The 135,888-nt window shown below is 32.5% G+C and overlaps 16 protein-coding genes and 2 non-coding genes across 19 annotated transcripts; 14 read left to right on the top strand and 4 right to left on the bottom strand.

Moving 5' to 3' along the window:
• The first annotated feature begins 8,106 nt into the window (after window positions 1-8,106).
• LOC125821174 (protein DETOXIFICATION 18-like) lies at window positions 8,107-12,363 on the top strand. 2 transcript variants are annotated; one of them, XM_049500586.1, is made up of 6 exons: window positions 8,107-8,657; window positions 9,002-9,088; window positions 10,259-10,315; window positions 10,853-11,091; window positions 11,484-11,602; window positions 12,141-12,363. In XM_049500586.1, exons 1-6 carry the CDS (start codon window positions 8,161-8,163, stop codon window positions 12,270-12,272), a joined length of 1,131 nt encoding a protein of 376 aa, XP_049356543.1. In that variant the 5' UTR covers window positions 8,107-8,160; the 3' UTR covers window positions 12,273-12,363. The 2 variants fall into 2 exon arrangements, with proteins under 2 accessions (XP_049356543.1, XP_049356544.1); XM_049500587.1 differs by having other exon boundaries at window positions 10,979-11,091; window positions 12,141-12,339.
• A 1,739-nt stretch (window positions 12,364-14,102) lies between these two features.
• On the top strand, window positions 14,103-15,803 carry LOC125821164 (early nodulin-like protein 2). The gene is made up of 2 exons (XM_049500577.1): window positions 14,103-14,442; window positions 14,842-15,803. Exons 1-2 carry the CDS (start codon window positions 14,277-14,279, stop codon window positions 15,582-15,584), a joined length of 909 nt encoding a protein of 302 aa, XP_049356534.1. The 5' UTR covers window positions 14,103-14,276; the 3' UTR covers window positions 15,585-15,803.
• A 6,315-nt stretch (window positions 15,804-22,118) lies between these two features.
• On the bottom strand, window positions 22,119-29,592 carry LOC125821165 (phenylalanine--tRNA ligase alpha subunit, cytoplasmic-like). The gene is made up of 18 exons (XM_049500578.1): window positions 29,372-29,592; window positions 29,152-29,274; window positions 28,932-29,024; window positions 27,793-27,849; window positions 27,570-27,625; window positions 27,353-27,445; window positions 26,516-26,606; window positions 26,351-26,388; window positions 26,127-26,165; window positions 25,158-25,234; window positions 25,003-25,087; window positions 24,827-24,923; window positions 24,642-24,738; window positions 23,693-23,764; window positions 23,436-23,502; window positions 23,236-23,361; window positions 22,430-22,484; window positions 22,119-22,357 (listed from the first exon to the last, which is right to left on the bottom strand). The coding sequence occupies exons 1-18, from the start codon at window positions 29,537-29,539 to the stop codon at window positions 22,307-22,309; spliced, it is 1,485 nt and encodes a 494-aa protein (XP_049356535.1). The 5' UTR covers window positions 29,540-29,592; the 3' UTR covers window positions 22,119-22,306.
• Window positions 29,593-29,764: 172 nt separating this feature from the next.
• On the top strand, window positions 29,765-35,753 carry LOC125821100 (probable bifunctional methylthioribulose-1-phosphate dehydratase/enolase-phosphatase E1 1). Its single transcript, XM_049500513.1, has 9 exons — window positions 29,765-29,900; window positions 30,877-30,995; window positions 31,078-31,260; window positions 31,385-31,540; window positions 32,288-32,437; window positions 32,555-32,656; window positions 33,313-33,422; window positions 33,524-33,642; window positions 35,627-35,753. Exons 1-9 carry the CDS (start codon window positions 29,765-29,767, stop codon window positions 35,716-35,718), a joined length of 1,167 nt encoding a protein of 388 aa, XP_049356470.1. The 3' UTR covers window positions 35,719-35,753.
• A 2,366-nt stretch (window positions 35,754-38,119) lies between these two features.
• LOC125821177 (beta-glucuronosyltransferase GlcAT14A-like) lies at window positions 38,120-40,618 on the top strand. Its single transcript, XM_049500589.1, has 4 exons — window positions 38,120-39,097; window positions 39,328-39,403; window positions 39,505-39,620; window positions 40,125-40,618. Exons 1-4 carry the CDS (start codon window positions 38,497-38,499, stop codon window positions 40,616-40,618), a joined length of 1,287 nt encoding a protein of 428 aa, XP_049356546.1. The 5' UTR covers window positions 38,120-38,496.
• A 7,026-nt stretch (window positions 40,619-47,644) lies between these two features.
• LOC125821183 (uncharacterized) lies at window positions 47,645-48,826 on the top strand. The gene has a single exon (XM_049500594.1). The coding sequence runs from the start codon at window positions 47,733-47,735 to the stop codon at window positions 48,168-48,170; it is 438 nt and encodes a 145-aa protein (XP_049356551.1). The 5' UTR covers window positions 47,645-47,732; the 3' UTR covers window positions 48,171-48,826.
• On the top strand, window positions 48,165-48,264 carry LOC125821354 (U6 spliceosomal RNA). The gene has a single exon (XR_007442587.1). It is a non-coding gene; the product is annotated as a U6 spliceosomal RNA (small nuclear RNA).
• LOC125821353 (U6 spliceosomal RNA) lies at window positions 48,367-48,471 on the top strand. Its single transcript, XR_007442586.1, has one exon. It is a non-coding gene; the product is annotated as a U6 spliceosomal RNA (small nuclear RNA).
• A 2,927-nt stretch (window positions 48,827-51,753) lies between the features above and the next one.
• On the top strand, window positions 51,754-55,916 carry LOC125821169 (cytochrome c oxidase copper chaperone 1-like). Its single transcript, XM_049500581.1, has 2 exons — window positions 51,754-51,935; window positions 55,466-55,916. The coding sequence occupies exon 2, from the start codon at window positions 55,478-55,480 to the stop codon at window positions 55,715-55,717; it is 240 nt and encodes a 79-aa protein (XP_049356538.1). The 5' UTR covers window positions 51,754-51,935; window positions 55,466-55,477; the 3' UTR covers window positions 55,718-55,916.
• Window positions 55,917-58,431: 2,515 nt separating this feature from the next.
• LOC125821191 (probable ubiquitin-conjugating enzyme E2 26) lies at window positions 58,432-64,232 on the top strand. Its single transcript, XM_049500604.1, has 8 exons — window positions 58,432-58,591; window positions 59,428-59,530; window positions 61,241-61,333; window positions 61,444-62,463; window positions 62,548-62,611; window positions 62,946-63,085; window positions 63,171-63,482; window positions 63,651-64,232. The coding sequence occupies exons 1-8, from the start codon at window positions 58,545-58,547 to the stop codon at window positions 63,957-63,959; spliced, it is 2,088 nt and encodes a 695-aa protein (XP_049356561.1). The 5' UTR covers window positions 58,432-58,544; the 3' UTR covers window positions 63,960-64,232.
• Window positions 64,233-64,902: 670 nt separating this feature from the next.
• Window positions 64,903-72,739, top strand: LOC125821186 (uncharacterized). The gene is made up of 13 exons (XM_049500599.1): window positions 64,903-65,310; window positions 65,706-65,818; window positions 65,943-65,999; window positions 66,577-66,672; window positions 66,802-66,872; window positions 67,592-67,634; window positions 67,729-67,809; window positions 67,996-68,055; window positions 69,171-69,221; window positions 70,543-70,640; window positions 70,742-70,790; window positions 71,136-71,180; window positions 71,957-72,739. Exons 1-13 carry the CDS (start codon window positions 64,950-64,952, stop codon window positions 72,395-72,397), a joined length of 1,566 nt encoding a protein of 521 aa, XP_049356556.1. The 5' UTR covers window positions 64,903-64,949; the 3' UTR covers window positions 72,398-72,739.
• Window positions 72,740-73,430: 691 nt separating this feature from the next.
• Window positions 73,431-77,382, top strand: LOC125821201 (3-deoxy-manno-octulosonate cytidylyltransferase, mitochondrial). The gene is made up of 8 exons (XM_049500614.1): window positions 73,431-73,742; window positions 75,688-75,733; window positions 75,869-75,955; window positions 76,051-76,175; window positions 76,317-76,456; window positions 76,543-76,594; window positions 76,690-76,800; window positions 77,231-77,382. The coding sequence occupies exons 1-8, from the start codon at window positions 73,512-73,514 to the stop codon at window positions 77,321-77,323; spliced, it is 885 nt and encodes a 294-aa protein (XP_049356571.1). The 5' UTR covers window positions 73,431-73,511; the 3' UTR covers window positions 77,324-77,382.
• A 1,100-nt stretch (window positions 77,383-78,482) lies between these two features.
• Window positions 78,483-81,502, top strand: LOC125821204 (uncharacterized). The gene is made up of 2 exons (XM_049500621.1): window positions 78,483-78,821; window positions 81,027-81,502. The coding sequence occupies exons 1-2, from the start codon at window positions 78,572-78,574 to the stop codon at window positions 81,338-81,340; spliced, it is 564 nt and encodes a 187-aa protein (XP_049356578.1). The 5' UTR covers window positions 78,483-78,571; the 3' UTR covers window positions 81,341-81,502.
• A 1,433-nt stretch (window positions 81,503-82,935) lies between these two features.
• Window positions 82,936-85,791, top strand: LOC125821206 (E3 ubiquitin-protein ligase RMA3-like). Its single transcript, XM_049500622.1, has 2 exons — window positions 82,936-83,094; window positions 84,692-85,791. Exon 2 carries the CDS (start codon window positions 84,697-84,699, stop codon window positions 85,489-85,491), a length of 795 nt encoding a protein of 264 aa, XP_049356579.1. The 5' UTR covers window positions 82,936-83,094; window positions 84,692-84,696; the 3' UTR covers window positions 85,492-85,791.
• Window positions 85,792-88,594: 2,803 nt separating this feature from the next.
• On the bottom strand, window positions 88,595-90,333 carry LOC125821197 (putative F-box/kelch-repeat protein At1g15680). Its single transcript, XM_049500609.1, has one exon. The coding sequence runs from the start codon at window positions 90,111-90,113 to the stop codon at window positions 88,776-88,778; it is 1,338 nt and encodes a 445-aa protein (XP_049356566.1). The 5' UTR covers window positions 90,114-90,333; the 3' UTR covers window positions 88,595-88,775.
• A 4,082-nt stretch (window positions 90,334-94,415) lies between these two features.
• LOC125821101 (reactive Intermediate Deaminase A, chloroplastic-like) lies at window positions 94,416-96,506 on the bottom strand (the record flags this gene model as incomplete). The annotated part of the gene is made up of 5 exons (XM_049500514.1): window positions 94,416-94,712; window positions 95,957-96,006; window positions 96,097-96,170; window positions 96,261-96,305; window positions 96,405-96,506. Coding segments are annotated over 5 exons (366 nt in total), but the record flags the coding sequence as incomplete, so codon positions are not given.
• Window positions 96,507-99,692: 3,186 nt separating this feature from the next.
• On the top strand, window positions 99,693-111,468 carry LOC125821194 (plant intracellular Ras-group-related LRR protein 6). Its single transcript, XM_049500607.1, has 21 exons — window positions 99,693-99,870; window positions 102,154-102,213; window positions 102,315-102,451; window positions 102,562-102,648; window positions 102,730-102,805; window positions 104,234-104,308; window positions 104,410-104,479; window positions 104,566-104,643; window positions 104,765-104,825; window positions 104,950-105,028; window positions 105,355-105,445; window positions 105,741-105,801; window positions 105,899-105,966; window positions 106,042-106,112; window positions 106,813-106,950; window positions 107,310-107,414; window positions 108,767-108,891; window positions 108,968-109,064; window positions 109,147-109,221; window positions 109,666-109,721; window positions 111,165-111,468. The coding sequence occupies exons 1-21, from the start codon at window positions 99,802-99,804 to the stop codon at window positions 111,238-111,240; spliced, it is 1,755 nt and encodes a 584-aa protein (XP_049356564.1). The 5' UTR covers window positions 99,693-99,801; the 3' UTR covers window positions 111,241-111,468.
• Window positions 111,469-116,721: 5,253 nt separating this feature from the next.
• On the bottom strand, window positions 116,722-119,278 carry LOC125821199 (CBS domain-containing protein CBSX5-like). The gene is made up of 2 exons (XM_049500611.1): window positions 118,861-119,278; window positions 116,722-117,680 (listed from the first exon to the last, which is right to left on the bottom strand). The coding sequence occupies exons 1-2, from the start codon at window positions 119,181-119,183 to the stop codon at window positions 116,813-116,815; spliced, it is 1,191 nt and encodes a 396-aa protein (XP_049356568.1). The 5' UTR covers window positions 119,184-119,278; the 3' UTR covers window positions 116,722-116,812.
• Between the last annotated feature and the right edge of the window lie 16,610 nt (window positions 119,279-135,888).

The following is a 135,888-nucleotide window of genomic DNA, read 5'->3' on the forward strand; positions in this document are numbered from 1 at the left end:
TTTTTGCATTGACCCAAAGATCGGTAGATATCAGCCACAATGATCGGGGACAGGTTGAAGTATTTCTTGACTTGTCCCTTTTTACCAACGCCTTCAAAGATAGCGTGAGTTACCATGACAATCCGAGTATCAATTTCATTCCCTCCGTCCTGGGGAAATACCATTGTCCCTAAGAGGCATACGGCAAATGCTAGGGTTTGGGTTTGACTCCAACTACTGCGATTGAGAAACTCATTTGGAAAATTCTTGTAATAGTTTTCGTGTCCCCATCGTTCGTAGAACTTCATAAGCGGAATACTTGGGGTGTCTAGCCAGTCTGCATTTACCAGTAACAACATGTTCTTCAGTTCCTTACTGGTCGGCTTATCCGGTAGCAAAATGTGATGATCTGGATGATTTTTCCTTTTCTGGCACATTCCTACGTTGTCTAAGCAATCTCTGATTTCTTCAACAGTTGGTGTCATTTCGATATCTCCAAAGCGAAACACCATTCTCTCATCGTCCCAAAATCGAGTGACCACCTCAATGAACTCAGGTCATACTTTGAGATTCATTATCGACGGGAGGTGACCCAAGTGAATGGAAAGTTCTCTTTTCTGATACGCATTGAGATTGTACCACCACACACGGAGAAGGTTTGGCGTCTCAGTGACCATTTTGAAACTCAAGTGTTGCTTGGCCATCTACAAAAACATACAAAGAATTAGATACCCCCCAAACCCAAGACACAACAATTTGTCAAACAGCGCATACATCCTTCAAACACGTAAGTATGAACGTCCGTTCGGGCCGTGGGCCCTTTGGACTCAAGGTGGTCATTCTAATGGGCCCAACACGCCTTGGGTATTGGGTCATCTTAGGCCAATGCGCTAAATTTCGGGATTGAGTTTGGCTCTACGCTAGTCTTGACTAAGAGTGGGCTTTGTTTAAAGTGGATAGGTGACCCAAGCGGACAACTTGGGCTGAGACAGTTAACGACCGTTGACTATCCAGTAGCCAACTACATTCGTCAGGGTGCCCCGAGAACAATTTGGTTAACGAACGACTGCAGCCCGCATAATCGTCCTTTAAATGGAAATTTAAAGTAATGTCGTTTGACGAATATGTCATGCCATGAATGCAACAGTTTAATATATACGATAAATAAAACAAGTAACAGTTAAATCACATAGCCAAATAAATTAATCTTAAGGTTAAACCATTCAAATCCCCAGCGGAAGTCGCCATTCTGTTTTATTTAAAAAATATTTTGGACTGGTTTAGAGTCGCCACTTAATTTTTAAGAAAAATCAAGAAAACTATTATTTTCAAAAGACTAAAACAGTAATCTATTGAAAACTATTAAGGGGTTCGAGGTCCTATTAATATTCTAGGAAGGTTTTTAAAGCACCTAGAATATCCGCTAATGCGGTTATCCGACGATTATTATTTGGCTAAAATAATTTAACTTAGTTAACTTGCAAAATTTGAACTATTTGTTAGTTAGACCATTTTAAAAATATGCAGAAATATTCATCTAAGCGAAATATTTTGTAAACTTTACTTAAGTTTTGTAAGAGATGATCGTTTAGTTAAATTGTTAAGTCAAAATGAACGTCTGCGGGGATTTGAATTTTTCGACCTTAAGGTTAGCGGCAAATATTAACAAGTACACAAGTATAATAAAATAAAGAGGGAAAGGGAGTTGGACCCAAATCTGGTTTCTGTCCGCCTGGACCAGTATTTGGGCCCATTTTTTGTTTTGGGCCTCCGGCCCATTTGAGTTATCTGCACCTGTCCTAAACTAACATAAAAGTTATTTCTTTGGGCCTCAGGCCCGTCTTCCACCTGTCCTAAATACTAATAAGATGAAATTAAAATAACAAGGGCTTAAGCCCAAAAAAATAACAAAATACAATCTTCTGAAATTAAGATTGGCCCAATTTTCAATTCTCCAAATTATTGCGTGTCCTTTCAACTCCGGGACCTGTTCATCGACTTTAGCGATTGGCTGACTCAATGGAGGTGGCATTTGAGCCTTTATGGCTCTCTCGATATGCAAGGAAAAATATGGGAGTTCATGGTGAACTCGGACAAATTTCACATGAAACAAAATGAAAACAAGTAAGTAAATAACCACTAATTTAATGTAAGAAAGAGTCACGAAAATTAAGCTCAGATACTACTGCATTTTAACTTAAACAATCTAAATAGAAGACAAGGCATATCACAGAAATGGGCCCTAATCGGTACATGTGACACTCAAAAGACATTAAACAACTAATAATGTAGTTAAGATTAAACATATACAAAGCCAACAATAGATAAAATAATGTGTCATCCCAAGATCGCCGCTTGATAATGATTTAAATATGATCAATTAATGACCACATGCTAACAAACAAACACGTATTCCACACTACATAGATTTGCACTTCTCATATACAATTTTATTTTTTATTTTTTCTAAAAAAAAAAAAATATGAGGCAATTGTCCAAAGATTTCAAACTCATTATAACAGAGAGCACATTTGAAGTTACTAAACTTGGTAAATGAAATTTAGACATTCCTTAATAAAAAATAAGAACGAAACTCGATAAGAACCAATGCTTTAATCCTATTTTTTAACAAAAGGTGTCATTGTATTTTAAAACACATAAGGGAAAAGCAATGCAATAATATCATAACATTAATGCTCTCACAAAATCTTAACATTCAAACCAACTATCTATTAGCGCTAACTGGGAAAAATCAAAACCAAAATAAAATAAAACCAAGACACTAGCAACTAAATAGCATATTTGATGGACAACTATCTATGAATACAAGCAGGTGCATTCATTTTCAAGAAGTAAAAGAATTGTCCCGTATCAAATACTAATTACACGAAAAAAAGCTAAACCTTTAGAAATGATTGAGCCTTCACGGCTTAAAAAAATGAACAGTTGAAACAACATGATCCCACAAGGTAAAACTACTAATCCTAGCAGGCAAACAAAAGCTTATGCTAATGTAAATTTCAACACAGTCCTAAACTTGAGGCCTGCTCAAAGAGGCCAAGATCATACAAGAAATCTCGTAAGCAAATTATACATTTCGAGCAGACATGAAGTCAGTTATAAGAGGCAGACAAATGGATATATAGATTAGAAATAGTCAACATTTACACCACAGAGGGAAACTTCATGGGAAAACAGGGAAATAAACTGAGAGCTCTATTGCATTTTAATAACAACAGTAGCAAAACCTCAAGAAAGAACAAAGGAAATCTCTATCATTAATATAAACAATGTTAACATGTAATGACCAAAACATGATTAAGAATATCTAAAACAGCACACATAGAGTAACTAGGAATTGAACAGAACAAAGCTTAGAAAAGATTTTACCTCTTTCGGAGCAGCAAATCTGGGACGAACGAGCAGGAGGCGATGGGCTTCCACCACCCAAATTGAGCCCGAACAATGATTTAAGGAATCTGGGCAGAAAAGAAAAAATGAACCCAAAACTGAAACTATTGTCCCTCTATTTTCGAGGTGTATTGTATATTCAAAATATTTCTCCTCGAACTCTCCTTAGTATTTTGCCTAATAAAAATCCAACCCTTTTCCTACCCCTTTTTTTTTTTCAAAAATCCCCCCCCTACAGTGAACAACCAGAGGGTATATATAACAGGGGAATTAGGGCAAAACAGAGGGAAAGTGAATGAAAAATCTGGGTCCAAAGCCCATCCGAAAATTTCAAAACCCAAAAACTTCTTTCACCATTAAGGGGAGACACCCTTTTTCCGAAATTTTGCCATTTCCGGAAGAGGAAAGGGTAGAAGGACGGTTGGGATCGATTCCCGTGTCCTTGGCGAGCAACGTGGCTCTATCTCGAGGCCACAAGGACGAAAGCACGTCGCCCTGCTACTCTGAATCGCGTTGCTGCAGAGGGAAAATAAGGAAGACGACAAAATGAGCAGTGTACTAGGACTGGCTCGCTCACGCCTCTATTGCTTTCCGTGTATTTGACGGAAAGTTGACGTCGCTTGGAGCCGTTGCTCGCGTCGCTCACGCGTTGGAGAAGATGGGGCGCGTACAGGGTCATGGTTTCGCTGGGTTTGCGTCTGGAGTTTCTGCTCAAGTTTGGGGAAGACGCTGGGAGTGGGGTCGGCTGGTACTGTATGTGTGTATGGGTCTGTTAAATGTATTGTATTGTATGAATGGGTTTTTCTTTTGTTTTATGGGCTGGGTCGGGTCGGTTAATTAAGGGTGGGCTGGGAGTAATTGAATGTTGTATTATTTTGGAGTTGCTGTACGTATGAATTGGAAAAAAAAGGGAATTGAGGAATTGGGTTTGAGGAGAAATGGGTTGCTGGAAAGGGGCTGAATCTGGCCCAAAGTTGGTCTTTAAAAATTCATCAAGATAGAATTGACTTTAAATTGGCCATACCAATCTAAATTAAAACCAACTGAAGATTAAAGATGTAACAATAAGATCGGCTAGAGTTCAAAAAGTACGGATTAATATAATTAATTCATGAGCTCTTTAATTTTAACGAAATAAAATAATTAACTTAATTATAAACTAATTAACTTAACAATATAAACGACTAAATAATCAAATGTTTAAATAAAGCTAAAATCTTTTTGAGACAATTTTCGAATATTCATAAAATATACTAATTAGACACATAACTATATAATAACTAACTTAATTATAAACTAACTAATGAACTCAAAATTGTAAACTATTAAATAACTAAACAAACTAACCAAATATTTAATTAAACAAAATATTGTGAGACGATTTTTGAATATTTATAAAGTTCAAAAGTATACACATATTATTTAAAAATTATAAAAAGTGACAAACCATTTAAAACTAACTTGAAAAATATTTTGAATTTTATAAAGCCAATTATTTTAAATCATTTGAAAATTAAGAAACTCAGAAATTAATTATTATCGGGGAGGGTCAAAATTGGGTGTCAACACTGACAATAAACATTTATAAAAAATTTAAGAGTCCAAAACGTGTTAAAAATATATAACAATTATTTTTATTTATAAGTTTTTATTTTCAATATTTGATGACTTATGTTTTTTACGGGTTTATTTAAAAAAATATTTTTATTTTTACATTGTTAGATTTTAATTTAATTCTCTTTTGTGGTAAGTTTTTTTCTGATTTTATAATATACAGATTATTAATTATATATCTATACATAGATTATTATTATTATTATTATTATTATTATTATATTATTATTATTATTATTATTATTATCTACATTTTTGTTTTTCTTTAAATCAGGAGATTGTGGAAGATGGTTAAAATTTAAATAATACATTTCCACAAAAAAAGGACCACAACGTTAGAGTTTTTTTAAAAATAAATACATACACATAATTAATTTTTATTTAAAAAAAATATGATTTAGTGTGGTGTTGACATGTGGCACTTTTTCTTCTCCTTTTATATATAGATAGATAGTTAATTTTTTTCTAGTAAAATTTTCGTTTATTTTAAACTACCATTAGATTGTAGGATTTTTTTTTTTATCATTTAAATCTACTATCAAAATTCGTATACTTTTTTAAAAATAATTGTATTTACACAGATTATAAATTGACATAATTAATAAAAATAAAAGTAACTAACTGAATAACATTAAAAATATATCTCGTTTAAAGATAAATAAATCAATTTAACCCTTCTCGGGGATAAAATTGACCTTGCAATAGTTATAAAAAAGTAATTTCTCTTTTGATATAAAATAGAGTTTTAAAAAGTGGAATTTAATTTTTTAGTGGTATCGTAAGTGTTTTATTTTCATTTGTTAAATTTCGTTTCTGGATTTTCGATTTACAACTTAAAATACTTCGACTTTATGAAATTTTTAAAAGAAAAAAGAAGTATCAAATAAAAATAACTATAAGTAGAAAAGTATGGCACAATTTTCAGTTATTCCGATTTTCATATTTTGAAATTTTTAGCAATTGTTTGTATGTAGAAATTATATAAATATAATAAATTTATTTTATAGTTTAAATAGTTGATATAATTTTTTTATAAATTCCAAAAATAAAAAGAAAGTAGAGAAATCCTAAACATACATTGATTTATGGTTTCAGGTTTTAGGACTCCGACATGGAACGATGATGTGTAGTTAGAAATATTTTGATATAATTTCACAAAAACAGGTCTTGTATTTAAAAATTCATTTATTTTAAAAATAATTTTGAATCATTGCAAAGTATGTTATTATTGTTGTTAATATATTTAGATTTTTACCTCTTTTCAGATTGAGATGGTAATTGTTATAGAGTGAAATTGATTGTCAACCATTGATATATATGAGATTGGGACAAACCCATGAAGGCCCTCGACTAATGAGTAATGCCGCCACTCCTCTACCTTTATTCATAGTAACAACTTGCAATATCATCCAGAGGCTCCTAACATAGTGTTTTCTTATCTTATCTTGCTTGGTAGTTTAAACTATACAAAAAATTATCACTTTCTTGCAAATTATTTTCCCTGCAAAAAAACAGAGAAAGAGAACAAAGTCATATTTCTATGTAATATATACATATTGTATATATTTCAAAATTCAGATCAATTCATGTTATTATATCATGGATCTAAGAAGTAGAGTAGTATCTATATCAACCGACAACATACCTGCAATAAAACAAAAGCTAAACATAATTCCTTTCAAAATTTAAATAAGCCTATTGATTAATAGTATAACGTAACACATACTCCTTTCTTATCTTAAACAAAATTAAACATACTCATTTTCATTGATATGAAAAACTATGAACTTATCTTAAAAGAAATATCAATCTATTTCTGAACTCTTCTAAACCAAATGATCTTCTCTTCATACTCATGAACTAATCATAAAAGCAAACTTGAAAAGCAAAAAATGTTACCATGCTTAAGAGAATAAGAATTCTGAAATGAGTACAGTTTTTGGGAAGATGTAAATGGTGTGGTTAAGAATGATTTTTGTTATTTAAATGTGTGTTATGCGGTTACCTATTTTGTAGGAATAAAATTAGTTATTTATCTTTTAAAATTTAAAATTAAAATTAATCACTCAAATTTCAAAAACTTATCCGTTTGGATATTGATTTGGATAACTATCATTTTCAGAAAAAAATAAAAAATGAAGTGACAAAAGGAAACCAAAGATGGAGTTACGTAATTTTTTATTTTATTTTATATTGTATTAATTGTTTTTGAAAAATCGTATCTATTTTGAGTGTTAACAAATTTTTTTTTCAGATTTTAAATTAATATCATAAATTTTGCATATTTCCTTAAAAGATAGATAAATAATTAATAATATAATATATATATATTATAAATATTTGTTTTTTTGGTAGTTATCTCTTTTTTTTAAAAATAAATAATGCTAAATTTTAATTTAATTCTTTAAGTGGTAAAAGTTTGATTTGGTCCAAAATACGTATTCTTTTTCCCTTTTAGTAACAGTAACGTGGGAAGTTATGTTTTGTTTAAAAAAAAAATTTCAACTAAAATCCCGTGTTTTCGGTTTTTTTTTTTCCTTTTCTGTTTGTAATTTTTATTTTCCGATTTTAAGTTGATTTAATAATAATAATAATAAATTAGTATTATTATTATTATTATTATTATTATTATTATTATTATTATTATTATTTACAATTTCAGATTTTATATTAATTTTCCAAATTGATGCCAACTTATTCCTGAAAATTCTGAAATGAATAACGTGTTGATTTTATTTTTTTTGAATTTTAAAATTAACAAATTACACTCAAATTTTACAATTCTAATTTTTATTTAAATTTTGAAAAACAGTAAAAAAATTAAAGTAACTGTAATTTTTATTTTTTTTATAAGTGGTAAAAACTGCTTTTTAGTGAATTAATAATTATTCTTATTTTCATTTTTTTAAAAATAAATAATATTAGTAATTTATTATTTAATTCTATTACATATAAAATAATAATTTATAATTATTTTAAAACCCATTTTTTGTGGTGTTGACATGTGGCACTTTTTCTTCTCCTATTATATATAGATAGATGTTGTTCTTTAATTTAACTATTAATTGTTACTTCAATTGTTTTGTTTATCTTGATACATAGGTTGGCATTAGTGGTGGACTTGAGACATTATGTGGCCAAGGATATGGAGCTAAAATGTACAAGATGTTGGGGATACATCTTCAAATATCATGCATCATATCATTCATATTTTCTACGATAATTGCTATTAGTTGGTGGTATTCTGATAAAATTCTCATTTTACTTCATCAAGATCCTGACATAGCAAAAGAAGCTGGGGTGTTCTTGAAATTCCTCATACCTGGATTATTTGCATATGGTTTCTTGCAAAACTTTTTAGTATTTCTTCAATCACAATCAATTGTCATGCCTCTTGTTGTGTGTTCAATGGTATCTTTAGTTTTACACATTGGCATTACCTATTGCCTTGTTTATTGGACAAGTCTTGGTTTTAAAGGAGCACCATTAGCAGCTTCGATTTCGATTTGGATTTCAGTCATCATGTTGGTGGTATACGTTTTTTGTTCGAAGAAGAAATTCAGTCAAATCTGGAGGGAAGGTCTCTCTTTCGTGTCGTTTCATCATATCTTTACAAACTTGAAGTTGTCTTTGCCCTCTGCTGCCATGATATGGTAAGTAATCTCATATATGTTAATTTTGTTATATAATATGTGGTCTATTTATATGGTACGTCTTCGAGGATATAATGTAAGTGGTCAATCCTTATATTATAAGCTTGTATTATAAAATATAATGTACTTTATTATATTGGAAATGCTTCTAACACAATCCTTTCCTTTTATTAGAGTTCGTGTATTGTAGTGATCTAAATGTCTACTATCAAATTAGTTGACTATTTGATTTTTCTCTTTTTCTTTTTTTTACCAAACGGACGAGATATGAATTATATAATAATTTAGACAGGTCAAGGGTTTGACTTGATCCTATGTTCTTTTGATTTGATGTATACATGCAGTTTGGAATATTGGGATCATGAGTTTTTTGTGTTATCTGCTGGTTTGATGCCAAACTCAGAAACAACTACTTCACTAATTGCAATGAGGTAATTATGCTCTTGTGTTTCTTGATACATATTTTCTTTTCAAATTTGTTTTGAATTGGTTTACTTAAGCTGAACGTCTTTCGAAATCGCCTCTCTATTTTCACTAGATAAGAGAAGGGGCGAATTTAGGGGTTTGGATACGGGTTCCAAGGTGAACCCAATAATACTTACACAGACCTAGTATTTATATATGTGTTGGGAACTCAATAACAAAGTAAACTTTTGGTCCAGTACTACTTCTTAAGCTTTGTTGCGCTCCTTTACAAGGGTTTAATTCCCATCGGACACTTATAATAAAAAGTATATATATATTTGAAATCTTTGAGAATCCATAAACATCAAATTTGGGACCCGTTTCAACAATAACAATAACATACTTAGTGAAATCCGACTAAGTGGAGTCCAGAGAGGGTAGGGTGTACGTACGTAGACCTTATCGCTATCTCATGGAGGTAGAGTGGTTATTTTCAGAAAAACTTTCGGCGCAAGTACATCAAACTCAAGTAAAAGAAGAAGAAAGTAGATATGAAAAGCAGTGTAGCACCTGCAATAAAAATGTAGTACCTAAGATAATTGATTTTGAAAACTCAAGGTGAATTTTAAACCCTTGAATCACAAAACCAACCTCTATTCTTACGTTCAAGAGATTCAATATCTTTATACATCAATAAAAAAATAAAAGTTTTACCTCATATATACAATATAAAAGGGGTTCGAGTGAACACTCTACCCTTCTTTAAATTTGCCCTTGTCTATGTACACATTACCTTTTTAGACCTCACTTATAAGTTATAACATTACACGACATATATTGTTGTTATTGTTGTTGTTGTTGTTGTTGCTGCTATATAAATCACCTGATTTTCACTTTTTTACTTTCTTTGTCTCAATTTATGTGACACTTATTATTTTTTTAGAGTTAAATAGTTTAAGTTTGACCGACAATTTACGCATGGAATCTTCAAATTTTTTGAAATGAAATTTATATATTTATAAAAGTATAAGTCACAATAATTGACAATTCAAAATATTTAAAAGATGTATAAAAAATTTACGATTAAAGATAGACTTGTTTGAATCTTGAAATCCGAAAAGTATCAGATAATTTGAGACCAAGGAAGTAATTGAATCCAAAATTCGGACACTAACTTTTGGATTGTGACTTTTCAGTGTAAATACCGAAGCTGTTGCTTTCATGGTGTCTTATGGTCTGAGTGCAGCTGCAAGGTAATGTACTACACATATTTGTGGTGTATGAGTTTCAACAACTTAAATTATGTGAGAGTTTTATTATTTTCCCGCCCCGCCCCCTCCTAACAGTGGCGGAGCTATGTTGACCTTTCTGGGTGCTCAAGCACCCATTAATCTCGTATCGAACTAATTATATTTATATAGAAATTTGAAGTAATGCGATAAAATTAAAGAATGAACACTCATGTAATAAGTAGTGAATTGGTGCAGTGGTCATAAGTGGGTTGCTTAAGGATCACGTGCATACATATGGTCTAGTATAGGCAGTCACGTGTATAAAGTATATCATGTGTATACACGTGTCTATACTAGACCAAAAAACGATAGGTTTTATATATCGACCAGACCTCATTATTTCTCGAGACTCAATTTCTTTTATGAATGATTAAATTTTTACTTTATTATCTATAATATATACTTTATGGAGTATTATAGATAATCTTGATCTTTATTAATGTTATTTTACAAATTTGAACTAATATGCTATGTATAATTATTGTATAATATGTGCAGCACTAGGGTGGCAAATGAGTTAGGAAGTGGAAATATTGACAAAGCTAAGCATGCTATGGTTGTTACTCTCAAGCTATGTGTTCTTCTTGCTCTTGTTGTTGATTTGGCTCTATTTTTTGGTCATAGTGCATGGGCTGGCTTCTTTAGTGATAGTACAGAAATAATAAAAGAATTTGCCACCATGATGCCACTTCTCTTAATCTCATTTGTATTGGATTTCTTTCAAGGAATTTTATCAGGTCAGGTTCTTAAATTTCATATACAGTTAAAGAAAATATTATACTTGTGCATTCTGAACACACATTTAAACTTGACCTTGGTTAGCAAGTAACCACTCCAATTTTGAGAGTGCACATCTGGATAGCTCATTGGTCTCAACTGACAACTAAACACTCCAACTCGGCCCTCTTATGTCTCGCGGACACCCTATACTTATGTACACATATAACTTTTGGAGGTGTCTAGATGATCATTTTGTAAGTTGGAGTGTTCAACTGACACAGTGAAAGACAAGTTGAGATATCTAGACTATGTGCCTACTCAAAATTAGAGTATTTACATGTCAACTGAGACTAAATTTAAGTATTTGTTTATGTATCTAAAGAGAAAATGTAATTGAATTGATTATCAGGGGTGGCTAGGGGATGTGGATGGCAACATTTGGTTATGTTCATCAACTTGGCAACATTCTATTTTATTGGCATGCCAATATCTTGGCTCCTTGCTTTTAAGTTCAACCTACATGCTCAGGTAATCCAAATGCATGCCATGTTGGTATGTTTTGTTTTTCGTCCAGAGATGAATTCAGAATTTTATTATTATTTTTTCAATTCTATTTTCTCCACCTCTATATACATTCATTTCTTTTTCATATTTCTAACGATTTTACAATTTGATTTCACTTAATTTTCTCAAAATTAGCTATATGTGTTTGTCACGTTTCTGAATCATACATAACTCAGAAGGCAAAGTTCTTTCGTGTTTCATTATTATATAATTTTTATAAAATTGGTTTAAGAGATCTCTTAATATAATCAGGCATTACGCCACAAACTCCGGTTGAGATATTTTTGATAACACATATTGAGAGCAAATACTGAGTTCAATTGAAACCATCGAATGTAGATCTCTTCTCATATTATATGATTTGTCTACACAAACACTTAGGTGCTTTAATTTATTACTTATGAATTTCAATATCATTTAATCGCAACGAATTAAGAATTGAGTTGTAGTTGATTGATTGAAATATTATTTTTGTATTTAAAATTTTAATATATGATTGCAGGGTTTATGGATGGGCTCAATATGTGGTCTAGCCTGCCAAGCTTTGGGCTTATTGCTACTAACATTATTGACCAAATGGGAAAAAATGGAAGACTCAACAAAGAGCAATAGAGAAAATGAACTTTTAGCTTAAGCATATTGGGCCACTAATGGGCTTATATTATGCGGCCCAATAAAACAATTGATAATTAATAAAATTTGTCTGTGATTAAAATCTTTATAAATTGATCATCACTCCACCCATCAGAATTACCGTATTATAATTATGTTTTTTCTCATTGATACCATGATAAAGTAAAGGGAACGCGAAATCAATTTATCATACTGCTTCTTGTTCTTTTCTTTTTGATTTGCAATAATATCGTCTATGTCAGATACTTTTTTAGTAACGCTTCTTGTAAAGTTATTGTGTCTAAAATCATAGCGTGGAGAATATTGGTCACCTTGGGGAGCAATTCTATTATTGATTGCTCACAAAGAAAAGATTATTTGACTCTATCCGTATCAATAATATTCTCCTAAATGAAATAAAGAATAGATAGTGCATCATTTCTAATATCACTAAAATAATTCATTGAGGATGATAGGTACTTTTGCATCACTAATCTCTACCTATTGGGCCAACTGAAAGAAACTTAAAAAGTATATTCGGGGATATATGATTTTGGGATCACTATTAAAGTCATATATGTAGTGTGTAAAAGTTTGTAAATACATTCACAATAGAATAACTTGAGAAATCAGACGTATTAACAACTATATCTGATAAAAGCTTAATTTGAAGTTTCAAATGGTTGAAAGTTTGAGCACATAATGCTAAAGATCAATATTTTTGTCTGAACTTCAGTCGTGATTAAATGCATATTTATGTGGCTGAATTCTATACATACACGTATGCCTAACTTCATACACCGTATATGAGATTGTTACTAAATGGGTAGATGCGTAATAGAATGGGTATAGTTTAAATAGCAAGATTTAAATGCAGTATCTCATAAAAATATTTATCGATTGTCTCTTTTTTAAGCTAGTTATTTAGTAAATGACAATCTTTTTATTTATGTTTAAACTTATGACTCTTTTAGATAATGATCTAAATATCCATTTAAAGAAAATCGAAAATCATACTAAAAAACGTTAAATGATAGTCTAAAATATGCAAGTTATTTGAACAAATTGAAAGTCTAGACCTATATTTTGTCAATAAGATTGAATAATATATGGAAAAAAATATTATATTCATTCAGAAAAATATCCTAAGAACACATTTGTCTAACTTTTTAAAATAAAAATTAAATTAAATTATGGCCTAAAAAAGCAATACGTTGCATTTAATTAATTAAACACACTAACCGTTACGTCCTAAACCTTTTTTCAACTACAATTTTGTCCCTTTTTTTCTCTCATTAAACACATTTTCCCAATTAATTTTTGTCACCAAACATTTTTTTTTCTTTTTAAATTGTTGTCTCTTTTCTTAAACATTAAGTCCATTTAATTAATTAAATACACTTACCGTTATGTCCTTAACCTTTCTCCACGTGTAAAATACTATATAATAGTCCATTCACACTTTTGTCTTGTTTTTTCCTCTTTTAATAGTTTTTTTTTTCATTAGCGGTTTGATATCTGTATTAAGAGTGGATTAAATTTGGGTTTGTGCACCGCAGGACCAATATTTAGGAACAACATGCTCAATAAGATCTTTTTTCATTCTCAGACGCTTAAACACGAAACTTATAATATAAAGTGAAAGAATCACAATCACCACATGATAAACTCAATCTCTCCTTATAATCGAACGCATTTTTCCCACTTTTTTTGTTTGTTTTTTTTCAATAAACTCATTTTTCAAAAATTATTTCCCATCCTCTTCAACACCCCACCCCACCCCCACGCCACAACCAAATTGTAGACTAATATATAACTCTATTTTCATTCTTAAACTTCAACATCAGTCTATAAAACTTCCACTTAATTTCCTCCATTTAATTATCTTTTTTTTTTTTTTTGTATTCTTTCTTGAAGTTTCCTACTTTTCTTTTTTTTCTTTTTCTTCTCCTCTTTTTGTGTATTTATATAAATTTACTTATATCACAAAAAACATATAATTTTTTTAAAATTGTTATAATTACTCATGGCTTTGCATAAACATCTTATAGTGATTCTCTTGGCTTGTTTGATCAACTCTTGTTATGCTTATCAATTCTATGTTGGTGGTAAAGCTGGTTGGGTTCCTAATCCATCTGAAAATTACAACAATTGGGCTGAAAGAATGAGATTTCAAGTCAATGACACTCTTGGTAAGTACTATTCTTCTGTTTTAAATTATACGATCATCTCATTTTAAAAACGTAATCATACTCACTAATGAAAACATATATATATTTCAATGAAATTATTGATAAAAAAAGTCAAGGATCTCTGAAATCATTCGATGAAAATGTCCCTTTGGAGGTTTCCACCAAAACGCCTTCAGAAATTTGTCTTTTTATCGAAAAATTGGGATCTAATGTTTTTTTTTTTTTTTAAACAAAAACAAGAAATTTGACTTTTCATTGAAAATTTGAAATTTATCTAATATCGATGATAAGAGTAGGATGATCGAAAATTCATGTATATCTAGTAGTGATTGTTATATGATACCTAACCTTATTTGTTATTGATTGTGTTTTATGTTTTGTTTTTTTGTGTGTGATTAGTGTTCAAGTACATGAAGGGATCAAACTCAGTATTAGTGGTAAACAAAGATGATTATGACAAATGCAACACAAATAATCCAATTATGAAAATGGATGATGGCAATTCAATTTTCAAATTTGATCATTCTGGTCCATTTTTTTTCATTAGTGGAAATAAAAATGATTGTGAAAATGGATCACAAAAATTAATTACTGTAGTTTTAGCCATTAGACCTCCTCCTCCTTCAACTCCGGGAGAATCTCCGGCGACTTCTCCGTCGGTATCACCCGCAACATCTCCTGTGAGTCAAACACCTACTTCATCACCCGCAACATCTCCGGCGACTTCACCGGCAGCATCCCCGTCAACATCTCCGGCGACTTCACCGGCAGCATCCCCATCAACATCTCCGGCGACTTCACCGGCAGCATCCCCATCAACATCTCCGGCGACTTCCCCGGCAGCATCCCCATCAACATCTCCGGCGACTTCCCCGGCAACATCTAGTACATCGCCTTCTTCGTCGCCATCAGGGGAGATAATTTCACCATCTCCGTCGGGTGGTTCATCATCATCGTCTCCAAGTTCATCGAGTACGCCGGGATCGCCGGTGGATTCACCGCCAGGAGGCGGCGGAAACAGTCCGCCGGCGGATATTGCGGCACCTACCGGCTCAAACAACTCGGCAGTAAAAGCATTTACTACAACTTCAGCTGTTTTTGTGTCAATTTTATTTACTATAATAATTTTTATTTCTGCTTAGTGGAAAATAAATAAATTAAACATAAAAAATAAAAAATAGTTTGTTTATTTTAAAAATAAAAAAAAAGTCTTGGTACATTGAATTACTGAGAGGTTTGTTAGATAGAAAGGCAGTGTTTTATTTTTTATTTTTATCTTTTGTTGTTTTTTTATGGTTATCATGGAATTGATTTCATGAGAGTATATAATAATAATCAAAGTTTGTTTTTGTTAATGTATATATTTATTGTTTAAACTTTAAAATTACAGTTTTTTTTTTTGTTACTTTTTTGGAACTATTTTATCGAAAATAACATTTCTAAGTAAGGAGAAGGTCTACTTACAGTTTATCCATCACAAATTATTTTATAGGACTATACTGATATATTGTTAAAAATGACAGATTGCATTTTATTAGGGGTACTTTTTATAGACAATCTGTTTATAATAATGCTTGAATTTGAATTTATTAAATTGATATAAATGTTCGATGCAGATAAATAGTTATTTAGTTTGAATTGCCATGAAATTTTACGAAGACTTAACATGTGATAGAATTAATGTAGCTATAAGATTTTTAACATTTGTATTTAAAACTTAATATAATAAATATGTGTGTTATAATAAAAATTAAAATTAAAAAAACATAGTCAACAAGAATTAGTCCTCAAGTAACAAAATTAATTAATATAATGAAATGAAATAATAGTAAGCCTACGAAGAAGATTAGGATAATAAATAATAAAGTAAGCCTAGGAAAAAAAACTAGGAAAACAACCAAACAAACCAGACTTTATAAAAGAAATTAAAGTACGTTTAAAATGACAAACAACAAATGTGAAAAAAGTGAATAAAATTTTATTGAGACTTGGAAATTTAGTATTTCCAATTATAAAAGTATAGCAACTTTATTAATTAAATGGATTAATAAGGAAACAATATTAATGGAAAGAACGTTTACTTTAGCTCATTGTGATTAATGCTTGGTTTAATTATTTAGAGCTGTGAAAGTTTTAACGTAAACTTAAACAGCAATTAAACGATGTTAATTGTAGTAGTTTTGTTTGACTAGCCTTCCTAAATTTGATGTTAATTTATTGCTCACGTAAGTGCTCCTTTTTTTTCGTAGTTGTTGTCGACGAAAGAATTCACAATCACTACTCTTCATATGTGCACAAAGTAAATTGAATTTTAAGTGTTATTACAAATCACGTAAGAGAGATGAAATTGCATTAAGCAAGTTTCATGTGACGAGATTGATTGAGAAATCATTCAAAAGAATTTGAATTTAAATTGTATTTCAGAGATCAACTGTTTCATCAACTTAGCGAAAATGAATTTAGGACTTCTATAACATTTGTGCACCACTAAAAAGGAGAAAAATGAAAATACAATTAATCTTATTCCTCTAGTTAAATAACTAATTAAACATTCAACTAGTGCATCATTTAATCTTTTTGTGGCATGAATATCAACAAATAATATTAGATTAATTTTAAAAAATATATACATAAAATATCTAATTTGACAAAAAGATCATGAATTCGCGTGCAAACGTCCATCATAAATTACCCAAAATATTTGTCATTATGCATAATTTTAGTAAGTTGTGCAAAAGAAATGAAAATTGTGTAATAGTTAGTTCTAATTAGACATTTTAGATTCGAATTTTGAATTAACTAAAATATATTATCTCATTAATTATATACATTCGTCACAATAAGCCAGTAAAATTCTAGGCATTTTCTAGTTAAGACTAATGTGTATAATTAAAGCAAATGACAATATTATGTGATTAATTTATTTATTTACCTAAAAGATGCGTTCAATTTTTTTTCATAATTTCAAACTAATAATATCTAATTGAAGCACTTTATTAAAAATTGAGATGTTTTAACAAATATAAAAGACTGACTATGTATTGAGCCAATTATTATCACAATATTATTATTCTATGGCTTAGTCATGTTTCATTATACACATATAAACGCCAAAAAAATAAGCTAATAAATATTTTGTTTACGCTAAAGTAGTTTTCAGAAAATAAAAAATGGGCAAATTATTTCCAAAAAAAATAATAAAAAATCATTACCTACTTTTGTCATGGTGTATACACCATATATATGTATGTTGCCATATGGCAAGCACTTTCTGACCAAATAGAATCCAAATTTCCTCCCTCAATATTCGATTTTCATTTTGGAATCTGATTAATTCAGTTTTTTTTATATTGAAGAATGAAGAGTTTCACTTTAGAGATGAACTGCTTCTTATCGAAAACAACTTCATTTATAATATAAACTTTTGCTTGAACTTTTAAGAGGAAAAATAAGAAAATAAGTAAGGTAAAGGAGCGATGTTATCTCCTCCTTTTTTTTCCCGACTAAGTGTTCGACATTTATTTTAGAGGTAAAGCGCTCTCTAACAAAAAATAGTTTCATTTCCAAGACCAAACACACAATTTTTTTTATTACAAATGGAGGGATACCTATGACCCAACCACAACTTTTCGTGTTCCACTATCATTAAAAAAATCCTAATCAAACTATAAATGCTATATAGACTCATAGTAATGAAGTGATACATATTTCATCTTTTCTTTAACAATAAGTTTTATATTTGAGTCCTAAATATAAAGTCGCTTTTGATAGCAATCATTTTATCCTCAATATAGGACTTTTTATACAAATCTAAATTTAGTCGAATTTTAATATAAATATTAGATATCGGATGTAAAATTAAAAAAAAAATCCTAATCAGAACGCTATTACTTAAGCTCGAAAACTATGTATTCATTTCATTAATAAAAGCGATTTTTTGTTTGCCAGACTTATAATTATTTGCTATACTTAAAATTCGAGACTTATAATTAAGAATGAACGACTATTATTTACTTAAACAAAAACATCTCCTAATCAATCACTTGAACTCTAGAATTATCCATTCATTATTAAGTTATAGTTCTATGGAGATAAGAATAGGACATGTATCAATCAATGAATTGGACCCTTGGAATATTGAAACTTTGAGTAGTTATCAATATGAGTTGTGGTGATCGAAGTTGTATTTGAGATTTTTGAATTTTTAATCGAAGATCTCGAATTTAAATTCGTGAGAATAGAAAAGAAATTTTGTTAAAAACCTCGCCTCAGAAATATGTTATATAATATATATATTTAAATTTAATCAGATCTTAATATGAGCATTGAATACGAGAAACCAAAAAAATAAAAATAAAAATCTGAGAAGTTATTGTCCAATTGAAACCTGAAGGGCCACAAGTATGAACATCAAACACTTATTGATCATTCAACTTTAGTCAAATAATTTAAATTGCCACTAATAATAATAAATATATCCGTTTTGTTCCATCAGGATTTATTTCATTTTCAACCCTCAATAAAAGATGATCTACAATAGAAAATTTTCAAATCTCAAAATTATAATACAAGTTTCGTATTCAATTAAACAACAACAATAATTGAGGCCTAATTTGAATATATCATTTTAATGGATTTTGCTTGTGTTATCTGAGGATGTGAGTGGTTCAAAATTGTGGTTTTTAAATATATGTATTCATTTTGAATTTCTATTTATATATATCTACATATTTTTTTAAGTTGAAAATAATTAATTCAGTTGAATACAAGTATGTGCTTTAAATATGCATATATTAGCCCAACGATGTGAATTTATGTTTATACACTATTATTATTGTCTCTGTTTCATTTTACTATGTGATACTATTGCCTTTATATTTGTTGGAAAATATATTTTTTAAAATATTTAGAAACAATTTAAAGTTAGATTTCTTATTTACTCTTTACTCTTAACGTCACTATTCCAAGCAAACGTCATGGCTAATTTTTAAGACTACAAGTTTCAAATGTCTCTTTTCCTTTTTTTTTTAAATTTTGTGTCTAGTCATTAGTCAATTTATAAGAGTGAAAATTATATAGATAGTCTGGAAAGAATATGAACAGGTAAATATATATATAAAAAAAAAAAAAATTATTTGTTTGTTTTCTTGTATATATAAGAAAAACAATGGGTCGATAATTTAATGATGGAAGTCCTCAATTAATGATGCATTTCCAAAATTGGTTGAGTCGTACAATGTTTTATATCGATCAATCTTTTCCAACCCACCCCTAGTACATTAATTTTCTTACACTATTTCGAAAATCCAAAGGACTTAATCATATAAACATAAATATATGATTTTCAGTCCTAGCAAAAAAGAAAACGAATACTCAATTTAAAGCGAGTAATTATTATGTAATATTTTATACTCGATTTCATAAATATATATATATATATATATATATATATATATATAGAATTATGCATAAAATCGTATCGTGATAGGATTAGTATTGATTCATCTTGGATGCTCGAGTTAAACTTTAAACGTGTTGTTACAAACTTACTATGTGACAAAAATGACTATTATATAGTATTATTTATTATCTAAGGCATGTTACATCACGTTTATCACAAAAAAAAGTCCAATTGACACATGCCATCAATATTATTCCTTTTTACGTAATATATACTTTTGTGTGAATTATATATACTTACTTATAATATTCATATTTGATGTGATGCTATTTGACAAAATATAATCATGAACAATTTTATATTGATGCGATGAATATTTTTTTATTCGTCCTTATCAACCCGGCCCTTCGTCATGAGTGTCACATAAAAGACTTGCCAAATCAAAAAAAAGTCCCTACCAGAAAAAGTCTTTGGCTATGAATGATATTCATTCATTGTATCACTTGACCGTTACTTAGATTATAAATATATAATTAGTATAAGCAGCCTGGAACCCACAGATAGAATAAAATAATAATAATAATGATTTTTTTTTTAAAAACAAAGTCTAATATATGCTAACAAAAAAATATCGTACATGTCAATTATTTAACTTTATACGTACCTTATTTGAATTTGCAACGTGTTCCACTGGATATGTATTATCCTTGTGGTGTATTAACTGACTCATGTTTTTCAAAATTTTTTTGGTACAAAATACAAATATTGATAATAATATAGGAGATTAGAAGTAATAGTTCTTATTTTATTGTAGTTACTGTTAGTTTTTTATTTTATTTTTCTGCTACTTTTTTTATTTTGCGTTGAAAGTGTATTAAAAATAAAAGAACTATGTACAAGCTATACATTCCCCAATAATTCGCCAAACATTTGGTCAAACTTTCAATTTCTTATGTCTGCAGAATATTATTCTATTATTTTTGTGTGTGTGAGTTAATATATGTTACGTGATTAATGGGGTAAAGTAATTCATATTAACAAATTAAAATTAATATAAAACAAATTAAAGATAAATTTTATTTTGGGTTTTCACCAGATATTGTGTCTATAAAGATAAGAACAACATATAGCAAGATAAATCCGCTATGATTTTTATCGACCAGAAAGTCGGAATTAGAAAGCGACTAAACGATTATTCCATATATAAGTATATAACCGACTCTTGTTGCCACGTCGTGGGAGCTTGACTAGCACCATGTTCTAAAAGAATTTTCTTCAAGCGAACAAACGACCTTTCTATCTTTTTGGGTTGTATGTCCTGGAGCAGACCTAGTCATTCATTAGGGGTTGCATGTGTACACATTAATTTTGGAATTTTATATATATATATATAGTTTAAAATGACCTCACAAACATATTTATTAGATTGTGTAGCCTGAGTTCGAACCTCAGTGGTACTTAATTTAGTGTTCCCTCATTGCGTTCAAAATTCCGAGTCCGCCTCTGTGTATGTCCGAGGCAGTACTCCTTTTTACTTAGACTAATCATGTCGAAAAAGTCCATTTTAAGGTAAACTAGTTTTCTAGTGAAATTGACTTTATTCTTATAATTCGAACTCGAAATCTCTACCCGACTATAATACTGCTTTAGACAAGAAAATGTCAATACCAGCCCACACATGAAACTTGGGCCGTCTTCTGACCTAACAACTTTTTGGGCCAATTCTGGGCTTTCTTATGCTGGCCAATTTCAACCGGTTTTGGGCTGGTTAGGAGTGATATGGAACTACTTACTTATACATTTGCAAAAGATAATAGGGGTAAATACGTAAAATAATTACAAAGATATATCGCTTTAGCATTCATACCCCATTAAATAATTACACTATATACCCCCAACTAATATGATACTAAATCAGTATCATATATTTTCAAGTTTGTTCTCCATGGATTTTGTGATATTGAGGATGTGTTTTCCGTCTCCGTTGGGAACATGTAACCTTTATTATAAGTTATTAGTTTACGGAGCTATCTCATAATAAGTTGCTTATGTAAAGTGGGATAGAAGAAGTGCTGATGTATTGTTGTACTGGTAAAGTAACACCAAAATTTGGGTTTATTCCTGTGTTGTGTATTGTTTTTGGTTGCTTTTGAACTTGCTAGCGTGACAATTATATTATTTTAGTAGGATGTGTGTACATACAGGTTCACAATTGTATCAACCTGTCCTTAGATACCCAAAATAAGTGTCTATTGAAGGGAAGGGACTCTAAATGTAGTTATAACATCAAAAAACTTGAATACATACAGCTCCCAGTCCCACCCATCTGATATTTTTAATTGTATCAACAAAAACATCTATGATCCCATTGTAAAGAAATGATCTCAACTTGATTGCCCAGCACAAAAATCTTACCTCAACCATAAACAATGTCCAACACATGTGATACAATATGTTGTATTACTAAAGTCCAAGCCGGCATATTGGATTTCTTTTGATGAGACCTAGATCCACCTGCAAAAACAAAAACACAACAAGGTCAAACATTGACATCGTTGAGAAATTCTACCACAGTGCCAATTATACCTTGGGACCAAAAAGATCTCTGATGTTGTCAATTCCGTAGAGAATCATGGTGGGCCTGGTGCACCAAGACAAGCAAAATAAGCTTCAACAAAACATGTGAACATTATAGATTTTACACCACACCCCCCAAGTATTTCGAATTACATATTCATGATACATTCTTGTCAACAGATTAACCCACACTGCAATCTAAACCAACAAAGAGACCAACTCAACCACAATCAGCTACTCAGTTCACATTAACTACCAACCCATAGTCCCTGCTCTCTCTCCCTCCCCACCCCCCTAATCCTCTTTTCTATCTTGGTCACATTTCAAAGTCCTGCAGCTACACTAAGCCAGAAGACTTGCAATCTCTGTCAACTAGTAAGACTTACAATAATCAGTTCAGAAACTATTGCATGAGAGAGAACCAAAGTCGTTGAAGCTTTCAACTTTTCAGCAGTTAACAATTTTGAGTGACAACAAAAACAGACTGATACCTTTTACTCTTGGGACCTACTTCTGTTATGCCACAAATCTCTCCAACTTGCTACTGAAGAAGCATGCAAATGATCCAGGGTTCGAACCTTGAACATTTAATTATCCCTCGTTTGCACAAGATAGATGCTTCACAAGTACACATTAAACTTTGAGTGAAGAAAACAATGCACGCAAGGGTGGCTTTACTATGGTTATCACTTCTCCTTACAGGTTTCAAACATACAAACAACTCCCAGTTACATCAATTCCGCCCATCAACATAGGTTCATGAAGTTAATTTTAATTTATAAATAAGAACATGTTGCTGCTAACAGATAGTATACCTCTCAAGGGAAAGGCCCCAGGCAATAACCCGAACATCTTCTGGCAGACCCATAGGAAGAAGCATTTCAGGCCTAAACATACCAGAATTTCCAACTTCCACCCATTTCTTAAAGCCTTCATGGTAGCTGACAAACAAAGGGATATGAAATTAATGCTGAGTTGAACAATTGTGCATTCACATCAAAGATACTACTACAACCTGAAAATTTCCATGCTGGGCTCAGTATAAGGATTATAAGCAGGTTTGAACCGAAGCTTGGACATTCCTGTAATTACAAAAAGAAAAGTAAACCACTAATTAGCCTTCTCAAAATTAAGAGCTCATGTAAATTGAGTTGGACATGATATCAATGCAAGCTTTATCTTTTCTATGAAACCAAGACTTGAGCAGACATTGATATACTAAAAATAGAACATAAGCAAGAATACAAGCACAGTGTTGTGTTAGTTGGTCACCTAGACGAGAAAAGAAGTCATGAAGAACACCAATCAGGTCACCAAGAGTAAGTCCACGATCACATATTAAACCTGGAATAAGAAACCATGACAATATGTTCATGAAACTGTTAACAGGAATAAAATGCAAACAAAGAATAAGATTTACTTACACTACTACCTAACACAGAGTTTAACACAAGTAGTAACTCTCACCTAAGAGCTATGAAACGAATACAATCTAGAGTCACATATTGGCGTTGTAATCACCTACAGTACAGAATAAATAGTATAGAGAAGTCTTTTGAGTTAAAGGAAAGAGTGTAACATTTGGTTTACAGCATAAAACTCTGAATGCTAATTAAAGCTTTGTAAAACTAACGCAACATTTGGTTCAGTATAGAACTAGTGGATAACTAATACAGTGTTTAGTCTGTATCAAACTATACTTAGCTAACACAACTCATGCGAAAATTTATGCATGAAAAAATGAAATAAGCATATATAAAGATCCCTTAAAGTAGACAATCTCTACAAAACAATCCATGTAATTATTATTCACCATATAACAATTCCTTTATTATAATTCACGTAACGATCCTTGTATAATTAGTATGTGAACCAAACTGCACCCTAATTGTCATATGTCAAGAGGGGTATTGGCTCTTTGATAATGTGCTGTCATAGTAAGCAACAGAAATACTCTTCAGTGTTCCCTACTTTTCCGACCTAAAACAGAAACCAAGCCAATGTTCATAAAGTATCTAAAGCACAGCTCATTATAATTCTACTATGAGGAATTCAACCAGTAGTTGGGACTTGGGACGATAAATCAGTTTTGCTGGCACTTCAAGGACCAGTGTCTATCTGAGCTAAAGGTTTGGTACCATAGAAGAACAAGAGAAGAAAATAATATATCAAGGAACAGGAAAACATGAACGGCACGAAATTAGTATAACTATTTAGCAACCTTCTATCTGATGAAATTCAGCAAGATGTGTCCGATCAACTGCTTCATTTCTGAAAACACGATCAATAGAATAATATTTCTTGGGGGCGAATGGCTTCTGCAATTATGTATAGCACAGGTTTAAAATGCACGAAGTAAAATCAATATATGAAACTATGATTCTGGATATGGTGAGCCATTTAGACCTGAGCTAATGCATACAACATTCTTGACGAAACAGCAGTAGTGTGTGTCCGCAAAAGATTCTTGTTCGCTTCCTCTCTTTTCCAATCATACCCATATCTAAGCAAGAAGAACTGTTAAATGCTGAGTATAGAAATGTCAAAACCTTGACAAGTGTGAGTGACATTGAATACCATACCCCCTAGATTGGTAACCACCAGATTCATGAATTTCTTTTACCCGCTCAACATAATCTTCTGGCAGCATCTTTGTAGACGAAGGCACTACAATTCAAACAAATAATTCATTAGAAGAAACTCACATGAGGCAGATAAAATGTAAAGTCAAACTAACCTTTCAAAAAGAAAGTATCATGTGAATCGCGAGCAGGGTGCTGTTGGGGCTGGAAAAGTGCATCGAAGTTCCAAAAACTGCAAATTATGACCAGCCACATTGACATACACTTCTTAGACAAGGATTAAAACAAATACTAATCCTAACAATTTTTTCTAAGAGAACATGACAGTGCACAAATCACCACTAGCTATACACCAGAGAAGACTCCTAAATGGATTACGTTGTGAAATTTATGGTTTGCCATCAGTTTGAGCTTGAAAGCTCATGAATATTGTATAGCTATATTTTACCATCCATCTTCAATAAATTTGATTGTTTACCATCAGAAGCTCATGAATGTTCAACATGAAAAAATAGTATTTAGTAAATTGGTTTAAAGAAGAGGTACTTTGAAACTGTTATGTACTAGGAAGCAGAGGCGAATCCAGGATTTCAAGAAAACAGGTGCACCATTGCTTTAGAATTTCATTTTTTTTTTTGAAAAAACGAGTGTTAATAGTTACTAAAAAAAATAGAAGTGAATTGTGGCTGGCTGGGATTGAACTCAGGACCTTGGTGTTAAAATCTGGCTGTCAAACCAGTGAACCATCCAGCAACTTTAAGAACAGGTTCAACAAGTGTTTATTTAATATGTTCTTTAATAATTATACAAGTAATATATTGAGTTTAGTCGGAGGACCACGGGTTCGGGTGACCCAATTTTTACACATAAATTCGCCACTGCTAGGAAGTAGGATTTGATTCAAAATATTTACATATCAACCTCTTAACTAAGAGCCATGCAAAGAAAATGTCCCCTCCAGTTATTCAGATATAAAGTAAAAAGGCAAGAAGATGCGCCATTTTCCTAGTTCAGTTATTTCATATAGCCTAACAGCTTTTTACTTTGGGAAGATGTTCCATCAATTATGAAGGGCTCACTTGTATTTATGACTGGAAAAGACTAACAAAAAAATAATAGCTTACCTGCTTTCGACATAATTATTTGTTGGCATCTCCTCAAACCTGCACAATTCAAATGAAATATTGCACTTACAGTCCACTACAAAGAATTTCCAAATAAATAACTAAATATATATATATACACATTCATCTACACACATGCATTTATACAGCCTCCATATATAGAAATTTTTTAGAGGGAATACAGCCTTTATATATAAACATGAGAAAAGGTCATTTAGTCATACCCCATATTAAGAAAAATCGTTTGTACCTGCCGCCTAACCTGTAACAAGATGGTAAGATTTAATCAACACGTGAGGGAAGACAATTTGGCCTCAGTTAGCTAACAGGAAAAAATCAATTTAAGGCCACAACAACAATCAATAATGAAAAAGGGAACCAAAACATGCCTTGAGCAATGGATGAAGATGGCCACCTTCGACTGGCTGACCTTTAGCACTGAAGTTGTACTCTTTAAATTCCAATTCCTTCCAGTCACCTCTTCAAAAGAACAAGTAACATATGTTAATTAGAAAATAAACTAAATTCCATCATGGAATTACATCCCTACTTAGATTAATTATTCAAACACATGAATTTGTATGAAATAAATATTGAATACTCTGAAACCATCTGTGAAAACTGCATATTGCAACTTCTCCATTTACCCTTTCCATGAATTTGTTTTGTTTTTTTAAACATAAAAATAGCAAGTGCTGACCACTTTTTTGACTAGTAATTGAAAAATAGACCACATCTGAAAACTGGTTGTGGAAGTAAAATACTCTAAAAGCTAAAACACAAAAAAACTCAAGCACATTGTCTTGGAGTTCTAAAATCCTACATGTGAAACTCCGGGATAGTTGAAATTCTGAAGCATAAGCGCTAGGGTTCGAATCTGAAGAAAAAGCTAAAAAGGTACACTTTCCTGGAGATCCACACGTAGAGACTTCTCAAACTCAAAAACAATGTCAAACTCCGTCAATTTTTGGCGTTTGATTAAATTATAGAGCATTTACCAACTCTTCAATTTATAGTTCAAAACCGAGGACTGAATAATATGCTCACACTGCCTTAGCAATTGATACAAATTCCCTATTCAGGCATTATCCAAAAGCTGACTGTCACATTCCAAAATACTAATTTTTCCAGTAATTTAACCCGAGCTGTGCGCATAACTGAATGACCTAGCTATCTTTTTATGAGGAACTAACAGTTTTTTCTTTCCAAATGAGTCAGAAAGTTACCTCTGTAAATTTTCCCGAGTGAGATCAGTCACTGCTCTTTTCCTTTTTGGGGCATATTCGGGACCTTTTCTTACGGAATTTCCTTTCCAAACCCTAGAAAGAGCAGCAGTAAGAAACATATTTAAGAACCAGCATTTGAAAACGTATTAGAATAATTGTAAGATTACATCTTGTAAATGTCAAGTGCTGGAGAAAGGATTAAAGAATAGATAATTACTGCTGAATTATTAGTTTTCTTCGCTTTAGAGCATCAATATCCTCCTGATTGACAGCCTGCAAAGCATTGCTTTGTTACAGTCAAATTGATTAATATAATAGTCAACTAGCTACAAAACCATAACTAATTTCCTGTGTGGGAGGAGAGCTATTAGTAAAGATGAAAGGAGAGCAAAAAGTGAAGGGTTGGGGAATAAGATAACCACTGGCTACAAACTATATACCTCGTCATTTTGTATCCGCAACAGCAAATTTTTAACTTTGTCATCAGCATGTTGGACCTACATGAAGTCAGCAAATAGACTAAAAGGTAGCCCTGTAAGAAGTATTAATATAAGCACATGTTGATGTCACCTTCCCTTGCTGCCTCTACATTATAGTTCTCACAGACCTCATTCAACATATATGGATAAGGAAAGAAAACAGTAAAACAAAAGAAGGCCCTGTGCTATAAACTGAAGTAGATGGCATACAATAAGCAGCAACAAAACATAGAAGGAGAAACAGAAAAATCCTGGAACCACCACAAGGGAAGTCAAGGGACAGTTACTGTTTAATAATGTTGAATATAGGCTAGAAATGACACGTTAATATCGCTAAAGAACTGGTACTAAGCAAGTAATAAAGGCTTTTCCAGACCTTCATAGTCATCATGAGGCATGAGGCGATTCCTGATTATTTGACTACCCTAGTCCCCCAAGCAAGAACCACTGGAGATCAAGGAATAGATAAACTGCTATTCATCATTTAGGCAAGGTCACATGATGAGACTAGTCCATTTATCTCGCCTCTTTTCTCTAAAGAAAAAGACCTTATAGCGGAAGGGTCACGAAAAAGACCTTTCAGCAAAAGGGTCGCTACTCATAGATTTCCACATATTTTGCTCTCAAAAGTATTGGAGACAATTGGGTCCTAATCTTCAGGATGGTTGTATAGATATACTTTTGCACTTACAAGCTCAAGTAGAAGGGATAGGAGAAGAGTCGATTAAAGTTAAAAACTTTAAGTAGAGTGAGGTTGAAAACAAAATTGAAGTTGCAAAGACAGGAATACTACTACTACCTATCAAAATGAATTATGCAGGACGAGTTTGGTGATTGAGAGGCAGAGATAAGCAACTCCAAATGAGAGACGATCAAGCAATAAAGAAGCAAGCTTAACAATGGAATAATCTTTTGGTACCGAAGGTTATAATATTTTGTTTTAGGCAAGGATTGGGAGAAGGTACAGTTTTTCATCAATTAAAAAACTGCGGTCATAACAAAGAATGATAGATTAGACATACAGAGGAGGATGAGCAAAACTACACTTGCGATAAAATAAAAGGAGCAAAATTATACTCCTATACAACTGCCTACTGTACCTTCTTTGAGACATGTGTCTTTGCCATCTCCACCCACTTGTTCTTTATAGCTTGCTGGCAACCAATTTTATAAACTGCAGGATCCAATTTTTTCTGCATCCAGGTAGACGATTAGCCAAAAGAGACCTCACAAATCTTTCATTTTGTAATGTTTGATGTAAAAGCAATCTGAAATAGCGCATGAAAAAGTAAAAACACTAAAAACCAAATAAGGTGCAACCTGCAAGTCTTGCCGCGCAATTCCCTCCGGTGGTACTGCTGAGAAAAGCTGAAATTCTGGAGAACCTACAGCAGCATAAGTTTTCCCTTCTTCTGTAAGCACCCATCTCTCTCTCCTAATGTCCTGCACAATTCAACAAATTCAAATCCTTTTTATATGGAAACCTTTTGCTTTGGAGCTTAATACTTCAATTTTCTAATCAAATTTGAATACACAGTACCTTAGCATCGACAAGTCGAAAGCCATGGAGTCTGCGAATAACATTGACAATGTCGTCATGGCTAAAACCCAAATCCTGGGCAAAGTTAGCAGAATTTGAAATCTCATCGTTGTCTTTGAGATATGCCAATATGGCGTCTTCCGCTTCATCTGCCATACTCATACTCATTTGTGTTAGGGTTTGTGTTAGGGAGACGGCAATTTTGCTTTACCTAACACGGACTGTAAACAATAAACTTAAAAAAATATTTTATTTTTTATATCTATAAAATATTGTATATTTATTATAAACTAATTACTGTACTTTATTGTCTTCTTCTTATCCAAATGTATTGCATTTTTTAAACAGAGAAATATCCAACACACCGCTATTCAATTGAAGTAGAGAGCAGATATGGCTATAGCTTCAGCAGCGCCATTAATGGCAATGAACGGAGCTCTAAAAATGGCGACAAATTCACAATCATACTTGGAAGTTCAGGATAACTCAATTCCTAAACCTCAACAACTTATCGTCATCTCCCCTTCTGGTAAGCACCCATTTAACATCTTATTTAGAGACGGATCCAAAATTTAAGCTCTACGGTTGAACCCATTGTATTAAATTATACTCATTTTTTTACATAGGAAAAGAGAACCGCGGATAGTTGAGCTGTGTTTTGATAAAATTTTACAATGCATAACATACCTAGTGTAATCACTAATCCCCGTGTGGGGTATAATGAGGGTGGTGTGTAAGGAGTCTTGCTCCTATCGTTTTTGAAAGGTATAATACATGAACGTATCTTTTAATTGAGCTTCAGTTGACATTTATGCTTTCCAACTTTGAGTGTTAACAAGTGGGTGTTTAAATTTGTATAATATTGAACAAGTAGACACATGCATCCTACATGACATAATATGTGCCCTGCGTAATAGAAATCACTTCGAATGTATCTTACGCGAATTGCTACGTAGGACACATGTGTTTATTTGTTTAATTTTATGCAAGTTTAAGTCTCTACTTGTGGATACCTAAAATTGGAGGACATAGATGTCAGTTATATCTAAGCTAAATGACACGTTTATTTATTATGCTTTTGATAAGTAGTTGATGATGGTTCAGTTAGGAAACTCTAAAAAAATTATGGGTTCATGCCTCTTATTTATCCTAATTTTAGTTGATTTTTACACATAAATTTATGTTCTGCATCAAAAGTATTGTGTTTAGATCAACCCACAACTAAATAGCTGCATGCGCCCCTACTCTTAGAATGAGAGGCAGATCCTAAATTTAAATCATCATGATTCTTGTTTGATTTATTAAGTTCGAAATATATTATTATTTAGCAAGGATTCGAACCAAAGCTACTGGTTGTTAGCTAGTTCCGCCCGTGGTCTTAGCTCCTACCTCCCACCAGAATTGAGCAACTTTGTCCACTAAGGGTCAAACTTCAAGGTTATCAAAAAATATTCCTAAAGTCAGATTAGTTTGGTTTGGTGAAAATAGGGACTAAGTTTGATATTTTTCCTGTGTTACCCTACCAAATCTTGAACTTTGCTTTCTGTTATCTTCTTTGAGTTCTGTGTGTATTTTGGGTTGTTTGATCAGGGGTGCAGAAGGAAAGGATGGTGGAAGAGGCTATGTATGTGTTATCTGTGCCATTGGCCACATCTTACCCGCATAAGCCTCCCAAGTATTCTGATTGTGCTCCTCTGTTTTTAAAGGTACAATTGAATCATCGCTATCATGATGCCACAGTTAAACTTAATCAATTCGGACTGGACTGGATAACAACAACTCATGGTCCTATTCATAACTGCAATGGTGCTTTAGACAGCACTCGAAATGTCAAGATGTCTGCAAAAGCAGGTGTTCTTGCTTCAAATGGTGACATTGAGCCATTAAGGGTAAGCATTTGAAAATTATGGACCATTCTCTAGTTTCTTGAAATTTATGATTTTGATTTAAGCTTTATATTCATGTAATTAAGTGTCACATGACTGCATAGTAAATTTTTATTGTTTGGTGCAGCGCTGCATCGTTTTGGATATTGAAGGAACCACAACGCCCATATCATTTGTTACAGACGTTCTTTTTCCTTATGCTCGTGATAATGTGGGGAGGCATTTGGATGCAACATATGATTCTGAAGAAACCCAGGAGGATATTAAGCTACTAAGAGCCCAAGTAAGCTAAGTTTCTGAGAAAATTGTTTTGAGAGGAGATTTCATGATAGGTTGATCTCGATCTGAGCTCTAGCTACTCTCTATATAACCCAAGTTGAGCCCAGTGGCTTGTTTACACCTCTTACCTCTTCTATATGGTAATAATTCATTACATATACTATCACACATCCATTAAATCGGTACTATTCACTTGAATTTCCCACTTTCAAGAAAATAAATGCTTGTTTTACACTCTCAACACCACATGTTAGCCATTTTTTTATAATAATACCATGCTGAGTGTGCTTTGCTTTTCTGAATTCAATTACACTAGAAAGAGAAATCATGAAAGGGTTTCCGATGTGTTGGATAACAAGGGCATTGAGGAAGGAGTGGTGCTTCTGTCAATGACTTCACTACTTTCAAGATTAGGAATAGCATTAGAGTTAGGTTCAAGTTTTCCTCTTTCATGACAATACACATAAGAGTAAGATATGAAAACTAAAGCTGAATAAAATTAGAACCCTACTAAATATTTTAAGAAGTAGAATACACCACTCAGCTGGTGTTCTAGATTTTTGTCTTTATACATTGTATCCATTATTATGTAAAAGTAGGTGCTTTCCTTTTTCACTAAAACACGATTCAACATTTGTCATAAGTAGAAACTGTCTAATATACATGTTGAACTTAAAAAAACTGTAATTCATAATTAGGTACTATGTTGTAAAGGCAACTGAATTTTGCCCCCTTTACATTCTTCTTTCAGGTACAAGAAGACTTGGAAAATGGTGTTGCCGGTGCTGTGCCTATCCCCTCTAATGATGCTGGGAAGGAGAAGGTAATTGCGGCTTTGGTAAAAAATGTTGAGGCAATGATTAAAGCTGACCGAAAAATTACTGCCTTAAAGGAGTTACAGGTGAGGAGATCTGTGGTAAAATTATTTGTCCCTCATCCCGTCCAAATGTTTTATGGTTTCTCAGTTTCAACACATGTTCCTTACAATTTGTGCTTGTCTTCATATTCTGTTACTCAGGGGCATATATGGCAAACGGGGTTTAAAAATAACGAGTTAGAGGGAGTTGTTTTTGATGATGTGCCCGAAGCTCTTGAGAGATGGGCTGCTTCAGGCATCAAGGTTCCTCTCGTTTGCCCATCATTTCTGCACTTGAGTGTTTCACCTTTTTAATGAGCTCTAGTTTCATACAGTTGTAGTTGCAAATGAAGACTTAATGTTGGATTATGATCAAAGGAATTTCTCTTTTGTCCCTTATAAAAAATTAAGGAATTTCTTCTAATATAAATGGTTTCAGCCTAAATCATGTGGAAGGAAGTTGTCTCGAAAGAGCTACAAATTCTTGGAGTCAATGTAGATTTAGCTAAAGATAAGGTACAATGGAAGGAAAAGATATGTATAGGTGATATCTACTAGTTGGGAATAAGTTTTCGACTGGTTGGAGAACATGTAATATTATTTTTGTCATTATTTTTATTAATATATATGTGTGTATAAATTTGTTTTTTACTTTTTTGTTATGATGATGATTTTATTTGAGTTTAAATAAAGAAGTGGGGATTCATATACCAGCTTCAGGAAAGAAGTCAGGATTCATATAGTTGATCCAGCTTGTTTGGGACTAAGACGTAGTAATAACTGTTGTTGTATTAACAGCTTCAGCTTGCTGCATTAAGCGCATTTTTCTTCTTCATTATCCTGACAAAAGGCGTGTTACAAAGTCTATAACCTCTTATCGCCAGCTGCTTGCCAAACTGACTAGCTGTTTTGTTCCTAAGGTGTACATATACTCAAGTGGCAGCAGATTGGCACAAAGGCTTTTGTTTGGTTACACAAACTATGGGGACCTGAGAAAATATCTCTGTGGATTTTTCGATACAACAGTAGGGTAAATTTCTACCTTTCATCAAGCCACATCTCCAATTTTGAGGTGGTATCCGGATCTCTCTTGTCATTTTAAGTAAGTCAAATTACTTCTATTACTTGTAGGAATAAGAAAGAAACAAAAAGTTACCATGAAATTACAGCATCCTTGGGGGTAGATCACCCATCCGAGATTTTGTTCGTGACTGACGTCTATCAAGAAGCTATAGCTGCAAAGCCAGCAGGTAAATTCTGGTTGTTTATATGAAAACTACTTTGTTTCTGAGTTTCAACCTACTGCCCTTCTTACCATTAAAACAAATAGTTGCAACAATTTTATTCTATGTTATACAAGTGCTAAATCAAAATATTTTCTGATGATTAAAGATGTGCTCACTGTCATATATTTTTTTGTTTCCCACCTAGTGTCTATAGTACCTCTTTTGGTGCCCCAGTTATATGAATTCACGCCTAGAACTCTAACTTTGGGGGATAAAGTTGATCAGGATCGAACCCGAGACCTCTTGTTATTTATAAAGGGGTATTTACCACCCCAACACAATCTTTGGTGGTGCATGCTGTCGAATAATAAATAATTAAGACTGTTTTCTTAACATCTGAATGTATAAAACTTGTTTTTATAATAAATATCAAATAAAATACCAATGCCAGAACACACTGCAAACCTTCATAGTTGCTGGGTGAGAAGAGGGGGGAGTAAGAGCCAGAAGAAATGGTGGAACATGATACCCTCTTGTATATGGTGGACTATTTGGAGAGAAAGAAACAAGAGGTGTATGGAAAATACTGCAGAATCAGTACAAAAGATCAAATGGCGTTGTATGAAGACCTTCTGTTTTTGGTGTAAAGAGGAGGGTATAGAGGATGCTGGACAGATTTTAAATTTTTTCTCTTCTTTATAAGTTTAGTAGCAATTTCTTGAGTTGGTCTTTTTTGGGTCACTGTTGTAAATCTTTTTGATGGTAGCCAGCATACCCTCATTGCTGAAGAATACAACTTTACCTTTATCAAAAAAAAATAATACTAAATCAATTTACTACTATATCAAAAAAAAAATTATATAGGGTTAGTGGTGGTTGTAGATGTCGATTAGGGAGGTGGTCCTTGTTGTGCATAGTGATGATGGTGGCTAGTATTAAGCGGTTAAATAATGATTGTTGATGGTGGTAGTTGGTGGTGGCGGTTGACAATTGTGGTGAATGTTGTGCAGCTAATGGTGGTGGTGAATAATGATCAACGATATATAGTGGTGATTGTCGGCAGAGATGGGTGGTTATTATGGTAACGGTGTTTGGTGGTGATGATTGTAAATGATGGCTAGTGGTGGTAATGACTGACTGTTGTGATTGACAACAGTTGTGGCGAGCAACGGTTAGCGGTGAAAGGGGATGGAGTAGTGGTAAACTGTCAATTTTTAAGAAATGTTTTGATAGACATCTTAATGACATTAAGATTTTGTTGTAGATCTTAATCATCCGGATCTATTCAGATCCATTAAGTGGTTGAAAAACACTTTAACAGTTAAGATGTGAACAACTGCTGCCACATGCTTTGCCTCTGAGGTCGAAAATGCTACTGTCTTATAGCTCCAAATGATCACTCCTGAACCTAGAGGAAAATGATTCTTATCATCCAACGAACGTGCCCAATCACTGTCTGTGTACCCACACAATCTAAGATTAGAAATCTTGGAGTACCAAATGCCATACTCCAAGGTTCCAGCAATTAACCGTTGCCTATTTGCTGATCTATAATGAACATTTGAAGGTTATTGCATAAACATGGAAATAACACCAACAGAAAATGCAATTTCAGGTCAAGTGTTCGGTAAATAGATTAAACCTCTCACTTTTCACGTACTCCTTTTGTTGAAAATAGCTAGCTATACCAAGCTCTAGGGGCATCCAAATGAATTTCATGTACACACTTTGCTGTTTCTTCTTACTTCTTTCTCAAGAAAATCGGTGTCAAAGTAGGGGAATGTCCTGGGATTTAATCTCATTGTCACCCTTTATCAAGAAAATATTCATGTCCTTGGCTAATGAAAATAGAATCAGGTCCACACGTGAGGGGGCATGTGGAGAATATAATCAAGTAAATAAAAGTGTGTTCCCTTGAACCGCTTAAGTTGTTAAATGAGCTGATCGTACACTTCAGTATATATATATATATTTCATTGAACTTTTTAACCCCCTTTTCTTCATTCAGGTTTGGAAGTGATAATATCTGTCAGGCCAGGGAATGGACCTCTTCCAGATAATCATGGATTTAGGACAGTCAAGTCCTTTTCAGAGATCTAAAGATGGACTATGTTGCTCAGCCCCCCCCCCCCCCCTATACCCCATGTATAACAACATATTCAATGTAATCCCACAAATAGGATTGTGTTGTCTTGAATCCTACACGGATGGAAATGTTGTTCAGCCGTTGCTCAAATTCTTGAAAGATATCGCCAAATGCGTGTTGGGCATTTGAAGAATTTAACAAAAGTACAACAAGATAGCAATTTAGTGCAATATGTCAGTTAATGTAATGGCATTGGATTTTTTTGACATGTATAGTGAGGTGGTATTGTAGAAAAGTTCATTTGCAAAATGAAAAAGTCAAATTGTTATAGTAAAATATTATTATTGAGAATGATTATCATAAACATGTATGACTCTAGTAAGTACGAAACAATCTTTCTTATTATACAAAAGGGGTGTGATATAGGTGACATATTTATAAGCAAATGTCAAAACATTGAAACTACACTAACAAAACTAAAGAAAAATGAATAACTTAAAATGTTACTAGAGAATGACCGAGTTTTCTAATATCCCCATGGAAGTAGGAAAAATAAATTCTACAAGTGACATTCCGCATTTGATTTGATTGTGTCCTCCCCACCTCATCAATCTTCACCCTCACAGCCTCACTCCTATAGTCCCTACCACCCCACCCCACCACTCCACACCACCTACCCCACCCCCACCTCCCATAGTTTTTTCTCTGGATTATATATTAATGTTTTGATGATAACACTTTTTTCTTACATACCGAAAACAAAAACAAAAAAATACGTAAGAAATTCACTTATTTTTGTCTATACCGACCACACCCTTAATTTACAAATCATATTAATTATGCATGAATTATATAAAATATACATAAATTGTTATTATGTTTTCCCGGAAATCAGTTAACAGAAAATAACTCAAAGAAAAACACCAAACTGAAGTGGGATCTTCTTCTCTTTCACAACAATTTCATTCATCATTTCATTTTCCAATATAAAGGTATTTTTTTTCAATTTTATTTCTGTCAAATGTTATGTAAATTTGATTTTTTTTCTCTCTATGTATTGTACATTTTACGTGTTTTTTTTATAACATAGAGGCAGATCCAGGATATAAACAGTAATGGGGATAACTCGAACTCGAATTATATGAAAATTATGTGTATATATGATTTTATGTATTTAGTTTTTTTTTTTTTTCTGGAATTATTATATTAGATTTATTTTTTTTCCTGCCCCTTTTGGGGTTTTAGAAAAATTGCAAATCTGAATTTGTTTAATTTATTAGCTTAGGACAATAATATTGGCCTATGTTTTTATTTGTTTGATAATGCAGTCCTGATGTTTACATTTCTGGCATTATTCTGCTAAAAAGATTCATTTGGATGTTTACTTATGTTTATTTTTTATATAAATATAAAAATAAATAAATTATTTGGATGTCCACCATTGGAATATAATATAGTTGAATAAATTCTTGTTAACTGTGGTGTCTGGGAAAGCTTGCAAGCATGTCGACTAATTCAACACCCTATACCTCAGGGTATCTCCCACCAGCACAGATATCGAGTAATTTTGTAGCTTATGGTACTTAAACCATACTTCATTGACCATTAGCCACACCGTACCCTTGGATGAGAGATTCTTGCAGTATAGTATAGTTGAGCGTTAGAGTGTTTCCACCTTAGCCGAAGGGGAGTCAATTGACACATCTTCGTCGAAAAACTACACAGCCATAAAGGTCCTCGCCCTCTTAGGCACATGGTTCTAAAGATTCAATCTCAAAGCGGTACTAAAGATTAGGTAGAAGAAGAACTATAACTAGAATTCTTCGCCCCTCCCCTTGTACCAAGAAGCAAGTTCGGAACATAAGGATAATGGGCTCGTCTATTATAAGTTATTAGTTTACGGAGCTATCTCAGATATCTCGAGTAAGGAGACGGGACGGGTTTGATAGTTAGAGTTTCTTTTTCTAGGAAGGAAGAGACTATCGGGAAACTCACTCTCGGCCGGGCTCGAAGCAGAGGGTAGAACGTAATATCTCTTGTTGGTTCGGCTCATCAAGCTATTACAAAAGAGTCCTCGAAGAAAGAAGCCATTTTTACGGTATTTTCGCTTCCAGTCCGTAATTAGATCTTAGGTTAAATATGTTTATCTTTATGTATGTATAAATACTATATGTTGAATCCCCTTGGCTTCTTTGTGCATTTACTTTTTTATATATTGAATTCCGTTAGTGAATATCCTGGCTCCTCCAATGTTTACAATTGCAAGAGTTTTGTTTTGTCTTTCTACCAACTTTTAGCTCATGAACAGTTTAAGGGTTTATTGAGAAATTTTCTTTCACCATTTTAGTTTAAACAATTGTTGATGTTGACCTTTGATTTGGTTGCTTTTGATTTCAACAGAATATGCAGAGATGTATAAGATAAGGGGATCATTTTGAAGAAGGCAATTCTTTTGGTTCGAGGGGCTCGAGGGTCCTTTTAGTTCACGATTGCCTAGTAAATGAGAGTTGAGTGGTAGTGAAGGAAGCTAGTAAGGCAGAGTGAACGAATCGTTGATAAACCGTTGGATTCCACTTCCTGTGTTGAGATCACGGAGGCGGATCATCCACCTATTGTCAATCGTTCCTTCAGGGATATACTGAAGGGAGCGAGTGGTCAAAAGTAGCAGACTATAAATCTGTTGAATCTTTTTTTAGGTAGGTTCGGACCTTGCCTCTCCGGTTTTTGTTTGTTGTAGACTTTAGAGAGGGGAAAAGAGATTCATTTGTCAGCTTACATGATAAGGTCCAGCGATGAGGTCGTTGAACGTGGAGAAAAGATGGATGTTTCCTCTTATTATAAGCTCACTTGTGTTTATTTTCCTTCTTGTAACCTCCTTCGACTTGGGCCTCATTTCCTCGTTGCATACGATCAATTCAGTCTTCTCAATTTTCCCATCTTGTGTTATGGAGAATCAAACTAGCCCGTATATTGATGAAGTAAAAGTTCAGCAAGCTCCAAGTCCGCCTCCTCCTCCTTCACCTCCTCCACCACCTCCTCCTCCTCCTGCTCCGCGTTTTGCTTATTTGATATCTGGATCAAAAGGTGAACTAGATCAGCTTTGGAGAACGTTGAAATCGATATATCATCCGTGGAATTACTACATTGTTCATCTGGACTTAAAATCAGCAGCAGAGGAGAGACTAGAGCTTGCTTCAAGAATTGCAAACGAACCTGTTTTCGCCAAGATTGGAAACGTGCACATGATTACGAAAGCAAACATAGTGACATACCGGGGTCCGACCATGGTCTCTAACACTCTACACGCCGCCTCTATTCTCTTGAAGAAGTATACGGATTGGGATTGGTTTATTAACCTGAGTGCTTCTGACTATCCCCTGCTAACTCAAGATGGTTAGTTCTCAACTCTCATACTAGAAATTTATGTTGCTCGTACTCTTCAAAATGTTGTCAAACCTGTGTCGGATCCTCCAAGAATGTACTACTTTTGGGGGATCTGACACACTATTGTCGACATTTTTGAAGAATCCGAGTAACATAGCTAGAAATAGTATGTTCTGACAATTTATTCTTCTGTTTTCTTTACTTGAAGGTGAAATGTGATTTATTCTATTGCTTTACAGATCTTCTCTACGCGTTTTCTCAATTAAAACGCGACTTAAACTTCATTGAACACACAAGCCGGTTGAGATGGAAAGAGTATGTTCTCCTATAAGTTCACCGAGTTCCTTGACTTGTTCTTTGTCTGTATTTGTAGTTCATTCGTTAACTTTAATGTTACTCGATTAATCCTATTGCAGGTCGGAAAGGGCAATGCCGCTTATCATAGACCCCGGACTGTATCAGAATACTAAGTCTGATATATTTTGGGTTGCACCAAGGAGAACTCTTCCCACAGCCTTTAAACTCTTTACTGGTAAGATTTTAACAGTTAAATCTGAATACTTTTAGCCTTCTTGAACATCTTACGCCATACAAATGCAAATTTACCAATCTAATGTATATATGGAAATGACTTTGTTAGAATATGAACTATATGATATGGTCGGAGATAGAGTTAGGATTTGAGTTTATGGATTCTGGATTCTAGAATAGGCGGTTTACTGGTTCTGGATAAATTATTTATACATATTAAGCAGATTTTCATAAACACAAATGCATGGTCTAGCCAAAGCATATGTTGCTCCGACTCTCCAAAAATGTTTCCACACTCATAACGGATTCTTCAAAATCGCACTACTTTTGGAGTATCCGGGCAACATAGGCCAAAGTTATTAGGTTCTACCGAACCTATAAGAAGTTCTGTAGCTCCAGCCTAGATCTGCAACATTCTGTCTGAACAACTATAAGCAACAACAACAACAATGTCTGGGATCGGCTATATGAATCCTCACTGACCACGTGACAAATTTTGTTACAGGCTCAGCTTGGACGGTGTTGTCACGCGCGTTTATAGAGTATTGCATATGGGGTTGGGATAATCTTCCAAGGACTCTACTTATGTACTACTCGAATTTCGTGTCCTCTCCAGAAGGCTATTTTCAAACTGTTATATGCAATGCCCCTGAGTTTTCATCAACTGTTATTAACCATGACTTACACTATATCTCTTGGGATGTTCCTCCAAAACAACATCCACACATTCTATCACTCAATGACATTGGACAAATGATAGCAAGTGGCGCTGCATTTGCGCGAAAATTCAAGAATGATGATCTGGTTATGGACAAGATTGATCAAGAGTTTCTACACAGGGGGAATGGTAGCTTCACCCTGGGTGGTTGGTGCGCGGGAAATCCACCTTGTTCAAAAGTTGGGAACCCGAAAAAGCTTAGACCCGGGCCAGGAGCTCAAAGGCTACGACGTCTCATCGATAGATTAGTTGATACAGCTAGTCAGAATCAATGTAAGTAGACTTTTTTTCCTGTATCGTTCCAATTTTATCGGATGTTACATACTTTTCCTTGATTTTATGATCAAAAGAGTATAAAGTTCATTGAGAGATCAAAATCAATAAGTATTGCCCATTGTACTAATTTTTGGTTTTTGGAAAATGTTAGTTATATTACGTGTATACTGTCAGTGTAAATAACTTAAATCCGTTTTGATTTACAAATGTTATACTACATACTCCCTATTTTAGATGAAATGGCAATTCACACAAGAGCCATTGTTAACCAACAATTGCTAACATATATAATACATTCATTAATTTATTCCCACGCCAGAAGCATTGCCAACTATTATTATTTTTTGTTTTTTGATCCGATGTTTGATATTTGTATAAGAGTCTGATTATTTGAATTCACGTAATACAAGCTCCAATTATGCAAATAGTACTCTTAACAAAAAAAAAATCATTCTTAGGTGCTTGAATCCAAGAGCTAACTAGCCATTTTAAATCATTTTTAAAAGATAAAATATAGAATTTGAACCAAAACACTTGACAGTTGTTGAAGTCGTGTCCTAATACACTCTTGCTCCGTCCTTGGTAGGACGTTAGGTCATAAATTTGTTTTTCTTTTACATCATCAAAGTTTTTTTTACACCAATTCGATAAATATATAACATATTAACATACATTTTTCTTATTAAATCACAGTTAGTTTATATATATATACTTCTTTTATTTATTACTTTTATAATATCTAGAATAGATAATTATTTTTTTCATTTTATACTCAACATTAATTAATCTAAGTAAGAAAGACGTAAAAAGCATTCAGAATGCGATTTAAGTGTAAGTTTCAGTCTTTTCTCATTTATTGTTGAAATTACGTTATTACTACTTTCGTTTAATTTTATTTGTCTAATATTTTTAAAATTTATTTATTTATTTTATTTGTTACTTTAATCCTATCTAGAAAATATAATTGATCCATTTCAATTTTACAATCAACATTAATTGAGCTGAGTAAGAAAAACATAAAACGCATTCAACGAATGCGATTTATGTGTAAGTTTCAGTATCTTCTTAGTTATTGTTGAAATTATGTTATTACCCCTTCCGCTTAATTTATTTGTCTAATAATTTTAAAATATATTTATTTCTTTTATTTGTTACTTTAACCCTATCTAGAAAATATAATTATTATTTTCATTTTATAATCAACATTAATTGAGCTGAGTAAGAAAGGCATAAAATGTATTTAGCGAATGCGATTTATGTGTAAGTTTCAGTCTCATTTATTGTTGAAATTAAGTTATTAGCCCTTCTGTTAAATTTTATTTAGCCAATATTTTTAAAATACATTTATTTCTTTTATTTATTACTTTTATCATATCTAGAACAGATAATTATTTTTTTCATTTATACTCAACATTAATTGAGTTGGGTAAGAAAGGGATAAAACACATTCAACGAATGCGATTTATGTGTAAGTTTCAGTCTTTTCTCATTTATTGTCGAAAGTACATTATTACCCCTTCCATTTAATTTTATTTGTCTAATATTATTAAAATATATTCATTTCTTTTATTTGTTACTTTAATCCGATCTAGAAAATATAATTATTTTTTTCTATTTTATACTCAACATTAATTGAGCTGAGTAAGAAAGGCATAAAGCGCATTCATCGAATGCAATTTATGTGTAAGTTTCAGTCTCTTCTCATTTGTTGTCGAAATTACGTTAATACCCCTTCCGTTTAATTTTACTTATCCAATATTTTAAATATATATTTATTACTTTAATCATATCTAAAATAGATACATATTTTTTTCTATTTTATACTCAACATTAATTGAGCTGAGTAAGAAAGACATAAAACGCATTCAACGAATGCGATTTATGTATAAATTTCACTCTCTTCTCATTTATTGTTGAAATTACGTTATTACCCTTCTATTTAATTTTATTTATCTAATATTTTAAAAATATATTTATTTCTTTCATTTATTACTTTAATTCTATCTAGAAAATATAATTATTATTTCCATTTTATAATCAACATTAATTGAGTTGAGTAAGAAATGCATAAAACGCATTCAGCGAATGCGATTTATGTGTAAGTTTCAGTCTCATTTATTGTTGAAATTACATTATTAGCCCTTTTGTTTAATTTTATTTATCCAATATTTTTAAAATATATTTATTTCTTTTATTTATTACTTTTATCATATCTAGAATAGATAATTATTTTTTTCATTTTATATTCAACATTAATTGAGCTGAGTAAGAAATGCATAGCGAATGCGATTTATGTGTAAGTTTCAGTCTCTTCTCATTTATTGTCGAAAAGTAATTTTTAATTTTATTTGTCTAATATATTTAAAATATACTCATTCTCTTATTTGTTACTTTAATCCGATCTAGAAAATATAATTATTACTTTCATTTTATACTCAACATTAATTAAGCTAAGTAAGAAAGGCATAAAACACATTCAGCGAATACGATTTATGTGTAAGTTTCCGTCTCTTCTCATTTGTTGTCGAAATTACGTTATTACCCCTTCCGTTTAATATTATTTATCCAATATTTTAAAAATATATTTATTACTTTTATCATATCTAAAATAGATAAATATTTTTTTCTCTTTATGCTTAAACTTAATTGAGCTGAGTAAGAAAGGAATAAAACGCATTCAAGAATGCGATTTATGTGTGAATTTCAGTCTCCTCTCATTTATTGTTGAAATTACGTTATTACCCCTTTCGTTTAATTTTATTTGTCTAATATTTTTAAAATATATTTATTTCTTTCATTTGTTACTTTAATCCTATCTAGAAAATATAATTATTATTTCCATTTTATAATCAACATTAATTGAGGTGAGTAAGAAAGACATAAAACGCATTCCGCGAATGTGATTTATGTGTAAGTTCCAGTCTCAATTATTGTTGAAATTACGTTATTAGCCCTTCTTTTTAATTTTATTTATCCAATATTTTTAAAATAAATTTATTTCTTTTATTTATTACTTTTATCATATATAATTATTATTTTCATTTTATACTCAACATTAATTGAGCTGAGTAAGAAAGGCATAAAACACATTCAACGAATGCGATTTATGTGTAAGTTTCAGTCTTTTCTTATTTATTGTCGAAAGTAAGTTATTACCCCTTCCGTTTAATTTTATTTGTCTAATATTTTCAAAATACTCATTTCTTTTATTTGTACTTTAATCCTATCTAGAAAATATAATTATTATTTCCATTTTATAATCAACATTAATTGAGTTGAGTAAGAAAGACATAAAACGCATTCCGTGAATTCAATTTATGTGTAAGTTTCAGTCTCATTTATTGTTGAAATTACGTTATTAGCTCTTCTGTTTAATTTTATTTATCCAATATTGTTAAAATATATTTATTTCTTTTATCTATTACTTTTATCATATCTAGAATAGATAATTATTATTATTTTATTATTATTTTTTTCATTTTATACTCAACATTAATTGAACTGAGTAAGAAAGGCATAAAACGCATTCAACGAATGCGATTTATTTGTAAGTTTCAGTCTCTTCTCCTTTATTGTTGAAATTACGTTATTACCCCTTTTGTTTAATTTTATTATTCTATTATTTTTAAAATATATTTATTTCTTTTATTTGTTACTTTAATCTTATCTAGAAAATATAATTATTATTTTAATTTTATTCTCAACATTAATTGAGCTGAGTAAGAAAGGCATAAACGCATTCAACGAATGCGATTTATGTGTGAGTTTCAGTCTCTTCTCATTTATTGTCAAAATTACGTTATTACCCCTTCTGTTTAATTTTATTTGTCCAATATTTTCAAAATATATTTATTTCTTTTATTTATTACATTTATCATATCTAGAATAGATAATTATTATTTTTTCATTTTATACTCAATATTAATTGATCGCTGAGTAAGAAAGGCATAAAACGCATTCAACGAATGCGATTTATTTGTAAGTTTCAATTTCTTCTCATTTATTGTTGAAAGTACGTTATGACCCCTTACGTTATATATATATTCTCACTTTACTTTATAATTTATGTATGATTATACTTTAATGTAAATATTGAATGTGAGTATAGGTGTGCATGATTTTTACCTTTACTTTTCCCTCACTTAAAAAGGGTAAAAAGTAGAAAATAAAAAAACAAAAAAACTTGTCTTCTATCATGGGTGTAAGAATAGAGGGGGGCCTATAATTTTAAGATAACTACAAATAAATTGTATTTCATCACTTTAAAGAAAGTAAAATAATTGAAAATAACCTAATCCAAAACCATGATTATTATAGTAGATCATGTAAGCCCATGACTTCAAGATTTTTTTGCCCTACCATATTAATATATTTAATCTTTAATTAGTTAAAATATGTGTGTTTAGTTATTTCATATTAAAAATATATTGTATTAACTATTTATAGAATTTTATCATTATTAAATATGAAATAATAATATAATTTTAACATAACGTGTATGATAATTAAATTATAAATATAAATATGTGAAAATTCACAAGGAAAGTGATAGAAAATGAACAATTCAATTAATGGGGGTGTATGTACTTAGTCAAATCTCACGAGAAATAAATTAATTTTTTTATTAAGAATTAAGTGTAATTAATCCCTTTAATTACTACATAACATAATCACCACTAATTAACAACAAGAAACAAAAAAGGAAAAGAAGGCAAAAAAAGAACAAAATCAGAAAAAATAGTAAAAACGTTTAATCTACACCAAAGATTTTATCTTTATAAATACAAAAAAATATATCCGTAGCATTAGTAACCGTCCCTACACTCACGTACCATTTCATAATATATTATATCATATTTATTATATTATATTAAAAAATATTATATTATTTTAATAAATATAACCTTTGAATACATGGTACATTTTATATAATGTCATACTTTAATTATTTGAAATACAAATCTACAAGAGATATAAGGTACATAGCAAACAATAGCAATAACATATCTAGTGAAATCTATAAAGTAAATAATGAAGAGGGTAAAGTGTACGTAGTGTTTATCACTGTCTCTCCGAGCCCAAGGTAGAAAAGTTGTTCATTGAAAGACTTCGACTCTATTACAATGAAAAAACAAAAAAAGCAATGTTATCATACCAAATCAGTTATTTTATAAAATAAGACTTTTACCATTATATAGTAACAAATTTATTTAATTATATAATACAATAAAAAATAATATTTTTGTTGTCTCAATTTATGTGACACATTTCATTTTTCGAGAGTCAAACCGTTTAAGTTTGATCAAGAGTTTGCACATGAAATCTTTAATTTTTTTGAAATAAAATTTATATATTTATAAACTACGTAAAAATACTATAAATCGTAATAATTGACAATCTAAAATATTTAAGAGATATATGAAAAATTTACAATAAAAGATAGATTTATTTGAACTTTAAAATCTAAAATATGGCACGTAATTGAAACAACGGAAGTAACAATCAAGTATTTGGTTGTAATAGGATTTTATGTTCTTTTCTTTTACACTCTCTCTATAAAATCTTTTCCATATCCCTTTTATTAAAAGCCAACTAAAAGAAGAAGAAAAAGAAAGAAATATCTCTTCCATATTCCTTGCCTTCCATCACTTTCCAGCTGTTTGAGAATTTGGGTTTTTGGATCCAAAGCTTTCTTTTCTCTCTCTAAATCTTGAAGTCCATCTGTCTGTCTAGGCTTTCATCCAGATCAGTCACAAAAAAGAATTACCTTAAATTCTTAAAAAATGACATTTGGAGGGCTGTAAATGGACCAATTTCCTGTTGTTCATATCCCAGAGTGATCTCTTTTCAGGTATATATGTTAATGATTTATCCTTTTTTGGACAATTTATTTTCTGGGTTTCTTGTGTTTTGAGGAAAAAATCTTTTCTTTTGAACATTTGGTTAGTCTTTTTCACTGTTTTGTTAGATGGGGTTCGTGAGAATTGAGGAAAAAATCTTTCTTTTGAACATTTGGTTAGTCTTTTTCACTGTTTTGGTTCATGGGGTTCTTGAGAATTGAGGAAAAAATCTTTCTTTTGAACATTTGGTTAGTCTTTTTCACTATTTTGTTTTATGAAGTTGATAAACTCTTTCTTTTGAACATTTGGTTAGTTTTTTTTACTATTTTGTTTGATGGGGTGCTTGAGAATTGAGGAAAAACTCATTCTTTCAACATTTGGTTAAAAAAGTCTCACTGTTTTGTTTTCTGGATTTCTTGTGAATAGGTGGCCAAAGATTTGATATATGTGATTCATTATTTTGTACCTGAAGTGAAAATCTTGATGATGTTTTTGTGCCTAAAAATTGAATCTTTGATGAGCTGAAAAAAGAGAGAATTTTGGGGTGTTTGAAATAATCAAAAGGGGTTATCTAGTTTTTTCCTTCTTATGTATTATCCACTCATAAATTTTGAACCTTTGGTGAGCTAAAAAGGAGGTAATTTTGTGTATTGTTTGAAATGATCAGTAGGTTCATCTGTAGTTTGTCCTCTTTATGTATTGAAAAATTGAACCTTTGGTTTGTCCTCAATAGGGTCAATCTGGATTTTTCCTCTTATATGTGTATTCTCCACTCATTAAGCTTGAAGCTTTTGAGTTTAAACTAAAAAGGAGATAATTTTGGGTGGTTCAAGTGATCAAAAGTGTAATCTGTATGTTGCCCTTTATGTATTCTCCAGGCATAGAATTGAAGCGTTTGAGAGCTAAAAAAGGAGATAAATTTGGGTGTTTCAAGTGATGAATGGAAGCCATCTGGATTTTTCCTATTATTTAGTATGATATGAACTTAAACGAAGAAGTGAGGATTCATATAGCGACCTCAACTTGTTTGGGATTGAGTCATAGTTGTTATTGTTGTATAAAGATTGAAGCTTTGGTGAGCTAAAAGGAGGAGATAATTTTGGGTATTGGTTCAAATAATCAATAGGGTCATATGGTTTTTTCCTCTTATTTAGTATAATCAAGAAGTGGGATTCATATAACCAACTCAACAGAGGCGTAGTTGTTCTTCTTGTTGTACAAAGATTGAAGCTTTGGTGAGTTAAAAAAGGAGATAATTTGGGTGTTTCAAAAAGATCAAATGGGGTCATCTGGTTTTTTCCTCTTGTGTATGCTTCATTCTATGGTGGCCTTAACTTCTGGGGCTTTGATGATGTTTTATAGCAATGAGGTATTTATATTTAGCCATGGAAGAGAGCGTGCGAGTAAGCTTTTTGGATCGACACCCCATGACCAATTGATAATCCAAACATCAGATTCATTCTCTGGTCTGCTTTTATTTGCCATTGGTTTTTTCTTGTTCATGGTGGCATTTGTTAAAGACAGAGAGTTTCACAATTTCTTTGCTAAGGGATGTGTCCTCCTTCATATAGCTATGGCTGTTTGGAGAATTTACTTTGAGAGGAAGCTTGAGGAGGATCTCGGACACGATTGGCTGAGATTGGTTGTTGCTGACATTGCTTTAGGACTTTCTTGGGTTTTCTTTCTTGTGTATTCTTGGAGAGAGAAGTATGATTAGTCTTCGTTCGTCCCTTCGAGGGATGATACAGAGAAGATTAGCATCACCCTTGTTCAAGGATGACACAAACAAATCAGAGAAAAGTGTGATTAGTCTATGTTGCCTTACTTCCTTTGTTTCATATATGGATCTTGTTGTTGTTGCTGACATTGTTTTAGGACTTTCTTGGGTTTTCTTTCTTGTGCATTCTTGAAGAGAGAAGTATGATTAGTCGATGTTGAAATTTGAACGATACAGAGAAGATCAGCATGGTCATTGCTAAAGGATGGCACGAACAAATCAAAAGAAACATATCATTAGTCTTTGTTTCATAAATGGATCTTGTGGTTGCCATTTTCATGCCTTGAAGGGACACACATTTGAGTCCATATTTAGATGTTTAGATGAAAAAAAACTGTCTTTGTTCAAGTATCAATCAACTACATCGCAATTCCGAACTAGTTGGATTTGGCTAAAGAATCTGAAAGTTTGGTGTCTGAAATCGGGTTGTTTTTACTTGAGTTATAGTTAGCTACTTTGCAAGAAGTTAGGTTTTGAAACACAACCAGATTGTGCTTCTTTGCTTTAATCTTGTATAGTACTTTCTTCCTTTTCTTTTATTGTGGACAATTCTTGTAAAGTGCTTCATTTACTTGTGTAAGTTTCTGTTGATAGAATGAGATGTGTTTGTGATCTCCTGATGTTGGCTTTTGTTTGGTATTCTAACTTTCTATACTGCAAGACTCGATGTGGAGCTTTGAAGCAACAATAAAGTTCTCTTCGTGTAATCTATAGGTTATGGGTTCAAACTATAAAAGTAGTCATTTATGGTTGCATTAAGGTAGGATGTCTACATCGCATTCTTTCTTGAGATGCGGTTTTTTCATCAAATCCTATTAATAGAGGATGCTTTGTCCATCAAGTTGCCTTTTCTTTTCTATAAAGTTGCATTATTTCTGATTTGAAAATGTGTGATTGATCACTTTTGTCTTAATATATGATACATTGTCAATAATATAAGACTTAATTAACCTGCTTTATGAATATTCAATGCTAGTGGGCTTTGATTAATACAGAGCCTATGACTCAATCCTCATGAGTCAGAATCTTTAGTTGGGTCCCTCTACTTTTATTTTTTTAGGACCAACTTCCTAGATCAATCATAGCTTTTGAAACTCGAGAATAATGGGTTTGCTATAACTATTTTTCTTCACTTTAATATTAGGTTCTGATAGTATCGAGCAAACTCAAATATGTGACATGAATCACAAGTTTCTCAACTTTTACCCCTAGAACTCAACCCTAGGGCATCTTTAGAGTCCTTTTTTTATTATTTATCAATAACGATCTTGTCCTTCTACCTTTCTCTACTGAAATATCTTTGCATAGCGAAGGAAGGTATTTGTTTGGTTAATATCAGCTTGACTTAGTCTTTTTTAGTTGATAATTTTATTATATTTTTTAGTTCTCTTGTTACTCTTATATAAGCAATATCAGTTATGGATCTAATTAAGGAGCGCTAGAAAAAATGAATTGAGGATGCTTTGAAGATCACTCAACTCTAAAAGGACACAGAGTGAATAATTGTCATCAAATTTAATCCACAAAACACAAACGACCAATGTCCCAAGTTAAAAAGTCCCCTCGACTTTTCCACTTGAACTCAACATGGGGTATCTTTTGTTGGTCCCCTTTTTAGCTCAATTTGGTTGATCCATTGGCCCACCTAACAGATGATAAGATTCTCGAATGTTAACAAGTCTTTTTCATTATATTTGACTTCATCTTCATGCTTAATGTTTATCGGTGATAGTTTATAGTTGCATTGTTCTATGGATGGTCACTTGAATGTACTTTTTATCAGAAAATGATATTGTATATATAGGTTGACAACTTCTTTTTTGAGATAAATATATTAAAATTTTAAACATCGTTAACAAAAAATTTAACTTCGCCATTGATAATAGTCCTATCTCTAGTATTATTTTCTATCATTAGATCTTCCAAAATTTGAAGTATGTCATTTGCAAATAGTATAGTTATTGTTGGTATGCTTAGTCTTTTTTGAAAAGAACAAATGAAGTTACATTGTCTATCTCACTTCATAGATTCTTCCTACAATAATGTTGTTTTTAGTGTAAGCTTACACTTTTTTCTGGCCACAAAAAAAAAACTGAATAACCAACCCCACACCCCATAGCCAGATAGATTCGAATTTTATTCGATAAAAAATTATATTATTTATATATATATATTAGATATTGAATTTCTTTTGACTATCAGATAAACCAGGTAAGGTAGGTAAGAATGGTATGTAAGGTAGTGACATATTAGGATATACTTTTATGATAATGGTGTTTGAATCAACATGCGTGCAATTTTTATGATAGTGATGTTTGTGATGTTTGAATCAACATGAGTGCAACTTCAGCAACATGCTAGAAAAACATTGAAAATATTCTAAACTTGGCGTGAATTATTATTTTAATCTTTCAATTATTGTTAATCTAAAAAATATCTATCTACTTATTAAGTAATTTAAAAAATACTCCTCTTATGCCACTTGTCATTCACCTATGCATATATGTGAAATTTTCTATGGATACAGTGTACACATAGATAGATATATATAGTTAAAGAAAAAGTATTTAAACTAATAATTTGACAAAATTGTATGGTAGTGAAAGAAAAAAAATGATATGTTCAAATTTATTATGTCCAACTTGTGGAAACTTTTGTCAAAATTAGAATTTCAACATCATAAAATTACTTTTCTTTTCTTTAATTCTGCCGACATAAAATTACTCCAAGAAATTTCAACATCAAAGAGGAGTGTTTAAATACTTTTTTCTTTACTATATATATCTATGTGTATATCGTATCAATAATTTTTTTTACATATATGCATAGGTGAATGACTTGTGGCATATATAAGAGGAGTGTTTTTTAAATTTCTTAATCAAGTAGATAGGTATTTTTAAGGTGGTCAATAATTGAGGAACTAAAATAATAATTCACGTCAAATTTAGAGTATTTTTAATGCTTTATCTCTTAAAAAATAAATTACAATATCATATAATAAGGTGATCAATTTGCAGCCTTTGATGCTAACTTCAACCCACCTCATGTTTAATTGCATGTTAATTTGGGATTGGAAGTTGAATTCCTTGTAATAGAAGTGACATGTACCCAAGGGGAGCATGTCAAAATGGAAAGCAAAAAATATTAAAAGTAATATGAGCGGTAGATATTCATTCATTTTTAATTAGAGACGATCTTGAATTTAAGTTTTTGAATAAACTTATCTTTACTTTTTGTTTGGATGATTGTTATGTATCATTTTGTAATATGTGTTATATTGTATTGTACTGTTTAATGAGTATAATGTTTAGATAAATTATATCGTTTTCTTTCATTACTCAAAGTATGCTTTTATCCTTTTAAGCTTAGTCTGACCGACCATTGAGATATTCTCAACCTCATATCCTCAGGACTAGACGAGCTAATAATCACGTCTACCTATCAAGTCCAGATTTTGATTTATATAAAATTCAAATTAATCGGATCACAAAAAAAATATCAAACACCGAATGAAAAATAAAATAAAATAAAAACTAAAAAGGAAAAGCAAAAAAGGGAGATGTTTGGCACATTTGTAAACCAAAAGTAGTGGGAGAACTTAACCTTTTTTCCTTTCTTAATAAACCTACCAAGTTAGATTCGTCAACAGATACATCGCCGTCTGCAATCAACCGAACGCCGGCGAAGAACTACGGAGCAAAACAGGTAAGCCGTATATCTTCATACTATTTCATTCGAAGTTTGAAGTATCGATGATTGACAATTTTTGAATTAATCAGTTTTTTTTCGGGATTTTTTTACTCCGATAACTCAATTAAACCCTTGAATTTGTGTTTTTGTGTGCTCCGTCACTTTGATTTTAGAACCCTAAGCGTTTTGATTACTTATTTTTTCGATGAAACAAAGTCAGAAATATATGCCTAGTAGCGGAGATGGAATTTGAAATCAATTGATCCATTGTGTAATACAACAATAAACCCACAGGTGCGATCTGTGGAGGGTAGAGTGTACGCAGACCTTAATGACCGTGAAATTTACTAGTACTTTGAGCTAATCGTAATCTCCGAAACTCAGAAGATGATGAGTTCGCCCCTCTTAGCATACTCTATTTAAATAGTGGATTTAGTTCACTTGGTCGAGGGCTTGAACTTGTTGCCTAAGACACAAGTCCATCGACCTTTGCTAATTGAACTAACCACTAGGGCTGTTGGAGGTAATTTTTGTCGCCGGGGCAACAACAACAAACTCTGTGTAATCCCACAAGTGGGGTCTAAGAAGGGTAGTGTGTACAAAGACCTTATCCATACCTTGAAAAATTACCTTGAAAAGGTAGAGAAGATGTTTCCGATAGAACCTCAGCTCAAAACAGATGAAAAGACGAAAAGACAACAGTAGCAACAAGCTAGAACAAAAACAAGAGAATACAGTAATCGAGGCTAAGAAATCAACAGATTGTAATAGAAATCTTAGAATACGAAAATACAAGACTAATACTAATACACTAGGGAATAGGAAAACGAACACTCGACTACCTACTAACATTTTATCCTTATTGTCGACCTTCACACCCTCCTATCAAGGGTTATATCCTCGATGTGCTGAAGCTACGTCATGTCCTGCCTAAGACCTCATCCCAATACTTCTTAGGCCTAATTCTACCCGTCCTCAAGCCTTCGACCGGCCAACCTCTCGTGCTTTCTTACCGGCACATCCACACTTCTCTTTTTTACAAGCTTGAATCATCTCAACCTTACTTCTCGTATCTTATCCTCCACGGGGCCACTCCAACCTTGGCCCGAATATCTTGATTCCTAATCTCATCTCTCCTTGTATGCTCACACATCCATATCAGCATCCTCATCAATTCTACTCTCATCTTCCAGACATGAGAGTTTTTGACTGACCAACACTCTTTCCCACATAACATAGTCCGTCTAACCACCACTCTATAAAACTTATCTTTAAATATTGATTGCATATTCTTATCACACAGAATACCAGCTCAATAGAATCTTTTTTTACTCTTAATTTATAGAAACATATTATCTTTTTTCACCCAAGGGTGCCTAATAGTTAAGGAAGTGGATCGAAAATCATGAGGTCTCAGGTTTAAATCCCACTTGAGGCAATAAACATTAGGTGATTTCATTATATTTGTTCAGCCCTTGGTGGATGGAGTTACTCGATACTTTTGCTAGGGGGAGGTAGCAGGTACCTCATGGAATTAGTTGAGGTGCACGCAAACTAGACCAGATAACGCTATTATTAAAAAAACAAAGAAGTGTATTCTCTTTTGTTTCTTCCAAATGGTTGATTCTTTTTCCATCACGTTCTGAATTTTGATCCATGTTTTGTGATAAGGAAATTAGACAGAAGCACTATTTGCTGAATTACGGACAATGAACACCTGCTGTTCATCATTTTAAGCATTTTTAAATTCGAATTATCCTCCTAAGTAAAGATGTTTTTTATCCTTCTTAATTGTAGTATAGAAATGTCTATGTGAATAGTTTGTTATCCAAACAATTATGACTTCTCCATATGTGTTTTCCCTCACAAAAGTGATGGATTGAAGGGGACTCTAATTTAAGGAACATCTAGTTTCGGAGAACTTATAATTTGTTTTTGGAGACAATAATGGAAGAGCAGAAGTGATATAGAAGATTCATATAGCTGACAATACCCGTTTGGGTTTTAGAAGTAGTTGATTGATTGAAGTAGACCTTATTAGGAAATTTGCATTGTAAAGTGGCATAGTTCCTAAAGTTAGAGAATCTCACAAACTATCACTGAATACACACTTCTTTTGTTGAATAATTTTCACTTCACCTTTTCTATTTCATTATGTATATTGTCTGACACGTCATGTGGAATGGTTAGTAATTTAGTTGACACTTGGCATACTATTGCTTAATTGTTAAACGTCCAAATAGACAACGCTCTTTGAGGTAGAATGTAGCACGACATTGTAATGTCATCAACGACATCATTTGTGCCTCTTGCGAATGTGTTTGAGATTACATCTTTGTTGGAGAAATATGTTAGTATGAAAGAACTTATGTTGTGAGAAGATTAGTATTCATTTGGTTAAATAGAAGATGAAAAAAAGTGAATGGAAAAGCTCTTTTTGGTAGTTGGGGTGGGGGTGTTATGGGGAGAGTTTTTGCCTGGTCAGGGGAAGAGGGGTGCAGGTAGATTAATCTTTACTCTGATAGTCCTCAGAGATTTTTTCCCCAGGAGAAAGCTTGTCTCTCTTATCTTTTAGCCTCCCCATGAGAAAGCTCTTTTTCCTAGGATAATATAATTATCATTTGGGTAAACTGATGAACTCATATTTTAAAGGTTCTAAAAAACATATGCACACTTAAGAGTCTTTTTGTTGTAATATGAGCTGGAAAAGGGTACCGAAAAAGCATAGGGAGGGGGGGGGGGCATGGGATAGAAAAAGAGATTCTGTTTTTGGAAGCTCTATATGTTTTGAAATTGTTTTAGTAGTGTAAATATTGAGGATTTCTTTTAATAACAAGTGCATGTTGTTTGACATAGAAGTGATGTGGAAAAAAAGGAAATCCTAATACTTGCAATATCTTTCTCCACTTATTTTCTTAAGAATTGTGGTTAAGCATTTAAAAAAGGACTCCGTCAGCACTAGCTGTGCTCGATTGCTCATGTTTAATCAGCTTTTGATTACTTCATGTGAAGGTGGTACAGTAACACTTTTTTGTGGACTCCATAATAGATTATTTGATTGATGAAATTGTAAATTTGACGTCCTATCAATGTTTTCGATAGACACCCTTTTGGGTTTCTTCTCCTCTTCTGGAAGTTTTGATGAGTTGAATTTGAAAATGCATTTCTTATACATTTATTTTGGTCCTTTCTAGTTTGTTTGATCAAGTTTTTGGGAAGCTAAAAGTGCTTATTGTTTTTTTAAAAAAAATGCTTATTTTAGAGAGTTGGGTGTCCCTGAAGCACTTTTGGAACCTTGGCCAAACACAGATTGTTACTCTAATATTGGCAAAAATGTTTATAAAACTGACTAGTCAAACACAAACTACTACTCTCCAGGAGTACTTTCTCGAAAAACACTTAACAAAAAACTCTTTTCAAAATAAGCAGATTTTAGAAGTTCAGCCGAACAGACTATCTGTTGGTTTTTCTTATATTAGTGTGTATTTCAGTGCTCAAGTGTCCTTCAGATAGCCGTTGTTGATCGTTATTTCTTACTCCTCCAGTAATCTTTGACGATGGGTGGACTGCCGATAGAGAATACATCCACAACCATTTCCTTGTCGAAACTTCCAAAAGATCAGAAGTCAGCCGCATCTACAATGCCCGATTCAAAGCCAAAGAAGAAGATTTGCTGCGCTTGCCCTGAAACTAAGAATCTGAGGGATGAATGTATTGTGGAGCACGGTGAATCTGCTTGTGAGAAATGGATTGAAGCTCATCGTAAATGTCTTCGAGCTGAAGGCTTCAAGGTCTGATAATAGTGATAGAAGCAGATTTCTAACTAAAAAGACAAACGAAGATACATTTTTTTGTATAATGCCCAGTTTGTTTTTGGGACCATACAAGCTCTCAATTAGCTAATGTTTACAGATCATTTATACAGAGGAATTTTGTTTATCCAAAGTTCAGGAATAAAGCTAGGAAATTGAATAATCGATTTGCTTGGGCAGGAAAAGATATTTTTTCTTAACTATTTGTATTGTGAATTACATTTCTGGATGTAGCCCCTAGCCAAGTGATATTGGAGGTTGTGTTATTGATTGTTCATAATGGGCCTACATTTCACTCACATATCGTAGTTTTTGTTTTTGTGAATTACATTTCTTGGTCTAGTTTTTGTTTTTGTGAACTAGGTTTCTTGATATATATCGATCAATCTCGTCTTGTTCAAGTGAATTCTCCTTGCCAAACGAGATTGGAGGTTGTGTTAATGATTGTTTATAATGGACCTACATTTAATTCACATATGTCACGTAGTTTTTGATTTTGTACATTTGTCGTCCCTGTACCCCTTTCCCACATTTTCTATCTATCATTAAAATTTAGTAGTAAAATGGTGACATTCCTCACTTAGCTTTGCACCCATCCGTCCTAGCACCTTTGCTACCAATTTCACAGCTTATTGTAAATCAGGGTTAAACTCGGTCCTCGTCCTAGAGTTTTTATGAAGACTCTGGTGGTGCATGTGTATGATAGGGCTCTCGTAAGTGCCAAATATCAGTGATGTGGTTATAATAAGTGTGGAAAGTTGATAGTATACCTCGACTTGCAGTGAAAGTACTATTTGTGCATCAAGATTCAAGTAGTAACAAATGCTTGTTAGGAAAATAGTATTAGTGTTTTTTCTTGTATATATATATATATATATATTTAGAAAATAGAAGTTTTTAGCACCTTATTAGCTCACTTCTCCCATATTCTTTGGTTTAATTTTGTATGATAGTGTATGAATATTTTAATACAAGGTAACTTGAATTATAAAGCAATAATATGTTATATCTACTTAAATTGTAATATCAATATAAAGTTTCCTTTAATAGAATGTATCCTTAGGAATATTTGGTATTAATATCTAATTCAATTAGTTTAACTTCAATAGAGTTATTAATTACATTAATTACTTGAAGAGAGTTAGTATATTTATTTTCACATTATGAAATACTATATTTTATTTATTTGTTTATTATTAAGTGATTAAGAGTCTAGAAAGAGATGAATTAATGAATGATTATTGAGATCATCAACCTCAAAGGAATTAATGAATGATTATTGAGATCATCAACCTCAAAGTTCCACATTCAAGTATCGACTATTTTGAGATATTGTTATATATAAAGTGTTTTTAATATACTGAAAGCCATTTTTTCAAAAAATGATATATTGTCAAAATAAAAGTTACATAATTCAAATAATGACCTGAAAATACTTTTTTGAGATTTTTATTAAATGTAATCTAATTAAGATATTATTACATTAAAAGTGTATTTTAATATGACAAAATCCATTTTTTTCAAAAATGATATTAAAAAAAGGAAGACCTTTTTTCAACTTTTCATTAATGAGTCAGAAAATACTTTTCTAAGATTAGAAAATTTTTATAATAAGTAATCTGATTGAGATAATATTATATTAAAAGTGTACTATTTAATATGCCGAAAGCCATTTTTTTAAAAAAAAATCTTGCCAAAAAGGAAAAAGAAAGAAGTAGCAAAAAAATGTTTTCCTATGTTTGGTCAATGAGTCAGAAAATAGTTTACAGAATTTCTTTATTTAATATTTAAAAATTGATAAAAATATTATTTAACTATTAGTTAAATTGTAATATAATATTAAGAGTCGAAATAACTTTTAAAAAAAACAACTTTCACCCCAAAATAAAGTTTACATATTTATCAACAACCAAATAAAGTGTGTATTTGATAATTTTTTTAAATTTAAATGAATTCCGTCACATAAAATCTTAGGTAGTTTTTTTTTCAATCTGCTCTAGTGTTAATAGACAGAGTTATTTGATATTTATTACTGATGGGAGAAGATAGATATTACGCTGAATTAGTCGAAGTGTGAAAACTTAGTCCGAACACCACAATACAAAAAAGCACACAACAAAACTAACATACAAATACAATTCCACAAATATAATCTGAATAATAATAAAAAAAACATACACTAACCTTATTCCTACTTTATGAAATAGAAAAACTATTTCGAGTAAATCCTCGACTCAAAATCCTATCCTAAAATTTAAAAACATGAAAAGTAGGCGATTCTTTCTATCATCATAGTTTTGGTGAACATAATTACATGTTACATATTGCTGATCGAAGAAAGTAGATATTACATTAAATAAGTCGAAGTGGACGGAAACTTAATTCAGACATCACGATCATAAAAAATAAAACCCAACAAAAAATAACATTATAACATATCAATGTATTTTCACAAATAACATCTACCAAAGTCCAAAGATAACACATACGCTAACTTTATTCCTACTTAATAACAATAAAAAATTATTTCGAATAAATCCTCGACTCAAAACTCCGCCCTATCAACTTAGCCAGGCGGGAAGAATGAGTCATAAAGCTCAAGTCTTAACTTATTGGAACCACCAAAAGTTTCACAATATATTATTTTTGGTTTCTTTGTGAGAGTAATTTTTTAAATATAGAATCCACTGAAGAGACGGAACATAGCAATAGATTTTTCTGTATATATTTTTTCAATTTCATCGATGAAAATCTGTGGAATTTAACAAGCCAGACCTAAATCGCCTCTTTCAATTCTCTGCAAAATCGATCCATGGAGACTCATAAACAAGTAGCAACATACGTTTCTGAGAATTCCAAGTAAATAGCACAAACCCAGTTGATCATTTTCTTTTCTTGTCTTTATTTGTTCAGATTTTTTTTTTTTTTTGATTTTTGATTGTATTGATTTTCAAATGAAAGTGTGAAAAGATAACTCTTTTGATGATGGGATGTATTGGGTATCTGTAGAATTAGTCGAGTTGAAAGTGGAAGTATCTTTTTTTTGATTTTTGATTGTATTGATTTTCAAATGGAAGTGTAAAAAGATGACCCTTTTTGATGATGGGGTGTGTTGGGTATCCGTAGAATTAGTCGAGTTGATAGTGGGGGAGAGAAGTTGGCCTGGACACCATGGTTGTAAAAAGAAAGATGACCCAGTTGATGATTTTCTCTGTTTTTAGGGGAAAAAAAGAGAATTATAACGAGGGTGTGTGGGTTTATGCACTTTTGATATGTTATTATGGTGTTCCTAGGTTGATGATTGTATTGTTTTGTTGTGAAAAGGAAAAATAACTCTTTTAAGTATAATTGGGGTAGTTTTGTTGATTTGATGGTATTGAAAAAGAATGCCCAAGTATTTGGGGAAGCCGAGGGTTGTTTCTCTATCTCCATGAGGTAGAGGTAAGGTTTGTGTATATCGATATAAACTGGGTATGTTGTTGTTGTTGTACATGTTTTGGGGGTCTATGATTTTGATGTTATTGAATTCAAAGTAGATAATTGATGAGTTTCTTGTTATCTTTTAAGTGTTGATGTGTCTGTGATATTGTTGATATATTGTTACAAGTTAAAAACAGACCAGTTGATCATTTTCTTGTTTTTGTCTTTATTTAAGCATTTTCTCTGTGATTTGTGATGGTACTATTGATGCACAGGAAAAGAGTGTTTCCAGGTGGAAGTGCAATTGATGTTGAGGTACTGGAAATTTCGCGACCTACCAATTGGAGTTCGAAATCAAAAACTCCTAAGAAAAAGGAGGTATAAAATTATGTACTTTGTACCAGGATTCTATCTTTTTGCATTTTTCTTTTGTTTCTGAATTGATTGATTACCTTTAGCTTGCGCACTTTCAGCTATAATATATGTTAATGACCTCTTTGAATCATCTTGCTGATACACATTTTACCCCCAATGTACAGTTTACTATTTTTTCTTGGCTTATTTGGTGGTAATTGCACATGACTGTGAATTTGCATTTTCAGAACTTTTGGCTTTGCAGAGAGTTTATGTTTCTTTTTATTAGAGTAGCCAAATGAAGTGTGTTAACGTCAGCTCCATGTCATTTTATCTCCCACTGTCCCTCCCAAGAAATCAAAGATTTTCTGGAAGAAACTTCTATGTCAGTCCAACTTTTGTATGGTCCTATTGATGTTTAATTTTCTCACTTATTTTCAGCAATGTTCAAGACTAGTTTGTGCCATAGTGAACACGTCTGAGTATGGAGTACTATCCGTTATATTTACCATTGGATTTCCAGGTAGAAAGGAATAGTAGGATATTTGATGGTGTAACAGATTGTATTCCTCGTATGAAATTCGGATTATTCAGAACTTAATACTATTGGAACCAAAACAAGTAACCGATGTTGGAGCAAAAGAATTCTGTAACCAATATGGGAGATATCCAAGGACTTATGGGCTCCTTACTTTTTTATGTACCACTTGTATATGGGAGTTTTTCCTCACATCAATAAATTATTATTTTATCAAAACAACGAGAGTAAAGTGCTTAGGCATTTGCATCCAAGGGTGAAGACTAAATGTCAATGAAGAAAAACTGAACCAGGGGAAATCTATTTTTCAAAATCTGAAGAAACACAAAGTGATTTCTTCCTATTTATAGAAATCTTTTACATAGTTACTTGGTACTTTGGCACCCAAGGGTGTGGCCTAGTGGTCAATAAAGTGGGTTGAGAATTATGATGTCTTAGGCTCAAATCCCAATTGAGACAAAATCACTAGGTGGTTTCTTCTCATCTATCCTAGCCTTGGTGGATAGAGTTACCCGATACTTGATGCTGGTGAGGGGTGACATGTATCTTGCGGAATTGGTTGACGTGTGTGCAAATTGGCCCGGACAGTATAGTTATTAAAAAAACGTTCCTTGGTGCTTCATTCTAGTAGGAGGTAGTAGGTACCGGTAAATTAGTTGAAGTTAGTGTGAGTTGGTCCAAAAAATATGTTCAGGCATTTACTTACCCTGTCCTCAACATGCTCTTGTACTATTTTTCAAATATTTTCTTTGTAAAAGTTAATTTGAACTTGTCTATAGATTAGTTTGGCATTACCATAATCCTCTTAACACATATGCAACATAATACATTCAGCTAGATTTCGCTCTCCTTTATGTGAGCAAAAGCTAGATATATCTGGATATATTTTCTTCCTTTCAACTAAATAGAAGTTTATTTTTCCTACGGTAGAAATCTTTTGATATGTATGAGAGTGCCTCTTCAGGAAAATAGAAAATTGATGAAGGACTAGAGTCCTTCAGATTAGCTAACCTCTTTTGACATCTTTTCTGTTTATTGATTGTGTGTATGTATGCCTTTTAGTCCAAATTTGCAGGAGATTCTGTTGGAAGTTTGGTTTTATTGACAAGACAAGCATTGTTGTTTTGACTTGATTTTCTTTCCTTGTAACATTATTGTTGGCCCTGACACTAGTAGTGCTGATGTATTCTTTGTAGGTTATTTTCCATGAAATAATAGATGTTGACGAAGAAGATTTTAGTGATGTTAAGCACTCTTGTGGAAATGTAAAATTTAGTGGCAAGGGGAAGGTAATCAGAGATTGCCAATGCCCTCTTGTCAAAATACTGGTTCTTTTCTTGTTCGTCTTCTATGCTGTCCCTTGTTGGAGGTCTAATTTTGTCAATCACATCTCTTGCAGGATATTTTGGTTGGTAATGGTAGCTCGGGTAATAGTGGACCAGTAGATGGGGTTCAGTCTTCAAATACGAAATGCCTTTCGTCATCAAAAAAGAAGAAGAATTGCCTTTCAGTATCTAATAGTCCAATTATTATAGACGAGTTTGGTTCTGATGTACTATTCGGTGCTGATGAGAACATGGACATGTATTATGATGATTTAGTGTATTCCGACTATGCTGTTTTACAAGCACATTTTGATAACATGGATATCCCCCCTGGAGTTGAGGTTCCAATCCCATGGATGCCTGGTCCCATGAAAGAACAAATGGTGTCAACCACTACAAGTACTTCAGGAAGAGATGTCTCTGGGGCAGTAAGGGACCAGTCCACTCCATTTAGCAGCTCTACTCTCGTTGGTCAGCCTACACCGTTTGGGTCGTCTTGGTCATCCCCAGGACCTGCTTTAGGCAAGGAGGGACAATTAGTCATTGGAAATTCGAATGAGAAGAGTTCGAAGGGAGCAAGTAATTCAAAGATCCTCTCATCTGGGGCAGAAAAAAAGTTTTCCAATATTAGAAAGAAAATCCATTCATCCGGTGCTACAGCCTCTTTTGATTGGAATAACCCATATAAATTGTATGAAGAGTCATTATCTCATTATGGAAAGAAATTAGGTTCATCCGGTGCTACAACCTCTTATGGTTCGGGCAACCAATCTACTCCTATTGGGCCTTATTTTCCAAATCCGGTGGGATCTCCAGTGTCTGATATGAAGAATTTATTTCTTAATCAAACCACTCCAATTTCAGCAGGAATTGCTCATGCATCAGCTGCTATGACAAACTATTCCCCCCTGAGTTTGCATAAAAGGGCAACAACTGCAGGATGTCCTTCAATTCCTTCAGGATCGGCTTGTAATGGAGAGCAACATAGAAATTTAGCTGAAATTCTGAAGAAATTCCAAGTTTTCAAAAAATTTGATACTGTTGAGGATCATTCGGACCATTTCTATTCTCGACAGGCTTCTTCAGGGAACCTGGTTAGTTTATCCCAAGTAAAAAATTTCAAATAACTTCAACCAGTTTTGGCTTCATTATCTTATGATATATCTATTCTACTGCAGCCTTCTAAGAATTGGGCCAAGAAAATACAGGAGGAATGGAAGATACTGGAGAACGATCTGCCTGGTATACAAGCAAGTTTCACATGATGTGTTGTGATTTTCTTTTTTCATCGAGCCTTTGAAATTTAAACATACAAAGGCCTAGAAATTCTGTTTAGTCAGGGAAGTCTGAATATCTCAGCCTTTCATTCCTATATACCAAGGCTAGGATAGATGGGAAGAAATCACCTAGTGTTTTTTTTGTCTCCGCGGGGATTTGAACCTGAGACCTCATGGTTGTCATCCCGCTTCATTGACCACTTGGCCACACCCTTGGGTGCAGCCTTCCATTAGTTATAACACATGTTTTTTGCAATTTTCTTAATCATGCACTCATCTTATTGTCTTTTATTGAGCAGATACAATATTTGTCAGGGTGTACGAATCAAGAATGGATCTGTTAAGAGCAGTTATCATGGGTGCTGATGGAACTCCATATCATGATGGCCTTTACTTCTTTGATGTTTTCTTTCCAAGCAACTATCCCAGTGTCCCCCCAGTATGTATCTCGCTTTGTCTCTGAGGCCTGTACTGCTTTATCCTTTCGACCTTTTGCCTAACACCTCCCTACCTATTGTTTCCAGCTTGTGCACTACCATTCCTTTGGCCTTCGAATCAATCCTAATTTGTATAACTGTGGAAAAGTCTGCCTGAGTCTACTTAACACTTGGACTGGCCAAGGGAAGGAGAAATGGATCCCTCGTGCATCTACTATGTTACAAGTCTTGGTGTCCATACAGGGGCTAATTTTAAATGCAAAACCCTATTTCAATGAGCCTGGTTATGCAAACACAGGCGGGACAACCAGAGGGGATGCAAGCTCACTGCAGTACAATGAGAACACTTACATTTTAAATCTGAAAACGATGGTCTTCTCCATGAGGCGTCCACCAAAGGTATCCTTATTTTCTTTTATTCTTTGCCTGCTGTGATCATCTTCAGTGGTTCTTAACCATTTATTACCAAAATAGGTTCTATTGTTATGCTTCATGACTATTTCTTGACTTCATTCACACTTGTGGTTCTAAATCAACTACTAATTCCAAATGCGCTTCTTGCTGCAGTATTTTGAAGATTTTGTATTAGGGCATTTCTTTCGAAGTGCTCAAGATATTCTTGTGGCATGTAAAGCATACACAGATGGTGCTCAAGTAGGTAGCCTTGTCCGGGGTGGTGTTCAGGATGTTGATGAGGGCGACAAAAGCTGCTCACCAACTTTCAAGGCTTCTTTGGCCGGATTCATCAAGACAGTTATAGATACATTTAAGGAGATTGGAGTAAAGGATTGCGACAAATTTCTTCACTTGACACAGAGAGGGACTGGAGTAGCACCTGTTGTTCCTGCAAACACTGCGAATTATTTCTTCAGTTGAGACCATGCTGACATTGGATTTTGACAATAGGTGAATTGAGACTAATTTTTGCCCAACTAGTTCAACTTTAATTGGGTAAAATATACTAGTACATTATTAGCTTCATATTATTAGTGCTCTTTCTAGCTTTTGTTCAGAGTTTCCTCAACTGTTTTTATGAGTTCATAAAGAGCAAAAGTAGAGCTCATTAGAGAATGATGAATGACTTCTTCATCTGGTTTATCATATGTATAGATACATCTACTACAATTTATATAGGCTTTTATTATTCTTCTCTCTTTCTCTTTGCATAATGATCTAGTATGTGAAATTAACTGATTCGATTAATTCAGATTTGCACTACGTTAGACTTATTTAAGGGGGAAAGCTCCCTTCCGCCCAATGCTAGAGGTGTCAAACTCCTAAACGAGTTAAAATTAACTGAGTTATTAAATAGACTGATTATTAATCAAGGTCGAGTGTTATTGAGATGAACTAAAACAATGTGTTATAGTTCATCCCGTTAGTTTCGTTACTAACTCGCTAAAACAATATGTTATAGTTCATCTCGTCAATTATGTGACTAACTCGCTAAAACAATGTGTTATAGTTCATCGCGTCAATTCTGTGACTAACTCGCTAGAATAATGTGTTATAGTTCATCACGTCAATTTTTTTAATAACTTGCTAAAACAATGTGTTATAGTTCATCCTATCAATTTTTACTAACTCGCCTAAAAACAAAGTGCTAAACTAGGTTTAGGTTTTCTAGTCATTGAAAAAATTGGACAAATTATATTTTTATGAGTTAGTTTTATCACAAAGCAATTCAAGATAATTCCCAACTTGCCTAAATTTGCTTCGATAATATTTTTATTATACTTTATCCAACGTGAATTCGAATTAATAAAAGGAAAAATAGAAAAGAAAACAATAGTAAAGCCCTAAATCAGTCCAAGTTAATTCCACGACCGTAATGTTGTGAGACACATTGTGCGGATTTCAGTACCAATGGAAGTTGATGGCATTTTGTACGAAACTCTCCACCCACTCTCCGCCGCCGGCACCACCACCACCGCCGACGACGACTTACCTCCGTCGTTGTCGTCCTCCGACGAACATGAACCCTACGTTGTATTCCGGAACCAGATTTCACTATCAACTATCCAGTGTCCCTCACCGGAAACTGCCGCGCCTGATTACTTTTCACTCGACCTCGATGGAGACGCCGCCGACCTGAATACCAGCTCTGTTTCGACGCCGGTACCATCTGCTACTCCTTTGCCGGATAAGGAAGTAGAGAGAGGACTTGAAGGCAATTGGTTTCGTGCTAATTGTCGGTTTAAGAGTCCCATGCTCCAGCTTCACCAAGGTAAAGCTACGTTGTGTTGGTTTTCGTTGTTCTTCTGGTGATGATGTATGATATTCTTCTTCTTAGAAGCTAAATTTGCTCTAAACTTGCTCAGGCGGATCCATCAGCTTTTGCTCAAATTTTTATATATCTATTAAACTATTCAGTAAATATTTTATAGTGAACCTAGTTATTATTGTATATTAACTTGAAATCGATGTAGGAACTCACAAACTTTAAATTTTGAATCAGCTTCTGGATTATGTATATATGCATTTACAGTATAAACACAGACATATGCATGTGTTATTGTGTGTGCATATTTAAATTTACTTACTTATATAGAAAGTTCATATTTTTTACCTAACAGCTTTGCAGCTGAATTTGCTTAAATTTGCTGTGTGTGATATTTGCAGAGATAATAGATTTTTGTGAGTTTTTATCACCTACACTGGAGGAGCAAGCATCTCGTAATGAAGCAATAGAATGTGTTTTTAATGTTATTAAATATATCTGGCCCAACTGCAAGGTCTGTGCTCACACTTGCCATTCCCATTTCCATTCCATTCCGTCCTTATATAGCACATTATGCTTGTGATGTACAAAGCTAATGGCTTCACTGTGTTAAAGTTCTTTTTAATTTTTTTTTCCAGCCAGAGGTTTTCGGATCATTCAAGACAGGGCTTTATCTTCCCACTAGTGATGTTGATGTAAGATTACTCTTTTTTTTTTCAAGTTAATTTTGGATTTTCTTTCTCGGTAACAATATATTTTCCTTAAAGTTTCTCAATAAAGTGCTGCAACTTCTGCTCAAAAGTTGAGCTAAATTGAAATCCTTGCTTTAATAATTATTAATAATAATAACACTGTCATTCAATACCTTATTTATCAACAAACAACAACGCCTACCCCTCAATACTGATGTAGTTAGGTACTTAGGTTTACAGATCCTCCGTAACATGCTACAAAAAGCATCATGCTAACCTGGACATCCTGTACTTGATCACTTGTTCTATGATGTTGGACCTGCAAATGTTGTCGTACCCAACAAAAGAGCATGCGTTTTTGAAAAAAAGAAAACACAGTTTCTTATTGACAAAATACTTCTGGAGCATGATACTTTATTGTGGTGGTTACTATGTTGTAAATGTGTTTAAGATTGTAGACTTTCTTTGTCTGCAATGCAGAGCTTTTCACAGGCATATATTATTTGTTGGTTGATTGTGGTGTAGAAGCAAAAATGATTCAAGTTACAATAAAAGTAATGAGCTACTCTTTGAAATACAGCTGGTGATTTTAGGGTCAGAAATTAGAAGTCCTCAAATTGGGTTACAAGCTCTTTCCAGAGCTCTCTCACAGAAAGGAGTTGCGAAGAAGATACAGGTGCATCACGTGGCCCTGTGATCTCTCTATGAGGAACATTTTCTTTTGTTTTCTCCCCCCTAACACCCATGATAGGTTTCTGCAAAGAGAACTTATAATCTGGAATTTTCATGTACTTCTCTGAATCAGGTGATTTCAAAGGCTCGTGTGCCAATAATAAAATTTGTGGAGAAGAAAAGTGGCATTTCATTTGACATAAGGTTCGATTCTTCTTAGCGGCCAATATAAGGTTTTATTATGCCTATGGGATTCTGGCAATATTATGAGTTTGTAGAGGATAGTTCCATATTGCTGATGTTTATTTGTCTAGTCTTTATCCCTAAATCATAGCTAAAAAGGCTATGTATTGCATTTGCTAGAACTTATTCCATTTAGTCTCTTGCTGCGAATTGTCTTGCCCCTACTTGTTGATCAGTGGATAGTGTGCAACTGTGCATAAGGAGAGTTTATGTTTTTCTTTCAGCTTCTCCATACTTGGTTTCTGGTTTCAGTTCATTATCCAATTCAAATAATTCCACTGATTTTATGATGTACTTCATTTTTTGTGTTTTGACCTAATCCTTTTCTTGTGTTCCCTTTTTTTTGGTTTGAGTTTCTCACCTGGTGCATTTGATTGTTAATTTGTCCATATTAGTTTAGAATTTAGTCCTTGTCTTAACAAGCCAACAAAATGAAATGAGGAGTTGACCAATTTCTCTCCTTCTGCACTTCCTGGAAGTTAGAGAAAAAACCTATGATGACTCATTTCACTCTTGGTAACTTGAAATCGCCTTGATATACCTTATTGTTTTATATCATCTTCCTCTGAAGTTCAGCCAAGTACTTACTATGCAAACAAGACTGCCATCCTTTTGAATCCAAATGACTAAGTCTGATATAGTCAACTTTATACCTCTAATTTTCTGTTCTGTGTCCACAGCTTTGATGTGGAAAATGGACCCAAAGCTGCTGAATTTATTAAGGTTTGTGCTGACGTTTCCACTCGCTGAACAGTGAAAATCCAATGATGTAGAAATTAACTGTGGCTGATGTTATTGTTTTTGCAAACTTATATAGGATGCTATGTCTAGCTGGCCTCCTCTTCGACCATTATGCTTGATTTTGAAAGTGTTCTTGCAACAGAGAGAGTTAAATGAGGTAAAGCATTCCTAATGTCTTCTGATATATCCAAGTTGCTAACTGTCTGCAGAGACATGTGTTAAAAACAGAATAATCCAAGTTGCTAAGTCTCAGCAAAGACATATGTAGAAACATGTTAATGGTGCTTGCTGGTTTAAGGTTTCAATCTTTTCTGCTTTGACTTATTGTCTTCTTATGTTGCAGGTTTATACTGGTGGGATTGGATCCTATGCATTGCTTGTAATGCTCATAGCAATGTTGCAGGTGAGTCAACTCAATCATATGTTCTAATAGTGTGACTGGTAAATTATAACTGGTCATGTATTTGTGTTTAAAAATAAGACTTAATGTCTCACAATTAGTTAATCGAGTGAAATAGTAGTGTAACTAAGTGAAATATTAGTTTTATGGCAGTTCTAATTATTCTCACTTAGAAAAGGACCCTCTTGTTACTGTTGCACTTTATGTCTCACTTAGAAAAGGACCCTCTTGTTTCTGTTACACTTTATGTTTCACTGGTGCTAGCCTTTCACTTGCCAAATACACATGGCATGATAGTACTGCTGCTCTTTTTTCACATAAAAGAAAGGTGGAAGTTCTATCTGGGATTGAAGGAGTATGGATTAAAACAAGTTTTTGAGATGAGACAACTCAAGCATGTTATCTTTAATATGATCAAATAGCATTGGCCTCTTTTGTCAGTTTGTCGATTAAGGTTTGAAAAACTTAATTATATCTGATAGAGAACATAAGTTGAGATGGGGAAGGAATGGAGATTTGAGGTACTATGGATGTCTGTTCTAATTGCTATTTCCTTTGTCTTTGATACTTCATCCATCTGGAAAAGATTGTCTAGGCTTCTGTTTTTTTTTTTTTTAACTTGGTAAGGTTGTATTATATCACAAAACAGTACATGGGTTGTACTGAAACATTATATACAAAAGCCCCAAATTCTTACTGCTCTATGGCTAAATTGAGTCTAAAACATCAATTATAGAGACAGTATCATTTGAGTATAACTGATTACACCAAAAACATAATAGCAAAATGCAGTTGAGCTTCACTTTCTGCACACTATTTTCTATGCTCTCAAAACACCTAGAGTTCCTCTCTTTCCATATTGCCCACCATATTGTCTAGGCTTCTGTTTTTGGTTTGACCAAATTTCTACTGTTCATCACTTCTGTATTAACTACTGTAAAAAGGAGGAAAGGTCGAGTCTTTTGAGCAACACTCTTTGATACTTCAAAATCAACTTAACCCGTGGGGTTATTGTTATGATGTGCTAATTGTCATGTAAAACTAGTTGCTACCAATGCACCTTTTGTGTTTTACCTTGTTTTGATTATTCGGTCTATGCTATGTCATTCATTTTGCAGAATCATCGAAATGGCCAGGCTTCTGCGGAGGAGAATTTGGGAATTCTTTTGGTATGTCTCCTTCGAACTTGCATCTCTTGAAAGTTTTCAAAAAAATCAATGCTCTACCTACAATGACCGAACAATGTTCTTGCTTTGAAGAGAATGGTCAAGCTGCAGGTGGGAGAATGAGGTAAAAAAAATCAAACTTTAGTTTCTTAGAGGGGCAAAAGAGAAAAATCTGTATAGGTCTTTCTTGGAGAAGATGAAAGCCTAAGGCAAAGTTTTCTAGTGACTAACTTAATAGAAAACCATTGCACCTGTATGAGAAGTAGGAATATGCTGAACTTCTAAACCATGTTGAGTATGTTAGCTTTATATGTTCCTTGCTGATACATAAATCTCTTTCAAAGTTCCAATGTGATAACTCACGACTGTAACAACTTCCTTATTGACCATGATTCTCATCTCACTCACACTCACACACACACAAAAAAAAAAAAAAAAAAAAAAAAAAAAAAAACCTTAATCTGTTTTATGCTTTATTAGAAGTGTCTCTTTGCTTGCTGTTAATTTCTTTTGATCTCTTCCAATTGTTGCTGCAATTATTGTCTTTGGGAAGAAGATTATTTTGACCCTACTACCAAGTACCAACTAATTCAGGCAAGTGCGAGGGACAAAAAATTTACTTTAACTCATCTTTAAATCTTAATTTTTCTGGGAGAACTAAGAAATAAGTACTTAAGAGGTTGTTCAAGCACATTCCTTGAGGCCTTCGAAAAAAGATCAAAGACAATAGGCATAAGTGACAATATGACTTTTATGCCTGGTGGCAACTCAGATCTTATGTTCTTTAGATGCCCAGCTTATCCGCCAGTTGTCTGGCTGTAAAAGGAAGAGGTTAGTTCACAACTCTGAATGCCGAAGACGAAGCGAGGAAGGCAGCTACAGAGTCGGAAACTATAAGTTGTCGATTAAACCGAAGCCATAACACTTATATTTATAGGAGAAAGACTGTACAACTCTAACTGTTATCAGTCTAAGATATTCAGTTCTTGCACTTCAAGGTTTCTAAAGGAAGTTTCCGCTTTTCAGAAGCAATCAAGAGAAAGAGGAAGTTTTAGCTTTTGTGGAATGCACAGCAGGTTGTGCATTTCGTTTTGCTTGTGTCCCGTGCTCACTTCTTTCCTTTTTAATCTTTGATTATAACTCTAAAGCTGAGTGACTACCTTTTTCTGTTCCTCCTGGCCTGTTATCTCTGTTTGCTTTTTCCTTCTTCTTTCCCTTCTTTTATGTAATTTCATCTCATTGGGGATTTCTATTGCAAAATTACCCTACAGGTTTGTATTTTTCAGGGCAAGTTGCTCATATTTGCTCATATGTTGTGATATAGGTTAATTTCTTTGATATTTATGGACGCAAACTAAATACATCAGATGTTGGTGTATCTTGTAATGGAGAAGGTACCTTCTTCCTGAAGAGTAGGAAAGGGTATGAAATTTTGATATATTTTAAGTTATATAAGTGTTTTACTTTAAAGAAGTTTTATATCTGTTAGGTAATTTATTTTGTTTCCTTCTTTTTGTTTTCAGGTTCTCAATTAAAGGAAAGCAATCTCTTATCTCCATTGAGGATCCACAGGTTACCTCTTATATCTTTGCTATTCACATTTCCCTAGGGTCTTTTTGAATATCACAGAGAACTCTGTTCGTCCATTCTATCTTTTCCTATTTATATTTGTATTAGTTATAGATATTCTATTTAGTTTTATGCTTTTTAAGCTTGACTATGGTGTCAGTTATTTCGGTTTGTCTTATTTTCTAGTGGACCAATGAATAGAAGGATTATGTCCCTTACTTTTTTTTGTGTACTTATTTGTTGTGTTAACCTTATATTTGGAATCTAGTAACCGAGTACCTTTTTCTTTTGAAGGTTCTTAACATTATTAACAAATTACTAAACTAGGTTTCTTTCTTGTGATGGCAGACACCAGAAAATGACATAGGCAAGAGCTCCTTCAATTATTTTCAGGTGAATTCTACATGATTTCAGATTCTGCTCATCTTTTTATCAAGATCTTACTAGAGGCATTGCACCACATCAATAAGATTTGCTGCTGCTTCTTTTTTTTTGGCGATCTAAGAAGCTTGTTTGTCAAGCAATATTTGTGAGTTTCGGTGATTGTGAATTTTGCATGTTTCCCTTGTCATGCACATTGGGTATTTAACAGGAGCATGTGTTATCATGTAAGTTTGATGTATGTGCCTGTATCCCCTCGGGCTTTGGTCTAGTTGTAGGAGCGCAGCTCGTGATGTTTGGGTTAGATGCACGTCACAGGTTCGAAGTTCGAATGTTGCTGCTGACAAAAGCCTGATATTTTAGTGGAGAAGGTTGGTGCAGGGGCAGACCCATTACCTACTAGTTTCTAACTGTGCGCCACATGCCCCCTGGGGATTTCTCAATAACAACAACATACCCAGTGAAATCCCATAGTGGAGTCTTGGGAGGGTGGTGTGTACGCAGCCTTACCCTACCTTATGAGGGTAGAGAGTTTGTTTCAATGGACCCTCGGCTCAAGTAAAGCATAACAAAACAAGAAGGAAAAGAGATGTGATCCTTTCTGATATTTGCTCAGTTCTTGTTTATGAAAATTGGAGATCATAGAGTAGTTTTATACCTACTCGGCCCAATCAGAAATACTCAAGCTCTCCATTATTTTGGTTGTAATTTGTGTACATGCAATTGTTCCTTTTGCTTCTTGCTCCCTCTGGAGCTACATTCTGAGATTCTTGTTTGTGTTGGTACAGGTCAGATCTGCTTTTTCAATGGCTTTCACAACATTGACAAATGCAAAAGCCATATTTGCCCTTGGTTCCAACAGGAGTATTCTTGGCACAATAATTAGACCAGATGAAGTACTAGTGGAAAGGAAAGGAGGATCTAATGGGGAAGTGACTTTTAATAACTTGCTCCCAGGCGCTGGGGAGGGACTGCTGCAGTATGGTGATCAGCAGGAGATCTACTGTAACTGGCAATTAAATGATGACGAAGAAGCACTCCCCCAAGGAAATGGGATTGCAGAGGACGGTGATGCTCAATCCTCAGGAAAGAAGAGGAAGTCGTCAAAGGATAAACAGCCTGCTAAGAAGGTGAAGGAAAACGGGCATAGCAGTAGTGTCAGAGATGAAGAAAATTCATCGAGGAAAGAGAAGAGTTCGAAGAAGCATTGGAAACATAATAGATGGTGATAAAAAACAACATCAATATATATAGTGGTAAGAATTCACCCTACTTGGATGCCTCTACCTGATATTTAACCTATTATACTGACTTATCAATGGAGATGCAGCATTTATACACTGCAACTCCATTGAGTTTCCGAGATACCTGTTTCTCTAGTAGACTGAATTGACAGTATTTATATGGGAAGTTCTTTAGCTAGTGGTAGCTACAATGTCGACGTGTCAGCTTCCGTATCAGGTGAAATTGCATTGGAATTTCATCTTCAGTGTTGTAAAATGCCAATTTTGACAAGAGTGCAACTGCTGCTGTAATTCGAAAGGAAAAAACTGTTGTAAGACTATTCTTTTGTGTGAAGATAAGAGACATAATCCAAATATGCCATTTGATCCTTCTGCTTGGCCAGTTAATACCATTTTCGAAAGCACAATTTGACATAATGCAGATGTTTTTGTTGGTTTCCGCTTGGTGTCTAGTACTCGCAGTGGGTTCTAAATCCAGATTTGCCTTGAAAAGTTTCACATTGGGGTAATTTTTTTTTTTAATGAAGGCAATTTTGTTGTTTGGGTGAACACGAGATCTCTGATTAAAGACAAATTAGTACTTATTACCCTATCACATCTACAAGGTTCATGACAAAATTATTGGCATCGAATAAATCCTGAACACTAAACCACGTATTACCCCTGAATTATGATGATAACAAATATATTATTTCATATGTTTCAAATTTATATGACAAAGTTAATCAATATGGAATCAAAGGAAAAAATGTTTTTTTTATAAAAACATAACATTTGAGCAAGGATAAAACTTTTGAGACTTGTAGCCTCAAATTTTTGGAGGAGGGAATATTTTTAAATATATAGATTTTATTTTTAAAAAATTGAAGATTAAATGTTCAAAAATTTACTATTGACTCTCGAAATTTCTTCTCAATATAAGAGTAACATAGAAAGTGTAAATTAAATATTTTATAATTAAAAATGCATTTTTTTAATTTTAAAGTATGTCACATGAACTATCTAGGTAGCACACACCGAATAATTTTGTAAAATTGTAGTATAAATTGAAAATTTGCATGTTACTCACAACCGAAAAAACACCGACAAAAGAGCACAAATGCCGATCTGTAGCTCTTCTTCATCTTCTTCCTTTAGCTCCACAAAATCATGGATCCTTCACGGCTTAGCCGTCGGAGCAGCAGTAGCCGTAGCTCTCGGCGCTCACGCTTACCTTGGCCGATCCGGCAAGTTTCGGAGCCGGGTCATAGGTATCATACCCGCCCGTTTTGCTTCTACTCGGTTTCAAGGGAAACCGCTCGTTCAGATCCTCGGCAAGCCTATGATCCAGGTATGAATTATGTATAGTTGAGAAGAATTTTGAAATGTTTATATTGCTGTATACTCTAACCTCTTCGTCGAAACTCCACTTGTTGGATTTTAATATGTTGTTGTTGTTGAGTGTGAAATGTAGTTGTAGTATTTTCTCGTTCAGTGAGTGGAAGTAGAAGTATGTTGAACTTAGTGATTCTTAAAATTCTAGATGATTAGATCCACCTTGGGTAGAAGCAGAGTCCGGATTTGAAGTTTATAGGTTCTGAAATTGTGTTTACTTTACATACTTGAGTTTCAATATGCTTTACTTGAGTCGAGAGTCTATCAGAAATAGTCACTTTTTCTGTATGTTCAAGGTAGGTGTGAGACGGTATACACACCACCCTCCCCAAACCCAGACCTCACTTGCGTGATTATACTGACGGGGTGTGTTGTTGTTATTGGGTTATGAAATTGTCACTTTAATTAATGGGTTCATGATTAAATATCCTTGGAGAGCCCATGATCCAGGTACTTACTTCTACAGCTTCATGACCTTCAATTCTATCGTTAAGAAGAAGTTTTAAATGTTTATATTTGTATTGAGTCTGAAAATGTTGTAGTATTTTCTATCTTGATGGGTGGAAGTAGAAGTATGTTGAACTTAAGACTCAAAATTCTAGATGATTAGATCCACCTTGGGCAGAGGTGGAGTTAGGATTTGAACTTGCAACCGAACTCATAGCTTGTTTTTTATTGGGTTCGTAATTAAATATTCACGTATTTAGTAGATTTCCTTGTATAAATACAGCGTCTAAGCAAAAGCAGGTACCTCCAAACCTGTATTTAATACTGTAGTTATGCCCCTAACCTGGGGTAACCTATCGTTTTCCCAACGGATTCATGTCGGGCATCATAACCTCTTTGACAGTGTAATTATAACGGTAAATAAAATGAGTCTTCCTTTTTTTTTCTTTCCTATAATTGTATGGTGCATGGTAGTTTCCAATCGACTGACTGGAAGTCTAAATGCTAGCTCAGCAAGCAGAATTATTTGAAAAAAGTGATGATAGAGCAATGCATAGTTCTAGTTCATGGACTTCAATAGAGTGGTGGAATGAAGAATAAATTGAGGCTCGTAAAAACAATGTGAACTTGTTCCATTAAGGCTGAGTTTTGAATCGTGCTCAACTGACCCTTGAGGATTTCTGGGTTATAAAACGAAAAGGAACATTGACAAATTTATTATGATTTTATGGTTTTAGCTTCAACAGTGGTCAAGTTGACAAATCGCTTCATAAAAGTTTCTGATAATATTCTTAGTTCTCATACAAGCCCTGGTCTTTGGTAGAGATCCAAGAATCTTAGTAGTTCTCGTGAATAGTAACGATCTACGGTGGTATAGCTCTAGAAATGGGCTTTTCCCTTCATTATATGGGGAGCGGGATGTTCAGTCATAGTCAACAGGGTACCATTACTTAAGTATCGCGGCACTGGCCTAATATAAGTTTACCACTTAATCCACTATCAATGTACCAACGGATAAAATGAATCAGTAATTTAAGAAAAGAATAATGAGCAAACTAATAATGCCAAATGAAGTATAAGTTCAAAGTCATGTTACAACAGAAACATCTCTTTTCACATGAATACTCGGGAATGATGTTGGTCCTGAGTAGTTATATATTTGCTTTGAAACCTTAAAATAAGGGATCTATTATCGCCAGGTATAAAATTATAGATTCATTTATTTCTCATGTGTGGTGCTATCCCTTCTGGCAATATCAGGATCCCAAAACTTCCGGACCAACTTCAAATTGCTCCGAGGGTTCTAACTTTTGGAAATTCGTATGCCATATTCCTGCTATTTCTCTCTTTTACCATTTACCATTGGTGAAGCTTTGATCAAGAAACAATGTAATGTCATAATTTTATTTGCTAAAAGAATCTGACACCCTCACCATATTCAATCTTGATGGCAGAGAACATGGGAAAGGGCAAAGCTTGCTGAGACATTGGATCAAGTTGGTATGTATCTATTTGACTTGGCTGAACCTCTTCTATAGGCGTACATTATGCTCCCACGTCGACTATCCCCCCCCCCCCCCAAAAAAAAAAAGAAGAAGAAGGTGGCAGGCGCTTATTTGGTTGGCTTTTTGACAGTTGTGGCAACAGATGATGAAAAGATAGCTGAGTGCTGTCGTGGTTTTGGCGCTGAAGTGATAATGACTTCTGAATCATGTAGAAATGGTAAACACAATGCTGTTTATTTTCTCAATCCATCTTTTTGCAACTTCTGGAAATTTGAGTTTGTGAATAGCTGATGCTTAGCTGTTAATTTGTAGGAACCGAGCGTTGTAATGAAGCTCTTCAAAAGCTTGATAAGAAGTATGATATTGTTGTTAATATACAAGGAGATGAACCTCTTATTGAACCTGAAATAATAGATGGCATCGTCAAAGCCCTACAGGTAGTTTTCCTTTCTGTCTTTTTTTTAAAAATATGAAAAGAATTGTTGTTATACGTTGGAGTTAGTTTCATTGGAGACTGCATGTAGTCACTTGTTGATTGAGCTTTAAATGACTAATAACATTACTTATGATTCTTGCAGGCTGCACCAGATGCGGTCTTTAGCACTGCTGTGACATCTTTGAAACCTGAGGATGCATTTGATCCAAATCGCGTTAAATGTGTGGTTGACAATCGTGGTTATGCAATATATTTTTCACGAGGGCTCATCCCTTATAACAAGTTAGTCCATTTTCTCTTAAATAGCTTGTTGCAGTAGCTGGTTATGTTCTCCATTGTAGAAACTGATCAATTCTGCAAACATTCAGGTCAGGCAAGGTTAATCCTCAGTTTCCTTACTTGCTGCACCTCGGGATCCAGGTATCAACTAGTATAATTTTGGTGCAACTATCAACTAGTTTTTCTCAATAACTTTATATGGCTGAATGATACGGTGTCTTCTTATTTCATTCTAGAGTTATGATACGAAGTTCCTGAAAATATATCCAGAGCTGACACCAACACCATTGCAACTAGAAGAAGATCTTGAGCAGCTAAAAGTCCTTGAAAATGGATACAAAATGAAGGTAACATACCCTCAATTTGTAGATTTCTATGCTGAATATCGGTGTTTTAATGACTAAATTGAGAACCATATGGTCTCGGGTTCAAATTCCAGCGGGGTTAAGGCAAAAACATTAGGTGATTTCTTTCCATCTATCAAGCTGGGCACCATGGTTATTTGAAAAATGACTGGGGAAATATATTCCTAGATGAACTATAGTTAACCAAACAGAAAAGAAGAAGAAAAATTGTTGGAAAGGTTAACAAGAATTTCGAATATGCTGCAAACATTACAGCCTTTATCTGTTGATTTGTTCTATTCGAGCTAGTTGGTTTGCTTTCCCTCTCGTGATTGTACTTTGGCCCAGACAACACAGTTGTAAAATAAATTATTGAGGAAATATATTTCTCATGATTGTTGAATAACTACATGGATCTCTTTTCTTTCTACAGGTGATAAAAGTTGACCACGAGGCTCACGGTGTTGACACCCCGGGAGATGTCGAGAAGATAGAGCAGTTCATGCGTGAGAGAAACATGGCTTAGAGCAAAATGAGTTATTTTGATGACTTACATATGACTCCTACAGCTATAAAGGTGTTCTTTGGTTTCAACTTCCTCTTTAATTAGCATGTCAATTATCTCTCAGCGTTAACTTTTGTGAAGAAAAAAGAAATAGGAACTGAACTTGCTGTATAAATCCTGCAAATAGTTCATATTGTAGAGTTGTTTGAAGTGTATGTTTTACTTAGGTATTCATTTGTCGTAGCAAGGTTGTGTATCACATTTTCTTTCATATTTTACAGTTAATTAATTTGTGTTTATTAAAACTATGATTTAGTGATAACCATATTTGTGAAGACTTGTGTCATATATTTATTGAGTTGGCATAAATGCACAGAGTGGGCAAGTATTTAGAGGTCATTTGCTAGTTGTTTAGAGTTATGCCGGTATTAGTAATATCAAGAACAATTCGAGTCTGACCCCAATGGACACTTTTTAGTCACAAAAGGACTCTGCCTAAAAACACAAATCAAAACGGACACTTCTTTCAAAAATGGGTGAATTATCTCCTACCACCATTAATGTCTGTGTTCTTTCAATGTGAAGAAAAAAACATTTTTTTTTATACATACATGCTAGTTTATAATATTATGAATCTTGTCAAATTTTGAGGTGTCAAGATTATATATATCTCCGGATATATGAGGTCAAAATTAGGTGTAATTTATTTAAGATACATTGTATTTGAGCGAATGTAATATTACGAATCTTGTCAAATTTTGATGTGTCGAGGTACATGTATCTTGGGATACACGGTCAAAATTAAGTATAATTTATTTTAAATACACCTGTATTTAAGTGAATTTGTATGTACCAAGAATACATAGGCTTTTCATCTTGATCACATATATGATATTTTAGATACATATATCTAGTATGTATCCAATGTGATTCACAATATATAAACAAATCTGCTCGCCTCCCTGTTGTTTTGCTCATCTCTCCCTATATATGCGATAGCAAAAAAATATTTATCTATAAAAATATTTGTGTAATTAGATAGTTTGTCGGGAAAACATTATACCCACAAAAATATAATTCTGTTGGAGGGATATTATAAGTGACGTGGGAAACACGTGATAGCATGAGCCTCATCCATTTCATCAAACAAACGCATATTCGCATGACGAAATCTCACAAAATACTTGAGCCACAGACCTCACTCTCTCTTCCCATTTCTCTGTAAAAAAAAAAAAAAACTAAAAAATCACTTCTTTCTCTACTGTTTCAATGGCCGGTATGTTGGAAACCATTGCAATTCCACGCGCCTCCGTTTTCTCCTCGTCGTCGGCGCGTTCGGTTCCTATTGCCGATTTGTCGGTCTCCGGTGGCCGTCGCTCCTCGGCAGTTAATTTTTCTCAGTTCAGTGGACTTAAGGTGCAGCTGAATCAGTCGCCGGTTTCTTTCAGCTCACGATCGGAATCTGTTCGCCGTGGTGGACGAATCGTCTGTGAAGCTCAGGAAAGTACTACTGTTACAGGTGTGTGTTCTCTCTTTTCCTTCCCCTCAAATTCAGGAGACTTTTGAAATTTGCGATCTTTGATTTAATTTACGTGAGACTATTTGATTCACTTATCATTGTTTTTAGATATTTCAAGTCAGTCTGGTGTCCCGCCTGCTCGTTAGCAAGTGTCTCGTGTCTCGTGTCCTGCCTCTCTTTTTCAACAATCTCAACCGAGTGCTTCGTTCCCCTCCTTTTAGGCGAGCTACTTCGTTTCAGCCTTTTTTTAAAATTTTGAAACACTTTCAGCTTGAACTCTATTCGTTTGAGCTCACAACCCTTCTCGACCTGTCTTTTCAGATTCGGTTGATATGAGAAACAAATTGTTGTGTGAATAAATCAATGTCTATACATAAGCCAATTTAGCACAAATTTTAAGTAAGAAAGCACGATTCTTAAAATTTGTGGTTTAAAATTCTCCTTGTGATTTATATAGCTATAAATTATTTTATTAAAAATAAAAATTTAATTTAAAATTATTATTAAAAAAATGACATTTTCTCTGGAACAACTAAAAGAGAAGGAACCAACATTGGTTGTGGTGCACTGATGGGAGTACTTCACCCTTAACCAAAGGTCTCGTGTTCGAGTCTTGGGTATGGAGAAAATTTTGTTGGGAGCGTCACCCCCGAATGGGCCCTGCAGTGCGCAATTCGAATTTAGTCGGGACTCCAATGTGGACTCTAAATACGGGTGGGAAACAAAAAAAAAAAAAACTAAAAGAAAAGGGTGTATGGTGTACAATATGATTATTTCATAATATTGAGTGGGTATAAAATATTTGATATTTGGAGTCTTAAATGCAAGGTAACGTTTGTATGGTTATAAAGCCATTCATAGAGAAGATATTAAAATGTGTTGTTCTTTTTCAAATGAAGGTCAGACAAAAAGTGGAAAGAAAAAAGTAATTGAATAACATTTACTCCGTTTTGTTTTAAATGTAACACTCTTTTTTTTAATCAGTTAAAAAAAAGAACAATATCCTTCTGTATTTTTAGTATTTTTTGTTTTAATTTATGTAACACATTTTTTTTTGTAATCCATCCCTAAAAAGAATAGCGCATTTCCATAGTTAAAAAATAAGTTAACTTTCAAAAAATCTCCTTTTTCACTTAATGAAATGATTTATAATTACACAAATAGTCAAAAAAAAATTTAAAACCACAAATTTCAAGTCTATTCCTTTCTTTCTTTAGGTTTGAGTCAAGTTAAACTATATCTCATAAATTGGAACAAAAGGAGAAACAATTTGACATTAGACTTTACATTTTATTCTTAATGAGATAGTTAGCTTCATAAATATCTCTAGTTTATTTTAGACTACAAATTTCAAAAATTTTGCTTCATTCTTAAATACGTCCCAATCAAACGGAAACACATAATAAATGAAGAGAGTATTGTCATGTGCATGTGGAATAATCCTCCAAAAATAGTGCATTTGTGAAAAATTCGACAGAAGTGCGACAATATTTTTGATGAGTCTAAGCAACATAAATGTAAGTTGTGTCTCTTTGACCTTGTGTTAACTTCAGATATAGGGAATGCGAACTTTTTAGGCTTAATTCTTCAGTAAAGTGGGAAGCATTTTTTTGTGATTTTACGCGATTATAGAGATTGCACTAGAAGGGGGAGCCTTGGAGCAACAATTAAGTTGTCTCCGCCATGAAATCTATAGGTCGCGAGTCCGAGTCATGAATTATTAAGTCATTGACTCTTTTGTCAGGGTAGGCTGCCTACATCACACCCTTCCTAGGATGTGGTCCTTCCCTGGATCCTGTGTGAATGTGGCATGCACCATGCTAGCCTTTATAAGGATTGCTCTAGCATCTAAAGTAATCCTTAGTTGGAAAAATAAGATCAGATGTTGTAAAATTTGCTATTTTGGATTCTGACTAACAACTATCAACACACCCAATGTGATCTCATAAGTGACGTCTAGGGAGGGTGGGGTGTACGCAAACCTTACCCCTACCTTTGGTTTGTGACTGAAGAGGATATTAAGATATTTGATGCATCATCTATCTCGGGTAGTAAAAATTCCGTATCGTTTCTCAGTTTTAGTTTGCTTTGATATTAGCATGAATCGGAGCATGATTTGCTCCTAAAGGCATTGCTTTTGCAGAAACTTACACCAGTTATCAGCTTCTTTCTTTGTGTAATTAACATGATTTATGGAAAATGCAGCTGCTGCTGTTACTGATAAAACATGGAAGTCACTTGTAATCGAGTCTAAGTTACCCGTCCTGGTTGAATTTTGGGCTCCGTGGTGTGGTCCATGCAAAATGATCCATCCCATCATTAACGAACTAGCACAGGAATACGCTGGCAAGTTCAGTTTCTTCCAGCTGAATACAGATGAAAGCCCCTCCATTGCAAGTGAATATGGTATCCGAAGTATCCCAACTGTCATGATTTTCAAGAATGGAGAGAAGAAAGACGCGGTGATTGGTGCAGTTCCGAAAACAACATTGGCCACGAGCATCGAGAAGTTCTTGTAGTACAATGGTGCGCACATATAGATACGTTTCGTAAGAATTTTTTGCTGTTTTTCTTTTCCTTTATGTATATTCTATTTTTGCCTTCAAAAGCACAGCTAGAATATAGTACTTAATAAACCTGAAAATGTTCCTGTATAGATTATGGAGCTGTGTTTCCTCTTACTTCAGAATCCACTGGTATTTTTTGCTCTACAACTGAAGTAATATCCCATTATGTTGCTCGGATTCTTCAAAATGTGACATGTGTATGTCCAATCCTTCAAAAATAGTGTAATTTTTGAGGATTCAATATGGGCTACACAAATAGCCAAGAGTTATTGCTATGAAATGAGCTCTACATTGTCATTGTATAAGATGGTATTATCAGGTTAACAACAACATATCTCGTGTAATTCCACGAAATAGGATATGAAGAGGTTAGAGTGTACACTGATCTTATCAATACCTTAGAAGCAGAGGCGGAGTCAGGATTGTCACTAAATGAGTTCAAAATCTGTAGAAGTAGACACACAAACTAGCCGAAAGGGATTTGACATCTATTATATATACATAAAAAATTATTTTAGTCATGTATATATAGTATAATTTTCCGCCGAAGGGTTCGGATGAACCCCTAACCATCGCCCCTACTTAGAGGTAGAGGGATTGTTCCCGATACCGCTGCCGCTTCAGTGAGTTGAGATTTCAATTTCTCAAGCAGCGGTTGAACTACATTGTTGTCCACGGGTTTGGTTGAATTCACTAATTTTGTCTCAAATTTTATATTTGTATTAAAAAAATCATTTGATAAACGGAAATTGATCCACCAACAATTTTATCAGTGTGTAATAGTAATTATTCCTTCCTTCTTAATTAAAAATTTGAATTCGATACATAAAATCACATTTGTTAGTGTTTTACCTTGGGTTATTTGCACGAGTGCTCTTATTTGGGGTAGTCTTTAATTTTTATTCTTCAAATTTGCGCATTTTGAATTTTGTCAACAACACTTTTAACAAAAAAAAGTATACGAAAATACTCCTAACATCAAGAAAAAAATTTGCAAGGCACAAGTTATGGCGAGTAAGGCATAATTTATTCCTATGAACTTTTGTCACATAAGGTAAACGTTCTCTAAATTTATTTTTATTTTTATTTTTATTTATGGCTTGAAATTAGATACTACATGATTTATAAAGAACAAGGTAAAAGTTTTCCAAACTCATGTCTTGCACATTAGAAATTACACCATTTATGTTGAACAACCCATGGATATGGAGAAAATCCGAAGCGTCACCTCTGAATTGGCCTGCGTTACCTCCGAATGGACCTGCAGTGCATGATTCAAATATAGTCCGGATACTAATGCGGGGTCCGGGGATGAAATAAAAAAAACTCATAAATTTTCATTAAATTAGAATTAGGAACAAAAATTAAAGACCTCATTTTAATAGAGATATTAAAATTGTAATTTCATATTAAAATTAACTCCTAAAATTTATACTTTAAAAAACTCAAATTTCAATACAGATATAACTACCGACCAGAGAAAAAAAATACTAAACAGATCCAAGTGGACCTCCTTCTTTCTCTCCTTATTTGCGGTTGAGAAAACATTTTACTGTTTATAAATACACAATTCCCAAAAAAAATTCACGCCCATTTCATTGCTTCTCCATTTTTCTCCTTTCAATTTCTCCTCCAATCACTTCCAACGACGCCGTTTATCTTCGAGACTCGCCGTCGATCATACTCTTCCGTTCTCCGACGCGCCGGTACAATCTCCAGCTCTTTCATTCTTATTCGCAAAATGTATTATATTAATTTTTTTCTGTTTGTTTTAAATTTTTGTTTTTCTATGATTTTTTGCTTCGTAATTAAGAACATAGTGTAATGCAAATGAAGTTTTTCACATTGGCGATTTGCTTGTATTTAGTCCGTAGGATAATTGTGAAAATTAGATCCCAGCAGAGATAGAAAACACTTTTTTTAATATGTATAATCCTTGGCTGGCCGAGTTACCTGGTGCTTGTGATGGAAGGTAGCAGGTAGTAGGTGGAATAGCTGAGGTGCAAGCTGGCTTGGACACCACAATTATATTTAAAAAATGTGGAAAAGTAGAGAACATATAATTTGGCTTAAAAGATTAAAAAAAAAATTAGTAATTGGAAAGAAATGGATCCGAATAATTTTTGTTAGTCCAACCTGAGTAATTTGAGATTGAGATGTACGTGATTGATTGAAATGTGTTGGTTCATGATTTGTGGAGTGATTTATCTCGTTTGATGGGTATTTTTCATGCTTGAGATTGTTGAGATGCGAGCGAGCTGGCTCAAACACCAAAGTTATATTTTAAAAATGTGGAAAGAAATGGATCTGGATATTTTTTGTTAGTCATACGGCCTGAGTAATTTGAGATTGAGATGTGCTTGATTGATTGAAATCTTATGGTTCATGATTCGTGGGATGATTGATTTCGTTGATGGGTATTTTTCATGCTTGAGATCGTTTATAGGCATTTATTTCAATGACTAAAGGTTTTGGTATTGCCAATTGTTTAAAGTATTGTCAAAGATGTTAATGCAAATTATTTAGAATTTTTGTTTTGAGAATTGAGAAAGGTGAATGATTTGGAATTGAAATGAAATGGATCTGAATATAGAGCCAAATGGATATATAGAGGATTGTTTAGACAACCTTAACTAGCTTGAGATTGAGCTATAGGTGATTGATTGAATTTATTTTTTTTGCTTTGTGATTGAAAGTTGTTTTCTTGAGCCGAAGGTCTATCAAAAACAACCCCTCTACCTCTGAGGTAGGGGTACAGTATTTGCAGAATTCTGAAACTTTGAAGTTTGGTTCTAGATATCCATTTAAAACAAAACAACAACATACTCGGTGTAATCCCACAAATGTGGGTCTCAACCGCATCTTTCCCATATCAATCAAGGCTTTCCTTGTGTTTGAAATAAGGGGCAAGAAGCAACTGGGGAGCGTAAGATTGATGTGTACCTTACCTCTACCTTTATAGGGTAGAGAGGTTGTTTCCGATAAACTCAAAAGAAATGTAACCGATGCTGGATAGATATCCCTTTTCTAATGGAAAAATGATTGGTACATTTATCCAGAGGTTATTAGTCCCATTTTGTACATATCGCATAGCTATGCTGGTAAAGATATATGATTCCTGTATACGATGCCTTTCCTAGGCATAGATACATAGCCTATGCTTAAGACCATAACCATAGCTCCTGTTGTCATTTATTCTTAAAGTTCAGATGTGTGAATATCTGCTCTTTACTTTGATGCGGATTTCTTAGATGATTTTCAAAGAACTAAGTCAGGTGATGATTTTTTTTGTCTTTTTAATAGATTCCATGGCTCTAGAACAGTCTTTTGGTGAACCTATTATCGGTTTTGGATCTGATGAAGACATTTCCCTAAAGAAAAGGAACTCATTTCCAGTTCCAATGGCAAACCCTGGAAATCTGATGGGATGTTTTGATTGCAACATTTGTCTTGATTCTGCACACGATCCTGTTGTCACTCTCTGTGGTCACTTATACTGCTGGCCTTGCATTTACAAGTGGCTTCAAGTGGAGAACTCTGCCCCAGGATCAGAAGAGACACCTACATGTCCGGTCTGCAAATCTCACATCTCAAACTCCTCATTGGTACCTCTCTATGGCCGCGGTACATCATCAGAAGAATGCAGATCCAATGAGTCTCAAGTTGATGTGGTCGTACCTCACAGGCCTCAAGCCATTTGGACAACAGCCACTCAAGTTAACACATCATCACCTCCGACTTCTCATGTTCATCAACAACTTAATCACACTTCTTTGTATTATCCACCACCCTCAATTCATCACCAACAGTTCTTCCCCCACGCCTTTGGTGGCTATGCAGCTATAGCTCCATCTACCTTCGGAGGCTCTGGAATGACTCGATTATTCAGCCCAATGGTCGTGATGTTTAGTGAAATGTTTCTCGCGAGGATGTTGGGGGGCTCGGATGCAAGCTCGTTCTCCTATCCTTATCTTAGCTCTTACCCCATCCCAGGAGGCGGTAGCTCTAGAATGAGAAGGCAAGAAATGCAAATGGACAAATCTCTCAACAGATTATCCATCTTTCTCTTCTGCGCCTTCATCTTGTGCCTTCTCCTATTCTGATCACTATTATTACTATATGCTTCTTCATCATTGTACAGATGTAAAAAAATATCTGACTGTACCCGATACCTATGGACGATCTATTGAAACGCATAGGTGGCATCAGTCTGGCGTTAACAACAATAACAACATATCCAGTGTAATCTCACGAGTGGGATCTGGGAAAGGTTAAGTGTGTGTAGACCTTACCCGTACCTCGTGGAGATTGAACATGTAGTTGATAGTTAAAGAAAAGAATAACATGACTTATAGTGATTAAGCATAAAAGGCTCTATTTCTTGCAAAGGTTGCTTTAATCTTCACTTTGTGTGAAGTGCTTTTTTTTTTTTCTGGTTTCCCACTCGATGTCCGGCATCTGTAATGGCATTCTCATGAATTAATTAGTTGAAATATATATCTGAGATCTAGCTTGAGCAATATCATTCAATAAAATATTTAAATCTTAATTTGATATGATTTATGTTGATGGTTGCTTTTCATAAGGTATTGTCATTGATCTAGAAGTGGCTCATATTCACAGGAGACAATGCTAAAGATTTGGTCCATATTATAGATTTTAACAATGTTTTACTTGAGTCGAGGGTCTATTTGAAACAATTTTTCTACCTTCATAACCTTGGGGTAAGGTACATACACACCACCTTTCTCAGACCTCACTTGGGTTCCATATATATATTGAATTGGCTGCTATTGTATGCATCTTTTAGGCTCTTTAGTCCTTCTATGATTATTTTAAAAACTCTTTCGTATATCAGGTGTCGACACAAATTATATTAATATATTACCATAACATATTAGTTGATTTAGTAAAACATTGGGTATAAATAAGTATTTTTCGATATCCATTATGTTACGTTATCTTAGAAAAACAACAAACACGAGGAAGAATAATGTGAGACTTTGAAGCTGTCCAGCTGAGTGGCTGAATGACATATTTTCGTCTCCATTCAATTTTTTCGACATCAAGAATATTGATGCACCATAAAAACAATTCTACTTTAATAAAATTACATAATACTCTCCAGAAATCTTCCGCACCTAATATGAAATACTCATTACGTAATTAGAAAATTTTGCCATTTATCACTTAATTGATGCTTTACTTGTGAGTTGTTCCATCACACTTTGGACATCACTATCAAAGAATATTGATGCACCATGAAAACAACTCTACTTCAATAAAATTACATAATACTCGCCAGAAATCTTGCACACTTAATGTGAAATTCTCATTACGTAATTAGAAAATTTTGCCGTTTATCAATTTTAATATTGATACACCATGAAAATGACTCTACTTCAATAAAGTTACAAAGTACTCACTAGAGAACTTCTACACGTAATGTAGAAATATTCCTTATATAATTAGAAAATTTTGCTATTTATCACTTAATTGATGCACTGTTAGAAACAACTTGACTCGATCCATCACACTTTGGATATCCCATGATGATGATTCATACTTCAATTAAATTACATGGTACTCATTAGAGAGTGTTCACACGACTCCAAAGTATTCGTTATAGAAATATTCAGGATTTCTTCATTTACCATTTAATTGATACCCTGTTTGAAATGATTTTACTCGGTTCATCATATTGTGGACATCGTCATCAAGGATATTGATGTCCCATGAAAACGACTTTACTTCAATAAAAATACATGGTACTCATTAGAGAGTGTTCACATGACTCCAAAATATTCGTTATAGAAATATTTAGAATTTCTTCATTTTCCATTTAATTGATGCCCTATTTGGAACAATTTTACTCGGTTCATCATGTTGTGGACATCGTCATCAAGAATATTGATGTCCCATGAAAACGACTCTACTTCAATAAAAATACATATTACTCATTAGAGAGCGTTCACAGCACTCCAAGACTAATGTATTTGTTACATAAATGTTTGGGAATAAATTCTTGCCACTTATTACTTAATTGATGCCCTATTTGGATTGATTTGACTCAGTCCATTACACTTTGGACATCGTCATCAAGACTATTGATGTCCAATGAATACGATTCTACTTCAATGAAAATGCATGGTACTCATTAGAGAGCGTTCAAAAGCACTCCAAAGTATTTGTTACAGAAATATTTAGGAATAAATTCTTTCATTTACCACTTGATTAATGCCTTCTCTAGAACAATTTGACTCGGTCCATCACACTTTAGTAGTCCTGAGAATTTGAATGTATTCACGATAGATTTGATTTTACCTGAGATGATGAGACTGTGAACTCACAAACATTTATGCATTGAACGAGATCGTTTCTCATTTTGTATTGAAACAATGTATAAAAGCATAGGCTAAAACAATTATTAAAAAGCATTATTTGAATGCTACTACACGAAATGTAACAACAACAAACTCTGTGTAATTCTCACAAGTGGGGTTTAGGAGGATAAGATGTACACAACCTAACTACTACCTTTATGGGGGTAGAGAGGTTGTTTCTTATTGACCCTCGACAACCCTCCTCCTTTATCCAGACTTGAGACCAGCAATGTGAACGAGCTCACATGTATATTGATTCTATTCCTCAAAAATTTTCTTTAGGTGATGTTATTATAACCTTCCATCACCAAAAATGAAGAAGATTCAAAGTTGAATCATCTTACTTTATATGGCTCTTCTCATTTAGGATATGTAATTTTTATCAACTTTCAAGAATTCAAATCCATTTCAACTACTCGAGTTAGAATCTCTGAACATCACATTGATGTTTCAACCACTCTTACAAGGATATCTACAAGCTTCAACTAGTTTCGACTATAAGTTGTTAACGAAACTTAATAGAACAGAGTAGCACATGTGATTTACGCAGTTCTTAAACTGAACGCGTGCCAACAAAAAAAAAACAGATGTATTTCGAAGATTAAACTGAAACACAGTTCACACAAACAGTTTTACAGCATCGAAAAGCCATGGACTATGCAAGAAACACGAAACAAAAGTTCTATCGCTCTTTCACTTGGTACATTGTCACTAAGATTCTGCAAGCAACTTATTTCAATGTTCCAGTTTAAAGTACAGTAGAACTAGAAGCACATCGGAGAGAAGACAGGGAAAACTCGATAAACTAGAACAAGAAAAGAAATCAAGAATGCATATAGCATACCAAGCAAAAACAAATCTATTCAGAAGCACGTTAAGGCACGAGGAATCTTGTGTCATTAGGCCACTACAGAAGTGATCAGTAAAATAAAATGTTTCTAAATTAAATGACTAGAACAAGCAGTTCTTTATTAGTTCCCAATACACAAGAAACAAATCACCATTTACCTACTGTTTCTTTTCTTGATAGGAAGAGAAATTGGCCATGGAGGAAGCGTAAACAAGAATGCTGATGACCAACAAGGCGTTTTTCTAAGGCTACCCCGTCCATTTCTTTGAAATGTACCTCGAATGTCAGCTGGATCAACAAGGGCATCCAATTTTAATGTTTTCATGTTGTATGAGACAATGGTGTCCCCGAAACCAAGGTAAAAGATGTTGGCATCAAGGGGATGGAAGGCAATCGGAGTAGGAATGATCCCATTTAACGCTTTACTAATTAAAATGTCATCAAACGAGATGTCTTTAATCTTTACCTTGTGCTGCAAAGTCCAACTTGAAGAGTCATACTCATCAAGAACCCAAACAGAAATGCCTGAAAATCCAAAGGGATACACTGACACCACAGACGCCTCCACATACCTCAACCGACCCTGATGAACATCAAACAAAACAGATCTTCCGTTATTCCTGGCATCAATGCATTGCTCATCAATATCACCAGGGAGACCAATTACGTGACATTGATTGAAATCATCAAAAGGATTAAACACTAAAATCCCATGTCGACGATCAATCCAATGTAACTTCCCATTCAAAGCGACAGGCCTCCTTAGCCACACAACTTCAATTGCTACATCCATATACACAACAACTCTCCTCCAACGTCCAGTCTCAGACGAGAACACCTCAAACTTAAGCACATACGACTCACCAAACTGACAATCCAATCTCACTACTTTATAGCTCGTCAGAGACCCCCCTTCAGATTTCGTTATAAAACCAGTACTAACATCATCAAAACGTGTACAAGTTCGAGGAATAGCAACACAACACCCCGTCATAGCATTGTAAATATGATAATCACTCACTTCTTCACCCACACCGCAATCATACAAAACTAGCCCATCACTAACTCCAACAACATTACACCCCTCACCAACTTCACTACTACCTACCATATTAGGGAAATGAACCATACTAAACCTTGAATGTAACCAATTATCAGATACCAAATCAGGCAAAAACGACTGAGCTAAAAAGCTACCAATCTTCATATTCACACAAAGAGTGTTAGCAAGAATAGTCCAAGGTGTTAACAAAGAAGCACGAGATATATACAGGGAAGCAAAAGAAGTTGCAGAAATCAAGAAACGCCATCGTTTTGACACAGATTTGTACCTAAAAACACATTTTACAGGCAATCTTGATAAAACTTCAATCAAGAACCAATCTGGAAGATACCCATTACTGAAAAACATCTCTGATTTGGTTTTTACAAGTTCCACAGAAATGGGGTTCTCAAAAGATTCTTCCTTTTTGCTATTAACACAAAGTTCCATCTTTTTTTAGCTTAAATTTGGAGAAAAAAATGATTTTTTAGCAAATCTATTGGTGGGTGTTGCTAAAAAACAGTGAGGAAATTGAGTAAGTGATTTTACCTTTTATAGATTTGAGATTTAAGGGCTTATTAGAGTCAAGCAGACAATTGAAGACTTGGAGATTTTAACAAAATCTAGAATCCCCAATTTCGTCTCCTCGTGGGTTTGCTTTTGAACCTATTTGAGGGTTAAGACTGTCTCAAGTTTCTTGGAGGTTTTTTTCCATATGCTAGTGTGCTTTTTTATTTATTGACAAAAAAACGGAGAACGGTTAAAAACGCTTCTAAAGTATCATATGTCTGAACTATGAGGTGTATAACCAATTATATATGAAAATACGATTTGAGTTAACTGTCATATGAAAATTTACGGGAATATTAAGTTATCATATGTGTTTTGTAGTTTTGATTGTTGTATTCAAACACTTGATCTAGTTAATTCCGAATTATTTTTCTTGCGAGATTCTTATTTGAATTATTAGGTAGATGGAATCTACTTGATAATTGATGGAATACATCTCGAAATTGATGAGACAACTGTCATGTAGATGGAATCTATGAATATATTAATTAAGTTGTTATGTGTCTTTTAACGATTGTATTCAAACACTTGATCTAATAAGTTTTTGGGTGTGTTTTGAAAAATAACTTATGATAGTTCAAATAAAATGCAAAAATCTATTAATCCATATATGAAACTCGCAAAAGAAAATACTTCCATTTTGTTTTTGACTATTATCTCATGAAGCAAAGACTATTAAACTGTACAACACATGGGTAGGGTGATGTACTCTTTTGTTTTTTTTATAATGGAGAAATCTCGTGGTATAAGAAACAAATATTTGGACCTAATTTAATTTTAAATTTATTATCTAACATCATATAAGAAAATCGATTAAGTCATTATCCAACATATAGGAACTCAACATCTTAATATTAATGGCGATGCTAGAAATTTCATATATACTTCATATAATTTTTTTGATACATAATATAATTTTTTGACGAAGAATGTTCGACTAACTAGCTACGACATTGCTAGTGTGCGCCCAAGATTGAACATTTGTAGTAAGAGTCATGAAAAGAGGATTCGACAGAATTCAATAATTTTGATTCAAATCTATATTTTCAACCAAGGTTATAAATAGTTATAAGCAATATTTGTTCAATTTAAATTTGTTGATAATTTCCAAATATATGGTCTCAATTCAAAATTTGAATGAGAAATTAAAAACAAAAAATAGGTAATTACTTCTTATTGTCTTATTTAAAAAAACAAGAATTTGATAGTTAACATTTAACAATCTATTATTTGTTTGATTTTAGAAGTCTTTTATGAGTAGAGAAGACTTTCTTTTCTTCTTCTTTTTTTTCTCTAGAAAGAATGCTTAGTAAACAAAACTTGTTGACTAATTACAAAACTATTAACATAGTTAGAAAAGAAAAATCAACTTACTCTAGAATAACATAAACATGATTTATTTAATACCCTAGATACTTTTATTAATTAGTCATTGGTCAATTTTTAGTAATCTTGATTTAATTAGCACATAAAGTAGTCAAATGGGATTTATTTTAGCACACCAAAACATCTTTAATAAGAAATTTATAAATTACTCAAAGTATATACTTTACGCAATGAAAATTCGTATTTAATCAAATATTATTGTATAAAATGAAATGATTATGAAAGAGTAGTAAGTGGTATCATGGTTGTTCAACAATACTAATGAAGCAGTAAAATAGCTCTTTGTTTTTTATAAAGGACTTGGATATGCGTTGGAAAACGAAATCGACTTTGATAACGCTTTACAAATAAAATATCAAATAATCATTTTTTAACTATATAATTGAAGATTACTATCATGCAATTTCAAAATTCTACAGGTGAAACTCTCGGGATCCTATGATAATGTTTTAGAGTTTTACCTGTGAAATTTTGAAACTTTATTGCATTGATCGTCTTCTATTACATGCTTAGAAAATAGTTTGCCCGTATAATTGTTACAATGCGATTTATCTATAGGGTGATTTTCTTTTAGTACGAATTTGAGTTAGTGGAGTTCCAAAATGGATACGTTACACCGATATAAAACAGAAATATGTTTTTTTTTAATTAGTTGTGCAATATGATTGGTTATTGATCAATCATTTTTAGTAACTAGTTGTGCAATTGTTTACTAATTATTGGTCCATCAAAGTTGGCTCTGGCGGCTAATGAATTTTTCCACATTTTTTATTTTTTTAAAATTTCGTTTTAAACCATAAAACTTAATTTAATTATGTACATAATTTAAACAGGAATGACACTCAAAATATTACTCATCTTTCATCTTTTTTTTTTTGTTTTAATGTAGGTGAAGGTATTTAACTTAATACAAAATATATTAAATTAGTACAATAATAACATTTTTAATATACTCTCACAAAGGGGGTATATATATTAAATTATTACGAATACAAATTACAAAAATCATTTTTTTTAGATGGACTAAAAAGAAAATATAGTATGACATAAATTGAGATAAACAATAATTTTATATTCCACGTTGGATTTTTTGGTCTAAATTAGGGTCGCATATATGAACTGACACGACCCATTTAGAAGAGATAGAGATAATGTTCCCACATTACGATTAATATACCTGAGTTAATTACGTCACTATAACCTTTTAGTTTGTTGATCTATTTTTCGTTTTAGTATTTAAAAAAATGACGTTTTCATTATTAGCAATTTTTTAGTTTCAATTTTTTATAAGACATGTTTAAGACCATAAGACTAAAAAACATTTTAATATATTTTGTATATCTTTAATTTAAAACCTCAAAATTTTAAAAAAAAATTATTTTATTTTTTAAAATTTCATATCAAAATAAAATAGACCAGATAAATTAAAACGGATAAAATAATTTTTTCTTGTTCTTGTCTTGATATGAAACTAGAGTTGGACAATTGGGCAATTGGTATCGTATATTTCGGGTCAAATGTTTCTTTTCATGCCCTTTTTTTTTAAAAAAAAAAGAAGAAGTCCATATCAATAAAATTAATTGAAGTTGTCCCATTAAATATTTTAAGGAATAAAGTCCTTTTCATATGAAGTTGAATTTTAGTTTATAAAAAAATTTAAAAGATCATAAGAAAACTGTTTCAGGTAATCAACTTTTTTTTTAAAAAAAAGTTTTGTTCGATACGATAATTCGATAATTAAGTATTGTATTTTTTTTTATGAGATATGTTCATAATTTGTCCAACATTTGATATGTTCTCTTGTTTTAAAAATCCCATATAGAGATTAAATTTTGATTCTGAAGCCCTAACATTAATATTGTGATTTTGGAGTTACAAGTCAATCAGGACATCCAAATCACTCATTAATGTTACTTACACGGTAAACATTTCATTAGAGTGGACGTTTGGTATTCAATTTGATATTTCAAAAGTTTAATTTCGATAATTGGTGATTTTTAAAGTAGATATATCAAATATTGTACTTTGAAATTTTGGTCCGATACAAAAAATCAAACTTCGATACGATAAATTTTAATTTAGTTCAATAATTTCAATTTTAGATTATTTATGCTCACCCCATATTAGTTTTTCGTATTAAAGGTGATTATATTCTCAATATTCGAACTCAGACATTTGATTAAGAATAAAGAGGTACTTGCATATTTAAATTCTTACGTGTTAGAATTACCCAATCAGCCGCCACACAAGTTAAAAGCGTGAATAGTTTAATGTATTTAGATTCATTAAAAATTGTAAAAAATAGTTTTTTAAAGAATAAAAAAAATAGTGTTCACACATGTAGAAATATTTTTAAAATAAAAAATTGACAACATAAATTATAAATTTATAAGTTATAACGAATGAGAGTAATTTTTAGTGGGGCCCACCTCCTTCAATTACCAATTTACGTAATTCATTACGTGTTTGATAAAAAATAATTAAGTCACTAATAAACAGTTAAACACTAAAGTTGCTTTCACAAATTATATATTACGCCATGGTGTATTAAATTAGATTAGAAAATTACGTAGGAATTTTAATTTTCATAATCGGCAGTAGAAAATAAAAATAAATTTATTCTCCACAAATAAAAAACAGAAAATATAATTGTGGTTAAAAGTTTTAGTGGAAGAAATACAACTTTGACATGTATTCTTGTTGATGTATCTGATACATGTGCTACACTTGCAGTGACAACACAAGTTCTTCTTAAATAGTGTTAAATCTGTCGATTAGTAATAATAATGCAAGTAATTTGAACGTGATTATACACTTGATGAATTATTATTATGGGGACTGAAAGAGCCCTTTTTACAGAATTTATTGGTGCTGCACTCTGCAGCAATGGAGATTGAATCTAAAGCAGAGTATCAAAAGACTCTGAATTAAAGACTTAAATCTCCTTTATTTGAATCTAAAATCATAGCTGCCATGGAAGTTGAAGACTTGAATCTGTTTAACATACTGCTATGCAATCAATTTCAATTTTTGCATTCAAGGGTAATCCTGCTGCTTGAAAAGTTGAACGTGCTGGTGCAGGATCTGGAAAATCTGCAACATTGATATATATATATATATCCATGTTAGTACATAATAGTAATATGCGTTATTTGAGCCGTGGATCTTTCGGAAACAATCTTTCTAACTTTAGTAAGCAAGTGTAAGTCTATACTTTTCAGATTCTACTTGTGAGATTACACCGAGTATGTTGTTGTTTACAATAGTGAATATGCGTTATTTGAGTCGAGGATCTTTTGGAAACATATGAGGTAGAGGTAAGGTTGCGAACATTCTACCCACTCCATGCCCTATTTGTGGAAATTAAACTGGATATATTGTTGTTTACAAATAACATTTTGCTTAAGTCTAAGATCAATCTTGACAGACAAGTCCCTAAATTTCTAAACTAAATAAGACACTTATAATTGCGATCATGCCGTATTATGACTTTTTTTTAAGTTACCATTGCAAACTTAGTAGAAATAATTCAATTTTCGATACCCATATTGACTTCCTGACTTTAATATGAAGAGTTACCAGGGGCGGCTCAACATAATTAGTGGCCTAAAGCGAAATTTTTATTAAAGGCCTAAAATCTATATAAATTTTATCTATATCTATTTATTTTTCTAAATTTCTAGACGTAAATTACTACTTAATATCTTTTATATAATTGATTTTTCAAACACTTTTTTTTTTAATTATTAATTTTAAGTAAGATTTTATCAATTCAACATTGAAAAACATCCTTTTATTGAGACAATTATTATATGAATTATTAACACAATTTTATAAGTAATAAGTTGATAAACTTTAAAGATAAGAGTTAGAATCATAGAATTTGATTCAAAAAGTTGATAACTTGGTATACCTACTTTAATATGAAAATTAACAAATAAATTAAAAAAAAGAATTTGTAATGCACTTTGTTCAACTTTTCGACTATTGATTCATATTTTTGAGAGTGTATTACTCTAACTATCAAAGATTTGAAGAAATATAGTGCAAAAAGAGTTACAACGGATAAGTAATGTGAGTGTTAACGAAGAAAATGTAAGAATCCAAAACAATGTTTCCTTAATTTCTTCTATTTGAATGGGGTTAAGATACATAATTTTTTATTTATAAAAATTTGAGGCCCCCAAAAATTGGGGGCCTAAGGCCAATGCCTAAAATTTTATAGGCAAGAGCCGGCCCTGAGAGTTACCTGTCTTAGGTATACATAATTTCAAAGTTTGACCTGATCTAACTTAATTATTAGTACTAATAATACTATGAAAGGTAGTTGTACTCACATTTAGCATAAATTGCATTGACTTTCTGGAAGTCCCCTAGATCAGCCAACCTGTAGGTTAATAATATTATTATTCAACATCAATAATCAAAATTAACTATGTTATAAGGAAACACAAAAAAATTTAATTATGTATCATACATAATTGTTGTTTTAACAGCTGCAGAATAGCTAACACCACCAGCTTTAAGTATCTCCCCAATATTTTTCAGAGCCTGAAAAATTATTATTAAACTCAAATATTTTTTCAGTCGAACAGTATCATATAAATTGAAACGAAAGGTGGAAGATTATTATTCAAAAACCAGTTCTGTTTGATCCTCCACACTGTCTGATATGAGTACTCCAGTCTACATTCAATCACAAAATAATAATTATAAAAATATTAACCAATGTAACAAATTAAAATGATGTAATTAAGGATTTAAAAATGATTAATTATCACTAACCTCAGGAATAAGACCTAGAGAACCAGATACATAAATGAAATTATTAGCCTTAATTCCTTGAGAATATGGCCCCACTGCAGCTGGTGCCTTATCTGTACTAATATATACACATCGTTAGCAATAAAGATAAAGTGAATTCATTGATTGATTTGCGAGGGAGATATGAATATTTAGTAGGCTTATTTGATTTTAGTTTCCTCTTTAAAGATAAAGTTGCATGCAACAGCCAATACCATATACAAATTATTTTAATTTGTTTCGGTGTGCCACTAGCCATATTTTTTACTTATTTTATTATAACTGATTTTATTAGAAACCATGTTTAAATTATTTAAAATGCTTAAATGTATATAAGCAACTTTATACTCCATATCATTTTGGCACATCTTAATTGATACATATATTTATTTTCCCAATAAAATTCACGTGGTTCAATTTATCTTATTTATGTTTCCCAAAGCAAAGAAAAAGGACCTAAATCGAGTTTAAATAATAAGTATACACTATCTTTAGTGTTGACAATTTTTAACAATGAGATTATTTTCATCTATTATAATAGGTAAATACATCATATTTTTAAGATTTCAAATCTTACCTTTTAAAAAAATTATTTATAATATCACTTGAATGACAATGATAGTGTAAAAAATACTTACACAATTATGTCATTTCAATGATAACTACAGTTAATGCTATTTAATAATTATTTATTGGTAATATATGTTGGTAGGAGATTTCAATTACTTCGCAAAGTAGGCGAGGCCACATCAGAGAAATTACTAATTGAATTTTGCTGAATTCGTTACTTACAGTATGGCTTAGCCTCTGAATTCTTGCATGCGTTTTGAGATAATTATTTTCATATGATATAATATTCACTCACTAGTATACTTTAATTTAGATGTTCAAATGATAAAATATGTTCAAATCATTTCAAACAATAATTTTTTAATTACTTTTATCTTTAATATACGTGTAGTTTAGGCTCTAATTAGAAGTCCTAACATATATCCATGTAATTGACATAAATATACCTAAAATATGCATTTTTAATACAAAATATATAGAGTAAAAACAAAATATATTGACTTTGTATCCATGCAAGATTGATGATACCTTAATACCAGACTATAATAATGCTCATGCATATGGTGCTTAATTCCATAAACTAATTCTATTTTTTTAAGCTATAAATACAAGATTAAAGCACTTAATCAACTCATTAGTAACTAGTTCATTAATTACTAGCAAATATCATAATATATAATGGTTTCTCAAAATATTCTCCTCTTAAGCTCATTGCTTTTGTTGCTACTCTTAAACTTAGGCTATGCTAGTAATGGGCCGATCCCGGGCTCTATGAAAGCCCAAAAACAAGAAAATATGAGCTCACCGGGCTTTTCTATGTGGGAACCATCCGAACTCTACTTTCCTAAGAAACCACTACTATATCGTTGTTTGTATGGATGTCTACCACCGCCGAATATAACCTACCCAAAAAAACATCATCATCATCATCATCATCATCATCATCCTTCTCCTTCTCCTTCTCCGCTTAATCAGCGTCATCATCATCGTCCTCCTCATCAGCATCATCCTTCTCCTCATCATCGTCGTCATCAACCCAAGCCCATGCAAAAGGGAAAACAAGATGGTCACTAGTATATGAAATATAATTAAAATGCCTTTAAGAATATGAGTAATATAATATAATAAAAGAGAAAATGTGTATCTAGGCCTTTCACTAATATTATGTGTAATCTTATTGGACTTTAACTTGTAGTACTATTAGATACAAGAGCATGTATGTTACTTTATTTGTCTCAAACTTATGTGACACAAATGAAATTAAGAGAGTTGAACAAATATTTTTATGATTTTGAAATACTTTAAATTGTTAATTATTGTAATTTATAGTACTTTTTATGTAAGTTTCAAATAGTATATCTTATTTTCTGTCATAATTTATATTGCACAAACATGATTTCGATAAAAGAGAGAATGAAAAAGCAACTCAAAAACATCAATTTGGGATTGATGGTAATAAGGGTTAATTTGGTCAGACTTGTCAAAAGATGATACAATAGTTATAACCAATTAGTATTTTTTTTCAAACCAATCATATTTTGCTTTTATACTTAAATGACGAAGGTGCCCTTAGTTACCAAAGCAAACATGTTGATGTGCTGCGTGCTTTGACATAACAAACTACCTCTTCTAATGTATATAAATATAAATATGAGAAAATGGTCTAAAACCCCTCCAACTTATATCCGAAATTTCAACTACACATTCTAATTTCACGGGTGTCCTATTACCCCCCTGAACTTCATATTTCCCTATTTTCTACACACTTAAACGCTGACCTGTCATAGGAGGTGTTCTCACCTCCTCTAGGCGCGTTAGAAGTGAATTTTGACGAAAATTTCCTCTTTCTCCAACACTCATCTTCCCCACCCTTCAATAAATCATTGTTTCTTCTTCCCCACCATTAACCCTTGTTCCTTTTAGAAAAAAATCATGATTTTCTCTCAAAAATAAGTAGGGTTTAGTTGTTTATGTTCATTTCTACTTCAAATCTTGAATTTAGGGTTTGTAATCTGCTCTAATTTCTTATTTAGGTCTCTAATTTGAATTTTCTTGAAATTCATCAAAAATGGCAAATGAAAACTTGAATAAGCTTTGTATGGATGAATCAAACCCAAAATTAGTTGATAACTACGAAATCAAGTTCAAAATACATAGCAAAATCCTTCGATCATCAACAGAAATGGGGACCCGACGCGTGCAATCACGTGGACTATCTGTTAGGTTTATGTGTTGAGGTCAGCGTTTAAGTGTTTAGAAAATAGAGAAATATGAAGTTCAGGGGGTAATAGGACATCCGTGAAGTTGGAGTGTGTGGTTGAGATTTCGGGTATATGTTGGAGGGTTTTAGACCATTTTCTCTATAATAATATAAGGAGTAAGTATATATGAATGATCAGTTAATTTAATCAATTTAGTTTGATTTTTCGATTTGGATCGATTTTTATTCAAACCTTAACCATCCCTAGTATCAGTTATCCTATTTTAACTATTCTTATTTATATAATAAAACCTTTCCTCGTACTATCAATATCTATATATTAAAACACATATAATATATTATATGATAATAATTTAACTATATAAAAAAAAAAAGGTAACAAATAGTTGAGATATAAAACTCGAAAAAAAAAAATGAAATATCCATGTAAACTTATTGACAAATAATGTGATGCCACCAGGCACCAAGTCTCCCCATTTTAAGTTTTCGAGCACCAAAAAATAGTAAAACTTCACCAATCGAGCGAAAGAGAAAGAGATCTTGTAAGATTTAGAGTTTGGATTCATGGAAAATTGAGAAGAAATCTCCATGGATCGAGTTCTCAAAGCTGCGAGAACTTCCGGTTCTCTCAACCTATCGAATCGTTCTCTGAGGCAAGTACCTAATTATCCTATTTTTCTCGCATTTTTTTGTATTTTTTATTGAGTTGATCTGTTCATTTTGTTCTTCATAACTGGAGATTCAATTTGATGTTCGCATTGTGCGTGAAACGGTGAATTTAGAACATTTTGAAGTTGTGAAATCGTGTTTTTTGGTTATCTGAACTTATGAAAATCGAAGTCAATATGAAGATCGTTGATGATTCTATAGTTAGTTGTACTTTGATTGAGCAATTTTAGCAGAATTAATGAAAAAAATAATCATGAATTCAATATAGATTTAGAGTTTACACACGAATTGATATTGAACTCTGTTCTCGTGGAAATTTGCTGTTAGCTTTGTGTATAAAACAGTGAAATTAGAACATTTTAAAGCTGCAAAATCTGTTTTTGTTGTTACTGTTGTTATAATGTTGAGTGAGGACCGTGGATGGATGTGTAGTTGGATAATAGTAACTTGGATATGAAGATCCTTAACAATTCTAGACTTAGTTATACTCTGATGAACAAGTTTATCACAGCTTTGAATTTTTTTATAAATTCAATATAGATAGAGTTTCACATGAATTGATATTGGACTCTGGTTCTTGTTGAAATTACTGCTGGAAGGAAATGAAGCAACTAGGTGTATATCGTGGTAGCTGGAAATAATCTATCTATTGGTACTTTGGTTTTGAAGAGAATGTGAGGTTAACGCGAAGAAAATAAAGATAGCGGCTTGATTTCAAAAGAAATTCAATCATGAATGATGACGAGCAACTGATGATACCCTTTTTGGATTCAAAATGTAATTTTTTTTCTTTATATGCCATTGTACCAAATCAGATTTTTGTCTAATGGCTCTAATCCTACCGTTCCTCTGCACTATTAATAAAAAAAAAGCGGTAGCTGTGCGAAATTTAGTTGAAGGACGTCACTTTTATTCTGTAAGCACATTATTACTTGTAGATAGATCATTAACGGTGGAGGGGATTGCATATTTTGGTGGACAATGAGATTGCTCATCCTCCCTCCTCCCCCTTTTGGATAAAGGGATGGCTTGAATCGTCTTATAATCATGCATTCTATTCTGATGAATTGTCATAAGGATTACTGATCGCTTTGATTTCCTTAAGTCAATGTACTTTGTTCAAGTTCAGATGAGAGGTTTCCTAGTTTTGTTGGCATAGTCTAGTAATTAACCTTAAATCATCTGTTGGTAGTTGGTACAAAAGCAGAAATACTGGCTTTCGGTAGTTTCAAACTTTAATCACTTTGAATTACATATAAAGCTAAAATACAACTCCGCCATGGATCCAGATACCACTGTTTGTCTTAACTTTTAAAAGGCTAACCCTTATCAGCTTACCATATGGTCAGTGAAATGACTACAGATACTAGGATATGCTCATACAACATTCTGAAAGTTCCATTCTATTGATTCCTAATTCAGTTCGATAGGGGAATCAAACATTTAACGATTACAATGTTTTCCTCGGGGGCAGAAACATAAATCGGGAAGGATTCACTGAATCAAAGACAGTTCAATTCAATCTTAGCCGATCTAAGCTGTACAGTCTATCCGCCCCATTCTGTTGCACTATTAGAGAGCCCAACATGTTCTCTCTGGGGACAAAAGCAATACAGTTGGATATGGGATTATAAATTCTATGTTCTCCATACCATAATTCAATTCAATATTCTCCATACCATAATATTTTTTATCTTTGAAAGTCAAGAAAAGGGAACACGGACTGATATATGTCTGAAATTAAAGATAATCAATTTTCAATTAAACCCCTGTTTAGTTGTTTCTTGTTACTTCTCAAAGAGTAAGTAGTTTTACACTCCCTTCTATGAAAACAATATAAACATAGTGACTGTAACAAGATATGATGCAGAATAAGAGAATCTCAAAACACTGGTGCGATGACATTTTATGTTTAGGTAACAATGGAAAGCCAGGTTATAATATATTCATTATTGGATTGGACAATGCTTAGGAATGTCTAATAAGTCAATGTGGTAAAATAAATAATGGAACAAAGGGAGCAGTATCTTGTACATATGACAGGTTAAGTGTTGGTATTTGGTACTTACATTATGCCAAGACATTTCACGCTTCTTTTCTCCATTTATATATGTGTCAGCAAGGTGATTGAACGACTAGTGCACCTGCCTTTAAGATAATAAATTCAAGATGTAATATCTTAACGCTTGTTAGTAACAGAAATAGTAAATGGTTGATTTGGATCAATAAGAGAAAGTAGGAAAAATGATTTGCTTCTTCATGTACAGTGAGGTGCCCATTGACGTATACAAAAGTTTGGATGCAGCCAGTGAGGATGAGAAGTGGTGGGAGGTATATGAGTTTCTCGTTAGTAATACTTTTTAGTTCATTAGGCACCTGATTTATTTCCTTGAGAATTGCTAATGCAAATTTATGCCTTTAACTATGTTTAGGCCGTGGAGCTACAGAAGCTGATTTTGGCTCATAATGACATAGAAACATTGCAGGAAGACATTCGAAATTTACCTCTACTGTCAGTGTTAAATGTTAGTCACAACAAGCTAACCCATCTTCCAGCTGCTATTGGAGAGTATGTCCTTTTTACCTCTGCAATCTTGAAATACTTTATACTGGTTCTTTTTTAGCATCTTACATGAAAGCTGATCCAGAGATTTAATGACTTCTCTTTTATTCTGCTAGGCTTCATATGCTGAAGTCGTTAGATGTATCATTTAACTTGATAGTGAACATTCCAGAAGAGATCGGAACAGCAGCTTCTCTAGTCAAGTAGGTTTGATCATTTCACCACTGTATTAAGTAACATTTGACACACTACCAGCTTATTAAATATCTGTGTACTGACTCCAGGCTTGATTGTTCAAACAACCAACTAAATGATCTCCCTAACTCCCTTGGAAGATGTGTGGAGTTATCAGACCTCAAGGTAGCACCTCATCTTTCTGATGATATGTTACTACATTAAGAAAAGATGGTTCTGATTAAAATGCTGAACTGTTTATCTTGATATTTAGACGCTAGACAGCAGTTATCTGGCATATCTTAGTGAATTATTCACCACCTTAAATTTTGAATGTCTACTTTTAGAATGGCATCTGTGAAAATGTCTATCTGATGTCCTACTTACAAGGAGATACTTTTCTAATATTCACATGATTAACATGAGAATTGCTACAGGAAAAAGTAACATTTTGACCTTTTAACCCCATAAGTGAATATTGATCTTCGAATTTCAAAAATGTTTAATCAATGTGATATGCATCTTACTGTAAGTGTAATTTGGTAATAACTAATAAGGTAAAATTCGTTGAGCAAGTAAAACTCGATCTTGCAGCACGCGGGCACGAGTAATGGTAAATAATTTTATTAATGTTGAGGAAATCCTCATATACAAGTAATATACGAAAAAGTGGAGACATTAAGAGCAACCATATATACAAACGATAACCTCTTGGAAAGACTTGGTATTTCATAAATACCTAGTCATTCTAAGATAAATGATTTTAAGTTCACTTTTCAAATTATAATTGGTCTTTTGACATGATATTATGGAAAGCTATGAGATGGTGAACAATTTTGAAGGGCACTTCTTTTTCTTCCTTGCAAAGGAGGATGCATTTTATTGCGATAATAAGAGATCATCACATTCCACATTTATAATCCAGACCATTTCTTCATGTAATAGACAAATATTTGAGTATTTTACGGGATGATATTCAATGAAGAGTGCAGGAAATTGAAGATTCACTTCATGACAGAATGTCACATGCACAATAAGCTCAAATGCTTTTCATAAAACCCTTGTTACGAATCTTTGAGCTTGTTTCTTAATGTGGTGATCATAAGATAGAAAGTAATTAGTTTGTTGACCCATATCCAATTGTGCTGCACATGTTCGTCCAAAATTGTCTATTAGTTGAATAACATTTTTCCCAACATCAATCAATCACCTAAGTCTAATCTGAAATTAGTTGGGGTCAGCCAGACGAATCCTCTATATCCATTTTGTTCTATTCAGGTTCAATTTAGAGGAATACTAGTATCTAGACTAATTTTGCACTAGCTGTTATCCTATTGCAATCATATTCCTTTTTCTGGACTTTGACCGACTATGCTTTATGAAGCTCATTTAGGTGGACTCCTAAAAAATACTAATTATTCTCATTATTGAAGAGGATTCATTGAGGGAGTTTAGTACATTTAAAAGTCTTATTAGCATGAAGACTTGTTGAGACTCGAAGAAGCAACCTTTTCTTATGTTAATCAAAACATCAACTATCGAATATTCTCCAATTCTCTCCTCCATTTGTTCATACCAGTTTGTTTTTTTCCTTCTGTCTGTTCCTTCAATCAGGCATCGAACAATAGCATTTCCAGTTTGCCAGCAGATCTAGCGAAGTGTTCAAAATTAACAAAGTTGGATGTCGAGGTACTAAAGCCTGATTGTCTTACTACTGCTTGATGATTTCTTATAGTTTTGCACTCAGAAAGTCATGCTTGACAATTCACATTTTGTTATATTCATGCCAGGGAAACAAGTTAACTACCCTACCTGAGAGTTTGATTGCATCTTGCAGAATGCTTACTGAACTCAATGCATGTAAAAACTCTGAATATTCCATTTTCTCTGTACTGTCAATTGACTCTTAATAAGGAACTGGATTTACCTCACATTAACTTCTACAGCAAAAAATTTGCTCAATAGCATTCCAGAAAATATAGGAAGCCTTTCACGCTTGATTCGCCTCGACCTTCATCAGAACAGTGAGTACATCAAGCTTCTTTCGTGGTTGTGGCAACACTTGAAATAATGCTAAAATTTGCATTGTGTATCTTTTATTAGTTAACATGACCTGGTTTCCTTGCTTTATTTAAACTTTGGTAGGAATTTCATTGATCCCATCCTCAATAAAGGATTGCTCATCTCTTTTGGAGTTTTATATCGGGTATATCTGTCATTGATGCTTGTGTTTCCTTTGGTTTTGAGAGGCTTAAAATTATTCTATTTCGTTACATTCACATTTTCCCTCTCCACCGCGGCCCCATTCTTTTGTTTATCCACTTTGACAGGAATAATGCACTTACTTCATTACCTGTGGAGATAGGCGCACTTAATAGGTTGGGGATATTTGATCTCCACTCAAACCAGGTGAATACTTATTCTTCATCTTCAATTCTTTAGGAGATGCTCTTAGTATATAAATGGAGAAGGGTTCATGGATGGGTCCATTATCCACTGAGTTTCAAGCTGTGTGCCATTGGCCTCGAAGGTTTTTGGTTATCAAAAGAAAATCACTAGGAGATTCTCATAATTATGCCAAAATGTTTCATTGAATTGTTTTTTCTGAAGATATAACAGTGCCCTGAAAATCAGATGTTGTAACTTGGTCTATAGTGTTAACCAGTTTCCTCTTGGTGAAATCATTTTGTCAACTGACTCTCCAGTTGAAATAAGTTGTTTATTCTCGTCTGCAGTTGAAGGAGTACCCGGCGGAGGCATGTAAATTGCAACTTTCAATGCTGGACTTATCGAACAATTCATTGTCTGGATTGCCTCCAGATATTGGTAGGCTAAGGCTCACTTCCTGCGTTTTATTAAATTCATTAATAATAGTGTATTTGGTTTAGCTATGTTTGACTTTGTGTCATTGGTATTCTGGTTCTCACTGTCATTTTTGCTGTCCTTTTTTTTTTGATAGGCAAGTGTAACTTCTGTTATAGTTCCAGCATAAATGATTTTTTTTGCTGTATCCTTTTATTTCTTGGTGCTTTTTCTTAGGAGTGCAAGAGAATATAATGTTATTTTATTATTACATATTATTTTAATACGAGCTAATCTTGGTTACAACTTCATAACTTAGGCTTAATGACAACTTTGCGGAAGCTTCTGCTTGTTGGCAACCCAATTAGGACACTTCGGAGGTTGAAATTAGATCTTGGCACATTTATTGTACTTTTGTTTGTTTTCTCGGTACTTGAATTTATACAAAATTCCTTTTAACTTGAAAAATTTCTCCAGTTCTTTGGTAAACGGACCTACACCTGCTCTATTAAGATTTCTTCGAAGTAGACTTCCAACTGACGAAGGTAAGATGGTGTTATTGCTCAATAATGGTGTTCTTTCTATTTTTTGTTTTCTTGATTCAACTACTCTAAATGTAGAGTCTGCAACTTCTACACCCGGGAAAGAGGATGTTGTTGCCAAGGCAGCTAGGTTGTCCCTATCTTCAAAGGTTATTCACTAACTTTATAGTTGTAAAATCCCCAGTCCTCATGCCAGAAAAATCTATTTATTCTGCTGGATGTTAGACCACCAATGGAGATGAATAAAGTTAAATCTTACTATAAAATTTGCTTCCAAAATGTCGTCAAATGGTGATTTTTGTAGTCTACATATCCAAGTTGATGAGTCTGGAAATACAGGTCTGGGTAAATTCCAGTCCATTCATTTCTAATACTTTTCAATGGACCAGCGGCAGCAGAAGTGCGATATAGCAATAACTCTGAGATTAATAACAGTTTAGTTACTATTACAAACTTCTTTTCATTTAAAGCCAAAATATTTGCGCAGTGGGGCATTTCAAATTATAGAGCATACGTTTTTGTTAAATTTCATATTATGACCTCTACTGTCTAGCTTTTCAATATAGTTTCTATTAAAATCCTCTGTTAGTTCAAGGGACAACTGACAAGAAGCTTGTTTTCAGAGGCCTGCTAGAAACAAAAGTGTGCAAAAAGCTTGTGTTGTACCCTGAAGCCAGAACTTGATAGTCGAAGATGTTTAGTATTTCTCTATAGTCTAAAAATAATTTAATTTGGTAACTGCAATGAATGCTAAGTGCCTTTGCATATAATGCTACATTCTATAGGAAAGTCCATTTGTTTCTTCTCCCTGTCTGGTGACCGTATCATCATGAATAGTTGTATTTGCAGGAGCTTTCTTTAGGAGGACTTGGTTTGACTGCTGTCCCTTCAGATGTCTGGAAGTCGAATGACATCTCAAAATGTGATCTTTCAGGGAATTCAATCGAAGAACTTCCTCTTGAACTTTCCTCTTGTATTTCCTTGGAGGTAAAACAATTTATTTTCCTGTTCCCTTATGTTTGCATTGAAAGGGTGATCAAGCCTGATTGACAAAGGAAAAAGAGAAAGATGAAGGTCAATCATTATTGTTACAGAAGATATCACTGAAAGCTCCCTCTTTAACCCACATATCTTCTGGATTTCTACATGATTTATTCTTGTTTATGGCAGGTTATAGTCCTTTGCTCCATGAAAAGATAAAAAGAGCGAATTTAACTTTTGGGAGTTCTCACTTGCTACGACATGCTTATTTAGTTTGCCATAATATCATGAAAAAATAAAATATTTAGGTTGGTTGGTTGGATTGACTTGCCTGTTGCTAATCACTTGTCTGTTTAATTGTGCAGGCTCTTATTTTATCTAAAAACAAGATAAAAGATTGGCCTGGTTCAGTCTTAACATCTCTTCCTGCACTTACATGTCTGAAGCTAGACAATAATCCCCTCCGACAGGTAAATGACTTCGGGTCGGTCCTGTGCTATTAACAGAAGATTTGTTGATGTTCTCAGTTAGATAGGCCTTATAGAGGAAGACTAATAAATGAGTCACATACGATATGGAGTGAAAAGGGATGATGAGATAATGGTGATAAACTGGCTACTCTTTAATAGAGCTTTCCATCGTTTTGTCTTATGAAGTTCTTCAATGCTTTTATGTGGGAATTCAACCTTGTAAATATTATTGAAATAGAAAAAGAAAGACTTGGCTTGAAATTAGATTTTGTACATTAGAAAGAGCAGTTTCGAGGCAATGCTATATGTGGTAGTACAATCCTTAAAAAAATCATCAATGTGCTTGAGTATTGATGGCCTTCCCAGAAGAGCAGCCCTATGAGAGATGGATTAGGAACTTCTATCCACTTGTGGGACTACACTGGTTATGTTGTTGTGGGGTGGTGGGGGAATAAGTTGTCTTGTCTTCTTATTTGCATTACTTCTTGCTGCTCTAGAGAATGAATCATTATACCATGGAAACTTTATGGTTAATACTATGACTAACAGCCTAGTCTATAATATGTTATCCATGTGCTATGGTAGTTAACATTATAAGAAAGGGGAAGCAAGAAACAACTTATCAGGTGGAAAGTAGAGGATAAGTTCTGACATCATGAATGTTTAAATGTAGTAGTTGTTCAAAGCTTAATGATCTCACACATTCAATTTGTGGGAAAATAGGCTGGTAAGATGACTTCTAACAACCTATTTATGGGAAAGAATTTGTGAACTTGCATATGGGATTAAGAAGTTTGTTTGATTGTTTCTGGTAGAGAAAAGCATTGAATGGGTGAAATTTGGTTTCTTGATGATTTGTGAGTGATGAATTTGCTCCTTTTTTGTTTATTTAGGATCGAAGATCCTCCTAATACTCTTCTTTTATTTGTAATTAGTAAACCTGTAACAAGTTTGTGGCAGGTTTGATTTTTTGGAATATAATACAAGACTGTTACCTTCTCAAAAAAAAAAATTTGCTCCTTGTTTAATTTATAAGCATCTCATAGTGGGGAAGTGCCGCGTTAAATAGGGGAAGAAGTAGTCTGTTGATTGGGGTATAGAACTCTCTAGACTAAATATGACTGTCATATGTTAAGGGCTAAATGACTAAATTCATAGATGCCCAGTGGAGAAAACACCATTAAGTTTGTCACCACCTGAAAATATGGGAAGGGGTTAGTAGAGAAAACTATCATCAATTTTGTCAGCAAAAACAAGTACATGTAGAAAGTTCTAGTCTTTTTCCATTTTTTCCTTTTTATCATATTTCCTATGTCAGATTGTTTTAATTCTTCTTTTTCCCATGATTATAGATACCATCCTCCGCCTTTCAAGCTGTATCCAAGCTTCAGGTTCTGGATCTGAGTGGCAATATTGGTTCTTTACCAGAGCATCCTGCATTTTCTTGCCTACCAGAGTTGCAAGAGCTTTATCTGAGGTCTGTTAACAATACTCATAATGATGGTACTTTTTAAATTTTAGACTTGACATATGTTTGCTACTTGGTTGAACAGAAGGATGCGAATATCTGTTTTCCCAAGTGATATAATCAACTTAAAGCAGTTACGAATTCTTGATTTGAGCCAAAATTCCTTTCAATCAATTCCACAGGTAAATTTGTATTTTTATTAGCAAACAGATTTATGTATCCTACTGAAACCTTGGTTTAATATATGGTATCATTTGTCTACAGGGTATCGAAAACTTGGCATCTCTCACTGAACTCGACTTATCAGACAATAATATTTCTTCACTTCCACCAGAATTGGTAAGTCTAAGATTTGCAACTGAAGAAGTTATAATTTTAGTCAATAGACAACTTGTAAGCCTTTTGAAGTATCTTGCTATATGCATACTGAGATAAAGATTTAGCACAATATTCATTTTTGTAAGCCTTATTTCTTTATAACCAAGGTTTTATCTGAATCTACATTATGAAATTCCTGATTCGCAAGTATTTTATCAATCAAATTCCCGAAGTTATAGTACATTTAGCACCAAAGGTGTGGCCTAACAGTCAAAAACACATCCTAGTATTTTACGCATGGCCCGAATGCCACTATTGTAGGTAACTAGTGAAGAAACCAATGGTGCTGTTATTTCTGGGCTGGAGTCTGGACATGCCTGTCCCAATTCTAACAGATCTTATCTGCATGTTTTTAAATTTGATGGTGTTATATGTGCTAACTTTTTCAAAAAAATGGTTTTGTAGGGTTTGCTTGAACCTAGTCTACAGGTGTTAAAACTGGAGGGTAACCCGCTCAGAAGGTGAATCTAATTCCTTTTAAGTTTTTCTTTTGGTTATTCTGTCTTCTATTTGAATTAAAGTTTTTTAATTTTTGCTTTAAAAAAATTTATGGATCAAAGTAAACTTAATTATGATCTAATTTCCCAAGGCATAAGTTTAGAGAACTCTTGTCTTGTTCGACATAAATTGTGTAATATCTAATTCACAAGACATAAATTTAGAAATAAGTGAGTTCTGAACCTAGACATATGCCTTTATTGAGCATAAATTTTGTAGGAATTAAGTTATGTCTTGTGATGAACTTCTAAAGACTTAACAAACTGAACTTATGCCTTTATTGTGCACAAGTTTTGTAGGAATTAAGTATGTCTTGTGATGCATAACTTGTAGGTTATGTATGAACTTCTAAAGACTTAGCATTCTGAAACTGAACATATGCCTCTATTGACATAAGTTTTATAGAAATTAAGTTATGAATTAAACTTATGCCCCTAATATATAAGTTCTATACAAATTAAAGGATATAACTTTTATTATATTATGATATGATAATATAAACTTTTAACTTGTATTTTTCTTTTATATATATAATATTTTCAACCATTTTTTTATTACTTCATGAAGAACAAAAAAATTAAAAACTATCAATGGTAGAGGTAACAATTAAATGCCACTCCAAAATAGATACACTTCCAAATGACCCGTTTGAACACGTAAACTGAGTCGGTCTAGTATGACAATTAATACAGAAATAAGAAAGCAAACAGACAAAAATACCGTCCTGCATATTCCTATCAACCGCTTCAGTGGAGTCTGAGTGTCAGTATGAAAGTATATTTCTTTCCATGTTAACTTCATTCTCTATAAAACTTTTCTGCTCATGTTTAACTTTGTTGTGTGTTTTCTTTGCCTTTCATGTTTATCCTCATTTTATTGGAGGGAAAAAACTTAAATATGTTATTAAACTTTGATAAAAGGCTTATGTATGTTATCCATTAAAAGTTTGACAAAAGGTTCATATATGCTATTGAACTTTGATAAAAAATTCATCTATGTCATCAATTAAAAAGTTTGGCTCATTTATGCTATTTCAGTTAACAAATAATGACATGAATGAGTCTTTTCTCAAACGGAACTGGCATAGATAAGGAAAACTTTTAGCAGGTGACATAGATGAACCTTTTGTCAAAGTTTGATGACATGTTTGAGCCTTTTCCCTTTATTCAATAATGAATTCACTCTTAAAAATAAATGTGGTGTCCGGGTCTCTGACAAGTATAGATATCATATAACTTTGTCACGAAAAGTATTTTATACTCATTGTGAATTAAATCGAAAACCTCATTATTCCTAACTTACTTGGTTAACTACTTGGTCATATTGCAATTAGTCCAATATTATCATCATATTAAGAAAATTTATTCTTCAAGTATTGATCATTTTTTCCCTTTTAAACCTCATAGCATTCGAAGGGCCATTTTGGATCGAGGAACAAAAGGCGTTTTGAATTACCTAAAGGAGAGAATTGTAGAGCATTAGCCTGTTTGAATCTTGATTCCTGAATGAGGCCTGTGGGTGTATGATTATTTATTTGAAATTTGTACTTTTACCACTTTTTTGAGACATATCATCCTTTGTTTGAGGTGTACTTTGAATGTACAATTGTTGTTGTGTTTCCCATATTTTATTGTTGTAATTTGAGAATGACCAAATGTACAAACTGAACAAGTAACCATATTGGTTTGTATGAATGTCAAATTATACTCATGTCATCTCTGTTGTTTCATGTTGTAAAGCCTGATTTACTGGTCAATGAAGTGGATGTAAACTTTGGAGATCGAAATTTATATAAGGAGGTGATGGGGTTAATTTGAACCTTCCACTACAACTGTGGAAGACAGGAAGATCACAGAGTGAGCTAGCCTTTTAATTAACGAAAATCAAAGTTTAAATTTCATCAAAAAACAAAACACCAGCTGATTTTTTTCCCATCTACCCAAGTCTCGCTGAATAAGTTAAACAGTAAGTACCTATTTGTATATGAAGTTTGAAATAATTATATATTGTCTTATTAATTAATAAGTTTATATTAGTTTTAAGTCAAATATTCTTAGATATATGTATTTTTGCACTAGTTACACTGAAGTAGGGAGAGAGGTGAGTGAGAAAAGGAGGGGGGCGAGCAATAAAGTCTATATATTCCAGATACATGCGAATCACACTAGATACATGCATTTGAGATATCAGATATACTCTGAAATACTAATACATAGGAATAGAGACGAGCAAGAAAGTCAAATACATGTGAATTCACTTAAATACAGTGTATTCGATATACATGTGCCATATATATGTATTTGAAAGCCCAAATTATGATTAGATTCATAATATTGAAAATTCACGTAAAGAAAATTATGATAAGATCCATAATATTAAAAACTCACGTGAAGAAAAATAATGTACACAATTTTAATCCAAAAGTTACTTATTTCAGAATCACAATCATATCACAAATGATCTCCTGGTACCAACAACTCAGTGCTTACCCATATGCACAAATCCCTAGAGAGATTACCTCATTTGAAGACTGCTAAAATGTAAATTAATAGATAGTCAAATCTTAACTAATCTCTTAAACACTTTTTTTTGTTTTTCCTTATTTTTCGAGATTTGTTTTAGAGTTTGACTAATTTTAATTTATATTTGAAAATTTTATTTTGGAGGATAAAATATATTTTTTACATCAAAAGTGACTTTATATTCAGAATGGAAGAGCACTGAGGTGAATTTTATGAAATATAGCTGACTGATTTCGTTTCACTTCAAATTTTGTGGGTTCATTCATAACGTCAAATGATCGATATTCATTGCTTAGACAAGATTGACATCACCTTTTGTGAGTTTCAAGGTCATGAAACGGAAAGTCAGAATTATCTCAATTTTTTGTGTGTATTAATAGATGAATTTTTCAAAATATGACATTGATTATGTTTGAGCTCACACTGAATCCATTAATAATGACCAAATAAACGATACATTATCTCTACATGATCAACATCACTTTTTTGAAGTTTTTAGGGCCAAGAAACATAACTTTTAGTAGTATCCTTAAATATTTTTGTGATTGTTTTTAATTCGATATTTATTTTGAAGTCGAATTAATTAAAATCTTATTTTATAATATAAAACATATTTTATTAAAGACGATTTTATATTTCAAGCTTAAATTTAAAACTTGTAATTTAGAATTAAGTAATTATTATTGCACCACATTGTTTTTTGCAAATCTCTTAAAACATCTACCAAAGTCAAAATATTACCTACCACTAAAGTCTTATACATACAGATAATCATAGGGAAAATATATATTTTTTCAAAAAGCATGGCAAAGAAGGAGATTAAATTTGTATTTGGATATGCAATATAAAGTCATGAACTAAAATTATGATTTCAAATAAATGTTTGGATATGTAATTCAAAATCATAATTTTTAATCTCAAATTTTTCAAAAAAAAAAGAAATATGATTGGAGATTTCAAATCATGATGTTAATTTCTTACAAGTATAAAATTTGATCCATAAATTCATATTTTGTTTAAAAAAGATTCATTATTTTAAATTTTGTAAAAAAGAAACTCATGCTCAATGTGAAGAGACTGTATGCATTATATACAAGGATTATATTAAAGAATAACTAATTACTGTTAGTGTTGAATAGCTGATCTTTATAAAATTATGTGTATTTAGAAGTTTCTAATCGTAAACACTTATTTATAAAATGAACATAGATATATGATATCTATCTATACGATGCCTTATGATATTCAATATCTTGTTTATGAATTATGATTTGGTCAATTGGTAAGATTGTATAAGAAATTCGATTTTTTTTAATAGTTTTCACATGGAATTAATTTTCATGTTCGTGACAAAACTAACTTAAAATATTTAAATTACATCTTTAAACAAAATTTTAGTTTCAAAGCAATCTAATTCGAGATTATAATTTTATATTGCATATCCAAAGGGAAGCCAATTTTATTGGAAGTTCATTTATTAATTATTCATCTTTATGTGCATCTCTCTGAAAAGTTTCAATAAGACAGAATGTCAAATCTTGCTTTAATTAAACCATATTATTGATTTGCTTCTTATATATTATTATAATATAATTGACCTAATTAATTATTATACAAAGCAAGACACTAATCCCTAATCCAAGTTTCAGTAACAGCCACTGATAATTAATAAATTAGTGGGCTAGTCATGTACCAACTGGGTGAAAGCAAATAGGGAGTAAAGAATTTTTATTAAGAGAGAATAAATATAAAATTAAAAAAAATTAATATATTTATATAATATAATTTTTCGATTTGAACCCCTTCACCCTTATTTGGCCCTAAGTGAAAGCTATCATGGTTTTTCTTGTTCTTTAGTTTTTGGGGAAAATTTTAAGTTTAATAGATTTGGCTTTATCACTTAAATATTTATTTTTATGAATAAGTGGAGATAATAGGTTTAAGAAAATTCAATTTCAAGGTTCTTAGATTTAATTTCTTAACTATTGATAGTGACAAATTATAATTTTAAATTTATGAATTCTGAAATTAATAGTATTTATTTGACTAACACTACATACTCTTATCAAACCCCTAAAGAGAATTAAAATTTCACCCCTTTGTATAAGTTGAGACAAATTTAAAAATTAATCTTTAATAATAAAGTTTGTACTATTAATTTAAAAAGTGTCACAACTTTTGAGAAAAGTATAAATATAGTTTAAGGTTGAGCTAATCATATGCCTTTACAAAAAGCAAAGACATAATTATTTATTGCTTTAAGCATGTAAGGCGTGAGGAGGAACTGAGAAAAGTGTAACATATTAATTATCCCTTTTTAAGTAAATAAAAAGGGGATTATATTTCTTAAAGACACATAATATAATCAGTGGGCCCAAAATTAATTTGATTTATTGTTTGAAGATTTTATTTTATTTATACAAAATATAATGTATATATTCTAACTTTAGTATAAAAGTATTCGTTTAACATACCTTCTATCTTTTCATAAATAAAAATAGATTCAAGATTTAAATTTTATTATATGTTCATATCGCAAGAATTTTTGCATTGAACCTATTATATTTTCAAAATTATAAATTATTTTGAGAAGAGAAACACTTCAAGACTAATTAAAATTAACAAAATTACACTTTTGATTCTTAATTAATTCTTTGATCTAACTAATTATGATTTTGATTTGATGTTAGTTTTTGTTTGGTAACATTGTGGTGTAATTCCACGTTATGTTTAACAGTACACTTGTACTTTTTTTTCTTCTAAAAGATAAAATATTTTGAGATAAAATGTTTATATAAAAGGACTAATATTTAAAATAGAAAAGTATACTTCTAATAAATTACAAACAATGATGCGTTGGATCTGTGGTCCATATACACCAAAGCTTTCAAAAAAGGGCAAAAAGTGCCAATATATCAAATCTTATCTTTAAACCACTTAAAATATATCATTTCATTTAATTAAATGCGTCCGCCTAAACATTTTCTATTTGAGATTGATCCGTATAATTAAAGGAGAAGACAGATTTTATGAGATTAGCTTAACTATATGATAAATGAATGAAAATACGAGTATAGATTAGAATCCTATATTCGAAATTGACGTGTTCAATTGAAACATAACTTAATTCGAATAATTAAATAATATATGCAAATAAATTTAAAAGATTGACTATGTTGTTAAGCCTGACTTAAATATTTTGCAACATCGGCACATAAATAATTAAATAGGTACAAATTTATCACCTCATAATTATCTATAGAATTGGAAGTCCATAGAATTTTTGAAGAGACAGAGAATTTTTGAAGAGACAATCTCAAGATTAATTAATAAAGTTGCTTTCTTTCTTAATGTATACCAATTAAGTGAAAATGATGTTAATGATATTGAAAGATAACAAAATATTCATGCACTTTTCACTTTTTAGATCACTTTTCAAGAATTGAATAAAGTAAATATTTCCCTATCAATGTAGAAAAATGCTCAATTAAGAAATTCCTACTTGCACTTAATAATTGATTAACCTCCTATAGATGTGTTTAACTTATTGTTTATTAATTCTTACTTGTCCATTATCAAAGGATTTGGTGGGATGAACGATGAAATCACTTCACTCTTAATTAAAATTTTAGTTAAAAATTTCAAGTTCGAGATTTGAAAATAAGGAAAGGATCTTTATAAATAAATAGTTAGTCGAATTCTTTGTTTTTTTTTTATATATATATATATATATTCGTAGAGTATTTTTTAATTTAAATGATAGGCAAACAATTATTTAAGTTAATTCTTCAATAAGAAATCCCGATTGAGGGTACGTAAATACTAAATTTCGAATATCAAATAATTATGAACTCCCTTCCCTTCGTTTTAATTTGATTGTCTTATCCACTTTTTTAAGTTCACTAAAAAAATCTTTCTTTTTGATAACTATTTAATTTCAACTTTCTCGTGACATGTTTCAAACCTTAAAATCACAAAATTAAAAGATATTTTATTACATTATACTAATTTTTTTAATTTAAAACTACAAATTTTATTTTATTTTTATTTTCTCAACCTCCGTGTAAAATCAAACGGAACAAACAAATCAAAGGAAGTATCTCTTTGTCCTAATAACAGACAGACAGAGACATTAAGATGATGACCCACCCACCCCCAACCCCCAAAGATATGCTGATGTAGGGTTCCTATATTTATTGCTACATGTCCAAATTTCTTGCTCTTTATACACCTAATACATAGTACTACAAAAAAAAAAAAAGCAATAGTATTTTATATTCCCAAACTCAAAAAGTACCAATTTCACAAAGTTACAATGAACACAAAACTCAAAAAAACAATACTTTTATATTCCTAAAACAGAATATTGATACAAAAATAGTGAAATCAAACAAAAAAGTACCAAAATTTTACAAAGTTACAATGAACACAAAGTTAAAAAACAAGTGGCCAAAAAAAAAAGAAAAAGAGAAGTACATTCTCATATTCACAAGATCATACTTGCCTCATCATAAAAGATTTATGAAGAACTATTAATCAAAATGTCCCAACATCATTGACTCCAATTGATCTCTAAAAACTTCTAACATGTTAGCAAATGTCACAATCCCCACAACACTACAATCCTCTTCAATCACCCACACATAGTTTACGCGATGCGCGATCGCTTGAACCATCACGGCCACGAGAGAGCTTCCCGGATAACACACTATCGCCTCTGCCCTCCTAACCATCCTCGCGGAATAGCTACTAGACTTATTGTACCTTCCCCCTGATGACCTCGAGGAGGTAGGGGAAGGCAATTCCTCATCGGACAACGATGAGTTAGACGAGATATCCGAGGGATCAATCTCGAATTCCTCCAACATTCCTTCAAGATTCCTTTCCTTCAATCTCTCCTTCACGACCCTCACAATATCCTCCGGTGGCCCTCCACAATCAATGTAGGCCAGGAGTTCACCGGCTGTGAGGGTCGTGATGGCTGCAGCCACAGTCTCACCACAACAAGCGAGAGTGAAAGGAGAGATCTCCCCTATCAAGGCACCATCCTCATCTACAATTGCCACGGATGTCTGATCCACGAGGGATCGAGAAATGGCCTCAGTAGCCAATGATGCACTCGAGTGATACCCGATGGATAAAAACTCCGTGCTAATGATACCAAGGGCGTCGATTGAAGCTGTTGGAAGGGGTGAAAATAAACCAATTGAGCTAAGGAAATATCTAATAACATCTTCTTGAGTTAGCCAACAGAATTTGCGGCCATTGTGGAGAGTACAACCCCTTGTTGATGAAGATTTCTGCAGCAATTTCCTTCTTGAGCTACCACTAAATCTAGTCTCTATAGGAACCACAAGGTTTTGAGCTCCTTGTAGGATGAGATCAATAGCTTCTAGTAAGCTACAAAAGGAGAAAAACAAATACATAATTAGGATACTACAAAACCAAATTAAGAAATGTGGTATTTATCAATTTTGAAAGCAAATCTCTCTATAATCAACAATCTATCAAGAATTCTACAAAAGTACAAATTCTTCTAGAAATCAAGAGTGTGAATGAAGGTTATATATAGTCAAACAAGAACAATAAAAAGAACCCCACATAAGAAAAACAAAGAAAATCAAGAAATAGACACAATGAGAGACACTTCTATTACTTACAAATTCTTGGATCTTTGATTCCTCAACACTCAGACTCTTCAAATTGATATCTGAGGTGGAGAAATTCAAGAGAGTAAATGAAGCTAAGAGCCAAACAATAACAATATAAAGAACTCAACATAGGAAATTCAAGAATTGACACTTCCATTAACAAACATTGCACTAAATCTCCAAAGATTTAACCTTTATGAAGATAACAACACAATAAAAAGGGGAAATTTTGATGCTCAATTCTAAAAGTTTAGATCTTTGAATCCTCTACATCCAAAATCTTCAAGAATTGAAAGAACCCCACATAAGAAAAATTCAAGAATTTGATACAATGGAAGACAATTCCTATTAACAAACATTGCACTCATCTCCAAAAGATAATACCTTTCATGAAGATAACAACAATCTACCATTCTACAAATCAATAGAAGATAAAAAGACTCAATCTTTTCACCTTGTAGAGGGAGAAATTCAAGAGAACAAATGAAGCTAAAATCCAAACAAGATCAATTGAAAGAACCCCATATAAGGAAACTAAGCAAAATTCAAGATTTTGACACAATGGAAAAACCCCACATAAACCATTAACAAACATTGCACAAAAATGTAAAAAGACTCATTTTTTTACCTTGTAGATGGAGAAACTCAACAAAAAATGAAGCTAAGAGCAAAACAAGATCAATTGAAAGAACCCCACATAAAAAAACTAAGCAAACTTCAAGAATTTGACACAATGAAAGAACCTCATTACGCTACAACACAAAAAAGACTCAATCTTTTTACCTTGTAGATGGAGAAACTCAACACAAAAAACAAAACTAAGAGCTAAACAAGATCAATTGAAAGAACCCCACATAAGAAAACTCAATAATTTGACACAATGAAAGAACCCCATTACACAACAAGACAAAAAGATTCAATCTTTATACCTTGTAGATGGTTGAACATGCCTAACAAGAACAGAATCTTGAGGTAACAAAGCAGTGACAGGTGATTTGAGAGCCAAAGATGGAGAATTCACATTCTCTTTTTTACAAAGAAAACATATTATATCAACCATACAAATTTTCCCAACACAGATGCAATCAACATTCTTGAAATGGTCACAATCCCAAACACTTATACAATTTTCTTCACAAGATTTGAGAGAAGCTAAAGCTTCACCAATTGTTGCAGAAACAGAAAGAGACCTAAGAGGTGGCTTCCCAAGGCATAGGTCAGCTACCTCATGAGCTAAAAGATGAGCTGCCATGCAAGAAACACACACAGAATTTTCTTTAAAAAATGAATCAAAATGCTAAAAAAGGGATTAAAAAATGAGAGGGATTTTGAAGAATTTTTGAGAAGTTGAGAGTGTCATTGTAAGAGTGCAGCAAGTGTGCTGATTTATAAAAGCAGGGGATGACACGTTTAGGTACTGTTGGCGTGGGGGTTGGGGTTGGGGGGTTAATGTAGGAAAAGAGTGAGTAAGCACATTCAAAACTGAAATTAGGATTTAAAGACTTCGGGTGCATCAAACTAAAAATAATGCTTTAGTTAGACTTGAACTTAAGTTTCGTGAGTGATTCTTTTAGCTTGTACCAATATTACGATGACACTTTTGTGCTTGCACTATTAATTATATTCTAATTTCTGTCAGTTTCTCAAATATAATTCTTTATTTGAAATTAATGAACACACGTGTAGCCCGATCTATAGAAAGGGGTCCGCCGATATATAATATATATATATTTTTTTGAAATTAACGGATGCACATTCCGTCCGATCTATAGGGTAGGTCTGCCTATGAGCACATTTGGGGGAGCGAGGGGGGTGTGGTTGTGAGGGGGGAGAAGTAAGAAGGACAATTTTGTTGTTTTGTGTACTGTTTTAAAGACTCCGATGTTTAGTTTGTTCGTCTAGTTTTAATTTTAACATAAAAATTTTTTAAAATAATTATATACATATATTAAAATAATATTTTAATATGTATTGTTATTGTAAGTAGGTTTCTTGTCATCATTTACTTTAGGGGATTAAGTTGCCAAATTTCATTTGTATTAGAAAATAACAATTGTAATAAAGTTCATTTATAGAATGTGAAACCTTATAATAAAGTTATTTTATAGAAACAAGATTGAAAAGTGGTTATTAAATGTCATAGCTTTAAATTATTAATTTTATGGGGTAGCTCATGACTTCAATATAATAATAAAAGAAGGTTAAAATTATTTGAACTAAATAGATAGTGAAAAAATGTTTTTCGTAATTCTTTTTAAACTTGTCCTTTATGAAAACGATGTGAGTTGAAAGCTTTATTTAAGACTCAATTAATGCAAAAAATAGTAGGGGCTATTTTCTTTAGTTTTACAAATCTTACAACTCTTTTTTTTTAAATGAAACTCTATTCATATTCTTATTATTTGTAATAGTCCTCCTATTCAATTAATTCGATTATTTCCAAACATCTCATATCTTTTTTAGTACATACTATGAAACTTGAAATAGCATAGTTATATATCAATTTATTTTTTTTAAAATGAGGCATATGTTAACATGATTTTGCCTCATAAAACATACACATATATACTCTTCAACAACTTTTTTTTTGTTCCACCTTTTTTGATGAGTTTTAAACATTAATTACTTTGGCTGTACTTTAATGCATTCAAGATTTAGTCCACGTCAATCACATGATATTATCGACAACTTATCGAGGATATGATTTTAGATAAGAGAATATAAAGATCGAGAATTACAGTTCAACCTGATTGATAGAAAATCGAGCGCTATCTAATTTTCTTATCAATATTATTTGTATAATTGCTCTTCTGCTATCTTATTTCTCTAATTTTATTATTATTTAATTTTTTTATATTAAAAGAAATGAAGATACCAGAAAGAGATATGATATGTTGTTTTATTTACTTCTATTATCAAATTATAATTATTTGTTACTTACTATTGATTTTCTTCCTCATTATTTTCAAAATGACTTATTTATTGTTGTATTTCTTCCGTATTTATTTTTAATAAGCATTACTTAAACCTAGGATCAACGGATTACAAATCTCTACCTAGTACCTATATATCGGCTTCTTCAAATTTCATTTATAAAATCATACTAAGTATGTTATTATTTTTTATTTAATTTTCAAATAATTAATTAGTTTCACTTATTATGGATGATTACCTATAGTTATTTTTGAGGTGACAATATAAAAAATATACACATGTCTTTAAATGTTATTTTATATGTTTTTTTGTTCATCACGACCTAAGCATAATATTGATAGGCCAAATATAATATTCTAAAATTGCAACTTGTGTTATAACTTATATGCATAGACAAATAACCTTGCTGTAAAGTGCAACCTTAGAAGAGGTCAAACTTAATTGCTATACTGTAAGTTTTGAAAAATATTGGTACTGTTGATGAAATGCATAATCATCTCATCTAAATACTCATAAAATTATTAGAAGGATATATCATATTTTTATTTGTTTAATTGTGTTAAATACGTACGCCTCTTAAATTTATGTTTTTTTTTTCTCTTTTAAGAGTCAAACACACAATTTTTTTGACAATTATAGTGGCTTGTGAGACTCGAACATAGTGATTTGCCTACTATGTTGAATTGTATGATTTGTCACATAAAAAATTATAATCAAATTATTACAGAAATCACACTTTCATTTATTTAATCGCGTGATTTGCCAGCAAAAAAAACAAAAAAATGAGCTACAATAATAATATACTAATATAATTTTATAAGTGAAATCTGAAAAACATAGAATATAATCAACCTTATTCTAATTATTTTGTAGAGGTAGATAGTCTCTTTTTATAGACCCTCGACTCGACTAATAAAAAAAGGAAGTTATAATTTTTCCTTTGAATTTGGAGGGAGCCTTTCAGATTCTTTTTTATTAGTAAGTCAAAGAAATAATTATAATAAGTGAGAAATTGTCTATAGCTTATCAATTTTATATTACATAAAAGAGAACCAAAAAACATATAAGTTAAATCATTTTTTAATATCAATCAAAAGAAGAAGACCCCATTTGCTAATTAATTAAGCAGATTTGTAATGACAGCGTGTGGTGAAGGTACTATATACTCTTAACAACTAATTACTAACTTATTTAAAAAGGTAAACTGAAATTAGCGGTTCTTAATCTTGCCTCATTTCCTTAATGTGTCTTTAAATTGTGTCAAGTGGGCTACGTAACGCATGACGTACATTATTTCATATTATTATTATTATTAAGATGGAAATCCACATGGTCTTTGTTCTTTCTAGTATAACAATTCTCGATCAGAAGTATCGGGTTTGAATAGGATTTCCCCAAGCAGGACTAGTCCACAGATCTCATCTCTTACCGATGTGAGATTTGTTTTTATTCATCATCACCCTCCTTACTTCCAAATCCGTACATTCTATTATTTGGGGTTCTATTGTCAGTCCGATGCATGTATATTCATGGATCAAGAGTATTATGCATGTATATTCATGCATGTATATTCATGGATCAAGAGTATTATCACCGCCCCCCTCTCCGTTGGTCTAGGATTGGGATAGCACACATCAGATGAGGCTGATGATCACTTTGATATCATGTCAAATTAGGTTTTAGATCTAACTCACGCCCGTAAAGTCGGAGGCGGAGCTAGGTGGGGTTCATGAGTTCAGACGAACCTAGTAACTCTTTCGTAAACCATGTTTTTGTCTTAGAAAATAAAATAAATATATATGTATATTAACTTATGAAACCTAAACAAAATTGATTGACAATTTAATGGTATAAGAAAAGGACCATGAAAATGCTTTTCGGTTCGATTCACTCTTTTCATACATGTGATATATATAAGTTAACAGCACATATGAAAGTTAACAGCACATATGAAAGAAGAATTAGTGAAATTCTTTCCATTCACATATCTTATATTTTTATTTTGTTATAAACATCAAATACGAATAAATTTATCGGTAGTTAACAGCACATATGAAAGAAAAATGTTAAAAGGTGCCTCTGCACAAAGACAGTGTCTCTGTGTGTGTCTAAGAGCTATAAGCCGTACTTTTCACTACATGTGATATAAGATAAGCAAGCCAGAGTTTCAGAGAGTATGGGATCCATGCCAATGGATATGCTGGACGGTGGATAGGATCATGTGATTTACGAAGCGTCCGAGGGTGTGGTCCAATGGTCATAAATATGGCGTGTTAGAAAATTACGAAGTTAAACGTTCAAATGATTATAGCAAAAGTAAAAATATTTGGTGATTATCTCAGAAAGATAACATGTACCCCAAACAAGTGACTTGAGAGCGTAATGACGTTGGTAAAAATTGGTCGAACTTTGTTACGAGAGTATCATTTACTCCTTCTATTTCAAGTTATGTTATGTAGTTTAAGGCATGAAATTTGAAAAAAAATATAATGATTTTTGAAACTTATAATCTTAAATATTGTCATAATATGTATTAGTTTTTTTTAAAAAAAACTTATGGAGTTAAACATGTTCTAATAAACTTTCTCCAAGAAAATAACATTTCTAATTTTGCAACACATACTGTGTGGTAAATTAATGTTTTTTCAAATTGTTTCATTAATTATAATGTCAAATTCGAGTAATTTTCATTTATATGATCTAATATTATGCGATAAAGATTTAATTTGTTATATGTCATGATCCAAGTTCATTCATGGTAAATGTATCCTTAGCTTTGTCCCAACATACCTTATGATTTGTTCCTCAAGCTACTACGAAGTTATCATCGAGTAAAAAATATATGTATCATATGAACTTGTATTTTACTATTTTGTATTATAAAGTTCTTTACTTTCCTCTTTAACGTAAAAATTTCATCTAAAATATCATATGCATAAACTTCTATTAAAATTTATCAGTCCTTCTCCATTATCCGCCTACCCCGTCCCACCCACTCTCATGTTCATTACAATATATGTAGTAATCATCAAAAGCATAACACGAAGGATATTAATGGCATCTTCTATTCTTAGTGCTTTAGATATTTTATTTATATTCAGACAATTTGGGACCTAAAAAGTTTTCTATATTAATTAATCATTACATGAATTTAGCTGTTAGATCTGCTTATAATATATTAGGAGAACTACTTATAAATAGTACTTATAATTAGTTTAATTACGTGATTCATATTAATTACTTATTTAATTGAATTGTAGCTCAATCATAGACTATTAATGATTAATTAATGTTTTATAAACCATTTTTGTCATTGCATGGAGGTTGGAACATCTCATTCTAAAATTGAAAAAAAACTGCATGAAGCATTCTTGTAAATCTAAAGTAGATTATATTCCTGGCAGATACAAACGAAAAATCAAGAAAGTCGCGGTAATTTTTAAAAGTTGACTAGTAAATGGGGGAATAAAACCTTAAAAATGGTGGGAATATACGTAAAGTTTTCCCAACTTATTATGAAGGTTCTTATAAAGATTTGTAGAAAATATTTTTGAGTACTCTAAGGAGTCAAATTCATGGGCTAATACACACGAAAATCGAGAAAGTCGCATAATTCCTAAAAAATGGCTGGTAAATGCGAAAATAAGCCTTAAAATCGAAGGACTATAGGTAATGTTTCCCCAACTAATTACGGAGGTCCTCATAAAGTATTTTCAGGGAAAAAAATTGGGTGCTCCAAGGCGCCAGACCATGGGCTAATACACACGAAAAATTAGGAAAGTCGCGTGATTCCTAAAAGTTGGCTAGTAAATGAGAAAATAAGCCTAAAAAATGGTGGGACTATACATAATGCTTCCTCAACTCATAACAGAGGTCCTCATAAAAGTTTTTCAAAAAATATAAATTTGGGTGTTCTAAGGCGCCAGATTCATAGGCTAATACACACAAAAAATCGGGAAAGTCTCGTAATTTCTAAAAGTTGGTTCGTAAATGTGAAAATAGGCCTTAAAATGTTAGGTGCTCCAAAGCGTTAGATCAATGGCCTAATACATACGAAAAACTGTGAAGTCGCATAATTCCTAAAAGTGGGATGGTAAATGCGAAACTTGGCCTTAAAAATTAGTGGAACTATATGTAATGCTTACCCAACTCATTACGGAAGTCCTTATTAAGTTTTTCTAGACAAAAAATGTAGGTTCTCCAAGGCGCTAGAATGGGCTAATACACACGAAAAATCAAGAAAGTCGCGTAATTTCTAAAAGTTGGCTGATAAATGCAAAAACATGCCATAAAAAATGATGAAACTATACGTAATTCTTCTCAGACTCATTACGGAGGTCCTCATAATATTTTTAAAAAAAATATTTTTGGGTGCTCTAAGACTCTAGATCCATTAGCTAATACACATGAAAAACTGGGAAAGTCACGTAATTCTTAAAAGTTGGACTGTAAATGCGAAAATAGGCCATGAAAAAAAGGTAGTACAATAGGTAATGCTTCCCCAACTCCATACGGAGATCCTCATAAAGTTTTTTTAGAAAAAAATTTGGGGTGCTCCAAGGTGTCTGATCCATGGGCTAATACACATGAAAATCGGATCATGTAATTTCTAAAAGTTGGCTGGTAATGTGAAAATAGGCATTAAAAAATATTGTGGGACTATTCGTAATGATTCCCCAACTCATTACGGAGGTCCTAATAAATAATTTTTTTTTGGGTGCTCCAAGTTGAATCCATGGGCTAATGCACATGAAAAACCAGGAAAGTAGCATAATTCCTAAATGTTGGCTAAAAAATGCAAAAATAGGCATTAAAAATAGTTAGGCTATACATTATGCTTCCCCAACTCAATACGAATGCCCTCATAAAGTTTTTTAGAAATTTTTTTGGGTGCTCCCAAACGCCAGATCCATATGCTAATAACCGAAAAAGTTACGTACTTTCTAAAAGTTGGCTGGTAAAGGCGAAAATTGGCCATAAAGAAATAATGGAACTAATCGTAAAGCTTCCCAATTCAATATGAAGGTCTTTTTGAAGTTTTTTAAGAAAAAGTTTTTCGGTGTTCCAATGAGCCAGATTTTTCGGCCAAAAACAAGTCGGGATCCTGTATCACAAAAATTTCGTGGATTATAGCACACGAAAAATGATAAAATTTAATTTTTCCGCTTTGGGGCTCGTTTGAACTTGAAAATGCATTTGTTTGCCCCTCAAAACGAACTCACACCATTAATAAGGTCATAAGGGACGTCTATGAAATTTTTTGGCAAAAATAAGCCGTAATTCTGTATCACCAAAAATCCATGGAAGCACGAAAAATAATAAAATTTTATTTCTCGCTTTGGGCTCGTTTGAACTTGAAAATGCGTGTGTTTACCCCTCGTGACAAACTCACGCCATTATTAAGGTCGTAACGGATGTCCATGAAAATTTTTGGCCAAAAATAAGTCGAGATCCTGTATCACCAAAAATCCATGGACTATAACACATGAAAAATGATGAAATTTGGTTTTTCCCGCTTTGGAGCTCGTTTGAACCTGAAAATGTGTCTATTTGCCCCTCAGGACCTTAATAAGGTTGTAACGGACGTTCATGAAAAATTTCGGTCAAAAACAAGCCAGAATCCTGTATCACCAAAACTCAATGGACTATAGCACACGAAAAATGGTAAAATTTATTTTTCCCTCTTTGGGGTTGTTTGAACTTGAAAATGCGTATGTTTTCCCCTCGATACCAACTCATGCTATTAATAAGGTCGTAACGAACGTTTATGAAAAATTTCATCCGAAAACAAGTCGGGAGCCTGTATTACCAAAAATCCATGGACTATGCACATAAAAAATAATAAAATTTTATTTTTCCCTCTTTGGAGCTCGTTTGAACTTGAAAATGTGTATGTTTACCCCTCGGGACCAACTTACGCCATTAATAAGGTTGTAACGGACGTCCATAAAAAAGCCGAAATCGTGTATCACCAAAATACATGAACTATAGCACACGAAAAATGGTAAAGTTATATTTTTCCCGCTTTGAGGCTCGTTAGAACTTGAAAATGCGTATGTTTATCCCTCGAGACCAACTCATACCATTAATAAGGTCGCAATGGACGTCCAGTAAATATTTCAGTGATACATGGACTATAGCACACGAAAAATGGTAAAATTTAGTTTTTCCCGCTTTGAGGCTCGTTTTAACTTGAAAATGCATCTGTTTGCCCCTCGGAACCAACTCACACCATTAAAAAGGTCGTAACGGATGTTCATGAAAAATTTCGGCCAAGAACAAGCTGGATTCTTGTTTAACCAACAATCCTTATTATAACACACAAAAAATGATAAAATTCGAACAAAAACAAGTCGGGATATTGTATTACCAAAAATCAATGGAGTATAGCCCATAAAAAATGGTAGAATTTGGTTTTTCCCACTTTGGGTTTCGTTTGAACTCGAAAATGCGTCACTTTGACCCTCGGGACCAAATCACACCGTTAATAAGGCCAGAATAGACGTCCATGAAAATGTTTTGCCAAAAACAAGCTCGGATCCTGTATCACCAAAAATTCATGGACTATAACACACAAAAAATGGTAAAATTTAGTTTTTTCTGCTTTATGCTTGTTTGAACTTGAAAATGCGTCTGCTTGCCCCTTGAGACCTCATACCATTAATAAGGTCGTAACGGATGTCAATGAAAATTTTCTGCCAAAAACAAGTCGAGATCCTATATCACCAAAAATCCATGGACTATATCAAACGAAAAATGATAAAATTTAGTTTTTCCCACTTTGGAGGTCGTCTGAACTTCAAAATGCGTTTGTTTCCCTTCAGGACAAACTCACACCGTTAATAATGTCGTAACGGACATCCATGAAAATTTTTGATAAAAAACAAGTTGAAATCCTGTATCACCAAAAATTCATGGACAATAGCACACGAAAAATGATAAAAATTTATTTCCCGCTTTAAGGGCTCGTTTGAGCTTGAAAATGCATATGTTTTCCCCTTGAGACCAACTCAAGCCAATAATAAGGTCGTAACGGATGTCCATGAAAAATTTCGACAAAAATTAAGTCGAGATCCAATATCAACAAAAATCCATTGTCTATAACACCATAAAAATGGTAAAATAGGGGTTTTCCCGCTTTAGGGCTCGTTTGAACTTGAAAATGCATTTGTTTGCCCTTCGGGACTAACTTATGTCATTAATAAGGTCGTAATGGATGTCCATGAAATTTTTTTACCAAAAACAACCTGGGATCCTGTATAACCAAAATATTCATGGACTATATAGCACCCCAAAAATGATATAATTCAGTTTCTCCCACTTTGGAGCTCGTTTGAACTTCAAAATGTGGCCGTTTGCCCCTCGATACCAACTCACGCCATTAATACGGTTGTAACAGACTTCTATAAAATATTTCGGTAAAAAACAAGCAGAGATCCTGTATCACCAAAAATCCATGAACTATAGCACACGAAAAATGATAAAATTTAGTTTTTCCCACTTTTGGCTTGTTTGAACTTGAAAATGCGTCCGTTTTCCCCTTGAGAACAACTCATGCCATTAATAAGGTTGTAACAGACGTCCATGAAAAATTTCGGCCAAAAACAAGCTGAAATCTTGTATCACCGAAAATCCACGAACAATAGTACATAAAAAATGGTACAATTCAATTTTTTCCCACTTTGGGGCTCGTTTGAACTTAAAAATGTGTCTATTTGCTCCTCAAAACCAACTCACACCATTAAAAAGGTCGTAATGGACGTCCATGAAAAATGTTGGTCAATACAAGCTGAAATCTTGTATAACCAAAAATTCATGGACTATAACACACGAAAAATTGTAATATTTCACTACTAAAAAAACAGTGAATATCGACCTAAAAATTTCCGACCTCAAATGGAGGTCGGTATTTACAAGTAGTCGGTTTTTATGCAAAATAAAGCGGAAAAACAAAATTCCGACCTTTGAAGGTAGAAATTTTTCCCAGAAATAATGAATTACAATAAAAATCGACATCTTAATGTTGGTATTAAACAAATAAATAAATAACAATATTTTATTTTTTCTCAATTAAATATAAAAAAACAAAAGTGAGAAATATTTTATGTTTTGTGTAAAATAAAAAACAAAAAAAATTATAATACCGACTTCTATGTCGGTAAAATTAAATAGTATGTAAAAATAAATTAATATAAAATACCGACCTCAAATGGAAGTCGGTATTTTTTATATTTAATTGAGAAAATAATACCGACATCAAGAGGTCAATTTTTATTGTAATTCATTTTTCTGGCGAAAATTCCGACCTCCTGAGGTCGGAATTTGGTTTTCCCGTTTTATTTTGCATAAAATCGACTACTTGTTGTCGGTTTTTATATCAACATAATTTCATATTCTAAATATGGATTATTGATCTAACTTTTTATTTATAAAAGTATACAAAATTGTTACACGTAATTTCATACTCCAAATTTGGTTTTTCCCGTTTTGGGGATCATTTGAACTTGAAAAAAATATATTTGTTTGCCCCTCGAGACCAACTCACGCCTTTAATAAGCTCTTAACGGACGTTCATGAAATTTTTTGGTTAGAAACAAGTCGAAATCCTGTAACACAAAAAATCAATGGACCATAGTACACGAAAAATGTAAAATTTGGTTTGTCACACTTCGGGGGTCGTTTGAACTTAAAAATTTGTCCGTTTACCCCTCGAGACAAATTCACGCCATTAATAAGGTCGTAGCAGACGTCCATGAAAAATTTTGATAAGAAATAAGTCGGGATCCTGTATCACCAAAAATACATGAACTATAACACACGAAAAATGATAAATTTCATGTTTTCCCGCTTTGGGGCTCGTTTGAACTTGAAATGCGTCTATTTGCCCTTCGGGACCAACTCACGCCATTAATAAGGTCGTAACTGATATCCATGAAAAATTTCAGCCAAAAACATGTCGGATTCATGTATCACCAAAAATCCATGGACTATAGCACATGAAAAATGGTAAATTAGGTTTTTCCCGCTTTGGGGCTTGTTTGAACTTGAATATGTGTTTGTTTGTCCCTCGAGACCAACTCACGCCATTAATAAGGTCGTAACGGATGTCCATTAAAAATTTTGGTAAAAAACAAGTCGGGATCCTGTATCACCAAAAATCCATGGACTATGCACACGAAAAATGGTAAAATTTGGTTATTCCTGCTTTGAGGCTCGTTTGAACTTGAAAATGCGTTTGTTTTCCCCTCGAGACAATATCATGCCATTAATAAGTTCGTAACGGACGTCCATGAAAAATTTCGGCTAAAGACAAGTAGGGATCTTGTATCACCAAATATTCATGGACTATATAACACACGAAAAACGATGAAAATTCAATTTTTTGTGCTTTGGGGATCGTTTGAAATTGAAAATGTGTCCATTTGCCCCTCGAGACCAACTCACGTTATTAATTAGGTCGTAATGGACGTCAATGAAAATTTTTGGCCAAAAACAAACTAGAACCCTGTATCACCAAAAATCCATGGATTATAGCATACGAAAAATAATAAAATTTAGTTTTTTCCGCTTTATGGCTCTTTTGAACTTGAAAATATGTATGTTTACCCCTCGAGACCAACTCATGCCATTAATAAGGTCGTAACGGACGTCCATGAAATTTTTTGGCAAAAACAAGTCGGGATCCTGTATCACAAAAATCCATGGACTATAGCACACGAAAAAAATTGGTAAAACTCGACTTTCCCGCTTTTGGGATTGTTTGAACTTGAAAATGCGCATGTTTGCCTCTCGGGACCAACTCATGCCATTAATTAGGTCGTAACGGACGTCCATGAAATTTTTTGGCCAACAACAAGCAGGAATCCTGTATCACAAAAAATTTATGGACTATAGCACATGAAAAATGATAAAATTAAGTTTTCCCGCTTTGGGGATCATTTTAACTTGAAAAATACCTTTGTTTACTCCTCAAGGCCAACTCACGCCATTAATAAAGTCGTAACGGACGTCTATGAAAAATTCGGCCAAAAACAAGTCAGAATCCTCTATCACAAAAAATTCATGGATTATAGCACACGACTTTCCCACTTTGGGGCTCGTTTGAACTTGAAAATACATTTGGTTGCCCCTAGAGACCAACTCACGCCATTAATATGATCGTAACGGACGTCCATAAAAAATTTCGGTAAAAAACAAGACGGAATCCTGCATCACCAAAAATCCATGGACTAATAACATATGAAAAATGGTAAAATTTGATTTTTTTTCCCGCTTTTTGGCTCGTTTAAACTTGAAAATGCATCCGTTTCCCCCCTCGAGACCGACTCACGCCATTAATAAGGTCGTAACGGATGTCCATAAAAAAGTTCGGTCAAAAACAAGTCGGGATCTTGTATCACCATAAATCCATAAATTATACCACACGAAAAATGGTAAAATTTGGTTTTTCCCGCTTTGGGTCTCATTTGAACTTGAAAATGCGTCTGTTTGCCCTTCGGGTTCAACTCATGCCGTTAATTAGATCGTAACGGACGTCCATGAAAAATTTCGGCCAAAAACAAGCCTGAATCCTGTGTCATCAAAAATCCATGGACTATAGCACACGAAAAACGATAAAATTCAATTTTTCCATTTTGGGGCTCATTTGAACTTGAAAATTAGACGCCAAATATTGTAGAAAATATATCTAAAGGACTATTTTGAATTTTACCTTTAACATAAGGGATCGTTTGTTATTTTCTAACAAATTAAACCATCATTTTCAAACTTGTTAGGTTTATTTTTCCCAATATTTCATACAACCAAGCAACTTGTAATTTTTTATAAAGGTCAAACTTAATTTTGCTACAATATTTTTCAAATAATTAAATTTTTTCCAAAATTTAAAGAAAATTTGGATTGTCTCATTTATAATTCCTTGTTAATCATGTTCTTCATTTTATATTTATCCCCATAAATAGGAGAGACAGCAAGTAGCAAAGTCCTTTGCTGTTTAAAAAAGAACTAATAGTCTAATATGACAGAAAAACAGGGCATATTTGAATATTATATTTAGTCAAAAAGTATATGAGTTGTTCATAGTTTATCAATATTATACTCCATAAAAGAGAAACAAAATACTATAAAAAATTGATTTTTTGTCAATACTAATTATCAAATAAAGAAAATATACCATCTCTAATTTATAAGAAAAGGATTTTGTAGATGTAAGGATGATAAAGTTGATGCAACAAGTGACCTTTCATATCAATGCCTTTCAGTCGAGCTCGTTTAATTGAGCTTATATAGTACATTTTAGATCTTATGTGATTTACAAATTATTAAATAAGAGTAAATATATCCTATATGCATACGAAAAATAATGACAATGAATTTTCTTGATAGTTCCAAAAAAAAGAAAAGAGATTTGTGATGACAGCTCATATTTTTATTTTAACTAAAGTAAACTAAAATTAGATGGTTCTTAATCTAGATTGTCCATTTCCATAATTTGTCTTGATAGTTATTATTGTCTTTTGGAACCACCAAAGGATATATGTGGTTGTGACCAATGAGAACTTTTTTAATTAATTTTTTTTTGTTTGAACTTTAAATGTGAAAAAAAATAAAGATAATAATATTTTGATTCCTCTGTTATTAAACAAATTCTGATTTTGATTTTATGATATATAACTTTTGATCTTTAATAACTAATAAAAATGTGAGATTTTAATCTTTTTACGTAGGAAATATAGCATGTTGTTTTCATGAAGCGTGTTACTCTCAAATATGCGTTAACAATGCAAGCTTAGCTTAACATAACACATGCATGATTAAATAATAAAATGGTTAATACTTATGAAAAAATTGTGAATATATATTCATGATTAAAAAAGAAATTTAAAATGCACATTTCAATAATTAAAGGTTAAATATAAGTAAGCAGATATCACAAGGATTCAAATTTTTATATTGAGATATTAATTGGTTTATTAAAAAATATTGATTATGTGAATTAAAACAACAATTGAGGTATGTTACTCTCAAATACACGCTTAACTTAATATAACACATGTGTAATTAAATTATAAAATATTTAATAATTATGAAAAATTGTAAATGTATATTCACTAGAATAAAGATTAAATATATGTAATCAGATATCACAAAATTCGAATTAATCAGATAGTCGATATCGAGATATTGATTGGTTTATAAAATAAAAAAATATTGATTATGCAAAACAATAATTGTAGAAAGGTTTATCAGATTTAATTTTTTTTAACTAGTCAACAAATGGGTAGGGACAGTTAAAGGAATCAAACACTACTAATCGTTTGGTTTGAATTCAAGTTATGATAAAATTAGTTATGATGGGATTAGTTATGATGGGATAAGTTATGATGGATCATTTTTTATTGAGTGTTTGGTTTGTTGTAGTCAAAATAATAAATTTTAAGAACAATTTATTTGTTTATAAAAATGTCCTTCATGAATGTAAAAAGTGATGTAACAAAAGGGTTGAAAGAGACATTTTTGTCATTTACCTATTTTATCCCGAGTTAAGTTATCCCGAGATTACTATACCACCCAAGGGGAGAGATAACTTATCTCGATACTAATTATTAATCTCGAGATAAATTATCCCAAACTTGTCAACCAAATAACAAAATAAATGATACTATAATTTAATCCCATGACTGTTTAGTATTATCCTTGACTAATAATCCATGTTACTCGTGTTGTCCAGAAAGTAATATTAATAGTTAAATTGAAGAGTTTAAGTTATGTATATTTAAGTATAAAAAATGATATATGACCAAGGTAATTGTAAATACATTTTAAATATTTAAGTTACATGAATCCACGATGTAAAAATATTTATTCAATTAGATCGCTTATAAGCTAATAATTAGATGCAAACTTTCATAACAAACATTGATTAGTAACGTAATAAATTAGTACTCCTATTTATTTTTTTTATCATAGGTTAAACTTCACTGATAACACAAAATCTTTACAATATTAATATTTATAACTCCAAATACATTTTTAAATATATAAAAAATATTAGTAGTAATTAACTTGATAAACTGTCAATTAAATTATTATTACAGTTTTAAAATTATTATAAATATAACGTAAATGCTAAATGAAATATAGATTAAGTTAAGTCTTAACCACTAAAATTGTCTATCAAGAAAATCAATAATTAGAATGATATAAATGAAGAGGAAATATTTAAATTTTAATGGGAAAAGGTGAACAAGAAAAGTGGAGTAGGTTGGAGGCGGCACAAGACGAAAATGGTAGCGGAATCAGAATTTTAACTAAAAATTTATAATATACAAAAATTAAGAAAATTTAATATTTATTATATATGATAAAATAAATTTATATTTATATATAATGTAATATTTGAGAGAAGAAATTCTGATGAACTCTTTATCAAAATGAAAAAAATTGCAACTACAAAAATATGATGGATCGATGAAATTTCCTGCCCCCTCTCTCAGAAGTTTCAAATTCAAATTTAAATTTCAAAATAGTTATTTATTTTTATTTTTATAAGCATTTTTTTCCTCAATGAATTATTTATGGCGTCAATACAAATGAATCAAATTAGAATAGTGTGAAACTTAGCTTGCTTTAGCAGTCATGTGATGATATAATTCAAAGATTGTTGGACTAATAATTAGTATTAATTAATATTACGGCTAATCATGTGGTTAATTAAGTTTTATAATAATTTGGTGAATGTGGGTAAAGCTGTCATCTGTCAGAGTTGTGTCCAAGAATATGCCGTACGTTTCACATGTGTGAGAGATAAGTAGACCAATGTTTCAGACATTATTATGACTATTAGATGCCAATATATATTAATGAATTCTGACAAAAGATAAAGTATGGGAGGCATCGTTGTACGCGGGATAAGATGAGATATCTCATGATTAAGTTTGAAATTTATATTATGTTGATTGGCGGTATAAATTCATTTCAAGATAAATTTATGTAGTTGAATTTTGTATCGTCAATTAAAAATAGTATAAATTTTATCTCAGATTTAATCCTGAGATATCACACCTTATTTCATCGGATTTGAGATTATTTTATTTCATTTCCCATATAGAATAAATTAGTTCGGGATTATAATTCCCGCATAATTCAGTTTGGGTACCAAACGACTACTAAGTACCTATCTTTCGATTAATATGAATTGTGATGGAATGATTGAGATCTCTTCACTTTTAATTAAAGGTCTCGAATTTGAATTTCTGATAAATGAAAAAGAAAAATTGGATGGTAGTTCACAAATAACTATTTTGGAGATAGTACGAAGCTCGTACTGATAATGTGGAGCCAATAGCACATAGAGATGTGCACCAACTTATCTACTTGATCTTCAGGTCATGTTCGATATTTGTTTTGGGACCTCAATTAATTTGAATGTAAGTCTATTATAAGACGATCATTAAAGAAAAAACATTTTTTCAATCGAGACAACTGATTAAAAATAAATAAATTTTATCCATATCATTACAATCGATGGTAATTATCTACTCGCCCTTTTCAATCGTGGTAGAGTTATGTGTATTACAAGGTTCAGTTGCATTCTTACAAAAGATCACTTAGTATGTTTCAATTTGTTTGTCCTAATTTGATTTAACCCACAATAAAGTATAGAACATGATGAGCCATTTAGTCTAGTTATCAAGATGCAAGAGCGTATGTAGTGTAAAAGTTACGAGTTCATTCGAATTTAATACTTTTGACACATGTCCATGTCCATGCCGATGCCCTGTAAGTGGTAAAAATCGAATCAATGCATACATATAATAGATTTTGAACCCAATAAATCAAGTAGACTATAATAGAATTTTGAACTCAATTTTCTAAAATTCAAATTCTAAATCTGTTTCTATCAAAATAGCATCTTGATCCAGGAAGAGGATTTCTGACATTCCCCATTTGGTGATTTGGTCATTCATACCCAACAAGGGCAAACCTAAAGGATTGGTTACGTGTTCGTGTGAATCCATTAG

Source organism: Solanum verrucosum, unplaced genomic scaffold, assembly GCF_900185275.1.
Source record: "Solanum verrucosum unplaced genomic scaffold, falcon-dt-bn FXZP01000222.1, whole genome shotgun sequence".
NCBI classification, from domain to species: Eukaryota; Viridiplantae; Streptophyta; class Magnoliopsida; order Solanales; family Solanaceae; genus Solanum; species Solanum verrucosum.

What these genes read in the sequence shown, in the direction of transcription:
- LOC125821174 (XM_049500586.1), top strand. Translation starts at nt 8,161, where the DNA reads ATGTACAAGATGTTGGGGATACATCTTCAAATATCATGCATCATATCA. An exon ending in ACTTCACTAATTGCAATGAG is followed by an intron (nt 9,089 to 10,258) that starts GTAATTATGCTC and finishes GTGACTTTTCAG; the next exon opens with TGTAAATACCGAAGCTGTTG. An exon ending in GGTCTGAGTGCAGCTGCAAG is followed by an intron (nt 10,316 to 10,852) that starts GTAATGTACTAC and finishes TAATATGTGCAG; the next exon opens with CACTAGGGTGGCAAATGAGT.
- LOC125821164 (XM_049500577.1), top strand. Translation starts at nt 14,277, where the DNA reads ATGGCTTTGCATAAACATCTTATAGTGATTCTCTTGGCTTGTTTGATC. An exon ending in TCAAGTCAATGACACTCTTG is followed by an intron (nt 14,443 to 14,841) that starts GTAAGTACTATT and finishes GTGTGTGATTAG; the next exon opens with TGTTCAAGTACATGAAGGGA.
- LOC125821165 (XM_049500578.1), bottom strand. Translation starts at nt 29,539, where the DNA reads ATGAGTATGAGTATGGCAGATGAAGCGGAAGACGCCATATTGGCATAT. An exon ending in AGACACATGTCTCAAAGAAG is followed by an intron (nt 27,850 to 28,931) that starts GTACAGTAGGCA and finishes GACTTCATGTAG; the next exon opens with GTCCAACATGCTGATGACAA. An exon ending in TGGGGCCTTTCCCTTGAGAG is followed by an intron (nt 22,485 to 23,235) that starts GTATACTATCTG and finishes TTGGTGCACCAG; the next exon opens with GCCCACCATGATTCTCTACG.
- LOC125821100 (XM_049500513.1), top strand. Translation starts at nt 29,765, where the DNA reads ATGGCTATAGCTTCAGCAGCGCCATTAATGGCAATGAACGGAGCTCTA. An exon ending in AGGATGGTGGAAGAGGCTAT is followed by an intron (nt 30,996 to 31,077) that starts GTATGTGTTATC and finishes CTGTTTTTAAAG; the next exon opens with GTACAATTGAATCATCGCTA. An exon ending in CTGCCTTAAAGGAGTTACAG is followed by an intron (nt 32,438 to 32,554) that starts GTGAGGAGATCT and finishes TCTGTTACTCAG; the next exon opens with GGGCATATATGGCAAACGGG.
- LOC125821177 (XM_049500589.1), top strand. Translation starts at nt 38,497, where the DNA reads ATGAGGTCGTTGAACGTGGAGAAAAGATGGATGTTTCCTCTTATTATA. An exon ending in TCCCCTGCTAACTCAAGATG is followed by an intron (nt 39,098 to 39,327) that starts GTTAGTTCTCAA and finishes ATTGCTTTACAG; the next exon opens with ATCTTCTCTACGCGTTTTCT. An exon ending in AGCCTTTAAACTCTTTACTG is followed by an intron (nt 39,621 to 40,124) that starts GTAAGATTTTAA and finishes ATTTTGTTACAG; the next exon opens with GCTCAGCTTGGACGGTGTTG.
- LOC125821183 (XM_049500594.1), top strand. Translation starts at nt 47,733, where the DNA reads ATGGGGTCATCTGGTTTTTTCCTCTTGTGTATGCTTCATTCTATGGTG.
- LOC125821169 (XM_049500581.1), top strand. Translation starts at nt 55,478, where the DNA reads ATGGGTGGACTGCCGATAGAGAATACATCCACAACCATTTCCTTGTCG.
- LOC125821191 (XM_049500604.1), top strand. Translation starts at nt 58,545, where the DNA reads ATGGAGACTCATAAACAAGTAGCAACATACGTTTCTGAGAATTCCAA. An exon ending in AATTTAGTGGCAAGGGGAAG is followed by an intron (nt 61,334 to 61,443) that starts GTAATCAGAGAT and finishes CATCTCTTGCAG; the next exon opens with GATATTTTGGTTGGTAATGG. An exon ending in ACTGGAGAACGATCTGCCTG is followed by an intron (nt 62,612 to 62,945) that starts GTATACAAGCAA and finishes TTTATTGAGCAG; the next exon opens with ATACAATATTTGTCAGGGTG.
- LOC125821186 (XM_049500599.1), top strand. Translation starts at nt 64,950, where the DNA reads ATGGAAGTTGATGGCATTTTGTACGAAACTCTCCACCCACTCTCCGCC. An exon ending in TGCTCATAGCAATGTTGCAG is followed by an intron (nt 68,056 to 69,170) that starts GTGAGTCAACTC and finishes TTCATTTTGCAG; the next exon opens with AATCATCGAAATGGCCAGGC. An exon ending in TTCCTGAAGAGTAGGAAAGG is followed by an intron (nt 70,641 to 70,741) that starts GTATGAAATTTT and finishes TTTTGTTTTCAG; the next exon opens with GTTCTCAATTAAAGGAAAGC.
- LOC125821201 (XM_049500614.1), top strand. Translation starts at nt 73,512, where the DNA reads ATGCCGATCTGTAGCTCTTCTTCATCTTCTTCCTTTAGCTCCACAAAA. An exon ending in TCGGCAAGCCTATGATCCAG is followed by an intron (nt 73,743 to 75,687) that starts GTATGAATTATG and finishes TCTTGATGGCAG; the next exon opens with AGAACATGGGAAAGGGCAAA. An exon ending in GCATCGTCAAAGCCCTACAG is followed by an intron (nt 76,176 to 76,316) that starts GTAGTTTTCCTT and finishes TGATTCTTGCAG; the next exon opens with GCTGCACCAGATGCGGTCTT.
- LOC125821204 (XM_049500621.1), top strand. Translation starts at nt 78,572, where the DNA reads ATGGCCGGTATGTTGGAAACCATTGCAATTCCACGCGCCTCCGTTTTC. An exon ending in GGAAAGTACTACTGTTACAG is followed by an intron (nt 78,822 to 81,026) that starts GTGTGTGTTCTC and finishes TGGAAAATGCAG; the next exon opens with CTGCTGCTGTTACTGATAAA.
- LOC125821206 (XM_049500622.1), top strand. Translation starts at nt 84,697, where the DNA reads ATGGCTCTAGAACAGTCTTTTGGTGAACCTATTATCGGTTTTGGATCT.
- LOC125821197 (XM_049500609.1), bottom strand. Translation starts at nt 90,113, where the DNA reads ATGGAACTTTGTGTTAATAGCAAAAAGGAAGAATCTTTTGAGAACCCC.
- LOC125821194 (XM_049500607.1), top strand. Translation starts at nt 99,802, where the DNA reads ATGGATCGAGTTCTCAAAGCTGCGAGAACTTCCGGTTCTCTCAACCTA. An exon ending in TAACAAAGTTGGATGTCGAG is followed by an intron (nt 104,309 to 104,409) that starts GTACTAAAGCCT and finishes TATTCATGCCAG; the next exon opens with GGAAACAAGTTAACTACCCT. An exon ending in TAGACTTCCAACTGACGAAG is followed by an intron (nt 105,967 to 106,041) that starts GTAAGATGGTGT and finishes CTCTAAATGTAG; the next exon opens with AGTCTGCAACTTCTACACCC.
- LOC125821199 (XM_049500611.1), bottom strand. Translation starts at nt 119,183, where the DNA reads ATGGCAGCTCATCTTTTAGCTCATGAGGTAGCTGACCTATGCCTTGGG. An exon ending in CATGTTCAACCATCTACAAG is followed by an intron (nt 117,681 to 118,860) that starts GTATAAAGATTG and finishes CTCCTTTTGTAG; the next exon opens with CTTACTAGAAGCTATTGATC.